General features: G+C 45.5%; 3 protein-coding genes across 3 annotated transcripts in view; 2 read left to right on the plus strand and 1 right to left on the minus strand.

Moving 5' to 3' along the window:
* The first annotated feature begins 1,909 nt into the window (after window positions 1-1,909).
* MAPK1 (mitogen-activated protein kinase 1) lies at window positions 1,910-81,284 on the plus strand. The gene is made up of 9 exons (XM_070399959.1): window positions 1,910-2,244; window positions 41,277-41,459; window positions 43,871-44,060; window positions 55,146-55,262; window positions 56,878-56,992; window positions 57,286-57,417; window positions 74,060-74,169; window positions 77,058-77,183; window positions 79,625-81,284. Exons 1-8 carry the CDS (start codon window positions 2,126-2,128, stop codon window positions 77,172-77,174), a joined length of 1,083 nt encoding a protein of 360 aa, XP_070256060.1. The 5' UTR covers window positions 1,910-2,125; the 3' UTR covers window positions 77,175-77,183; window positions 79,625-81,284.
* Window positions 81,285-95,851: 14,567 nt separating this feature from the next.
* Window positions 95,852-113,155, plus strand: YPEL1 (yippee like 1). Its single transcript, XM_070399985.1, has 5 exons — window positions 95,852-96,018; window positions 104,826-105,090; window positions 108,046-108,089; window positions 108,836-108,944; window positions 110,183-113,155. Exons 2-5 carry the CDS (start codon window positions 104,974-104,976, stop codon window positions 110,270-110,272), a joined length of 360 nt encoding a protein of 119 aa, XP_070256086.1. The 5' UTR covers window positions 95,852-96,018; window positions 104,826-104,973; the 3' UTR covers window positions 110,273-113,155.
* PPIL2 (peptidylprolyl isomerase like 2) overlaps window positions 109,158-143,215 on the minus strand; it is a 38,066-nt gene continuing 4,008 nt past the window's right edge. Inside the window, exons 3-21 of the mRNA XM_070399984.1 lie at window positions 135,495-135,540; window positions 133,156-133,218; window positions 131,917-131,968; window positions 129,284-129,335; window positions 124,602-124,693; window positions 123,705-123,794; window positions 122,669-122,744; window positions 121,759-121,919; window positions 120,159-120,234; window positions 119,516-119,622; window positions 118,956-119,045; window positions 118,619-118,652; window positions 117,710-117,827; window positions 116,000-116,056; window positions 115,371-115,443; window positions 115,206-115,268; window positions 114,976-115,115; window positions 114,670-114,791; window positions 109,158-113,900 (exon numbers count right to left, since the gene is read on the minus strand). Coding sequence (XP_070256085.1) covers window positions 114,695-114,791; window positions 114,976-115,115; window positions 115,206-115,268; window positions 115,371-115,443; window positions 116,000-116,056; window positions 117,710-117,827; window positions 118,619-118,652; window positions 118,956-119,045; window positions 119,516-119,622; window positions 120,159-120,234; window positions 121,759-121,919; window positions 122,669-122,744; window positions 123,705-123,794; window positions 124,602-124,693; window positions 129,284-129,335; window positions 131,917-131,968; window positions 133,156-133,218; window positions 135,495-135,540 — 1,487 coding nt within the window. The 3' untranslated portion in view covers window positions 109,158-113,900; window positions 114,670-114,694. The remainder of the gene's footprint in view (window positions 113,901-114,669; window positions 114,792-114,975; window positions 115,116-115,205; window positions 115,269-115,370; window positions 115,444-115,999; window positions 116,057-117,709; window positions 117,828-118,618; window positions 118,653-118,955; window positions 119,046-119,515; window positions 119,623-120,158; window positions 120,235-121,758; window positions 121,920-122,668; window positions 122,745-123,704; window positions 123,795-124,601; window positions 124,694-129,283; window positions 129,336-131,916; window positions 131,969-133,155; window positions 133,219-135,494; window positions 135,541-143,215) is intronic.

The raw sequence follows: 143,215 nt of genomic DNA on the forward strand, positions 1-143,215 counted from the left end.
ATAGCCAAGAATAAGAATTAGGTGTTTTCTAAAACTGGATTCTGCTTCATGGACTAAATATATTTCCAAGGAGTAATTTTTGGCTGTAGCACTTCTTTTCTCATGTGCCACATGTGTTTTTCCCACAGGGCTCGTTAATAGATTAACTAGTTGAGATTAACTAGTTGATCTTTTTGGTTGTCTGCAAATCCAGAGTTGACTGCTTTCAAGATCACAGCACTGGACAATCAGGATGCAGGGTTTTCCACTCTTACTCCCCTCTAAAGATGGCCTGTGAAATGGTTCAGAAGCAATGGCTGAATCATTTCTGTCTTGTCTTCGCTATTCTTGGCATTCACCTGCTTCAGGATTCCAGTTTTTCTTTTTCAACCTCTGTTGTTTATGACGATTTTTAGCCTCAGTGTGTATGTCACATATTCTCTAGATCTTGATGCTTTTGTTTAGCATTTCCATTTTGGTGTTACATATCAGTATGTCCTCTAAGTTTCTATCCCTTTATATCAATCTAGGTCTCAGTCTCTGAATTTTTCTTTTGTTTTTTTGTTAATCCTCACCCGAGGATATTTTTCCATTGATTTGTAGGGAGAGTGGAAGAGAGAGGGAAAGACAGAGAGAAACATTGATGTGAGAGAAACACATCAATTGGTCGCCTCCTGCATGCCCCCTGACCAGGGTCCGGGCAGGGGGAAGCCAAGTACATGCCCTTCACCAGAATCAAACCCGGGATGCTTTGGTCCACAGGCGTCAGTCTCTGAATCTTAATGTCTTTCTCTAATGTCTGAACCTACTTCAGTAGGTCTTTAAATATGGTGGATTGGTTATAGGGATTGATGAGATGCTGTAGGAACATAATTCTTGTTTCTGTCAACTTAGCCTGTGGTAAAATTGGTTTCCTTATAACTTCTTTCATTTGAGGTCTCAGAATCTTTCTACATTGTTAAGTGAAGACTTACTACTGTACTCTCTAATCCTTTATAGTTCACAGTACTTATCACAACTTGAGCATTAAAAGGGTAATATGCTAATTAGACCAGATGTCTTCCGGACATCCTTCTGGACAAAGCCAGGATGGCAGAGGCCAAGGCAGAGGCAGTTAAGGGCAATCAGGCCGGCAGGGGAGCAGTTAGGGGCATCAGGCTGGCAGGCAGAGGTGGTTAGGGGCAATCAGGCAGGCAGACGAGCAGTTAGGAACCAGCTGTCCCAGATTGCAAGAGGGATGTTCCCGATTGGACAGGGGCAGGGCGGGCTGAGGGACCTCTCCCCTGCACGAATTTCGTGCACTGGGCCTCTAGTATATATCGATTTGTCTATCTCCTCCAGTTTCTGTCACGGAAGATGTCCAGGAACTTGGTAGGTGCTCAACACGCACTTGTTGAAGGAACCTCTGGTCCGATTAGAGGATCCTCCCACCTTTTGTGTTTCACACTTTCTCAGTATGCAAATACCTGTCTCGGTCTCGGTCATGCCTTTTCGGTTTCTGCCCTGGTCTCAATGTTTGTAACTTGGTGTGGCGACCACAGACTCTCATAGGCCTGGCCCAGGCCCGAAGCCCGTGTGCGGCGCGTCGTTGTCCCTCACACGCAGTCCAGTCCGGGGTCACTTTATGGCTGAGTCAGGACCACACTCCACGGCTTTTCCTGTCCCTGACCGTCTGTCAGGATCAGTCCTACGGGTTCTTCCTCGACGCCGTGGAGACCTCCTACGTCTCAAGAGCCACCCCCGGGCTAGCGCACGTGACCGCGTAGGGCGGTGCCGCCGCCGAGTTCCGCCCAGAGTTCGCTACTTCCGCCGGACCGCATAACCCCGCCCCCAGGCCTCGGAGAGCCAATCCACGCGCACGCTGCTTGGCCCCGCCCCTGCGCCCTCCTCAGCGTACGCCCCGCCCTCCGCCCGCCCGCCCGCCGGCCCGCCCGTCAGTCAGTCAGTCAGTCGGACAGGCAGTCGGTCCTAGTTGCTTTGGGCTCTCAAGCTTTCCTGAGCGGCGCCCTCCTTGCTCCTTCCCGCTCAACGGCGGCGGCTGCACCGGCGGCGGCGCGGTCCCTACGGGAGGTGCGGCGTGGGCCGAGAGACGGCCACAGAGCGTCAAGCCCAGCGCGGCGGAGGCGGCGGCGGCCCGGCAACCAACATGGCGGCGGCGGCGGCGGCGGGCGCGGGCCCGGAGATGGTCCGCGGGCAGGTGTTCGACGTGGGGCCGCGCTACACCAACCTCTCGTACATTGGCGAGGGCGCCTACGGCATGGTGTGGTGAGTGTCCACGTCCGCCCGCAGGCCTGGCCGCGCCCGCCCCCCCCACCCACCCCACCTCTCGGGGCCGCAGCGGACGCAGCCGCGGCCTCGTCCACGCCTCGGGCCTCCCGCGCCCCCGACCCCGGGCTTCGCCGCGGTCCGCGCACCGGGGCATGCCCTGGGCCCATCGAGGTTCGGGGTATTGGTCGCGGCACTTGGCGGGTCGGCCCGCGCGGCGTAGAGGGGCGCGGGGGGGGGGGGCGGGGCGGAGGCCAGGACCCGGGCGACCCAGGACCCCCAGGAGGGGAACGGAGCCCCACCCCCCAATTTTCGAGTGTGGTGGTATTTTTGACGTCCGGGTAGAAAGCCAGGAATTCCTCCAGATGCTTGTTGGGGGCGGCGGGGGCCTTGGTCCTGAAAGCGGTTCGCCCCGGTTTGTGTGCAGAAATGATCCTCTCTTTTCCTCCCTCGCCTGTGTCTTCCGCGAATGGCTTTCATTAAATACCTCCGTGGTGCTGAGTGCTCTCCTGCGCAGGCTTTCTAAAAAGCATTAGTTGTGGAATATTTCAATCCTGAAGTTCTTAAATGGATTTTAATATCGTACTGTGGACGTTTCAGGAAGGATAAGTCAGCATCGCTCTCTCCATTTATTAAAAAGTCGTTTGGAGTTGGTCCTAATTTGACTTTCTTCTTTTTTTCTTTACCCCGAGTGAACTCTCTTACCAGCAAAAAGGCATCCAGGCGTCATAGCACCATTACTGTGGACTTTTCCTGTTAGTGTTTTAATGGCCAGTGTATAGATATGCAGCCTTAATGGAGTTCTTGCAGGCGCATGCGGGCTCCCTCATCTTAACCCAGATTCCTCAGGAAGGTTTGGTGACAGCCTTGTTTTTATTAGCACCGACTATCTGTGGTGTATTATGCTGATGAAGACTTGTGGAAGCGTAGGCTCCTTTACATCTGACTCTTGTGACTGTGTCTTTTGTGTTGAATGAAGGAACAAACTAATATTTATTGAACACTTCGTGGCAGGTACTGTGCTTAGGTACATTATTACCTCATTTTATTTGAACTTCCACCTTGAGGGAGGGGAAGGTGGTGATACCATCTCTTTCAGGTGAGAAGGTATTTCAATGTGAAGCCAATTTCGAAGGTCACAACTAAGGAGTCAGACATGAGATTGTAGACTAAGATCCTGTTTCAAATGCTGCAGTTCTTTCCATGACACCCTGCCATCATCCTTAAATAGTGTTACTAATAATTTTACAATTTTAGCATATTTTGCTGTTGTAAAGCAAATGTATTTCAGGAACATTCAAATTTGAGTGATCATAATTTTAGAAATGTCATAGAGGACCTATTTTGCCAAGTATGTTAGCTAGATAGACAAGTTTAAATGCTATTTTTAAAAAACCCACTTTAATTCAACATTGAGTATTCTCATTCTCGTCGGGAGCAAAATGGTTCACAGTATACAACTATGGAAATTAACATGAACTCAGAGGCTTAGGAGCCGAAAGAGAAATTAAATTAGGTCAGGCCTAAAAGAAATAAGGCACTAGAACAGTGGTTCTCAACCTTGGCTGCACATTAGAATCACCTGGGAATCTTTTTAAAATCCTGGTTTCTGGGCCTCATCCTCCAGAAATTCTGTTTCTTTGTTACTAATGTTGTGGCCCCGCCCCATAACAAAGAAACAGAATTTCTGGAGGATGAGGCCCAGAAACCAGGATTTTAAAAAGATTCCCAGGTGATTCTAATGTGCAGCCAAGGTTGATAACCACTGCACTAGAAAGTAATGAAGAGAAAGTACTGCCTGCAGCACCACTTCTCTGTCATATCTGATGGCTGTTGTACCTGCTGGTAAGTATGCCAGTAAATGTTTCATTATGAGAGGCTCAGATTTGCTCTTCAAGCCATTCATCCCCTTTAAAAGAAATTAGCATCTAAAATAGGTACTGAAATAATCTTTAGGTTTAAGACAGTTTCTGTTGTTTATCCTTACCTGAGGATATTTTTTCCATTGATTTTTAGAGAGAGTGGAAGGGTGGGGGGAGAGAGAGAAACATCAATGTGAGAGAGACAACCACCGATTGCCACCCAAACACGCCTGGACTGGACCAGGGTTTATACCTGCAACCAATGTATGTGCCCTTGACTGGGAATTGAACCGGTGACACACTAACCACTAACCTGCATGCGCCAGGGCTAGGTTTAGGATATTTTCATTGAAAGTTTTTTTCTTTTTCCTATTTGATAGGATTTTTACTAGTCTGAAAATAATTTAGATCTGGTAACTTTCTATCACTGCTGCAGACTTAATTTGACCTAAGTATTAGGTGAAATGCCAAATCCTCTTACTTTAATTTTTCTTTTTTAAATAAAATACAAATATAATTGGAATTAAAACCCTGGATCCGTATTACAGCTTTTTATCTTCAGGTTGATGATAGACCTTAGCAAGACTTTAATTATGTTGCATATTATTAGCATTTAATAAATGTTGATTAGCAATGATGGTTGTATGGAGGGCTTCTTAATTGAAATGTTAATATTTGAATAGTAATATTTTTAAAAACATCATGCTTCCAGAAGGTTTTGGGGATTTTCAAGCTTTTTGTGTTGTTTTGCTTTTTTCATTTCCTGAATCAGTTCATTAGGAATTTGCCTTTTCTGTGCAGAGCTCTTTCCTAATCATTATGTGGAGGATATAAAGATGAAGAGTGGAGCTTGAATTGGGCCTTGAAGAGTGGGTGTGATTTTGATAGATAGTAGGCATAAGTGACAGTGTAAACAGTGGAATCTGATCCTGGATTAGATGGCAAATTGTAGAGGACTGTAAAGGCAAAACTGAGTTTGTATATTTGTGCAATGAAGAAGCATCAGTGTTTTTGTAAAGAAGCAGTCATGTGATCAATTTTAAAATTTTAGGGGAAGGTAGGTCAACACAGGTGGAAATAAAAAAGAAAAAACTGAGGTGGGGGGAATCCGTTAGGGCTATTGTAACTCTAGTGGCAGTGGAAGGTAGCAGATGGAGGTGAGAGACTTTATAAGACCTTATAAAGATAGAATTAGATTCGGGCTCTTGTCAGAAGAGTGGTAGAAAGACTTAATCATGGCAAGTGTGGGAAGAAGCAAATGATGAGATCTTAAAGGTAAGAGGCTGAGAGAGGTGGGATTTGGATTGGAGAGCGATTTCTGAGACAAGGCTTGGTGATTAACTGAGTATGGGCATAGTTGTAATTCCACTGCTTCTAGTGTGGGACCCTTGGAGGATGGTGGTGCCATTATTCAAGGAGGAATACCAGAGGTAGAGCAGGTTTGTTAGGGAGAAATAGTGAGCTCTGGTTCAGATTAAGTTTGTGGTGCCTGTTGGCCATTTAGATTATATCCACAAGCATCTTGAAATTTATAACAGGGGAGGTAGAACCTGGAGATGAAAACTTGTGAAAGTTTTAGTATTGCGTGGATGGGCACAGATTCTTATTTGAGGTCATTGGTTAGGTAACATTGCAAATAGATGTTGGGTATGTTCATCTGTTTAGTAAGCAATCTATAGCATTCAGTAGATTTCCAAAGGGTCCATTATCCCAGAAAGATTAAGAGACACTAAAGTAGAATAGAAAGATTAAAGAGATAATTCTGGCAAACAAATACTTTAAGAGGTAGGCAAAGGCAGAGGAACCTGAGGACTGGTGAGATGCATAAGAGTCATGAAAAAAAGAAAGGATATGAGAGGAGAAATTGAAGCTGTATGTTTGATCATCTAATTAAGAAATCTACTTTGAATAAGTTAAATTTGAAACACTTTCTGAATATGACTGAAAGATTATAGGGTTATCTCCATAGAGATACTATTTGAAGCCTTGGGAGTGGACAAGATGAGGAAAAATGTAAAAACTTAGCTAAAGGAATGAATGCCTGATTTTAGGTGTCAATAGAGGGCAAGTTACAGAAGAGGACAGAGAAAGTGTGATCTGAGAGACCAGAGAACCCTGAGTGGGAATTATCAGAGGAGCCAAGGGAGATAGTGGTCATTAAGGGATTAGTATTGGATCAGAATAGGAATAGGATTTGTTGACTTTCAACTCTCCCCTCCCCCCCAAACAGATGGTTCCAACCAAAATTTCATTGTGATCACATTCCCAATGGTACAGTATCCTTATCTATTAAGCTGTTTGTGATTATGACAGACTAGTAGACCTACCATGTAGTCACCACTTTTTTTAACATAATATTAATTAATCATCATATCCATACTGCAAAAGTGGTTACTTTGTAAGTGAGGAAATGAGACAAAGATTAGTTAACTTGCCCAAGGACACACAATTAGGAAGAAATAGAGCATCCCAGTCTGTCTGGTTCTTAAGTGACACTCAACCAAAGATCAGAGTTGAAAAATACATGCTTTCAGTAATAGAAAATAGCTGTTGTCTGCTTTTGCTTGTATCACATTTTAGTCTTTCTAAAAACCTTTAATGCAAGGCCATTCACTCAGAAAATATTTATTGAGCACCTTTTTATGTGCCAGGATTTACATGATCCCTGTCCTTAGAAGGCCTGCATGGCATGGGGCTGTCTTTGTATGGCTTCACATACTTCTGAGGTGGATATTAATGTGTGACTAGGAGTTTGCTTTGAGAAGTGCATTCTAGGTGGAGGAAAATGGACGTGCAAAGGCATAGAAATTTGAAAACAGCACATCAGGTCAAGAAAACCACAAGTGGGGAGGGCAGGAGTATAGGGTGCCTTAGGCAGAAAGCTGGAGTTGAGACAGCTGGGATGGGCAGGGCCAAATCCTGAAGGACATTGTGTACTGCGGAGTTTGGACTTGATTTTATAGGTGAGAGTCATTAAAGCATGGCTCTTTATCTCGTCAAATTTTGTGAATTGTGTTCCCCTTTGTGTCTCTGCCCATTGTGCTACTCTTTTCTTTACTCTTATCTAAGAGTATTCTGGGTGTGTCTTTACCCCCCTGTCCGGGAGTATTTTGAAACATGTGGGCATTGTGGACTTTTGTTGTTGTTACATTGATTGGGGGGTTGTTATTGGCCTTTGGTGGTGGAGGTAGGCATACTAAACAACTTGGAATGCATGGTACAGTCCCTCCGCTAGAGAATCGTCCTTTAAGGCTTATCTGTTCTGTAAACTTGCCTTTATTACTCCCTGCTATACCACTCCCTCCCTCCCTCCCTGGAACTGGGTATTTACATCACCTGTTTGAAAGGCAGGGCCAGCAGCAGTAGTAGTATCTATAAAAGCTCAAGACTTGGAAACAGATTTGGATTCAGATTCTTAGTTTTGCTTGTTAACTCTTAAATTTAAATATAAATAAAGTAGTCTCTTATATGCTTTTTGGAGCTCAAAGATGTGAGGAGACCAACTTACATGAGCAACAGAAAATCCAGTGTTTCTAGCAGAGTTTTGAGTGCAAATAAAACTCAGAACAAAATTAAATTTGATATTTATAACATCCCTAATGTGCTCCTAGTGGTTAGCTATAACTGATACACCATTCCCATAAATTTGATTTGTGAATGTTCTCAATTCTGAAGTATTTATAAAAATATTTTTATGAGAAGTATCCAAGTTGGGTTTTCCTGGGAACCATATATAAAACTTATTCCTCACCTTACTTACATTAATGCACCTACTAAGTTAAAAAAACAACAACTGATTTGCCAATAAATATCCAGAGCTACTTTACCTTACATCAAGTCTACTTCACCCACCTACGTGCCTAAACCTGAGGTGCTGTTTATCCCTTTTTGCTTCTCTTTTCTCAGTTACTTCTTGGGGCTTCTACACATTAGAAAACCAACAGGATAGATGTCTTCCAAGGTCCCTCTCAGATTCTCAGTCTTAGGGCAGGCTCTGGATTCTAAACCTATGGCCTGTAGGAGCAAGGTTCACAGCCAGTGAATACATAGCAGAACTGAGATTTGTCTAGATCTCCAAACCTGTGATTTTTTCTTTAAATTTAAATCTTTATTGTTTAAAGTATTACATATGTCTCCTTTTTTCCCCATTGACCTCTCCCCAGCCACTCCCACTGATTTGTGTGTTTTTTTAACTACTGTAGGTTTTCCTCTGTTATTCCAAGCTACCTGGAAACATGCTTCTTGTATATAACCTGTGTTCCTTTATTGGCACCAAAGTATAAAATGATGGTTGTCATAGTTGACTTGAGCCTGTTGAGGAGGGTGAAGAGGGAGAAACTGGATACCTGGAAGGAATGAGGGCGATAGGGTCAAAGCAACTTAGTTTTTATCAGGAAGATAGTGTTGATTTCTTCTCACTCTTCCTACTCATCTCTACTAGTTTCTTGATTTTTATTCATTTACTAATATTAAGTATTATCTGATGTAGGTGGTAGAATCAAAGTCGTGAGCAAAAGTGGTTTTTACACTGGTATTTACAGTCCAACAGGAACGTAATAACATTTACTGAGTATTATGAGGTGCATAGTGCTACTGGAGGGTATAAAAGGTGGACTAAGTTTAATGAGAAGCCTGGGAGGAGTTCCTGGAGGAAGTGGTGTTAAGCTGGGACCTGGAGAATGACTAGGAGCTAGCTAAGTGAAAGGTAGAGTGCTGGAGTGTTTCAGGCACTACCTTGTAGATATGAGTTTATGATTGAGATCCAGGGTCTTTCTCATGCTACCAACGGGAAAGGAAGTACAGTTAAAGCTTCAGGTACGGTTGCAACTAGGAACTAGAAAATAGATGAAGGCATCTACCTCCCTTCATCCCTGCACCACTGTTTTTGTTTTTCTTTTCTTTTTTACCACTTCCCGATGCACTTAGCATAAGAGAGCTGACCCATGCTTCCCCAAGGTATGTGCTTTTAATTCTCTGATTTCTGGGGGGGAGAATCTGATCCAGCTCGGAATAGTGTCCACCTCTGGTCCAGTCAGCTGAGGCTCAAGGTGGGGTCATTTGATAAGGTTGGATATCTCTAAGGTATGAGCTGTGGGGTTGGGGGTAGTCAAAAGATGTTTCTCATTGATTACTGCCTTGACAGGTAAAAGTTCTGGTGCTGTTTCCCCTGCTCTTCTCTAGGCTGGAATTGGTCCCTGCTGTTGGAGCCTATAAGGAAGGGAAGGAGAGGAGGGGGAGTAATTGAGGCAGGAGAAGGGCTTTGGACTACTCTTCTATTTTCCTGTCTCTGGCAGTGTAGGGGTGGCAGCTAAATCGGGTGGCATCTCTTATATATAATATATACATATCCTATATAATAAAAGGCTAATATGCAAATTGTCCCCTCGACCGGGAGTTCAACTCGGAGTTTGACCAGGGGGCAGGGCTGGCCAGCCAACCACCTGCAGGCCCCCCCCGCCCCCGTCAGCCCGATTGGGGCAGGCCGGCTGGACCCCACCCATGCACACATTTGTGCACTGGGCCTCTAGTATTATATATAAAACATGTGACATACATGTGAGTTATGCAACCTAACAATAAACACCTAAGACCTCACCCCCACTGGGTGACTTTTTTTTTTTTTTTTTTTTTTTTTTTATTTTTATTGATTTTTTACCGAGAGGAAGGGAGAGGGATAGAGAGTTAGAAACATCGATGAGAGAGAAACATAGATCAGCTACCTCATGCACACTCCCTACTGGGGATGTGCCTGCAACCAAGGTACATGCCCTTGACCGGAATCGAACCTGGGACCCTTGAGTCCGCAGGCGGACGCTCTATCCACTGAGCCAAACCGGTTAGGGCACTGGGTGACTTCTTAATCCAATTGACTGAGGCCATCATTCTGAAACCTGGCCACAGTCCACATCCCAGAGTTTTATCTACTTTCTGGAGTGGGTATGAGCGTGAGCTTTGACTATGTATATGGAACTTGAGCCTTGTTAATGTAGTAAGGGGACAACACACCTGAGGGTTGTGAGGATTAAGTGAGATATGTAGGTGAAGTGCAGGGCACACAATCTCTGGTTAATGCTCTAATTGTTGTTATTCCATCAAAGTAAATGGGTTTGGCAAGACCCCATCCTCCCTTACCTCCCTTACCTCAGTTTCTCAGAATACTATCTTGGAGTGTAAAGGGGAAAGTGCAGAAATAAAAATATTAGACTTGGGGTCACACAGGTTGTGTGTTGAGTTCCAGTTATGTGATCTTGTGATCTCATTCTTGTCCTTTGATTTAACAGTTAGAGAATCTTCTATGCCAGGCCCTGGGCCATGTTCCTGCCCTCCCTCAAGAATGTTGTTGTGAGCCCTAACCAGTTTGGCTCAGTGGATAGAGCATCAGCCTGTGGACTCAAGGGTCCCAGGTTTGATTCCAGTCAAGGGCATATACCTTGGTTGTGGGCACATTCCCAGTAGGGAGTGTGCAGGAGGCAGCTGATGGATGTTTCTCTCTCATCAATGTTTCTAACTCTCTATCCCTCTCCCTTCCTCTCTGTAAAAAATCAATAAAATATATTTTTTTAAAAAAAGAATGTTGTTGTGTAGTGTTGGGGACAGGCTGATAAGGAAGTAAATTACTGTGTAACATGGTAAAAACACTTATGAGATCATTCTGGACAGAACAGCTAACTCTACCTGGGCGTTCTAGTTATAAATTAATTCAACAAATTGTGTATGTACTGGACACATTATAGTTGTGCACATACATCAGTGAATAGACCATCTCAGAGAGCTTACTGTCAGATGGTTGCCAATGGGAGAGGCTTGAAGAGAGGATTAGAAAGGCTTGATCAGGGCCCTGGCTTTAAGTTCCTTCTAATGAATTTCCTTTTATTTCTCTTTATAGCACTTATCACAAACATGGGTCTTAAATACTTTTTTTCAAAGTCTATTGATATGTCATTTAATTTTAAATGTCCCTCCTTGTTTCTGAATTTGGAAAACTGAAAAAGGTGGCTTATGCACAAAACTCTTTTTCTTTTTTTCTCTTTAAATCCTAACTCGAGGACATTTTCATTGATTTTTAGAGGGGAGGGGGAAAGAGAAATATCAATGTGTGACTAGGGCCTGGAATCAAACCCGAAATCTACTAGTAGATTTGTGCCCTGACCAGGAATGGATCCCAAGACCTTTTGGTATACAGGAAGAAGCTCCTACCAACTGAGCCACACAGGCAAAGGGTGAACAAAAGTGTTTTTAAGTGGGTTATTTCTATATTTACTAAATGAACATAAAGCACTTCTGAGCAGTTTCTATAGTAAGCAGATGATATTTGTTTTCCTTTTTCTTACATATGTCCCCTAAAATGTTGAGAATTTCAAGCCATGTCATAATTGCCCCAACTCAAGATTCATATTTTATTGTAAGAAATAAAACTATGTTTTACAAATAAAAGGTTAGTGGGACAGCCTAACCAAGGAAATTAGTAGTTTCTTCCTCAGCCAGTCAGGATCCTCTACACAAATTCAAACATTGTTGCTCTAATTTGCAATACTGTTTTAATAACTAGCATTGTTGGGCTTGTGTTTCCTAGCTCAGGTACCTTCAGAGCCTTTTGCCCAAGTGTTAGAGGCATAACTGATGTATGAGTGTAATGCAGATTCTGAGAATTCCGTTTAAGGCCAAATGGAGAGAATATGAAGACAGCAGCTCCTGCCAAATTATCAGGGTCCCACATTTTGCAGATTGAATCATAATTTGGGTTAACAAGCTTTTTTTTTGTTAATTTTTTCCCCATTGATTTTTATTTTTATTTTTTAAAAATATATTTTATTGATATTTTACAGAGAGGAAGGGAGAGGGATAGAGATTTAGAAGCATGGATGAGAGAGAAACATCGATCAGCTGCCTCCTGCACACTTCCTACTGGGGATGTGCCCGCAACCAAGGTACATGCCCTTGGCTGGAATCGAACCTAGGACCTTTTAGTCTGCAGGCCGACGCTCTGTCCACTGAGCCAAACCGGTTAGGGCCCCATTGATTTTTAGAGAGTGAAAGGGAGGGACGGAGGGAGAGGAAAAGAGAGAGAGAGATCGATTGGTTGCCTCCCATACACCCTCTGACTGGGCCAGGGATAAAACCTGCAATCCAGGTATATGCCCTTGACTGGGAATTGAACCCTTGACCCTTTGGTGGTTGGGCTGATGCTCTAACCATTGAGTACACAGACCCGGACAACAAGCTATTTTCAAATGCTCGTTCTCCTTACAGCGTTGACACCTCATTCACCCCTTTATACTATTAGTAATTTTTCAAAAATTAACCAAGTGGCAAGCTGTCTCTAGTTTTCTACCTGTTATTTTAAAATAGCTATATGGGCATGCCATAAAATTGTTTGTTTTGTTAATCTTCACCTGAGGATATTTTCTATTGATTTTTAGAGATAGTGGAAGGGAGGGGGAAAGATAGAAAGTGAAACATAGATGTGAGAGAGAGAAATCAATCAGTTGCCTTCCAACACGTACCTGGACCAGGGCTGGGGATCGAGCGTGCAACTGAGATATGTGCCTTTGACTGGAATCGAACCCAGACCCTTTAGTCCACAGGCTGATGCTCTATTCACTGAGCCAAACTGATCAGGGCAAATTTACAACATTGTGCAACCATCACCACAATTCCAGTTTTAGGACATTTCCATCATTCCAAAAAGTTTTCTCTTGTCATTTATAGTCAATTCCCACCCCCAGGCAACCCTGATCTGCTCTCTGACTTGCCTGCTCTAGAACTTTAATGTAAATGGAATCATGCAAGGTAATAGTTTTTTGTCTCTGGTGTTTTCTTCACTTACAGTGTTTGGAGGTTCATCCATGTTGTTGCCAGGATCAGTAGCTTGTATCTTTTTGTCATCAAATAGTGATTCATTTGGATGGTGATATCACATCATGGACATTTGAAATGTTTCCAGTTTTTGTCTGTTATAAATAGTGGTGCTAGGGACATTCATTTGTAAGTTGTTGTGTGGACATATGTTTTCATTTCTTTTGGGTACTTAGGAGTTGGAGTTGCTGGGTCATAAATGATTTATGTGTGTTTGGCAGGGGAGGAGATGGTAAAGTGATTTTATTTTAAACTGTAGTAAAACTAGATTAATTTATTGAACAAATATAAATACCCTATGTTCTGGCCACTGTTTTAGGCACTGAGAATAGAGAGGTGAATATAGTACCAGCCCTAGAGAAGCTTAATTTTCAGTGAAGATAAACTACCACAGGTACTTAACATTTTGCTTGCTGATAAGTGCTATGAAGAAAATTAAAATGGGGTAAAGGTAGAGAGTGGAAAGGGGAGGGCTTTTTCCAGTAATTTTATATCATTTTTAATGCTACACATTTAACATTTTTTAAACATACGGAAATATTACAAGGACAAGTGCAAATTTTTACCACGAATCTTTTGAGAGTAAATTGCTGATAAAAACGCCCCACCTCAACAGAACACTTTGGTGAAATGTTATTTCACCAAACAAGGACTGTCTCCTACATAATATTGTAGTCGTCACCATCAGGAAGTTAACACTAACTCTTTCCTAATTCCTACTCTTTAGAACCTGTTCAATAATCACATGTTGCATTTAGTTGTCCTTTCTCTTTGGTCTCCTTCATGCTGGAGCAGTTCCTCAGATTTTCTTTCTTTTTTAAAAAAAATATATTTTATTGATTTTAGAGAGAAAGGGAGAGGGAGATATAGAAACATCAATGATGAGAGAGAATCATTGGTCAGCTGCCTCCTGCACGTCCCCCACTGGGGATCAAGCCCGAAACCCAGGCATGTGCCCTTGGCCGGAATCAATTCCGGGACCCCTCAGTCCTCATCGAGCCAATCCAGCTAGGGCCTCAGATTCTCTTTTGCATTAAATGCCTTGACACTTGAGAATTGGTCTGTTTTAACTGTTTTAAAAAACCAGCAAACTATTTTCAAAAGTAGCTGTACAATTTTACATTTCCATCATCAATGTATAAGGCATTCCAGTACTTCACATTCTTACCAACACTTGGTTTAGTCAATCTTTTTAATTATACCCCATCCAGTGAGTTTCACTTTGCATTTCCTTCATGACTAATGATGATGAGCATCTCTTCATGTGCTTGTTAACCAATTGTATATTTTGTTTGGTGATGTGTCTATTTATATCCTCTGTCCATTTGAAACTGATTCAATTTTGATATATGTAGTTTAGCATTCTCCAGGTTTTTCTTTAGAATAAGGATAGCCAAGAATTTGAAGCATAATTCGAATCTAATCATGAGATAGCACCATACAAACCTGAGTTTAGGGATATTCTACAAAAGAACTAGCCTGTGCTCTTCAAAAATGATAAGATCAGCCTGGCCAGTGTGGTCCAGTGGTTGAGCATCAACCTATGAGCTAGGAGGTCATAGTTCGATTCCTGGTCAGGGCATATGCCTGGGTTATGGGCTCGATCCCCAGTTGGGGGTGTGCAGGAGGCAGCTGATCAATGATTCTCTCTCATCACTGATGTGTCAACGCTCCAACCAATTGAGCCACCCAGGTAGGTCTATAGTGAAATTTTTTTAAATCAATAAAACCAGCCTTTTGCTGTAAAACTCTTGTTGAAAATACCAGTTTTTGTAATTCTAGCCAATATTTTTTCATTATTTAATTTAGTCTTGAACTTTCCTGTGCTTTGCTCCAGAATGTGAAAGAGGGAGAAAGAGAACCTTCCACTCTTCTCCCTACAGGCATATTCTCTCAGGAATGATTTGTTCTGCTCCCTTTACTCCTGAGCTTGCCTTCTGTACTGACTGCAGACCCAGCACTTCACTCAGAACTGATGCTCTCATCATTTTTTGTGTCTTTCTCAATTTTGGTCCTTCTGGACTGGTGGCTTTTTTCTGAAGAGGAAACTCACAGCATCCCCTATCCCCCCCCCCCCGCCCCCCCCCCCCCAAAAAAAAAGAAAGAAAGAAATGATTTTGATCGTTCCGGAGATTTGATGTTATACACCGTTTTCTTTTTTAAACGTTTCATCCACTTTGCTGAAACACACCTGGTTTTCCAAGTCTTTGACCCTTTGTTCTTAGTTCTCGGGCTCTCACGTTCAGTGCAGTTTCTCTGGGTGACCTCATCCAAATTCCTACCTCCTGAAAACTTCTCTCCTAAACAAACAAACAAAAAGGCCAACCCACCCAGGTGCTGACATAGTTGTCTCCTCCAGTTCTTACCCACTGCTCTGCCCTTCAGCTTCATCTGCTCTGTTGGACTTGTTCTCAGCAAGCCCCCCCCCCCCCCCCCCCCCGCTAAAATCTAAACACTTATACTATATACTATTGAGTCTTATTTCCCCCTTTTCCATGTATCTGTGACTCCAACATGGAATGAGAACATAATATTAAGTTTTATTCAAAACAGGTAATTTATATAGCAGTTCCCCATTTGTTGGGCATTTGAATTGCTTCAGTTTTTAACTTTTAAAGTGATATAGCTATATACAGTTTTGGTACAAACAGGCTCCCCACTCCCTGTGAGTAATTTTCTTGGAATCTATTTCTCAAAAATGAGATGACTAGGACAAAAGTAGCGTGTGGCCAGATTGTTCTTCAGAAACAGCATTTGAATTTCTGCTGCTACTGTTAATTTTTTTTCCTTTCTTACTATTAATCTTTAAAAGTCCCTCTTTGTTCTGCCTGTTCCCTTTTGCTGTGACAATATGGCATTATTCTTTTATTTATAATTGAGTAGAAGTAATGTAGAACTTTATAGGTGCCTTGTTTTTGGTTTAATATGTATGGCTAACTTTTTTCTAAGTTTTACCTATTTGATGTTTGAGCTGTATTTTAATTATTGGACCATTTATGTACTAGAAGCTGGGTATTAATGTGTACTTTCTGAAAGCTTTAAACATATGCGATCAAATTCATTAACTAATTCTTTGCTATGTTATTTTATTGCATCAGGATTGGTAAAATACACTAAGAAACCTTTAAATTTAGCCTTTTAACCTGTGTGGAAATTATTGTGGAAGAAGAGTACTACATTTAATATATGTTTATTGATTTCAAAGAAGAAGGGAGAGGGGGAGAGAGATACAAACATCAATGATGAGCGAGAATCAATGATTGGCTGCCTCCTGCATACCCCCTACTGGGGGTGGAGCCCACAACCCGGGCATGTGCCCTTGAGTGGAATTGAACCTGGGACCCTTCAGTCCGCAGGCCGAAGCTCTAGCCACTGAGCCAAACCAGCTAGGGCAGAGAGTGCTACATTTAAACACTTAATTTTATTTATCTTATTCCATATCAATAGTTTAGGTTTTATCAGTATTTATAAATTGCTTTCCACTTCATCTAATTTCACATGAGTTTTCATATTAAACATACAGATATTTACTTAGGTCTTTCTGAAACCTAATTGTTCATTGATTTAGCTATTATTTTTAACTATACCTGGCATTATAAGCTTTTTACTTTTTCATTTTCCCCAGAAATTTACTTTTTAATTTCTTAGCAGGGCATCTACCTTGAGTCTTTGTTAAATCCCATACTCTGGTGAAGTGGGTTGGCTAAGATAAAAAAATATCAAGATGCCTTTTTCTCCCTCTTCCCTACCCCAAAAACTCAGAGCCAGTTTGTCTTCTTGCTCCAGGCTCTTGTTTCCTGTGCCTTGTACTGGTTTTATTAGCTCTTCAGATACAGTGATCTGTAAAAAGAAAGATTAAAAAAAAAAAGAGAGAAACCATGCTTGCTTGCTTTTTTTTTTTTTTTTTAAGATATCTAATTCCAGGACATCACCCTAAAAAGAAACCCTGCACCCATTACGAGTCACTCCCATTTTCTCCTCTAGTAACCAACCCCTGTCTCCTTAACCCCTGCCAATGTGGAGCTCTTTGTCTGAGTGTGCTTGTATCCTTTTGCATTCTTTCTTCTTTATCTTTCCACATGCATTTTACTGTTTTAAACTGTCAGGATTTACTTCTCAGAGACATTGTTTTTTATTGGCATTGACTCATAAAATCAATTTAGAGAATAATCATCTTTACTTATTTTTAATTTTCCCTGTTGGGCCCAAGTGTGTGTCATCTTCTAGTTCTATTTCTGTATTCTCAGATTTTTTTTATCCTCCCCACTATTTAGCTTTGTTATTCTTCCCTTTTCTGAGTCTATTAGGTTTAACTGATTAGTAGGCATACTTTGTTTTTTCATTCTTGCCAATGATGCCCTTTTTTTCTGTTTTATTTCAAATTCACAAAATATTATTTGATTCTTAGGAATTTCTTTTTTTTTTTTTTTAAATATATATTTTATTGATTTTTTACAGAGAGGAAGGGAGAGAGATAGAGAGTTAGAAACATCGATGAGAGAGAAACATCGATCAGCTGCCTCCTGCACACCTCCTACTGGGGATGTGCCCGCAACCCAGGTACATGCCCTTGACCGGAATCGAACCTGGGACCCTTCAGTCTGCAGGCCGACGCTCTATCCACTGAGCCAAACCGGTTTTGGCAATTCTTAGGAATTTCTGAATAGTTAATCTTAACTCTATTATTGTAGATTAATTCTTTCTTTTTAAATCTGTTTTCCAGCTCTGATGGTTTCACCTGCATTGTCTTCTATTTAACTGCCTAATTTCTGTCATCATTATAAATTATCATCTTACAATTTACATTTTGTTTGGCTCATTTTTAAAAAAATCCTGTTTCTGCTGTTCACAGACATCTTTTTTGTTTTAAATTATTTTGTAATATGTCATGGTTTTGCAGTATATATTCTGGTCTGTTCTTATTTAGCATTCTTTTTATATATAACACTGTAAATGTTGTTAATGAGCTCCATGCTGTCTTTATCTCCATTGTTAATAGACTTGACTCTTTTTGCCAAGCCTGCTTTTTTTTCCTCGTGGGCTCTAGTTAACCACTCCCAGCTCCTGGGTTGCCCTTTAAAATTTGCTTGCTGTGTTCCTTCAGTTGAGTTTATCTTTGTTCTTTGTTTATAACATGTTTCTTTATTTTGTTTGGTTTTGAAGGAAGAGGCATTCTGTGTCATTTCTCACTTAAAGCTTCTCAAAATTCTTTTGTGTAAGACTTTCTGAACACATTCTTGTATAATGGAAAGAACACAGATTTCAGAAGAAAGACCAAGAGTTGATTCTAGCCCTCTCATTGGGCTGCTTTGGCTGGCTAAGGCACTTAGACTCTATGGCAGGACTTTAACTCTTTTAAGTTTTATATAGTTACTAGAGGCCTGGTGCACAAAAATTTGTGCACTCAGGGAGGGGGGTCCCTCAGCCCGGCCTGTGCCCTCTTGCAGTCTGGGACCCCTTAAGGGATGACCACCTGCTGGCTTAGGCCCGCTCCCCGGGAGATTGGGCCTAACCTGGCAATCAGACATCCCTCTGGCAGCCCGGGAGCCCTCGGGGGATGTCCACTTGCCAGTGGGGAGCAGGCTTAAGCTGCAGTCTAACATCCTTAGTGCTGCTGAGGAGGCGGGAGAGGCTCCCACCACCACTGCTGTACTGGCAGCCATCAGCCTGGCTTGTGGCTGAGCAGAGCTCCCCCTTTGGGTGCGCACTGACCACCAGGGGGCAGCTCCTGCATTGAGCGTCTGCCCCCTGGTGGTCAATGTGTGTTATAGTGACCAGTCATTCCCAGTCGTTCTGCTGTTAGGGTCAGTTTGCATATTACCCTTTTATTATATAGGATAGAGGCCTGGTGCATGGGTGGGGGCTGGCTGGTTTGCTCTGAAGGGTGTCCCGGATCAGGGTGGGGGTCCTGCTAGGGTGCCTGGCCAGCCTGGGTGAGGGGCTGATGGGTGTTTGCAGGCTGGTCACACCCCCTTCAGGGTGGGGGTCCCCATTGGGGTGCCTGGCCAGCCTGGGTGAGGGGCTGATGGCTGTTTGTAGGCTGGTCACACCCCCTTCAGGGTGGGGGTCCCCACTGGGGTGCCCGGCCAGCCTGGGTGAGGAGCTGATGGCTGTTTGTAGGGTGGTCAAGCCCCCCCAGTGGGGACCCTCACCTCATGGAGGTTTGGCCAGCCTGGCTGAGGGGCTGGTGGCTGTTTTCAGGCTGGCCAAGCCCCCTGGCAACCGAAGCTCCCAGCCTCTCCTTTTTTTCTTTTTTTTTATTCTGGGATTTATTTACCTTCTATAATTGAAACTTTGTTGCCTTCAGTGGAACTCAGAGCCTGCCGCAGCAGGCGGGAAGCTTGGCTTCCTCCATCACTGGAGCAACCAAGCCTCCTGCTTGCTCCAGCTCCCTGGCTGCCGGCCGCCATCTTGGTTGGGTTAATTTGCATATAGTCACTCTGATTGGCTGGCGGGCATGGCTTAAGGTGTAGTGGAGTTAGAGTCAATTTGCATATTTGTCTTTTATTAAATTAGATGATGTTCTTAAAATTAGCATAATTTCTATATGTAATGAAAATATAAGGAACATTAAAATAATGCAGCATTTACAATGACCAATAGAAAATTTATATAATTATTATTTTAAATGATTTTATGATTACTTTTAAGTGATAAGATAAAAAATGACATTGTTGGGGCTGAGACCCTGGTAAAATTGTTTTCTTCTATGTGGCAATAATATTGTTTGCATTTGTATTGTATATATGATATGAATTTGCACATACTTATTCTTCCAAATAACCCTTTATGTGAGAGATAAGTAATCTTTCCATTTTACAGGGAAAGATATTGAGGTTTAGCAAGGTTGAGAATTGCCCAAGGTTATAAACACAGAGTTGTGACAATGCAAAAACTTGAATTCAGATTTCAGGACTTCAAGATTAGGACTTTGTAGCATGACCCAAAATAAAGGTTGAGTCGTTTTAAGGTTATTTCTTCAGTTTATGACACTCTATCACTTCAGTAGGTTTTCTGGAGTGAATAAAAGGCATGAGTTTTAGCAGTTTCCCTGGAAATCATCAGTTATTCTGAATGTGCCATTCACTAGTCAGTGTTGTGGGTTATCTGGGGCAGCCACCATTTCTGGCAGTACTTCTCAGTCTAGGTGTTTGATTGTATTTGAAAACAGATGTATTTATTGCTCAAGGATGGAAGTGAGGGGGAAAAGAAAAGGAATTGATTTCAGAGCTAAAATTCCCAAAGTAACTTGTGCCAAGAAAATTTTGAGTAACATTATAAAAAATCATTATTCTGCTGACCAGTATTCTACGGAATTCTTGTAGGTCTCTGAAGTCCTTTGGGTATTCTTTATGTACACTGTTGGATTATTGAAACATAGGAACTCAGGCTATAACCTGAGATATGGAGGAGTTGGGAAGTCATCAAGAATGAAGGTAGTGCCTCTTTCATTCTCTGTTTCATATTCTCGTGCAGAATTAACTGGATATGTGGCCCAATCCAGCATTCTCAGTCCCCCAAACATTCCTGTACCAGGTTGGCCCCACAGGTGTCTTAGATTCTCTGTGTCTCAGCTCTGTGTTCTCTGGGAAGAGAAGCTAGTTGGCCCAGCTTAGCCTTTGTATGGGTGCTCCCTGTGCTGGGTGATAACTCATGGGCCATGGTCAGAAGCAGTACTCTCAAGGGACATAGACAAGGTGATGGAGCAAATTCTGTGAGTAAGGGTGAGTGTCTGTCATAGAAAGTCTCCTGGGGAACTTTGTAAAAAGAGTCCCAGTCTTTGTTCCCCAGAAGTTTTATTCAGTCAGTAGGTATGGAATAGAAACTGGGTGCCCACTTTAATATATTTTTATTAATTTCAGAAAGGAAGGGAGAGGGAGAGAGAGATAGGAACATCAAGGATGAGAGAGAATCATTGATTGGCTGCCCACTGCACGCCCCCCACTGGGGATTGAGCCCACAACCTGGGCATGTGCCCTTGACTGAAATTGAACCTGGGACTCTTTAGTCCGCAGGCCAATACTCTATTCACTGAGCCAAACCAGCTTCAACTGGGTGCCCACACTTTTAAAAAGCTCCCACAATGATTCTGATACCTACTCAGATTTGGAAATCACTTTACTCCAATGCACATAAATCAATATGTACTCACATAAAGAATTAATAGAAGGATAAATAAGAAACTAATAAAATGCTTATGGGGTAGGGATGGATGAAGACAAGGATGGGAGCAAGATATCTCTCTTTCAAAAAATTTTATTTAAAATTTTAAAGAAATCTTCAGCCTAACAATTAGAAAGCAAAACCCTCATTATTATTATTTTTTTAATCCTCACCTGAGCATATATTTTAGAGAGAGGAAAGGGGAGAGAGAAAAACATGGATCGGTTGCCTCCAGTACTCACCCCAACTGGGGATTGAACCCACAATCTTCTTAGTGTACAGGACAATGCTCCAAACAATTGAGCCACTCCACCAGGGCCAAAGCTCTCATTTTAAAAAATTGAGGATACCGAGGTGTCACCCTGTTTCTGGTATTTGAATGTAATTAATTTTCCCTCAGCATAAATCTATAGAAGTCAATGCTTGCCGGCAGGAGAAGGGGATAAACTACAAAGGGAAAGTGAAGAATTTGCGTTCTCTTGCCTAGCTCTGTTCTGTAGGGAGAGTTCTTCCACAGACCTAAAACCATGAGATACAGGCCCAGGACAAAGTGGGCTGAGGAGGATTGGAACAATAATTCTCATTGGTTATACATTAGAATCACCTGGGGCTCTATTTATTTATTTGTTCGTTTTATTTACTTATTTTTATATGCCTGAGGTCCTTTTCAAAAAATAGACCCCAATGCCCAGACTGCACCCTAGACCAATTCAATCAATTTCTGGGTGTGAAACCATGCATTTTTAAAAAGCTTCATGTATCATTCCAGTGTGTTGTAGCCAAGATTGAGAGCCACTGTGCTAGAGCAACAAAAGACTTAACATTATGGCCTTGTTTTCCTTTTTTATTTCTTTTAAATTTTTCATGTATGAATAAAATATGTATTGAACATTTACTTTGTGCCATATACTACTGAATATCTTGCCATTTATTTAATTTATTCCTTCACATTTTGTCTCATTGTTACTTCCTTTTATCACTAGTTACCTTTGTTCCTTTTAAGTTTAATCTATTTTTTCTCTTTTCTCGTCCTTCTCATTCTTTTCTTTTTAAAATTTTTGTTATACACTTGTACACACACACACATCATTTTTAACAAGCATATAATTTTTAAAGTTTTTTTAAAAAATATATTTTATTGATTTTCTACAGAGAGGAAGGGAGAGAGATAGTCAGAAACATCGACGAGAGAAAAACATCGATCAGCCGCCTCCTGCACATCTCCCACTGGGGATGTGCCCGCAATCCAGGTACATGCCCCCATCGGAATCGAACCCGGGACCCTTCAGTCCGAAGGCTGACGCTCTATCCACTGAGCCATACCGGTCTCGGCTTAAAGTTTTTATTTTGAGATCATTTTAGACTTACAAAAAGTTGTGAAAATAGTCTTCAGAGTCCCACATATCCATCTTTTCCTAATGTTAACATTTTATATATCTAAAATTATCAAAACTAGGAAATTAAAACTGGTACAGTACTATTAAGTAGATGCAGACCTTATTTGGACTTCCCTATTTTCCCACTAATGTCATTTTTTTTCTTCTAGGATCCCATGTTGCATTGAATTGTTGTATCTCCTTCGTTTCCCCGAAATGTGACATTTTTTCAGTCTTTTCCTGTCTTTCATAACTGTGACACTTTTGAAGAGCATTGGATTGATTTTGTAGACTCTCAACTTGCATTTGTCTGATGTTTTCTCATGAGTGGAATGAGATGGATTTTTTAAAAAATATATTTTTATTGATTTCAGCGAGGAAGGGAGAGGGAGAGAGAGATAGAAACATCAAGGATGAGAGAGAATCATTGATTGGCTGCCTCCTGCATGCCCCCAACTGAGGATCAAGCCCACAACCGGGGCATGTGCCCTTGACCGGAATCGAACCTGGGACCCTCCAGTCCGCAGGCTGACGCTCTATCCACTTAGCCAAACCAGCCAGGGTGAGATGATGAATTTTTTACACAAAAGCTATAAAAGTGATATTGTAGCCTGGCCAGTGTGGTTCAGTGGTTGAACATTGACATATGAATCAGGAGGTCTCTGATTGATTCCTGGTAAGGGCACATCCCCAGGTTGCCGGGTCAGTCCCCAGAAGGGGGCGTGCAGGAGGCAGTCGATCAATGATTCTCTCTCATCATAGATGGTTTTTATGTTTGTCTTTTTTTAATCCTCACCTGGGGATATTTTTCCATTTATTTTTAGAGAGGGAAAGACAGAGAAATATCGATGTGAGACAAACACGTCGATTGATTGCCTCTGGCACAAGCCCCGACCAGGGTCCAGGCCAGGGAGGAGCCTGCAGCTGAGGTATGTGTCCTTGACCAGAATCTTACCCGGGACTCTTCAGTCTGCAGGCCAATGCTCTATCCACCGAGCCAAACCAGCTAAGGCTCATCATTGAGTGTTTCTACCTATCTCTCCCTCTCCCTTTCTCTCTTAAATCAATAAAAAAATATATATTTTTAAAGTGATATTGGCCCTAGCTGGTTTGGCTCAGTGGATACAGCGTAGGCCTGCGGACTGAAGGGTCCCAGGTTCAATTCCGTTCAAGGGCACATGACCGGGTTGCGGGCTTGATCCCCAGTGGGGGGCATGCAAGAGGCAGCCGAGCAATGATTCTCTCTCATCATTGAGTTTGTACCCTTCTCAATTTTTATATCAAAATTCATGATGTCAGTATGTCTTATTCCTGGAGATGTTAACTTCAGTGACTTGGTTAAGATGGTGTCTGCCTATTTATTCCTTCACTAGAGGCCTGGTGCACAAAATTCTTGCACTGGGATGGGGAGGGGTCCCTCAACCCCGCCAGTGCCCTCTCACAGTCCAGAGCCCTGTGATCAATTGCCCCCCCATAGAGGGAGGCCCCACCCACCACAGCCCACCAGTTGGTGGCCTGGGCCTCCCTCTGCAGGGCGATCATGGGGCAATGGCTGGGCCCCGACCAATCGTATCACACCCACCTTGGCTGGCCTGGCGCCTGTGGGAGTCATAGTATGGTCATCTGGATGGTCATTCTGCTGTTCACCCCGTTCGGTTCATTTGCATATAACTATCTTTGGGAATGTACTTTAAGACTGCAGATATCCTGTTTCTTCTTAGATTTTCACTTACTAATATAAGCAGCCATCTATGGATCTTGTTTGAAAAAATGATTATTGTGGTATTTGCTTAATGATAATTTTTTTATTTCCCTCATTCCTTCCATAATTATTAATTGGAGTGCTTCTGTAAGAAAGAACTGTCCCACCCTGGCTGGGTGACTAGGTTGGAGCATCGTCCCCAAAAGGTTGCGAGTTTGATTTCTGGTCAGGGTGTGTGCAGAGGCAATCGATTGATGTTTCTCTCTCTGTCTCCACCCCCGACCCCCTTCCTTTCTCTCTAATATCAATAAAAACATATCCTCGGGTGAGGATTAAAAAAAGAAAGAACTGTTTTTTCTCCATTTATTTACTCATTTATATCAGTATGAACTCATGGCTATTTGTTTTATTCTGTAGGTTACAATCCAATGTTGCCATTGTTTATCTTGTTCAAAGTGTTGCAGCTTTGACCTTTGCTCCTCCAGATGGACTCTTGGTTCCTTTCAACAAATCCCACCCTTTTTTTTAGTATCTTTTGAGGTGCAAAGTGTGCTCATTGCTACTGGGATATTGTTGCTTCTAGGTCTTCTCACCAAATAACTCTAGGAAAATAGATGTATGTATATCAGCCCACGCTTATTCACACATCTATATTTCTGTATCTATCTGTGTACTATATATGAGTTCATACTGATAATCTCTGATTCTAATCCAACAGCATGTGGTTTATTTTAGCCTTCCTTCTTGTTTGTAATTCTTTCACCAACCTGGCTCTCATCTTCCATTTGTGTACATATTTGTTCAATCCCATTCTATACATAAGAAGTTTCAGAATTGCTAACCAATCCTTTTGAGAAACAAATTTACTAACTGCATTGTAGGGTTTATCTATAGTTCTTTGTGATGTTAGCTTTATATAGTATCCAGTTAAAATACTGTTTTCTAAAGTTCCTTAGGCTGGTTTCTTCCTCATGCCCTCCAGTGTGTGGTTCTGTTATTCTTGTAGTTAGGTTCATTTGTTACTATTTGTGTTGCATTTTGTATTCTTTCCACATTAGGTTGGTTTTAAGTCTTCATTTAATTTTTTGAGTATGTGATACATTACTATGATTCTAAGGTTAAGAGCTATACACAAGCTATACTCAGAAATATCATTCCTGTTCATCCCTACCAGCTGTTCCCATTCTACCCTTCACTACCCACTCCCTTGTAGGTAGTCAGTCTCTTTAGTTTCCAGCTTATCCTTTCTATATTTTTGTTGTACATATAAGAATATAAATGTATATTTTCTTACTAGAGGCCCAGTGCATGAATTCATGCACCTTGAAAGGAACTGTGGGCCGCAAGACTGTGGTGGGCACAGGGATGGGTCTTGGCCCATCCTCCACGCCCCCACCTGGCTCCTCCTGCTGCGGCCCCCAGTCCCCTCTCTGCCGGCAGCCCCATTCCCGCCGCTCCCATGCACTGACAGTGCCAGCCCTGCTCACACCCACTGACGGCGCAGAGCAATTGGGGCCAGGGCCAGCAGCGGGTGCAAGTGGGGCAGCTGCTGCCCCAGTCGCCCCTCAGGAGCAGGGGGAGGTGGAGAAGCCCTGAGGGACGATTGGGACCGGTGCCGGACACTGGCAGTGGGTGTGAGTGGGGCCTGCCCTGGCAGTGGGTGCGAGCGGTGGCTCTGGAGCCGGCAGTGGGGACCACGGTGCGCAGGAGCAAAGAATTCTCGGTAATCACCAGAGGCTCGCCCTGATGACAGTGACCAGTGCCCCACCTTGGTCGGGCGCCGCCGCCCCCCCCCCCCCCCCCCCCCCACGCTGACCTCCACCATCCCGCCGCAGCCAACACCGGCCATGGTCCATGAACGCCCCCTGGTGGTGAGCACACATCATAGCGACTGGTTGTTTGGTGGTTCCAGTTGTTCCGCCGTTTGGTCTATTTGTATATTAGCATTTTATTACATAGGATATGAAGAATAACATAGCCATAGCTGGTTTGGCTCAGTGGATAGAGTGTTGGCCTGCGGACTGAAGGGTACCAGGTTTGATTCCTGTCAAGGGCCTCGGATCTCCAGTAGCAGGTGTGCAGGAGGCAGCCAATCAATGATTCTCTGTCATCATTGATGTTTCAGTCCCTTTCTCCCTCTCCCTTCTTCTCTGAAATCAATAAATATATATATTATTTTTTAAAAAAGAATAACATAAATCTTTTATACCTTTCCCTTTTTCCCCTCACTTAACAGTATATCTTGGAAACCACTCCATAGCAGTTCTTAGAGATTTTTCTCATTCATTTTTACAGCTGCATAGTACTCCATCATATAGATGTGTACCATAGCTTATTCAACCTCCCTCTAATGTATGGCCATTTAGGTTGTTTACAGTGTTTTGCAATTATAGATAATGCCTTGTGCATATGTATTTTCATGTTATTGGAGTTTTTCTTCAAAGTAGATTCCTAGAGTTGGGATTGCTGGATCAAAAGATAGATGCACAGATATATAATTTTGTTAGGTATTGCCAAATTACCCTTGAGAAGGATTGTATAATTTGCATTCCCACCAGCAATATGTGAGAGTTACTTGCATATATTTTGTAACTTCACATACATGTGAATGATTATCAAATTTTGTTCAGGGTCTTTCTTTCCTTGTTTACTTTCTTTCCTTGTTTCCTTTCTTTTCTTCTATCATGATGGTTTGCAAAAAAATATATATATTTTTTAACTGCAGAAACTTTTTTAATGGAAAGAAGTAAAAAATAGTTTTTCAGAGCTGCCTAGAGATTTTCTTTCTGGCATTTAGAATTATAATTATGTCACATTTTTCTACTTCACCTAGTTTATCATCTGTTGCATAATACCTCACTGCCTGCTTAATTGTGCAGGCAAGTTTAACCATTTTCCTCATCTTAGTCATTTTCCACATGTCGGAGGCAGGTGTTTAATATTTCTGACAATGAGGCAGTTCATAAGAGACTTGCATTTCTTGACTCCTCTACGTTTTAGTAATGTGGACAGTCATCTGAGCCTCTTCCCCTTGACCTGTTTGGGTACAGCTTACAAAGGTGTGCAAGGGTCCAGCCTTATATGAAGTAGATCATTCTCTTTTCAGACTGTAACTCCCTACCCTCATGCCCTCTCTCCCCTCTACCCCCCGACTTGAGACCTTCACCTTAATGGTTTTCCTAGTCTACTGCTCTTGTCTGGCCTTGATATGGATTCTGTTTGCTGACTGACCAGAATCTCACTCTCTCTTGATCTCTTTCCTCCCATTCTACAAGAACCCAACCTTATTTTGTCTGATCTTGCTTTCAGCCTGATTATATATACTGGAGGAAATAACTTTATTGTCATGATTGACATCACTAAAAAATCTCTGAATACTGATTTCCACTGGTGTTCAACATGATCTTTTTTTTAAAATATCTTTTTATTGATTTCAGAGAGGAAGGGGGAGAGAGAGAGAGAAACATCAATGATGAGAGAGAATTCCCACATGCCCCACACTGGGGATCGAGCCCACAACCCCGGGCATGTGCCCTGACTGGGAATCAAACCGTGACCTCTTGGTTCATAGGTCGATGCTCAACCGGTGAGCCATGCCGGCCAAGCTCAACATGATCTTTTTACTTGTTTTCATTCAGGCCCCTTTCTCATGCCCTTATGTCTTGTTTGCCTTTACATCTTCTGCCTTCAAATCTGCTCTTGGACAACTCACTTATAGCACATATTTGCCTCTTGTTTCAGAGGCGACAGCTTTTGGCTCATCCTGAGCAAGAAGATCTAAATAGCTAGAGCCTTTGAAATATGTAGGCTACTTTGGGAAGCAGAACATATTCTGTAGCATGATCATTATGATTATTTTTATTTTTGTCATCACTGTCTGCCTTCTTCAACATCTTTTCAGTTGACCTGTCAGCCAGCTCAATTATGAGCCTAATGGTGGCTCATCACCACCCAGAGAGCATGGCCAGGAAGTACTATTGGCCCTTGTATGGTGTAGTGGCTGAGAACAAGGGTTTTAGAGATCAGCACACTTAGTCTTGAATCCTAGTTCTGTTAGCTATTAGTTATGTAATCACAGACAGGTTAATTGATTCCTCCCCTTTACCTAGGTTTGTTCATCTATAAAATAGAAGTTTTATGCTTCAAAGCATTCTGGTAAAGACAGTATATGAGGGTTTTTCTAAAGCTCTTAACACTGCTAAGTGCTCAATAAACTATGATCATTATGATTAATGAGGTCCCTTCTCATTTCTTACTCTATCTACTTGAGGTCCAGAGGCACATGGAACTGCCTGTGCTGCTACCCTTGAATGCTTGGCATTGGGGGAGACTTGATGCTCTTAGTCTTTGTTGATTACCTCTAGCCGTTATCATAGCTCACTGTAGCCAGCCTGACCTGGACCATTCCAAAATTCTTGCCCAGTGATCGTGGGAGGGAATAACTGAAGAGGAAAGAAATGTAGGGGAATGATCAAAAAGTGAGTAACCCATCTCCTTCATCAGAGTCTCTCTCTCATGACAAGTTCAGAGCACAAATTACAAAGGTCACTTCTAAGTAGCACTGCTTTGGATGAGTTTATATGTTGCAAAGAATAATAACTGACTTTGTGCTATCCTAGTATACTTCAAATAAAACAAAATTTCTTTTTAAAAAAAATATATTTTATTGATTTTTTTTACAGAGAGGAAGGGAGAGGGATAGAGAGTTAGAAACACTGATGAGAGAGAAACATCGATCAGCTGCCTCCTGCACACTCCCTACTGGGGATGTGCCCACAACCAAGGTACATGCCCTTGACCGGAACCGAACCTGGGACCCTTGAGTCCGCAGGCCGACGCTCCATCCACTGAGCCGAACCGGCTAGGGCAAAACAAAATTTCTTGGTTGTGGGTTTTAGGATATTGATAGTCACAGTGCTAAATTCTGATAAGCAATCTTAGATCTAGTAACATAGACTAATTTTTCCTATTCGTGTGGAGAAAGATGTTAAGTTTTTTACACTTAAAAAAATAATAATTTGTGTACTTCAGTCCACCTAAAATTTGTGGAACTTTGACTGAGTCACTACAAGTCTTCATCTTTCTATGTTTATTATATCTATGCATGCATATGTATATACATTCAACCACATAACTGGGTATGAGGGTATTTTCCCCATTCTCTCTCTCTCTCTCTCTCTCTTTTTTTTTTTTTTTAGTATAGCAAAGGTAGAAACTTATTGAAGAACAAGTACAGACTCCCACATGGGGAGAGGGAAAGAGTCCCACAGAATAGACTCCCACGTGGGGAGGGAGAAAGGGTCCCCCACCATTCTCTTGTATATATTATGTTTTGTTCGTTTGTTTTATTTTATACTTCCCAGTGTCTGGAAGAAGCCTGACAGAGTAATGGAACCTTCTCCTTTTTGTAACTTGACCAGTGCTATCAGAGCAGACATATAGGGTAGAGCCAAGTTGGGTCTAAAACTCAGACCTCCTGATTTGAGGTCTGATATTTCTTTCTTTTTAGGGTCTCATGTGATAAATATAATTAATAGTAATAATAAATAAAGTAATAAAAATGACTATACCACTTTGGGGGAGAAGGCCTAACTAATATCTTTTAGTCTTTGCATCTGCTATTCTACACTCTTCACAATCCTTGAGCTTATCCTCTTTTCTTTAGCTTTCCTAATTTTTGAGCCAAGCAAATGGTTGCTAAGAGATGTCTCAAACTAGTAAGGGATGAGGGCCAGAATTGTAATTTACTAGTATCTGAGTATTTAGCCCTGTTTTATTACTTGAAGAGATTAAAAAACGCATTTGTAGACAAATTTGTTCAAGCTCTGGGCTGTGCACCTTTTCTAGTCAGGTTGCATACATGTTAATGACATCAGTTTTAAGCTGTGATTATCTATACCAGCGGTTCTCAACCTGTGGGTCGCGACCCTTTGGCGGTCGAACGACCCTTTCACAGGGGTCGCCTAAGACCATCCTGCATATCAGATATTTACATTACAATTCATAACAGTAGCAACATTACAGTTATGAAGTAGCAACGAAAATAATTTTATGGTTGGGTCACAATATGAGGAACTGTATTTAAAGGGCCAGAAGGTTGAGAACCACTGATCTATACTATGTTGAAGCATTGATTTTTAAAATAATGTAAAATTATGATGATTTTATAGCTAAAATGACTTTTGACTAGCTTTTATTTGCTCACTTAATCATTTGCACCCTCTTAAAGAAAACTTTGCACTGGCTTTCTTGGTTAGTAAATTATGAGAGAATCAAGCTTAAAGTAAGAAATATATTATTATCTACCTACTTATTTTTAGAACATTAATTTAGATCAGTCTAACTTACTTACCTCTGAAGACAAGTTAATTTTTATCTGTGAAACGAAATACTGTAGTTTTGTGTTCAGATAATTAAAGTTCACGAAAATGGATAGCTTAGAGAACAGCTTAATAGCTTTCTTTAAAAATAACCCATTCACGGCTGATAGGTAGCATTTTACTTGCTTAACACCGATTACAATATGTGGTGCTTGTGCATGATAAGATATCTATTTTAATGTATAAAGTCCTAGTATGTGAAGGAAATGAGCCCTAGGGAAATACGCCCTTAAACTTTCTCCCAAATCATAAGGCGGAATAGTCATGAACTCCACACAGAATGACTTGACAAGTCAGATTCTCTAAGTTATTAAGCCCAAGTGGGAAAATTAGTGCTTTGTACACTCACATAACCTTGATTATGGAATAATGGGAGCATTTATAATTTATTAAAAGATCTAATTTTCCTCAAAGAAAAATGCATTTGGGAACCTAACCTGTTTGAACTTCTAAAACTTAGAATTTTTATGAAGCATATGGATATCATCTTTTATTTTTATAATACATTATAAAATATTAAGGATTTTAAAATAATTACTTGATTTCTTGTCATTTATTTCATGATTTTCCCCAAAAGTTTTAAAAGTAAGTTATCTACCACTCTTAAATTAATTTTACATTTTATATTAAACTGGGAAATTTTAGTTAATAATTCCCAATTATTTTAGAGTTTATAGCAATTCCACAGTTATAGCCCAAATTTCTAGTGTGTTCAAGAGTGCTGCTTTGCTATCTTTCAGTGGGGAAATGGATTACCATTGTGTGCTGTATGAGAGCACTTTTTCTTACTCAGTGATAAGTAATGCAATATAATTCAAGTCTGCATGAAAGCTGTGACTTTACAGCTAATTAAAAAAAAAGACATCTATTTTATTTAAACAAGCTATTTTCCGTAAATATTTTTGAGTCTCTGCTGTGAAATGACTATAATGACAAGGGGCTGGGGAGGATAGGGAGAAAATCTGAACATACCAGAAATTTTATATTTATATCAAAGCTTTAGAAAATGACTATGGAAGGCTGGGCACTTATTTTAATGATACTGCCATTGTTCAGAACTGGTTTAGAATATTTCCCTTGCAGTTGCCTTTAATGTGAGTATACAGGGTGGGGTAAAAGTAGGTTTACAGTTGCTGTTGAATGGAAAATACAATAATTAATAAATAATACTGTAATAATGAAAGAAAATCAACCCATAATTTTATAGAACAGTTCCGTTTTTAAAAATCACCTTTTGAGGTATAATTTATGTACAATAAACTAACAACTTTTCTATGTTCAGAGTTATATGAATCTTGGCAAATGTATATATACTTGTGTAACCACTATCACAATGAAGATACGAACATTACATAACAGAAAGCTCCCTGTGCCCCTTTTCAGTCAGTCTTCACCTCAGAAAACCAGAGATCAGCTGACACTAATCAGCTTCAACCTTTCTAGAATTCTATATAAATGGAATTTTAAAAGTCTGTATTCTTTGTGTGTCTGGCTTCTTTCACTTAGTTTTTCAGATTCATCCTTATTACATATACCAGTAGTTGTCTCCTTTTCATTGCTGAGTACTTTTCCATTGTATTGATGGCACAGTTTGTTTACCCTGCCATTGTGGATGAATATTTGTGTTGTTCCAAGTTTGTGGCTATCTTCTATATATATAAAAGGCTAATATGCAAAGTGTCCCCTCGGGAGTTCAGCCAGGAGACTGGGAGTTCAGTTGCTCGCTATGACGTGTGCTGAACACCAGGGGGCGGCACAGAACATGGTAGGGGACCGGTGGCGGCGGTGGGGTACTGAGGAAGCAAGGGAAGGGGGAGGCGGGGAACGTGATCGGCCCTCATCGCTGGTCAGGCCTAGGGACCCTACCTATGAACGAATTTTGTGCACTGGGCCTCTAGTTATAAATAAAGCCCCTACAAACATTTATATACAAGTCTCTGTGGACATATATTTTCATTTCTTTTTTTTTTTTTTAATATATTTTATTGATTTTTTACAGAGAGGAAAGGAGAGAGATAGAGAGTCAGAAACATCGATGAGAGAGAAACATCGATCAGCTGCCTCCTGCACATCCCCTACTGGGGATGTGCCCTCAACCCAGGTACATGCCCTTGACCGGAATCGAACCTGGGACCTTCCAGTCCGCAGGCCGACGCTCTATCCACTGAGCCAAACCGGTTTTGGCCATTTCTTGAATAAATACTTGGGAATGGAATTGCTGGGTTATATGGTAACTGTATGTATACCTTTTCAGAAACTGCCAAATTTTTCCATAGTAGTTGTACTATTTTGCAGTTCCACCTGCAGACTCTATGCGAGTTCAAGCTTTCTACATCCTCATCAGCATTTGATATGGTCAGTTCTTTTTATTTAGCTGTTCTTTAATGAGTATATGGTTTTAGTTTGCATTTCCCTATGACTCACCAGTCATCTTGTCATGTGTTTATTATCTCACTTCAGTGTCTATAATCTTTTGCCTATTTTTAAATATTGTGTTGTCATCTTATCTTGAAGTTCGTAAGAATTCTGTATATTCTCAATACATATTGCAAATTTTTTTCTCCTGTCTGCACAGCTCATTTTCAGCCTTAATGGTATTACTGGACTTGTTTACCCATTTCATTCACAAGATCCCACTCAGCACCTTTCTTTTCCAGTCTTCCTAATTCCTCCTGTCTCCACTGTCATCATTCTTGTAGACTTCAGGGGTTTTACTACTCCCCTCAAAGGTGTGGTTGTTTTTCTTTGTTCAATTATTTTACTGACTTAAGAGTGCTACTGGTTTATAGTGTCCTTGGGCCTGAGATGTTAAATGTCTTTGCACTGGGTGGCATGGTTTAACACAATGAACCTGCTTAAAATGCCAGTTAATGTGCTTGTTGTTTAGTGCAAGCTGCTATCATTTCTCACTATTCCAATGATTCAAATGGTTTCCTTGTTGTGTTTTGTTTTTCCTTTTATACGATTCATTCTTAATATCACAGCTGGAAAGATCATTTAAAAATATAAATTGGGCGCCGGCTGGCTTGGTTCAGTGGTTGAGTGTTGAACCAGGAGGTCACAATTCAATTCTAGGTCAGGGCACATGTCAGGGTCGCTGGCTCGATCCCCAGTGCAGGAGGCAACTGGATCGAAGATTCCCTCATCATTGATTCTCTCATCACTGATGTTTCTATCTCCCTCTTCCTCTCTGAAATCAATAAAAATACATTAAAAAAATACATATATATATAAATAAATTGGGTATTCTTAGTCCCCAGCTTTAAATGGAAGTGCTTGTAAAATAAATCTTAAATCCTTAGCACAACTGCCAGGTTACTGCCTATTTCTTTACCCTTATCCTGAGCCATTCCCTCTCTGCTTGGTACACTTCAGCCACATGGCCTTCTTTTGGGTCCACAAAAACTCAGGCCTAACCCCTCCCTGCTCGATAGAATACTTAACCTTCTCTGCCACCCCTCAACCTGGCTAATTCCTGCTCATTCTTCAGGTCTCTGTTTTAAATGCCACTTCCTTAGAGAGGAAGAGCCTTCCTTAAGCCCCTAATTAAAATAAGCTCTCTAGTTATCCATGATGATATTAATTATATAATTTATATATTGTTTGTTGGCTTCCATTCTAATTTATATATCTATAATATATATTAATGTTTTTATCCCCTCCCATATTATATAAAGTTCATGACAACAGGAAGCTTTCTATTTTTACACTGCTGTATTCATAGCGCTCAATACAATGTAGATGATTGATAAATATAATTGACTTTCATATTTAAATTTTTTTAAGTTATTCAATATGCTTCCTTCAAGGTCCCAGACTGACATTTCTTCCTCTTGAATACAAACTTCTTTACTAGTTTTTTGTCTGACATTTCCACTAAGTCTGTAAACTGCCTAATGAGAGTTCTTAGTCTTTATTCTGCCATGGATCCTTTCGGCCAGCGGTCGCCAACTGGTGGTCCATGAGGTCTGAAAGGTTGGTGACCGCTGCTTTAGGCAGTCATTGAAACCTGTGGCTCTTCAGATTGTTTTTAAATGAATAAGATAAATTATTTATGATTACCAAGGAAATCAGTTTTCTTCAAATACTGCTTTTTAAATATTGATAAAATACATCTTTAATGTATGTGCTTCTTTATTAATGCCTTAAATAGCAAGCTCAAGCAGCAGATCTAAGAACTGTTGTAATTTCAGAGTAGTAAGGAGTATAAATATTTTGAGAATTACAACTATAGTCTTCTCACTAGTCTTAACTATTTCTAGTTTTAGCCTCCTTCAGCCTATAGAAATACCTGTGTTCTGATAGTGTCATTCTCATGGTCCAAGGATTCTTTCTATTATCAGAATAAAGTATAGATTTCTTGCCCTGGCTGGTTTTGCTCAGTGGATAGAGCATTGGCCTGCAGACTGAAGGGTCCTGGGTTCGATTCTGGTCAAGGGCATATGGCCGGGTTGTGGGGGGCATGCAGGAGGCAGCCAATCAATGATTTGCTTTTATCATTGATGTTTCTCTCCCTCCTTCCCTCTCTCCCCTTTTCCTCTCTGAAATCAATAAAAATAATTTTTTTTAAAAAAAGCATAGATTTCTCGGCTTTCTCAGTCTGGCATCACCTTTTTTGCTTTTCCCCTGGGCGGGATCTAAACTCCAGCCATATTGAATGACCTAGCACTTGTACTCTACCTTCCATGCTTTAGCCCCTGCAGCTCTCCTTTCTACAGGTCTTTCTCATTGACGGCCTATATTTAAACCTTACCTGCTTTTGAAGCGACCATTAAAATACCACCCTCTGAAAGATGTCCACAGATGTTAACATAGAGCATTGCTTATGTTATGTTCAATAAATTGCAGCTATTTTAAAATAAGAATTGCTAATAAAACTTCTTTCCATTATTACCACCATTTTAGTTCCAAATAGTAAATTATAAACATTTTGAATGATGTACATACAGGAAACAAGGCAAAGCAATGTATCAATAATATACAATGAATACATAAATAATTACTATTTAGGATTGTTTGATCTCAGTTTGAATGTTTATTCAATTTACCATCTGCACAATGAGAAAGTTATTTAATAAACCTGGATATTTCTGATCCTAACTTAGTCATCACAAAAAACACCAATAATCCTTATAGATATGATAGATTTAGAGTGCTGTCAATCATTTATTACAAAACAAAACCCTCAAGCTCCTAAGAATTCTAAGTTTTTTAAGTATTTTGATGTACTTTGCTGCTGAGTACTCATCTGCCTCATATATAATATATACCAGAAACAGAAGTCTTGACATGAGGGAAACAAAACTTAAAGCATGACATCAACTATGTTAACTGTTGCTTTTTACAAGGTAGTAAATAAGATCTTGAAAGGTGGAGATGTGACCAAGAGTAGAGAGTATTAAAAGTTTGCAATATAAGCTAGCCTGGATCAAGACTACAATGGAGCCCTACATACCATATAAATCAAACTAAGAAACATTGAATATATTCTCCCTTCTTACCATGACCAATAAACCTTAAAGACCTGGAAGGTCAAGTTTTAATTGATATTTGGGGGCCTATTTAGAGTTTGGTGCCAACGGTTCAAACCAAGCAGATCTCCAGCATAGCCCTCTTCTATTCTCAGCCCCGGCAGTCTCCATCGTGAGCTTGAGCTTGTGTGCGTGGGCACATGACATGATATTCCAGGTGTAGTGCATACCCTGCAAATGCTGCCCCTTGGTTACCCTTTGTGCACACACTGGAGGAGCATTCTGCTCAACAGAGCCATTGTGCAGGAGGTACACACAGCCTTGGAAGCCAATTTGGGAGACAGGTGGATTCTTTGAGCTCCTGATGGGCATGTTCCCTGGATCCCATAAACTACCTCCTGAGGAGGGGCATGGCTGGGTGAGGGCCAGTCATTCCCATGTGTGTTCTGCTCATTTTCCTCTCCATGTGTTGGCCCTTGCCTTTCTTTATATTTATAACCTTGCTCCTCTTTTGAAAGCCTGCTTGCCTTTCATCTTTTAATCCTCTCCTTAAAACCCTGATTTGGACTTAATCTACCCAGCTTTTCTGGTGTTTCACATGTGTTTTACTATGATAAAGGCAGTATGTATGTATGTTGTCTGTTCCTGTCTCCTTCCCTCATTAAATTGCAAGCTTCTTAAGAGTTGGGATCATTATTTGTTTTTGCCACCGGTCCTAACATGAAGTCTCACAAATAGGAAGTGCTTAACAAGTGAGGTTTGAATCCACCACAACTCTGGCATCACTCTCCTGTTGTTGTGGTAACCCTATCAAAACAGGAAATGAAGTTAGTTTAGGATGATTTGTTCATAATTGACTCATTCTGGTTCCCCTTTCTTCCCTAAGTGATCACAAAACATGTTAAATAATCTCCAGAATTTTGTGGGCTTCTACTTTCACATTTACTGGTCAAATACATTTCTGGAATCTGTCTGTTCCCACCCACACAGGCCTGGGAATAAACCACACATCCAAGGAACCCTGGTTCCTTTTATGAGTGCTCCCTGATGAAGTAATTGATATAGAATATTGTATATACTGCACATAAAGTGTACAGTTTGATAAGTTTGACATGCCTTCCCATGAAATTATCAACACAATAAAAATAATAAACATACTCATCACCTCCAAAAGTTATCTAGTTTCAATTTATGTGTCCCTCCCACCAGTCCCAGGCAACTCTGTTGATCTATTTTCTATCCCCATAGATTAGTTTGCATTTTATATGAATGCAAGAAATTTTCTTTTGGTTTGGCTTCACTCAGTATAATTATTTTAAGATTCATCTGTATTGTTTATACCAATAAAAGGGTAATATGCTAATTAGACTGGTTCAACTGGCCATCTTCCGGACATCTGACATCCTTCCAGACAAAGCCATGGTGGTGGTGGCCGAGGCAGAGGCAGTTAGAGGCGATCAGGCCGGCAGGGGAGAGCAGTTAGGGGCGAGATCAGGCCGGAAGGGGAGGGCAATTGGGGGCATTAGGCGGGCAGGCAGGTGAGTGGTTAGGAGCCAGTGGTCCTGGATTGCGAGAGGGACCAGCAGTCGGACATCCCCCGAGGGGTCCCGGTTTGGAGATGGTGTAGGCCGGCTGAGGGACCCCCTATCCCCACCCCGTGCATTTCATGCATGGGACCTCTAGTATTAGTATATTCACCTTGACCCCTTCCCATTCACCTTAGAGGGATGAGAGGAAACTCTTTATTCTCCTAATCTTGAGCAATTTATTTAACCTTGAATTTTTATTTTTGAAAATAGCAAATTTATCAGCTAAAAGAGAAATATGAATACCTAAAATTAATCTACCCAAAGACTGTGTAGCCACAGATTGGATTAAGATCCCAAACTGCAACCTTAAGTTGTTTACAGAACTCACATTTAACCCATTGTACGCCATAAGCATCTGTAGACGCAAACTGTGGACCCTCCCACACGCGCATCTATTAAACTGTTTTCCCTAAGTGGCCCTGACCAACTTTAAAATCATTTTTCGTGAGAATTTTCAGCTGAAAATATTCAAGAACACCCGAATTGTGAGTAATATATTTATTTTTATAATATTCATTGCAAGTTGATTTTTTAAATTAAATTCAAAATATTGTGGCATGTGGGGATGGTTTCCGTTTTGGACTCGTGGCAGTTAACTGGTTAAAGCAAAAGCTGTAGCATATATATCAATAGTTGGGAGAAGGAGCAAGGATTAAGTTCTTAGAGGGGGAAAAAGATAATGGGGTTGATAATACCAACATGATTTTAAAACTAACACTATTGCCCTAATCAGTTTGGCTCAGTGGATAGGGCGTCACCCCAAGGACTAAAGGGTCTCAGATTTGATTCCAGTCAAGGGCACATACCTCGGTTGTAGGCTCAATCCCTGGCCCCAGTCAGGGTGCATTCTGGAAGCAACTAATTGATGTGTCTCTCTGACATCAGTGTCTGTCTCTCTCTCTCTCTCTCTCTTTCTCCCCCTCCCTCCCACTCTCTCCAAAAATCAATGGAAAAATGTCCTTGGGTGAGGATTAACAACAAAAAATTAACACATATTAAGAGACACCAAATAATCCATGGTAAAAGGTATACTGATAAAATATATTTGTCAAGTATCAGAACAATAAATATATAAAACAAAACTGAGAAATCCAAGGAGAAATGAGCAAATACAGAGTATTGTGGAAGAGTGTAAACTGTGATTGGTTCTACAACAGATTGTGTAATCCAAAAAGATAGCAGAATGGAGTAGAGCAGACAAGAACAGACCCAATTCCATAGATAGGGTCACACCTTCTTTTCAAGTGGGAACTAAATGAGAATGATCTCATACCTTCTCACTTAAAACAGAAAGTGTTGATGTAATTGGAGGGGCACACTAACCATAAACCCCTCCCCCTAACAGTCTTGTTCTTGAAAGCAAGTTTATGGCCATGGTCATCTTTGACTACCATGTTTCAGGAAAACTAGAATTTTACATGTTGAGTTTAAACCAATATTTTGCAACTATTTTAACCTGTATTCCCTTTTGTTGAACTTAAGCTCTATGATTTGAATTTCCCTAAAAGAGTTTTAATTTCTAAAAATATTTATTCCCTTGTCTAGCTGGTTTGGCTCAGTGGATAGAGTGTCAGACTGTGGACTGAAGGGTCCCAGGTTCGATTCCAGTCAAGGGCACATGCCTAGGTCACAGGCTTGGTCTCTGGTGGGGGATGTGCAGGAGGCAGCTGATCAGTGATGAATCATTGATGTTTCTATCTTTCTCTCTCTCCCTTTCTCTCTGAAATCAATAAAAATATATTTTTAAAAAATACTTATTCCCTTGCCCTAGCCAGTTTGGGTCAGTGGATAGAGCATCAGCCTGCAGACTGAAAGGTCCTGGATTCAATTCTGGTCAATGTCATGTACCTTGGTTGCAAGCTCTTCCCTGGTCGGGGCTCATACAGGAGGCAATCAGTCGATGTGTTTCTCTTACATCGATATATCTCTCTGCCTTCCCCTCTCTCTTAAGGATTAGAAAATAAAATAAAAAATAGTAAAATAAAATTTATTCCCAATATTGATTAAGCTTGCATATCCTTTTGCCTGCCTACCTTCAAATCAGTGGTTTGGGTCTTCATTCAGCAAACCAAGGCAAAATAAGATTTAAGCAATGATTCTTGTATTTAAGGAAATAGATTTCAAAGTATTGGGGGCACCTGTGCACACTATATTAATGGTATTGTGGGAGAATTGAAGCTGGATAAGATAAGGTCCCCCTATAGCAGTGATGGTGAACCTTTTGAGCTTGGCGTGTCAGCATTTTGAAAAACCCCAACTTAACTCTGGTGCCGTGTCACATATAGAAATTTTTTGATATTTGCAACCATAGTAAAACAAAGACTTATATTTTTGGTATTTATTTTATATATTTAAATGCCATTTAACAAAGAAAAATCAACCAAAAAAATGAGTTCGCGTGTCACCTCTGAGACGCGTGTCATAGGTTTGCCATCACTGCCCTATAGCATAGTTTTGTGATAGTCAGACAAATGCATCAAATAATTCTCTGAATAAGTAGACTGATAAATATCATTGTTAAAGCACAGACTTGAAATAAACTTGTTTTACTGTTTTATATTTCTAGCACTTACCCTGAAGAAACAAGAAGTAATGTCTTATTGCCTGTCAGTGTTATTTCATTGCTTCATTTGATGGGCCAGATGTTGATATTTATTAATATGAAACGTTCTTGCAAAAAAGAATACTGATCGTACAGATTCAAATTTACCATAAAATTAAAGATATAGTTGTAATTGCTTCTCCATGGATTTCTATTAGGTCAGACCTTAATGACAACTTGGAAAGAATTGGGCCTTTTTGAACTGGGCTATGAAAGTATTTTTTGAAAAATACTTTATAGGTTTTGTTATAAGACTACCCAAATGTCTTGGTTAAATTTCTTCCAGGGGGAGAGAAAGTCATGTCATTTTGATAAAAAAAACATTCAAGGTGTGTCCCCTTGGGTCCATTTTGTTAGGGATGAAGATGTAGATGATGGTCATGTGAATGTTTTGGCTGAGTCAGAGGAATCTGAAACAACAGTAGGAAATTGTTTTGGAGGCAGAAATTATTACTCTCACCAGAATGCAGTTGCTGTAAAAAACAGTGAGAAAGCCCTGGCTGGTATTTCAGTGGTTAGAGCATTTGGCCTGCGCATTGAAGGGTCACAGGTTTGATTCCTCTTCAAGGGCACATACCTGCGCATTGAAGGGTTGCAGGTGTGATCTGCAGCCACAATCAATCTCTTCTCCTCTTCCTCCTCCTCCACCTCTTCTTCCTCCTCATCCCTGCCTCCCTCTCTTCTTCCCTCCCTCCCACGATCTAAAAATCAGTGGAAAAATATCTTCGGGTGAGGATTAACAAAACAAAAAAAACAGTTGGAAATGTTCGTGTGTGTGTCATAAACCCATGTTGCCAGGTTTATAAAAATCCACAATTACCAGGGCCAGGCCCTCTGCTCCCTTTTTCCAGCTGCATCTCCCATAGTTTGGGGCCTTTTTGTGGATAAATACATGCTGCCTTCACATGTGTTAAACAAATATTTAACCAGAGTGTTAAACATTTAATACTTTACCAGTTTGCATTCTTTCTACCAGGATATTCTGAGTTGTTTTAATGCTATCTCTTACCCCTTCCTTTTCCTTTTTTTAGCTCTGCTTATGATAATGTCAACAAAGTTCGAGTAGCTATCAAGAAAATCAGTCCTTTTGAGCACCAGACCTACTGCCAGAGAACCCTGAGGGAGATAAAAATCCTACTGCGCTTCAGACATGAGAACATCATTGGAATCAATGATATTATTCGAGCGCCAACCATCGAGCAAATGAAAGATGTGTATCCTTTGCAGACATCAGGCTCTAGTACTTGGTACCTTGTTGAGTAAATATAATTTGAAATGTCCTGGACTTACCAGATTAAAGAAAAAGTATATAGAGCACATTTAAAGGGAAATTGTAATATGTTTGCCATTTACTATAACACTTGCATTATATAAAATTTTTCTCTGATGCATTTTATCAGTTCTGTTTTTAGTGTCTTTGGACAAATTCAGTTTTCTCTTGTCAATTTCAGTAAAGATTTCCTTTATGTGTAGTTATGGAAAACCTTGGATAATACCATTTCTAGTCATGCTTTCTTCATTCAAGATATAGTTTGTTATGATGATGAAACAGAAAAGAAAAAGTTGTAGACGAAGAGAGAGAGGGTACTCTGGATATCACCTGGTCAAATCCAGAGAGTCCTAATCTTAGACAAAGTCATTTTACCGTTAGGTCTCCGTTTTCTCATCTTTAAAATTAAGGTACTAGCCCAGGGGTGGGCAAACTTTTTGACTCGAGGGCCACAATGGGTTCTTAAACTGGACCGGAGGGCCGGAACAAAAGCATGGATGAGTGTTTGTGTGAACTAACATAAATTCAAAGTAAACATCATTACATAAAAGGGTACGGTCTTTTTTTTTTTTTTTTTTAAGTTTTATTCATTTCAAACGGGCCGGATCCCGCCCGCGGGCCATATTTTGCCCACGGCTATAATAGCCCCTCCTGATCTTTAAGGTGACTCTCCTCTGAAATTATGTAATTAACTAGGACCAACATTTAGAAATCTGGACTAAAGAGGTCCAGAGGATGCTACCTGGGCAAAGACTATATTTGGAAGATAAAGGCATTAAATATACTGAAGAGGATCTGCCAGAAAAGTTACAGTTTCAGCTAGTGCAGGATTCCTACCAGCTTGCCTAATTTGCATTCTGCGCCTCCAGGGAGAGGTAGCTCACTATCTCTAGGCAGCCCTTTCCATTTTTAAATAGCTCTGTTACTAAGTTGTAACATATTTTAAGTAAAATACCTTCTGCTCCTACCAACTGTTGTCTTGTTTTACCTTTTGCCATAAAAATCAAATCTCTTTCTGATAACAAGTTTGCAAGTAAGGTTTCATTTGAATCCCATGTCATGTTTCATCTAGCATGAATCTGTAGGAGACATATATTAATATGAACACAGAAATGAATAAAGGAAAGGCAAAATAGCCCTAGCCGGTTTGGTTCAGTGGATAGAGCGTCAGCCTGCGGACCAAAGGGTCCTGGGTTCGATTCGGTCAAGGGCACGTACTTCCACCATAGGCCCTGGTCAAGGGCTCATGCAGAAGGCAACTAGTCGATGTGTTTCTCTCACATCGGCGTTTCTCTGTCTTTCCCTTTCTCTTTGACTCTCCCTAAAAATCAATGGAAAAATAGCCTTGTGTGAGCATTAATAAAAAATAAAAGAAATGCAAAATAATTACTAAGGAAATGCTATTATGGTGAAGTTAAAAGCTAAAGGCTTGCCTTGGTCAGTGTTTCTCACTGGTTAGGGTGTCAGCCTGTGCAATGAAGGATCTCGGGTTCGATCCCCTGCCCTAGTTGGGGCATGTGCAAGAGGTAACCAACTGATGTATCTCTCACATCGATGTTTCTCTCTCTCTCTTTCTCTCCCTCCCCATCCACCTCTCCTTTCTACTCTAAAAAGCAGTGGAAAAAATATCCTCAGGTGAGGATTAACAAACAACAACAACAAAAAGCTAAAGGCTTATAACTTAATTTCTGTAAATAATTTAGCCATAGCTAAAGTTATAGATGCTTAGATACATGAAAAGAAAGCAAGAGAAACAAAACTAGCACAAGCACCTTTCTCATAGTCTTATTTAGGATCTTAACATTAATTAAAAAGTCAAGTAGATAGATTGAGGGTTGAATTTAATAGCAGTGTGTTTTAGGCCTGTATTTCCAAAAGTTTTATGGTTGATTTTTGAGGAGAAGGGAACAAGAAGGGAGGTAGAAGAACAGTGACATTACAAGTTGTTGCTGGGCCAAAGAAAGGAGTGTATGATGCTTGCTGGTCACCACCTTCACCCAGCTCTTTCCAACAAGCGTTGGAGGGGCTTTTTGATGTTGGACAACTCGGAGACCAAGAAGGTTAGGATTTCAAGATTGGTGAATATTTCCGTAACAGCCTGTTTCAGGTCTTAATGTAGGCAAATAATAGGTCATTATCAAGCAAATATAATGCCGTTTGTCTCACAAGATCTAAAAAAGAGTTAACTACTTCAGATTCCTTACATAAAGGAATACTAAGTTTCATCAGTTTCTCTTTTCCCTTATGGTCCTCATGATGTAATAATGAACTGATTGAGGAAAGGGTTCATTTGTTTTCAGTGCTTTGCTAAGTGTTACCAGCTGTTTGGTGTGTTACCTTAACCTGTCCAAACAGATATATAGTACAGGACCTCATGGAAACAGATCTCTACAAGCTCTTGAAGACACAACACCTCAGCAACGACCATATCTGCTATTTTCTTTACCAGATCCTCAGAGGGTTAAAATATATCCATTCAGCTAATGTACTGCACCGTGACCTCAAACCTTCCAACCTGCTGCTCAACACCACCTGTGATCTCAAGGTCAGGCAGGTTCTTTACTTTTAGGATGATACATATTGAAAAAACTTTTACTGGGCCTGTTTTTATCTATTCTTACTCATATTTAAAATTATACCAGAAATATGTGAAAATATTTTTATGGCAAAAAAAAAAAATTCAAGAGTACTAGTTCTCTTTTCCATCCCATTGTTCCTTCCTCTCCAGAAGTAACCACTATAACAGATTAGTATATTTTCTTACAGAGTTTTTTCTATGCTCTTACATAATGTGTACTTTAAAAAATATATACGTTTCTTGGTTTTTAGAAAGAGAGGAAGGGATATAGAGAGATAGAAACATTAATGAGAGAAAAACATCATCTATTAGCTGCCTCCTGCATGCCCCCTACTAAGGATCCAGCCCGCAACCTGGGCATGTGCCCTGACAGGGAATCAAACCGTGACCCCTTGGTTCCTAGGTTGACGTTGAACCACTGAGCCACAAGGGCGGGGCCATAATGTGTACTTTTATGCTTATACTAGAGGCCTGGTGCACGAAATTTGTGCACTGGGGGTGGAAGGGGGCGGTCTCTCAGCCCAGCTTGCACAGTCCAGGGGATGTCTGACTGCCACAGAAGCAGAAGAGGCTACCGCCACTGTGCTCGCCAGCTGTGAGCCTGGCTTCTGGCTGAGCGGTGCTCCCCCTGTGGAAGTGCACTGACCACTAGGGGGCAGCTCCTGCGTTGAGCGTCTGCCCCCTAGTGGTCAGTGTGTGTCATAGCAACCAGTTGTTCCCGGTTGTTCCACCATTTGGTCAATTTGCATATTAGGCTTTTATTATATAGGAAGGATATAAAAGTAGGATCATGTGCATTATGTGTAAGTTAACATAATCATTTGTTTCATTGGTGACTGTTTTCTTAAATAAATTTTTTAAGAAGAATATTCAGCCGAAACCGGTTTGGCTCAGTGGATAGAGCGTCGGCCTGCGGACTGAGGGGTCCTGGGTTCGATTCCGGTTGGGGGCATGTGCCTGGGTTGCGGGCACATCCCCAGTGGGGGATGTGCAGGAGGCAGCTGACCGATGTCTCTCTCCCATCGATGTTTCTGACTATCTATCTCTCTCCCTTCCTCTCTGTAAAAAAATCAATAAAATATATTTAAAAAAAAAAAAAGAAGAAGAAGAATATTCAGGAAACCTCAATGACTTTAATACCCAAATAAGGCATTTTCAGTAAGCAGGAAAACTCTAGATCCTTTACAGTCCTGAGAATTTCCTTGAATATGAGCAGCATATCCTATATAATAAAAGGCTAATATGCAAATTGACTGAACGGCAGAACGACCAGTCGCTATGACGTGCACTGACTACCAAGGGGCAGACGCTCAACACAGGGGCTGCCCCCTGGTGGTCAGTGCATTCCCACAGGGAGAGTGCTGCTTAGCCAGAAGCTGGGCTCACGGCTGGTGAGCGCAGCGGCAGTGGGGGGAGCCTCTCCTGCCTCCACAGCAATGCTAAGGAGTAGCGAGCTGAGTGGTAAAGAGCAGTGAGTAGGTGGATGGACATCCTCTCAAGGGCTCCTGGACTGCGAGAGGGATGTCCGCCTGCCGGCTTAGGCCCACTCCTAAGCCGGCAGGCAGACATCCCCAGAGGGATCCTGGACTGTGAGAGGGCACAGGCAGGGCTGAGGGAACCCTCCCACCCCAGTGCACAAATTTTGTGCACCAGGCCTCTAGTCTATATGTATATACTTCTATTTTAATAGGTAGCAAATCTAAATAAGTAGGGAAATCTACAGATGTTTTAGGTAAGAAAAAGGAATGTGGATTCAGTCTGATAAAAATTAATGTGCATTCAAGAAAACCTAGAGCCTGGTTGGCGTGGCTCAGTGGTTGAGTGTCAACCTATGAACCAGGAGGTCATAGTTTGATTCCCGGTCAGGACAGATGCCAAGATTGCGGACTCAATCCTGTGCAGGAGGCAGCCTTCGGTGGTTCTCTGTCATTGTTGATGTTTCTGTTTCTCCCTCTCCCTTCCTCTCTGAAATCAATAAAAATATATTTTAAGAAGAAGAAGAAGACCTAGATATCATCAGGTAGACTCCTGGGCTCTGGGCTCTGTGCTGGCAGCAGCAGGGGTGGATCTGGTACTGGGCATGGACAAGTGTGCAAGCAGGCAACAGAGCTGCTTTCAGCAAGGTGGAGTTGGGTGTGCCATAGGCCCTTCTTCCCTGACCTGCTGGTGGCCCACCAGGTGGCACTGCTGCACCTGAGCTACAGTGGATGCATCACAGGCTGTACTGCCCTTGCACACAGCGCCACTGCTGGCCATCACTGGTCTGCATGCCATGCCCATTGCCCTGTAGCCTTCATGGACTGGATATGCACCTTCCAGGAAAGGTAGACAAGCTGTACTACCTGCAGGTCGATTCAGCCAAGTATCTCTGCCTCAAGGCCATCACCCTGTTCACACCCAATGCCTTGGGCCTCTCAGACCCAGTGCACATGGAAAACCTTCAGGAGAAGGCTCAGGTGGCCCTTACCGAGTACATTAGGCCCAGTACCTGTCCCAGCCACAGTACTATTGGCGCCTGTTGCTCTGACTTCCCACCTTGCACTGTTACCGTCTACCTCATCTTCCTCTGTCCTTCATATATCTGGTGGGTAAAACTCTGATCTGAAACACGCTGCTGTTTGGGAGAATGTACCTTCAGTTGACCCTATAGCTCCAGGGTGGACAGGATACTGGGGCACCATGGCCTGGTCTGCAGAATTCAAGGAAACACAGCTGCTTGGGCCTCAAGGAGATTCCCCAGACCAAGGACCCCAGCTTCTCTTCTCAGACGTTTTTTTTTTTTTAAATGATCATAAAACCAATGACTGATCATCCAGGCTCCTGCCTTGTCTTCTTCAGAACCCTAGCCAAGATGGGAGAGACTGAAGTTCTAATCCTAGGACAGTCTTAAACAATCCTGGGACAGTCTTGACCCTCAGCACTCCAGGAACTCCTGGGAAGGTAGGGTTTGCTTCCCTGGTATGATGGACAGAAGCCTGGCATCTGGACTGGAGGGGCAAGCCACAGCCAGGAAAGATTGATACAGCTCCTCTGGACATGGGGTCCATGTTGTACACTACATGATGAATGAATTAAGGCTAATAATAAAGATGTTTCCTATCTGCAAAAAAATTAAAAGACGATAAATGGAAAGATATACCATATTCATAGATTGGAAGACTTAATACTTTTAAGGTATTAATATTCCCCAAAGTGATCTATAGATTTAATGCAGTCCCTATCAAAGCCCCGGTTGGCTTTTTTGCAGAAATGAACAGGTTGTTCCTGAAATGCATGTGGAAATTCAAGAGACCCAGAATAACGAAAACAACCTTAGAAAAGAATAAAGTTGAAAGACACTTCCTAATTTCAAGCTTTACTAAAAAGATAGAGTAATAAAAAGAAAAGTGTGATGTTGGCATAAGAGTAGTCATATTCATCAGTGGAATAGAATTGAGAGTCGATAAATAAACCCATAGGTTTATGATCAACTGATTTTTTATAAGAATGCTAAGATCATTCATTGGGGAAAGAATATTCAACAAGTGGTCCTGGAGCAATTGGATAGCCATACGCAAAAGAATTAGATTGGGCCACGCCTCACATCATGTGCAAAAATTAATTCAAAATGGATCAAAGACCTAAATTTAAGAGCTACAACTAGAATCCATTTAGAAAACATAGAAGTAAATCTTTGCAATTTTGCATTAGAGCCTCTTAGACATTGGCACCAAAAGCACAAGCAACAAAAGAAAAACAATGGATTTCATCAAGATTAGGAATTTGTGCCCTGGCTGGTGTGTCTCAGTTGACTAAGTGTTGTCCCATGCACAGTAAGGGTGCCGGTTCCATTCCCAGTTAGGGCACATGTCCCTGTTGTGGGTTCAGTCCCCAGTTGGGATGCGTACAGGAGGCAACCAATCGATGTTTCTCTCTCTTTCCTTCTCTTTCTAAAATTAATAAAGCCATAAAAAAAAAAAGATTAGGAACGTGTGCTACAAAGTAAACCATCAAAAAAGTGAAAAGACAACCCACAAAATGAGAAAAAATGTTTGTAAATCATGTATTTCAATAAGATATACCTGGACTGCATGATAAACTCTTAAAATTCAAAAATTAAAAGATAACCAAAAAAAAACCAAAAACCCAAAAGATAAATAAGCAAGTTTAAAAACGGGCAAAGGATCTGAATAGACATTGCTCTAAAGAAAATATACAAATGTCCAATAAATATATTAGTCAGTAGGGAAATGCAAATCAAAACCACAATAAGATATCACTTCATACAAAGTAGGATAGCTGTAATTAAAGTCAGATAAGCCCTAACCAGTTTGGCTCAGTGGATAGAGCGGCGGACTGAAGAGTCCCAGGTTCGATTCCGGTCAAGGGCCTGTACCTCGGTTTCGGGCACATCTCCAGTAAGGGGTGTGCAGAAGGCAGCTGATCCATGTTTCTCTATCATAGATGTTTCTAACTCTATCCTCTCCTTTCCTCTCTCTTAAAAAAAAAATCAATAAAGTATATTTTAAAAATAAATAAATAAAAAATAAGTCAGGTAAGTGTGAGGATTTCACTCCTATAAATATGCCTAAGTGAAATGAAACATGACCACACAAAAAGTACATGAAGATTCATAGCAAAATAGCCTAAATATAGAAACAGTTCAAATGTCCAAATGATGGATAAAATAAAATGAGGTAGATTCATACATGGAATACAAGGGAGTGAAGCACAGATACATGCTACAACATGGATGAACATTATTTTGTAAGTGAAAGCCAATCATAAAAGGCCACATATTGTATAGTTCCATTTATATGAAATGTCTAGAATAGAAAAATCTAGACAGATTAGTGGTTGCCGAGGACCAGTGGGATAGGGAAGAGACTGCTAATGGGTTCAAGCTTTCTTTTTACAGTTATAAAAATGTTCTAAAATTGGCCCAGCCGGGTATTGCTTAGCAGTTGAGAGTCTCGACCCGGGAACCAGGAGGTCACCTGTGTGATTCCTGGTCAGGGCATATACCCAGGTTGCAGGTTCGATCCCCAATAGGGGGCGTGCAGGAGGCAGCTGATCAAGGATTCTCTCTCATCATTGATATTTCTATCTCTCCTCCCTTTCTTTCTGAAATTAATAAATATATATACATTTTTTAAAAAGAATGCCAGTCAATAAATGCAGAAGGAATAATAAAGTTAGAAAAATTACGTTTTGCAACCTCTAATGTTGATTTGTGCACTATAATCCATGGATCCATTGTTCACCCTCCTCAGACTAATCCCCTGGGCTACCACTACCTACCCACATGGATTCCCTCTTCATCTCACACCTAGACCATGTCTCAGTCTGGAGCCCACTCTTAACTCTACTTGGATGCTACATATCCCCCTGGGCTGCTGAAGTTCTCTCCACCCCACAGAGGACATTAGGTCACCTGATCCCACCTAATAGCTTTTGGGCTGGATTTCCTGGAAGGAAAGGACAAGGAGGAGCAACTGTACCCTTGTTTTGAACTTTAAGAAACATGTATTGCAGCATAGTGATATGTTCAGTTGTCTTTTCTAGTGAAGGAATGCTGCTCATTCCAATTTTTAATTTTTCTTCCTTAATATTGCCACTTTGAACACTAATTTTATTAACAAGATTATTTAATATTTTAGCCTGATAACTTTTACACTGATTTTTATTTTTAAGAGCTTGTTAATTCATTATTGTGAAAATACAGTAAATCCTCGCTTAATGTCATTGATGCTTTCTTCAAATTTATGCAAAATGACATGTAATGAAACCGGTTTTACCGTAGTCTAATTGATATAAGCAAAAGTTAAAATTTCTTATCAACATTATAACAAAATGATGTTATTCAAGGACCTGCTGATCTAGAATGTCTGCCAATTAATTCACCCCAATTGTTACGCTTCTTTTTTTTTTATTAAATCTTTATTGTTCAGATTACATTTGTTCCTCTTTCCGCCCCCCCCCCCATAACTCCCCTCCTCCCAGTTCCCGCCCCACCCTCCGCCCTCACTCCCCACCCACTGTCCTCATCCATAGGTGCACGATTTTTGTCCAGTCTCTTCCCGCATCTCCCATTCCCCTTTCCCCCCCAAGAATAGTCAGTCCATTCCCTTTCTATGTCCCTGATTCTATTATAATCACCAGTTCATTCTGTACATCAGGTTATTTATTCACTTGATTCTTAGATTCACTTGTTGATAGATGCATGTTTGTTGTTCACAATTTGTATCTTTACCTTTTTCTTCTTCCTCTTCTTAAAGGAGCATTTCGTATAATACTGGTTTAGTGGTGATGAACTCCTTTAGCTTTTCCTTATCTGTGAAGCTCTTTATCTGACCTTCAATTCTGAATGATAGCTTTGCTGGATAAAGTACTCTTGGTTGTAGGTTCTTGGTATTCAGCACTTTGAATATTTCTTGCCATTCCCTTCTGGCCTGCAAAGTTTCTGTTGAGAAATCAGCTGACAGTCGTATGGGTATTCCCTTGTAGGTAATTTAGTCTCTTTCTCTTGCTGCTTTTAAGATTCTCTCTTTGTCTTTTGCTCTTGGCATTTTAATGATGATGTGTCTTGGTGTGGTCCTCTTTGGATTCCTTTTGTTTGGGGTTCTCTGCGCTTCTTGGACCTGTAAGTCCATTTCTTTCACCAGGTGGGGGAAGTTTTCTGCCATTATTTCTTCAAATAGGTTTTCAATATCTTGCTGTCTCTCATCTTCTGGCACCCCTATTATTCTGATGTTTGAACGCTTAAAGCTGTCCCAGAGGCTCCTTACACTATCTTCGTATTTTCGGATTCTTTCTTCATTTTGCTTTTCTGGTTGGGTGTTTTTTGCTTCTTCGCATTTCAAATCTTTGGCTTGATTCTTGCGCTCCTCTGGTCTGCTATTGGGTGTCTGTATAATATTCTTTATTTCAGTCTGTGTATGCTTAATTTCTCGTTTCTTTATCATAGCATCTAGGGTCTCATTAGTTTTCGTGAGGCTCTCCTCAAGTTTATTGCAAGCCCTCAAAATTGCATTTTTTAGCTCTATATCCTCCATTTCTGTCATGTTTTTTTATCTCCGCATTTTTTATGCTTTCTTGGTGCACCCCCTTGTGGTCTTTGTGCGCAGTCTTGTTCTAGTTAAGCCTTGATTGTTGTAGTTAATACTAGAGGGATTTGACCACCAGGCCAACTGGCTGTGAGAATCAGCTGTGGGAAAACTTCTGTCCTCTGGGGAGGTGCTAATCTAGCCTTTGCCTGAGGTGATCCGGCAAATGGCTCTGCGCAGGACTTGGGCGGGGCGGGCCGCACGGGATCAACAGGGCGGGCGGAGGGAGCAGTTATGGCTGCTCTCAGTCCCGTTCCCAGAGGCTCTGCTTCTCAGAACCCCGGCAACCGCTGCAAACCTCGGAGAGAAAGCTGCCCTCACGTTCCAACTGATGCCAGACAATCCCGCTTCTCCCGTTTGAGTCTGAGTCCCTAGAGACTCGCCTGGATCTGGAGCTCAGAGTCTGAGGCTCCCTCCTGATTGAAAACGACAACCACGCCCTCAGCCACCAGCCCGTTTTGCGCGCGCAACTCCGCACCTTTAAATTTTCCACACTGCGCCTCCTCTGAGCCTCGGTTTGCTGTTGTCTTTCCTTCTAGTTGAAGAGTCTCTCCTCAGCCAGCCTTCCTGTGGTTCTGGGTGATGTCCATTCCGTCTTTTAGTTGTATTTTTGAAGTGGTTGTTTGCGGCAGCAGTCTCCGGTGTTTACCTATGCCGCCATCAAGGCATTTGTTCATCAAATGTTGAGAGCTCACTATGTATAGGATACTTGGGAATAAAAAGTAAGTCAAGCCCTAACCGGTTTGGCTCAGTGGATAGAGTGTCGGCCTGTGGACTGAAAGGTCCCAGGTTTGATTCCGGTCAAGGGCATGTATCTTGGTTTCGGGCACATCCCCAGTAGGGGGTGTGCAGGAGGCAGCTGATCGATGTTTCTCTCTCATCGATGTTTCTAAGTCTCTATTCTTCTCCCTTCCTCTCTGTAAAAAATCAATAAAATATATTAAAAAAAATAAGTCAAGTATTGCCTTTTTCTAGCAACTTACATTCTTTTTTTAAAAAAATATATATTTTATTGATTTTTCTACAGAAAGGAAGGGAGAGGGATAGAGAGTTAGAAACATGGATTCAGCTGCCTCCTGCACACTCCCTACTGGGGATGTGCCCGCAACCAAGGTACATGCCCTTGACCGGAATTGAACCTGGGACCCTTCAGTCCACAGGCCGACGCTCTATCCACTGACCCAAACCGGTTAGGGTGCAACTTACATTCTTGCTTGGGAGACAAGGATATGCACAACTATCATGGATTATGGTTGTGTACTTACATATAATAAACTTCTAACAAGATAGTAGAAGAGTTCAGAAAAGTGAGCAATTCTTGGAAGTGGTGCTGACTCCTGGGAAACTTCTCAGAAGAGTAACTTTCAAGCTGGGTATTTAGGTTAGGAATGGCATAGGTAGGGCACACAGTTGAAAGGGCATTGCATGGTCAGTATGGTCTGGAGTAAATGGGAGCAGGTCTCAGACAAAGATGGCAATGGGAGAGACGAGATAAGGACAGTGAATGGCCTTGAAAGTCATACTTAAAGAATATGGGCTTCATTCAGTATGCAAAGGTTAAAAGGTTTTTGAACCAGAGAGGTGACTTACATTTTAGAAATGACACTTAGGTAAGATTTAGAGAATGAATTAGATTGCAGGCAGGGAGACTAGCTTTTGCTAAGTCCAGAGGAGTGTGGTGACACATAACCTCATTGGTCTGTGAATTCCTTTTCTGGTTTTAAAAAAATCTATCTGGGATTTGTTTTGTGATTCAACAGACCCACGGAAAGCTGTGTATCAAGTCTAGATCCATCCAGTCTATGTGATGCTAGTGTAGTATCTGTGGTCATGATCTCAGACTTATGCTAGTTTTTTGCTGCTGACAAGATGCAGTATTTCTTCTCTGCACAATTCAGAATGTGGCTTCAGGAATCCATTTACACTATAGAAAGCAGGCTGAGTTAGAAGATAGAGTGTTAGCTCTAAAAAAGAGAGAAACGATGGGTCACAGATGTATTAAGAAGTTTGAGCCACACACAATTGAAATGGGTCGGTGGTAGTTCAGCATGGTAGGTGAGGCTCTGAATAGCATAGAGGATTCTCCTTCATATGTAAGAAGACATCAATCATTCATTGCTTCTCTAAGTTGGAAATCATGCCAAATGGGATCATGTTGCTAGTGAACCTTGAGGGTACAAGTACTGAGGTGGCTTCCTGGAGTTTGTTTCACAGGTATTTGTAGAAAAGGCTCTAAAATTAGGGTGCAGGTACATGAAAGTCTCAAGTCAAGCCAAAGTTAAAACTTACGATCCCCCTAAAACACTTATGGCCATTTATCAACTAGATCCTCTAACAGGCCAATGGGTGTCAGGGGTGTATTGGCATTGGCAAGCACGTCAGTTTTGAAAGGTGAGAACGGTGAGTACAGTGACTGGAGTTAGCTGTCAGAGCTTTGGAGCAGGTCCCAGGACTTCATCACCATGCAACTCTGTGAGAGCACACATAGAAAGTGGCCTTGCCCTAACCGGTTTGGCTCAGTGGATACAGCGTCGGCCTGCGGACTCAAGGGTCCCAGGTTCGATTCTGGTCAAGGGCATGTACCTTGGTTGCGGGCACATCCCCAGTAGGGGGTGTGCAGGAGGCAGCTGATCCATGTTTCTCTCTCATCGATGTTTCTAACTCTCTATCCCTCTCCCTTCCTCTCTGTAAAAAAATCAATAAAATATATTTAAAAAAAAAAAAAAAAGAAAGTGGCCTTGGGAAGAGTAACTGGAGAAGCAGATGTGCTATTTGCTCTTTTTGAAGATACAGTGACAATATGTCAAAAGATGGAAATTATGAAACACAGATATGTAACTCTCCTTGAATGCTACAGTTGAAGCAAGCAGCAGGGCCTGTGGGATCAGGGGTGCTACAAGACAATGCTATTGTCCAAGGCTATGGGAAGACATTTGTGAGGTGGATGGGAGCTTTCTGTATTTTTCTGAATTATTGAGGCACTCTACATGGAATATCTAAACAGAGATTAATATTCATTTAAGCCCTATGTATATCTCTTAGGCATGCCCCTTCCTCTTTTTTTTTTTTTTTTTTTTTTAATGTCTCTTCCTCTTGTCTCCATTTTATGGCCTGAGTGCAGGCCCTTATCAGTTCTTAGCTGAATTAAAGCAGTAACCCTCCAAATTAGTCTCTGTCTTCCAGGCTGCCTTCTATACTTTGACCTGTCGTTGTTAACATGCTTCTCTCTTTCTTGGGTTATTTATCATGCAGTTGTATTGGACTAAGTATATTACAGTTATATTTTATGTACATTGGAGTGTGGAATAGCATCAAATATGAAATGGCCAGGTGATGGAGGACCAGCAGTACTTTTTGTGAGTCAGGAGAAATGAGAAGCTGGATATTAAGGGAAAAATTATTTGACTTCAGTATATGAAGCCTCTTTAAAGCTTTGGGAATGAATTTGTCTGTGAGGAAAGTGGAAAGAATCTTTGGAAATGCCTACATTTATGGAACAGGTGGAAGAATAGCAGGAAGTGAAGTCTGAGAAGTAGAAGTGCAGGTTGAGGAGCTGATTTTAGCAATGATGATCCTGGGAGTGCCAGCAGGTGGGGGACCTAGAAAGGATCCTGGGTGGTTTTTGGTGACTTTATTTTTCCTCAGGACAGTTTTTGTCAAACAACCTAAATGAGATTGTTGTGGGATAAGCAGATAATGAAAGGTGGGATGCTTCTTAAAATGTGTCCTATTACAGACTCCTTCAGCCTGTTCCTTGTCTCTAACATGGGTTGTCATCACTGCCTTCAGGTTGTGAGAATAAAATAAGAATGAATATGTAGAATTCCCAGCAAAGTACCTGCCACATAGTAATAGTAGTAACTACTTATTACTGATATTATTGCTATTATCTTTTTTATTTTATGACATTTTAATATTAAATTGGTTAGAATCTCTAAGGTGACCTTTTTTTTTCTCTCTCTCTCAGATCTGTGATTTTGGCTTGGCCCGCGTTGCAGATCCAGACCATGATCACACAGGGTTCCTGACAGAGTATGTAGCCACACGTTGGTACAGGGCTCCAGAAATTATGTTGAATTCCAAGGTAAGGAGCAAGTTTGCATATAAAGAAAATAAGCCTCCCTCTCAGTAAACCTGTTTCCACTAGGGTTCAGTCTTGGCCTGTTTGGGCAGAACCAATGTGCTGCCATAATCTTCTGTTCAGCATTGAACTCTGGGCCCTGGATTTTGGCCTCAGCTGGAGTAGTGCTGATGTGTAAGAGTTGGAGAGTGTGCCTCTCTGGTCACTGTTACAATAATTGGTCTTTGTCTTTGCTCAGCTCTACAGATGTTCCACCCGTGGCAGCTTTTTTGTTGTTGTTGTTAATCCTCACCTGAGGATTTTTTTCATTGATTTTTAGGGAGAGTGGAAGAGAGAGGGAAAGACAGAGAGAAACATCGATGTGAGAGAAACACATTGATTGGTTGCCTTCTGCGTGAGCCCTGACCAGGGCCCAGGCTGGGAGGAGCCTGCAATCAAGGTATGTGCCCTTGACTGGAATCGAACCCAGGACCCTTCAATCCACAGGCCGATGCTCTATCCACTGTACCAAACGGGCTAGGGCTCTGACAGCTTTTACACCTGCTGCTGCCACTGCTGAGTGTAGGCTGGGTTGGTGTTAGAGGTTATCAGATTTAGCTGATAAAAAAGAATGACTCTTCAGCAAAATTACAATATAATTTGGAGAAAACATAGGTGTGGAAAGGATAAGAACTGCTATGGATTCTTTAAAATTATATAATCCTGTTTCCAAATGACATGTGTTCCTCTGATCTCCAAGTGGCTGTGGAAGAGTGCATCCAGTTCACAGGCAAACTCTTCTTAGAAGTCTCAATCTTGGTCAGAAAAAATAATTGATTGAATAAATATATAAAAGCAAGAAAAAGGAAAGTATGATATCTTTGTTAGGCTTATGAAACAGGTGGAAAGCATTGAGAGCTTCTGTGGAGATTGAGATTCATGGGGGGTGTTGTGGGGTTTTGGGGTGTTTTTTTTTTTTATTGATTTCAGAGAGAGGAAGGGAGAGGGAGAGAGGGATAGAAACACCAATGATGAGAGAATCATTGATTGGCTGTCTCCTGCATGCCCCCTATTGGGGATTGAGCCTACAACCTGGGCATGTGCCCTGACTAGTAATTGAACCGTTGAACACCTGGTTCATGGTGATGCTCAACCACTGAGCCGCACTGGCCGGGCTTCAGCTTGACTTTTTAAAAAATGATTTGCAAAATGGATAAAAATATTCTATAAGTGTAACAGTGCCCCTTTTGAGTTTCCAAGTTTCCAAAATGAGTTAATAGGCTACGAATGTTCTAAACTAATAGGTGTAATTGCTTTTTCTTGTTTCTAGCTTCAATTTCTAAGGATGCTAATTTTCTCTCTCAAATTATTTGAAAAGAATGAAGTATACTTTGGAAATTCTTATTTCATTATAACATGATCAACTTTGAAGATCAATAAGATTAAGTACTCTTGTTCAACATCCTTTAAGAAAACAAAATTATTATTGGTTTCTCTATCTTTTTCATTTATTTTTGAATTATAGAGCCAAAGAAGAGGCTAAAACTCCTGACAATCATGTGCCTGTCATGTAGGAAGATCTCATTTTGTCTTGTAACGCCAGATATCATTTTCCATCTTTTCTCCCTTCCTATTGCAGGGCTATACAAAGTCCATTGATATTTGGTCTGTAGGCTGCATTCTGGCAGAGATGCTCTCCAACAGGCCCATCTTCCCAGGGAAGCATTACCTTGACCAGCTGAACCACATTCTGGGTAAGAGCTCATTGGGGACTAGATTTATTCATTTCATCAGTTTATATCAGAATCATTTCATTAAATTAAGAGTTTTAACAGCTCTTTCACCTATGACAGACATGAGTTTTTAATGGTCCTTGATTCAAAATGATAAGACCCTTGTAAAAAAACTTGTTAATAAGAAAGGTAAGTATTGGCAAGGTGGTATGAGAAGACATTAATTATCAAAGACCATTCTGCCCTACAGCTGATGGTGTGTGGTCAGTTTACTTTGGTCTTCATAATTAAAAGGTATTTATTTTATCTAATAGGTATTCTTGGATCCCCATCACAGGAAGACCTGAACTGCATAATCAACCTAAAAGCTAGAAACTATTTGCTTTCTCTCCCACACAAAAATAAGGTGCCATGGAACAGGCTGTTCCCAAATGCTGATTCCAAAGGTAAATATTATTTTGTTGATTATTTTTCTTAAGTTTAGCTTCTTGTTTTTGTGTTTGTTTTATTTGTTAAATCATTAGGTCACTAGCCTGTAAAGTTAGCCTACTGGATAATGCCTACTTATTGCTCTCTGGCTTCGCTCCTGTTTGTTTTCTTACTCTTTCCTATAGACATGTTTTATATAAGAATATGTGTAGCCGAAACCGGTTTGGCTCAGTGGATAGAGCGTCGGCCTGCGGACTGAAAGGTCCCAGGTTCGATTCCGGTCAAGGGCATGTACCTGGGTTGCGGGCACATCCCCAGTGGGAGATGTGCAGGAGCCAGCTGGTCGATGTTTCTCTCTCATCGATGTTTCTAACTCTCTATCTCTCTCCCTTCCTCTCTGTAAAAAATCAATACAATACATATTTAAAAAAAAAAAAAAAAGAATATGTGTAAGGACATTTTTTTTTTTTTTTTAGCTGATTTTTCTTATGTTAAGGTTATAAACTTCTGAGATTGGTCTCCTCAGATAATAATTGACACCACTAAAATTCAGAAAATCAATGTTGAAATGCAGGTTTTGGATTAATACAATGAAGCAGGTAAAGACTATAAATAGAATAAAGTGGAGTTATGGAATTGGCAGTGCTAGAGTCAACAGTACAGCATCGTGTGTTAAGAGCATAGGCTTTGCAGCCTTTAGGTTCAATCCATAGCTCAGCAACTTAACTAGCTATCTGAACTTTGGACAACTACTTAACCTCTCTGGGACTCAGTTTTCCCATTTATAAAATAGGGTTAGTAATAGTACCTGTATTATAGTAGTAATAGGGTTGTGCGAATGTCTAGACCACTGGCATTTGTAGGTCTAAATTTTGAGATCTCAAGACTGAAACTTTTTAATTTATGTATCTTGGACATCTTTCCAAATCTGAAGTTATAACTACAGAATGTTCCCTGGTAGGGATGACCCATAATGTCTTTAGCTAGTCACGTATTGGACATTGAAGTTTACATCAGTATTTATTGCTGCATAACAAACACCACACCACACCACAACTTGGGGCCTTAAGACAAGCACACATATATGTTTATGAGACCATTAGGCTGGGTGTACACAGGCGGGTGGGTCTGCTCTATTCACCTCAACTTGCATAGTCTAAGGTGACCCTATAACATCTTGCATTTGGTTTGCCTCTCATCCTATAGTAGACCAGACTGGGCTCTTCATGATGGTGGAAATATTCTAAAGGAGCCAGAGCAGAAGCTGCAAGGTCTCTAAAAGGATTGGTCTCAGAACAGCAGACACTTGTGCACAGTGTAATGGTCAGAGCAAATCACAAGGCTACCACAGATTCAAGGGGTGGGGAAATTAATCTACCTATAGAGGGGAGGAGCTATAAATAATTTGTGGCCATATTTAATCTGCCTACAGATTGTTTCTAGTTTTTTTTACTGTAACATACATTTGTTTATCTAATAAATAGATCTAAGTGTCTATCTGTGCCATCAAGGGTTCTAAGACCTTGGACATAAAACAGCAGTAAGACAGATTAAGAGCCTAGATTTATATGAAAATGACATAAAGAAATGAATGGAAGCTCTCCAGGAACTCAAGAAATTAAAACTTTTCCAGCTGAAACATAAGCACTTTTAAGTCTAGTTAATGATAGTTCACAAAAAGGAAATGTAATTGTCTCATAAATATAGGGAAATGAAAGGTACTCATTTTTATTCATTATATGAGATATGGACATTAAAAGCCATTAATTCGGGGGATTGAGGGGAGCGCTAGGCTCCGCCCTTTGGGACTAGATTCGGCTCTTAGGCCTTGGCTGGGCTCTTATAGGCTAAACTCCACCTTTCCAGGCTAGGCTCTGCCCTTCGGGTCTGGACTCTGCTCTTCTGGGCTGTACTCTGCCCTTCTGAACTGGCTTCAGCTGTTCAGGGCTAGGCTCTGGCCTTCGAGACTGCGTTTGGCCATTCAGGACTAGGTTCGGCTCTTCTCTTTGGAGCTAGGCTGGGATCTTTGGGGCTAGGCTCCACCCTGCAGCCTGGGCTGAGCCCTTTGGGACTAGGCTAGGCTCTCCAGAAATAGGGTCAGCCCTTCAGGACTAGCTTAGGCACAAAAAGAAAAGAAAAATTATTTGAAGTCAAAGCAATTGCCACCCCTAGCTTGTTACTATCACGGTGATCTATGAGGTCAACTCATGGCCCAACGTAACTGCCCTCTGATCTAGGGAAGATGCATGCATACTAATGGGTCAGATTACATGGCCTAACTAAATTGTTGTTAGTCTTCATTAGTGGGGAGGAAATAGTGGACAGAGAGCCTCAAGAGTTTCTTGTGCCCATACCAGACAATGAATGCCAGCCTCGGTGGGGTCAAGTCCAGTATCTAGAGGCCTTGTCCTCTCTCTCCAGCACCATCTCCATCATGGAGATGCTTCTCCATAATGCAAGAAGCTTCCTCCTCAACCTTTCATGAAAAAAAATCTTTCATATGTCTCTTGATAGCCCTATCCCTCCCTTACCTCTAGTATTTTTAAGCTTGGCTCATACTTTATTTTCTGGATCCCAGTGCTAACAAATCACTTTAATTTCTATGGCAACTTGCTGCACACATGTTTGTGGAGAAAATAACCCTCAAGTTGGTGGTAATTGGGTGGGGAAATGGCCTTCACTAACAGTCAGCTCAGGCACCTGTGCTGGCCTGTGGAGAACTTGGGCTGTGAAGCAAGTCAGCCTCTCAGCTTCCCAGCTCCAGAGTCTGGCCTTGGGAGTCCAATTGCTTTACCAGAGAAAGAAAGTCATAAATTTGGGAAAATAAAGCTTTTAGTGGGGACAACTGGAGCAGAATATCTAAAGGACATTGTATGACAGTGAGGCAGGACTGGGGTGTAGTAGGAATTAGGTATGGGAAGATAAGGGGCTCTATGAGGTCAAGAAGAAAGCCTTTGATGAACCCAACTCAAATTGGGAAGCAATGGTAGAATACCCAGGTCAGACGAATCTGTCTCAAAATCAGCTGGTCTATTTTTCTGCCTCTGTGTAACCTACCTATACTTCAGCCCAGCTAGTCAGGATTCCCTCTTTCCCAGGAGGTTATTGCAGAGGGGGGGGTCTCCTGGGATCACAAGAAACCATCTGGTCTAAGAGCCTAGCTTTCCATGTGAAAAAATGAAGGCACACAGAGGTGAAGTGATTATATGCAAGGGAGCTATTCTGTGGCAAACATGGAGTTGGAATCTTTTAAGTTTAGTGCTCTTCCCTTTAATAAATGTAACCACTCAACTTTTTTATCTGCTGAGCCATTTACCCACCCATCTTTCCATCCATCCATTCAACAATCCTTTCCTAAACTTAAAAAGCTAGAATTCTGTGCTGGGGGGCGGGAGCGGGCTGAGAGAGATCAGTGGGGGAAAAAGGAGACAGACATGTAATCCTTTCAACAATAAATAATTTTTTTAAAAAAGCTAGAGTTCTAAAGTATTCTGAACCAGGATTTCTCATTGGATGGTTATTATTATATAGCTGGCACTGAATTATGTTCATAATCTCCTAGCCACTTAAAGAATATGAGCACAGGGCACCTCCCCAAAGCACCTTTGACCCATCAACGGATGAATGGATAAACAAAATGTAGTATACACCTGCAATATAATACTACTCAGGCATAAAAAAAGAATGGCCGAACCGGTTTGGCTCAGTGGATAGAGCGTCGGCCTGCGGACTCAGGGGTCCCAGGTTCGATTCCGGTCAAGGGCATGTACCTTGGTTGCGGGCACGTCCCCACTGGGGGGCGTGCAGGAGGCAGCTGATCAATCTCTCTCATCGATGTTTCTGGCTCTCTGTCCCTCTCCTTTCTTCTCTGTGGAAAATCAATAAAATATATTAAAAAAAAAAAAAAAAAAAGAATGAAGTACTGATACATGTAATAGCGTGGATTAACCTTGAAAACATGTTATGTGAAAGAAACCAAGCATGAAAGATCACATATTACATGATTCAGTTTATACGAAATATCCAAAATAGGTCAATCCATAGAAATAGGATGCAGAATGGTGGTTGCCCGGGGCTGGGGTCGGAGAGAGTGGGAGTGGCTGTTGACTGGGCACAGGGTGTTCTTTTGGGGATGATAAAACACAGTTTGGGCCCTAGCCAGTTTGGCTCAGTGGATAGAGCGTCAACTGCAGACTGAAGGGTCCCAGGTTCAATTCCGGTTAAGGCCACATACCTCAGTTGCAGGCTCCAGGGCAAGTGCAACCAATCGATGTTTCTCTCATACCGATATTTCTCTCTGTCTTTCCCTCTCTCTTCCACTCTCTAAAAATCAATGGAAAATGTCCTCGGGTGAGGATTAAAAAAAAAATGTTGAAAAACAAATAGATAAGTAATAAAATAATTTTAAAACAACAACACAGTTTGGAACTTGATATATCAGGTAATTGCACAACATTGTGATTGCACTGAATGCCAATGAAATGTATGCTTTAAAATGGCAAATTTTATGTTATGTAAATGAAACCTCTAACAAAAGAAAAGGACTTTATATTTCCTTCCGGCCCTGGACTGGAAAAGGGAGCGCTATGTGACTGCTTCTGGGCCTCACAAACAGGGGGACTCTCTTACAGAAGAGCTCCCTAAAACCAAAAGGGCCTGCCCCTAGGGATCCTGATACCTGTGGCCCAGGCCCCAGCGGGGGGGGGGTTGGTGGGCTTCCCAGCTAGGTCCCTCCATAGCCTCACCAGATGCAGGGCTGCAGTGAGGAGGGGCCACAAACCTTGAATTTAAAACAAAAATCTGAATTTTAAAGCTCTCAACAGCTTTAGTTACTATTTTTTAAAAAATATTTTATTGATTTTTTACAGAGAGGAAGGGAAAGGGATAGAGAGTTAGAAACATCGATGAGAGAGAAACACCGATCAGCTGCCTCCTGCACACCCCCTACTGGAAATGTGCTTGCAACCAAGGTACATGCCCTTGACCGGAATTGAACCTGGGACCCTTCAGTCCGCAGGCCAACGCTCTATCCACTGAGCCAAACCGGTCAGGGCAAGTTACTATTTTTAATAGACTTATCTCTTATGCATTCAATTATTATCATTGTCACCAGCACATGGAAATTTCAAGGTGCCTATTTAAAATGTCAAGTTTATTAGACATTCACTCAAAGCTTAATTTTGTTGTTTTGTTCTCTACTTCCTCCTCCTTTATATTTATTTCTTGGTTTGCATGCATGGTTAGTCTAAACATATGGACTGATTTTTCTCAACTGGTTTTAAAATACTTCAATGAATTCTGCAGAGGCTTGTTACAGAATGAGCGAAAGAGGGGGTACTACTCCCCTGCAGATGGAGGAGACGGGTGCCTTTGGTTCCTGCTGGGTCTGCCTCTGCGAGAATAATTGTCTTCTCTCTGGTCCATAGAAACTGCAGAGCTCTTGGCCTGGGAACCTGAGTTCCCATGTTCTTTTTGTTTTGTGGGGAATTCCCTTTCCCTGACAAATGGTCTCCACAGAGTTCAAATGGGTCATCATTGACCCTGGGCCCCCAAAGAGGTGCTCTGCTCATGTGCACACTCACCCACTTTGGTTGGTGACTTTCTCCTTATTCTCTTTGCCTGTCTTGAGACGGAACTTAAAGAAAAGGAAAAGAAAAAGCAGAAGGTAAAGAGACTCAAGAAATGCTGTTCTTTTCTTGCTTTGGCCCAATTTGCAGAGGGTACATTAGATACTCCTGGGCCAGAGGATCAGCCAGCTTATGCAGCTGTCACACCTGTAACTGCCTTACCTGCCAGGGTCAGAAAGACCTGGGAGTGCACCAGGCACCTTCCTTTTTAAGCCCTTAAGTCCACCCACTGCAGGGTCAATACTTCTGACATCCACTCTGCAACCTGCAAGAGCCATACAACCCTTAGTGCCTTGGTGTGGGACTCCCAAGACCTACTCTAGGAGAGGAAATAGGTGACTTTAAGATACCCATCAGATGTCAATTCCCTACTACAAGGTCACCCTGGAAATCATGCTTTTCCTTCTAGTGTGTGTGTGTGTTTTCTATTATTTTCTTATTTCTTAAGTTGGAGACAGCTAATTCAAAACCAGAACCTTCATTCTAACTACGTTAGCTGCATCCCACAAGTTTGGATATGTAGTATTTTTTTGTTATCCATCATTTCTAAATTTTTATTTTCATTGTTATTTTTATTTGATCCATGAATTGTTTAGAAATGTGTTTTCATTTTCCAAACGTGCTTTTTTACTGGTTCCATTTTTGTTACTAATTTCCTTTTGCATAATTGTCAGAAAAAGTGATCATACAAAACTACTATTTCTTGAGACTTGCTTTACAGCCTAGCAGCTAATCAGTTTTTTGTAAATATTCCATGGGTGTCTGAAAAGAGTATATTCCCATTCAGGGGATGCACTATTCTATGTGTGTTCATTAGCTCAATCTTTTTCTTTATTTTTTGTTTTGTTGTTAATCCTTACTCAAGGATATTTTTTCATTGTTTTAGAGCTTGGAAGGGAGAGTGAGAGACAGAGACATCAATGTGAGACACACATCAATTGGTTGCCTCCTGCATGCACCCCGACAGGACTGGGGAACCTGCAACCAGGGTATGTGCCCTTAACCAGAATCGAACCTGGAACCCTTACGTACAAGTGCCGATGCTCTATCCACTGAGCCAAACCAGCTAGGGCTAAATCAACCTTTAATTGTGTTTTTCAAGCCTTTCTAATAATTTTGTCTGCTGGATATATCAATAACTTTGACAAGTATGTCAAAATCTCCTACCTGATGATGGATTTATCAGTATCTTCTAGCACAGGGGTGGGCAAACTTTTTGACTCGAGGGCCACAATGGGTTCTTAAACTGGACCGGAGGGCCGGAACAAAAGCATGGATGGAGTGCTTGTGTGAACTAATATAAATTCAAAGTAAACATCATTACATAAAAAGGTACGGTCTTTTTTTTTTAATTTTTTTTTTTTATTCATTTCAAACGGGCTGGATCCGGCCCGAGGGCCGTAGTTTGCCCATGGCTGTTCTAGCAGTTCCTTCAGGCTTTGTATTTACTGTGTTTACTAAGTATTTAGATTTATTTCTAAATAAATTGTATTTTGTACTTTCTATTTTTCTATTTCTCATTCATTTCTCCTTTCTTGCCATCTTTTGGATTGATTTTAGTGCTATTTTCCCCCTGCTATTCTTGTGGGTTTTGTTTTTTTACACTCATTATTTAGGTATATTTGCTATTTTTTTGTCTTTTATCTCTGGTTTATTGTTTTAGATTAAACGTTTATCTTTTTTTAGAGCTGTTTAAAGTTCACAGCAAAATTGAGGGAGAGAGAGAGATTTTCCACATACCTTTCCCCCGATCCCCCATTATCCACATCCCCTACCAGGACAGTACATTTATTACAATTGGTGAACCTACACTGACACATCTTAAGCATACAAAGTCCATGGTTTACATTATGTTTACTAGTCTCAGTGTTGTACATTCCATGGATTTGGTCAAATGTATAATGACATGTATCCATCATTAGATGGAAGTCCTTTTTTTATACATTCTTTCATTTTTCCCTTTACTCATTTGAAAATTGTCATATGTTTATTCTTTTAGTGGTTGCCCTAGATCAGCGGTTCTCAACCTGTGGGTCACGACCCCTTTGGCAGTCGAACGACCCTTTCACAGGGGTCGCCTAAGACCATCCTGCATATCAGATATTTACATTACGATTTATAACAGTGGCAACATTACAGTTATGAAGTAGTGACGAAAATAATTTTATGGTTGGGTCACAACATGAGGAACTGTATTTAAAGGGCCAGAAGGTTGAGAACCACTGCCCTAGATGGTATTTAGATGTTAAAGCTGTACATGTATACACATTTAGAAGTCTTGTGTCTTTCCCATGATTTGAAACTATCACTGTGTAGTAATTAACCCTTTTTCTGTCTAGTTAATGCTTTGCTTCACAATTTATTTAGTTTGAATTAGTATGGACACACCATCTTTCTTCTGGTTTGTATTTGCTTGGCATATTTTATTCTCATGATTTTACTTTCAGTGTTTGTGTTTTTATATTATAAACGTTTACTTGGATTAAAAAAAATCTAGTCTGGCAAAATAAAAAGAAAGAAAAGTCATTAATTCCATTTCCCCCCACTCATCACAGTAATAAGCATCAATAAGTTTGATAACCCACTGTGTGGTCAAGGCTGTGGGGAACCGATGTTCTGAGACAGCTGGTGGGGTGTAAATTGGATGATTCTCCCTAGAGGACAATTTGGCAATTCTGTCACATGTCTTTTGTTCCAGCAATTCTCGCTGGGTATTGAACTTTTGGGTCTGCCAACCAAATGGGGGAGAAGTGGCATTTTAATTTGTTTTTTCTTTAATTAAGAGTGAGAATGAATATTTTTTCACATGTTTGTTAGAAATTTCTGATTGCTGAATCCCTTGAACCAGCAGTAATACAGATTTTTCTTCAAAGGGATCGAGCTTCAGATTCTCTCAAATCTTGAGGGGGAAGAAATAATTATTATTCAGCAGATGGTGCTGGGCTAACTGAATAGCTACTTGGAAGAAAATCAGTTTAAATTATTACTCACACATCAAAATAAATCCAAAAAATTAATGATTAAATACTTTTTTCTAAAAGTCATACCATTAGAATCTAACAAGTATTTAGAGTAGTCAGTATTTTTTTCTGATCTCTACATGGAGAATGACTATCTTCCTAAAAAAAACAAACATAAAGGAAAAATAGTAGATTTGATCACATGAAAGTTTTAAAACTTAAAATAGATTAGATGGAACAGGTGTGGACAATAGGTATAAAATGTTCTAAACTGAATAAGCTTTAAAGGAGCCCTGTTCTGTCATTTTGAAGGCAGCACAGCATAGTATTTAAGCTGTGTGCTCTGGAGTCAGGCTCCTGAGTTCAAACAAGCTCCACCACCTCAGGTCTTTCACTTTGGGCAAATTATTTAACCTCTATTTCACAATTTCTTCATCTCAAATTAGGGAAAATTGCATTTCCCCCCTCACAGGGTAATTTAGGAAGGTTAAGTAAATTATTAGTTTTTAATGTTAGGCTCATCATTAATATTATTAGTGTATAAAATGCAGAGACAAATCAGTAGATAAATAAGTGAGCAAAAGAAAAGAACATAATCTATAAAAATTACACAAGAAATTTACAGAATCATAATTAAGAAATTTTGAGATTAGGAGCAACAGTTTGGAGGTTAGCATGTGAGAATCTAGTTTGTGCCATGTTGAATTTAAGACACCTGTTAGGCAGTAGAAACAAACTAAATGCCAAATGTTTATTGAATGGTTGAGTAAATTATGATACATCTGCTTAAAGGAATAATGAAAGTCATTAAAAGTTTTTGTGGGGGTCTTTTTTGTAAAAGTTTACAGCATGGGAAAATACTAATTAGCATTATATACTAGGGAAATAATATAGCATTTATTACATATAGTATGATCTCATTTATGTACAAGGAAATGCATACAAAAATTGTACAAAATATATCAAAACATTAGCAGTGGTGAGAGAAAGGAGGGAGAGAGAAACATCAATGTGAGATCAGTTGCCTTCCATATGCACCCCTACTGGGGATCGAACCCACAGCCCAGGTATGTGCCCTGACCAGGGAATGCAACCAGCAACCTTTCGGTGCACAAGACAATGCTCAATGCTCAACCAATTTACCCACTCCGGCTGGGCTGAGCCATTTTCTTTATTTGGCTTTCAGGAAATCACTGGATACACCATCTCAACCTCCATATATGGGCACTTCTCTTCCCATTCTCTAACTGCTGGAGTAAGCCAGACTGTTCTTCAGCCTCTTCTGTTTGCTTCTGTCTCCTGCTTCCTAGGTGGTCAATTGCAATCACTTGACTTTAAATAACTATAAATTAGTGACTCCCATATTCGCATCTCCTGCCCTACTTCTCCTCTGAACTCCAGACTTATATACCTCAAGTAGCATGTTTCATAGGCATCACAAACTTAATATGGCAAATAATACTCTTTATTTTCCCCCCAAATCCGCTCTTTCTGTGGTGTTTTGTGCCATAGTACTAGTAAATGAAACCAGGGGTCTGCAATTACTCTGGAAAACAAACACAACAAAAACAAAACTTGGATGTGAGGGCGATCTGGCTGCGACATCTGTCACCCCATTGGTCGCCAGGGTTGATTCAGCTGATCTGGCTGACTAGGCGGGTGTCCCCCTCCTCCCTCACCGATCCATGTGCGTCCCTCCTGAAGCTGCGCGCTCGGTCGAAGAGGACGACCCCCCCCCCCCCCCCCAGGAGAGGACCGGTCTTCGGTCAAGGGTATACGAGTAGCTGCGCTCCCCTGCTAGAACCTCCAAACGAGCTCTCAAGAAACAAAACTTGCCCTAGCTGGTTTAGCTCAGTGGATAGAGCGTCTGCCTGTGGACTGAAGGGTCCCAGGTTTGATTCCAGTCAAGGGCACATGCCCAGGTTTCGGGCTCAGTCCCCAGTGTGGGGTGTGCATGAGGCAGCCAATCAGTGATTCTCTCTCATCATTGATGCTTCTCTCCCTTCCTTTTCCCTTCCTCTCTGAAATCAATAAATATATATATATTTTTAAAAGAAACAAAATTTGAGTTCTTTTTTAGTCCATCAGCAAATGCTGTTAGCTCCATCTTCAAATTATAACCAGCATCTAATCATGTCTCATCAGACCTACCTCTACCTTATCAAGCATCTTTCATTTCTTGCTTGGATTACTAGGATAGCTTCCTAACTGGTCCTGTGGCTTCTACTCTTGTCTCCATATGATTTATGTATATTTAGAACCCAGGTGGAATTATATTACTTATAGAAACCATTAAATGGCTTTCAATCACACAATATTAAACCTAAGGCCCAGGGTCCCATATCATCTGCCCCAGTTTCCTATTGTGTTCCCTATATCTTAAAAAGAAAAAAACATTAGCAGTGGTTTCCTTTGAATGATGGGGCTGTGGGTGCCAGAGTTGAAAGATCTTGAGTAAGTCATTCACACAGATTAGAGGGTCAGCCATTGGAGGCCTTCTCACGTCCACAGAACCTGTCAACTGACTTCAGCCTGAAGAAGGCCTTCACTGGCTCTCATAAAAGACAAGCCCAGTAGTGTTGAGATTCCCAGACAGTCACTTTGACTGGAACCTGGGCTTTACTTCTTCCAGCATGGCCTTCCTCTTGTGCTATCTTTATTTTTAGTCTCTTTGTTTTGGTGACAGGATAGCCACTAGCAGCTCCCGGCACACACTGACAGGTCTCCTGATAGTTTCAGCTTAGGGCTGGCACTCATTGTCTCTTTGGACCCACCCCAGACTAGTCATTGTGGCCAAGGGAACCCACCCAGGTCACCACTCCCACAGCACAGCCAGGGTGGGTGGGCAAGCCTGGGCGCTCCCCCATGGCAAGAGCAGCTCATGTGGTTAGAGGGAGTCGACACTGGTAAGCAAAACCAACAGACAAAAAAAGATGAGGGATTCTGCATGAAAAAAAAGTTGAGGAGCCCTAACCGGTTTGGCTCAGTGGATAGAGCGTTGGCCTGCGAACTGAAGGGTCCCAGGTTCGATTCCGGTCAAGGGCATGTACCTTGGTTGCGGGCACATCCCAGTAGGGGGTGTGCAGGAGGCAGCTGATTGATGTTTCTCTCTCATCGATGTTTCTAGTTCTCTATCCCTCTCCCTTCCTCTCTGTAAAAAATCAATAAAATACATTTTTTAAAAAAAGTTGAGGAATTCTGTTCTTCCCCACTTTTATTTTTTTAATTTAAAAAATGTAGTTTATGCAATGAGTCTCTCCATTTCTCAGATAACCTACTGTTTGAAAAGCTTCTAGACTTTGTTATTGTCCCTATATATATATATATATATATGTTGTAAATGTGACCATAAGCTGTATCCTTTTTTTATTACCGACAGAGAGTTATATTTATTCATCTGAAGCTTGGGTGAGAGTTCTAGGCTAAAGATAGATCTGGGAGTTATTTTACACATGGCATTTGAAATCATGCAAGAGGTTCAGAGGATAGAAGAATGAGATGTATAAGAAGCTGGATAACATGAACCTTCAGTGGGCACTGGAATAAATGAAATAGGAACTCTTGAAAACTAGAAAGAATGGACAAAGAAAATAACTAGCTCAGTATTTTACAGAAGCAGACGATGGCATTATAAGAAAAAGACATGTTCAGCAGTCTCCATGCAGCAGAGAGGCTTCTAATGAAGGGGTCATTGGTGACCTCATAAGAGCAGTTAAAGCATTAGTGTGAGAAGTTTGAAATGGAAAGTGGAGACAAATTAGTGGTTCAGATGAGGGAGAGCTGGTTGTGATCAGGCCACGTGTCGCAGAGATTTGGCTTTAATTAGGGAGAGGCTCTCCTCTTTCCACAATGAGGATATGTGTGAATTTGGGTGGAGGGACATCCAGGAATGTCACTCCTGGGCATCTCAGTAGCACCCTCAGTGAGATCTGCTGAGGATAATGAGGTCCAGTTGATAGGAAGGTTATGCTTCAAGTGGTAGGAGTTGAGAAGACTCTTAGAATAGAGAAGGGGCAGACCAGGGATTTTCCAGAGCAGTTGGGGGGCCTTCATGAGATTTTAAAAAAGCTTGCAATTTTGTACCATAGGAGTTCTCAATAGCATATTCCTTACACCTCTGAGGTCCCAAATCCCTTCCAGGGTATCTGTGAGGATAAAACTATTTTTATATTATAAGGCATTGTTTACCCTTTTCTCTGCTGCCATCTGCACTCTTGGTTCTTAAGCAGTGGTGAGCAAGACTGCCAGCACCTCAACACAGGACAAGGTGGTGACAGTGCCATGCCCTCACAGCTAAAAACCAATGCCAACTGCAGTCAGAATGTTCTTTTTTTTTTTTTTTTAATATATTTTATTGATTTTTTTACAGAGAGGAAGGGAGAGGGATAGAGAGTCAGAAACATCGATGAGAGAGAGACATCAATCAGCTGCCTCCTGCACACACCCCACTGGGGATGTGCCCGCAACCAAGGTACATGCCCTTGACTGGAATCGAACCTGGGACCGTTGAGTCCTCAGGCCGATGCTTTATCCACTGAGCCAAACCAGCTAGGGCCAGAATGTTCTTGTTGAAGCAATAGAAATACTCTTTATTAAAACCCACCCTTCATATATGTCTTTTTAATGTTTTATGTGGCAAAATGGGAAGTACACATAGAACATGTCTGCCACATATGATTGCCCTGGTTTTCTCACGGAAAAGCACTTGTTTGAATTATGAGCTGACTTAGCTGCTTTTTGAAATTGATCCTCAAAAATTTTGGGGGGTTTTGTAAATTTGTTTGTTTTTCTTAATTCTTACCTGAGGATATTTTTTCACTTCATTTATTTGTTTATTTTTTTTAGAGAGAGTAGAAGGGAGGGAGGGGGGGAGAGAGAGAGAAACATCGATGTGAGAAAGACACATCTATTGGTTGCCTCCTGCACACGCCCTGACCAGGGCTGGAGATCCAACCTGCAACCCAGGTATGTGCCCTTGATAGGTAATAAAACCTATGACCCTTCGGTGCATGGGCCAGCGCTCTAACCACTTAGACACTGGCCAGGATGATCCTCAATAGTTTTTAAGGGCGGGGTTCTGTGGTCAGAAAGTTATGGTAGCACAGTTTGCACAGCTAGGTCATTTTCTTGGTCCCCATTAAGAAACTCAGGTTGAGGATGGAAGTGACAGGTTGCAGCCCTGATCCAGGATCAGTTTTGCTGGGTAGGTGAGATGGACCCAAAGCCATGCGATGGAGAGCCAGTCTGATGACCCACCGTGGGGTCTAGGCCTGGGGTGGGGGCCAGAAGGGTGGGGTTATATTGCTAAGCACCCACTGAAACTAAAGAGAAGGTGTGGGTTCTGAGAGGGCACCAGGGAGAGTCAGAGATCACGGTCAGCCCCGGAGGGACTTCAGTCTCTTAGGAGAAATAAGACCTGTATCCAAGGAAACATACGCACAGGCAGCGTGATTCATGCCATCTGAGTGGTGCCAGCGGATTGCTGTGTGGTGTGGGAGGGGGAGGCCAGGCACTCTAACTGTGAGATCAGCACCTGCCAGCTGCTTCCCATTTCTCTCCTTTTCCCCTTCAGTAGTTGTGATTAATGCAAGAAATATCGCTTGCAGTAAAAGGAGGCTAGAGATCCAGTTATTTTTCAAGTAGCAAAATAAAAAGTTACCTTCCTTTGAAATTGTTACCTGGAAGATTAAGGGCCTAGAATTTTTTTAACTTGAAGGAACTAAGAGATCTGTTTTAGAAATGCTTAAACTACCAGGTGCCTTTAAGTGGGAACGTACCCCACCCCTCAACTATTTAGAAATATTACTTTAGAATGAGACTGTTGCTAGGCTGACCTGGACTTTTTCTGACACCAGTGGTGTCTAATTGGGCAAAAGGACAAATGACTTCTAATCTCAGCCAAGTTCTTGGGGAAATGTCTGTGAGCTCTTCTGAGGGAGGAGTGATTGGGAGTAGGTAAGATAGATTTTATTACCTGTGTTATAGGTAAGACTCTAAAACTTACTCGGCAAAGGTTGTGACATCTGTCTGGTATTCCATGGGACTCAGATGTGAGCAGGAGGTGCCTCAGTTCTTGACCATCATGCTGCACTGTCCTGACCTTTGAGTGAGCCTCCTCTGAAACCAAGCCAGATGTAGGCCCCGTGAGACCCCATGTCACAGCTGCAGAAATGACAGCTCTTCTGCTGCCCAGACTGCTTCAGTCAAAGCCTAACATGTCTAGATTCCCAAGAGCCTCCTCTGCTCTGAAAAGTCTCCTAACCTGTAGAGCAAAATGTCATTGTTCCCTAATATCCTAAGGTAAACTCGTGTGTGTTAAAACGATTGATAGAGGCAAAAATTCATTACATGTGCTTTAAAAAACCTTTTACAGTTACCCTTATGGACATGAGAAAAATTCTTTGCTATGTGGGATTTCTCATTATGCCCAACTTGTGGTTTACCACATTTATTTTCTCTTAATTGTCTTGAAGATCAAGATGGGTGACATGCAACTAGGGGAGTCACTAGTTGGCATTAGATGAGCATGCAAAGAGCATGCGCGCACACTGACAAACGCACGCCCTTATAGTGACCTCAGGCAGTTAGGTGCCTCTTCAGCCCTCCACCTGCTCTCTGGTGTTTGACTTCCTAGCACATAAGCAGTCACTTCAGAAGGTGCATTGGCCTGTTGCTCTCAAGGATTAAATGAATGAGTAAAATTATTTTCCTCTACCATTCTACACTTAGAGCTTAATGGCATGTGGCTGAGGTTGATAGCCTAATCAATTATCACTGCTTCATTAAGTAGATGCCACTGTGGGTTTTTTGTTTGTTTAAGTGTCACTATATTCTCTAGGACTTAGGAGAGGCTTGGATAGCTTTTCGGCTCCCCTTAGGATTTAAAGAAAGGACCTGTCGCTTAAATTGAAAACCGCTGGTTTGAGCGTCATTAAAGAGACAATTTTAAAAGAAGCCTCGTACCGCCCAGCTGGTGTCGCTCACTTGGTAGAAGCATTGTCCAGTACACCAAGGGGTGATGGGTTTGATTCCCGGTAAGGGCACATACCCAAGGTTTTTGTTCTATCCCCAGTTGGGGATGTGTATGGGAGGCAACTGATTAGTGTATATCTCTCACATCTCATATCTATGTCTATCTGTCTCTCCCTTCCTCTCTCTAAAAAATTTTTTTTTAATTTTAGATCTTTCAAAAAAGAAGCCTCCCCTTTGCTACCTCTTTATCAGAACAATAATGTATTTTCTGACATTTATTGTTTCTCATTGACATCTATTTCTGATACTAAATCCAGGAAGTGTTCTGTCACACTTCCCTTAACCCTTGTCCCAGCTGGAGTTAGCCATGCCCTTTGGCTATCCTCGTGATTTGAGATGTTTCCTGGATACTAGGTATGGAGGAGTCCATCAGGATAAACTGTCCATCAACCCCCTCTCCCCCATCTCATTCCTGTTGATTCTACACTTGCTTCCTACTGTTAACGTGAAAGAAATGTTCAGCTGCTAACTATGGTCAGATTGAGAGGATACTTTTAGTTTGGGGCCTTGGAGAAAGATGCCAAGCTGCAGAATAGACCAGGCACCTTTGCTTCACACATGAACATTGGCCAGGACCTGGAAGAAGGGGACTGAAACCACATAGGAGGACAAGTGACCATTTTCTTCTGTTACCTTAGAGGTCTCTCCTGCATGTTGAAAGATAAATTGACCATTGCAGAAATCACTTTGGAGTTGACTTAAGAGAAGTACATACATAAAACTGTTGCTTTTGACATCTACAAAGCAGAGTAGTGATTCAGGAAAAGTCCAGGTGTGGCAGGCAGACTTGGGTTTGAATTGTCGTCTTCTACTTTCAGCCTTTGGCTGAGCGTCACCTTTCTAAGTCTGGGTCAGCAAGTGTCGGATGGTCACAGTCTCAAGAAGCTCGGAGACATCATAGGCACCCAGTGTACTGACTCTTCTCCCCAGGGCGATGCTTAGCTATTTGTTTTTGAGTCCCTTTACTTAAACAGGAAATGGAAGGTATTTCAGTGATTATTCCTTTGGTTTCTCACCACTGCAAAACTTTCTCTTTGTAGCTCTGGATTTACTGGACAAAATGTTGACCTTCAACCCTCACAAGAGGATTGAAGTAGAACAGGCGCTAGCCCACCCGTATCTGGAGCAGTATTATGACCCAAGTGATGAGGTAAGAGCCTGTGCTCCTTGCTGCTTCTGCAGGGATATATGTGAGCCAGCAGCAGGCCCAGCCAGGAGGGGCCCAGATGGCCTTTGTAGATTGTTCTGAGAGATACTTGGTGCTGTACCTGGTCCTCCCGCTATGCCTACCTCCTCCGCCTGGAGGCCTAATTCTGTCAGCACAGCTTGAAACCCTTCTTCAGACCCTTTTATCTTAGAAAACTTCTAGCAGGGGTGAGGCTGGGAAATAATTGGATAAGGGGAGCACAGATAAGGAAGGGTTCCAAGAGTGGAGACCATTGTCATGGTCTATGGCAGGTAGAGACGCCTGAACCAAAGTGCCTGTCCTGAGGATAGAGAGGAGGTTGCCTGCTTGGGGATTGGTGTCATGTAGATTAAGGGGGCAGGGAGGTCAGCCTGGACAGTTCCCCTGTAGCTTGGTGACTTCAGGTATGGTGTACCTCCCTGAAGATGGGAACACAAGAGCCTATTGTGGTAAGAGATGATGAGTCCACAGGTCAGTGTTGGCAGGTCTCCAAGCATTCTGGAGATCCAACTAAAGATAGCAGAGAAAAATGCAATATGAACCAACGTTGGGATCTTTCTAGTTGAGGCTCATATGTGTAGAAAGCAAGCCTTCACACTCCTATTTTTGAAAGAGGGTGAGCCAAGGAGGGTGTATTAAAATTAAAGGGGAAAATAGAAGAGGAGAGGAAAAGCTATAACAGCTAAAAGCTGATAAATGAAAGAAATCAAGAGGAAGTATTTATTAAGCAGCTTCCCCTTCCATCTTTATCCCCTCCTCCAGAAACAAGACATCTTGCAAAGATACCTCCAGTATAGTAAACAACAAGGAACTAGGTGAGGGAGCGTACCTTATGGAGCCCTCAGTACCCCTGTGAACTAGAGATTTCCACAGCCCCTGTGTCCTCATCTCAAACTGGTTGCCACCCATACCCAGCAGGGGGTTGGGAGGATTCGGACGGCGTAGGTAGGACACCCAGTGTGGTCTCACACAGAGCCGTCCTTCAGGGCGGGCTAGCTACGTGTTGCCTTCTCTCATGGACACACATTCTTTCCCCCCTTTCAAGAGGCCAAAGCTTTAGTGTAGACTTTGGGGCCCATACTTGCTTTCTGTGAGGTCTGGTGGGAGGAATATGTGACTAGGCATCCAATGATTGACAACTGGTATCATCATTAGATTAGTTCTATAACATAGTGTTAGTTGGGGGTACTTAAAAATCAAAATGTAAATAATATTAATTGACTAATTTGGGGGTTTTTTGTCATTGATAATGTATGGAGTTGTTTTTTTACATATAGTTTTCATCTATACTGAAATAGCTGTCTAGTTAAAGAGAGTGATAAAAGAAAATTTGCAGGAAAAATACAAGAAAGATCACTTTGTAGTCTTTTTACAGTATTATTATTAAAGCTTTGGAGTCTTTCCCGCCCAGCTTACATTTCGGTATCTAAATTTTAAAAATAAAATAGGGTTCATTCTGTTTAACATAAACGTGGGTATTTTCCCATGATACAGTAAAACCTCGACATAAAGGATTAATTTGGGAGAGGGTATGTCAGTTAAAACCGAAAGTCCGTTATGTAATAAAGTAGGTTTTCCGAATGCATATGTTAAAAAATTGACAAAATAGTTTACCTGTTTTTACTTATAGACACATTTGTGTAATTAAAATTAAGTATGTATGAAAAGTTTCATTTCACAGAAAAGTTTTCTATGTCTATTACAGTAATTTTAAATTTATACTAACTCGGTCTAGTAAATGCGTGCATTCACCAGTCACCGAGAGTAAACAGAGGCCCACGGCTGGAGTCTGGCTGAGCACACTGTGGGACATTGGCAGACAGGCGTTGAAACTGCTGCAAAGTCACCCCACTCGACAGCAGAACCAATTACCCTGTGAGATGCAGTGTGATCACATGCTAGTCATTCGCTGAGCATTGTTTATGACCGATGACTCTCCGATTTAAATATGTAGACTATAGATATGTAATGTTTATTTACATGGGTGATATTGCAGTGTTTTTTTCCAACATATGGCCTATTTGCTAAAATTTGTTAAAAATAACTGAGTTAATAAAAAAATAACCTATTAATTTAATTATGAGTAAACATTGGTTAAAAGCATTTTAAAATTAACAGGGCATTAATTTTCACATATGATATACAGACCGGAAACTTTTCCCGTTAAATCCAAAGTTCATTATATCGAGGTCTGAAAAATCGAGGGTTTACTGTACTAATCTTTCTTGCATCTTCATTTTATATATATTTTAATTGATTTCAGAGAGGAAGGGAGAGGGAGAGAGAGAGATAGAAACATCAATGATGTTTGAGAATCATTGATCGGCTGCCTCTTGCAAGCCCCCTACTGAGGATCGAGCCCACAACCTGGGCATGTGCCCTTGCCCAGAATCGAACCCGGGACCTTTCAGTCCGCAGGCCAATGCTCTATCCACTGAGCCAAACCGGCTAGGGCTGTAGCTTCATTTTTAACACTCCAAAATATTTCTTCATATAAGATATTATCATGTATTTAATCAAATGCATCTATTTGAATATTTTGGATTTTGATTGTATAAACATACCATCACCCCTACAAGTTTCTGTGATTCTTAACTTTCAGTGCCTTAAAACATTTGAAAGTTATTCTGGGATAAGTTCAGATGGATACTCGTAATGAATTCAATTGCTCCCTGTTCGTTTATTAAGTGCTCACAGGAAGTACACTTTGAGGCATGTGGGGCACAAGTACATAGATACTTACCATAGCTACCACAGCTCTTGGTCGTTAGTAGATGTCAGTCTTGTATACGTTTCAGAGACTCCTAACCATAACAATTGTTGTCTACTAAATATTTTGTTTTCTCTTAAAGCCCATTGCTGAAGCACCATTCAAGTTTGACATGGAATTGGATGACTTGCCTAAGGAGAAGCTCAAAGAACTCATTTTTGAAGAGACCGCTAGATTCCAGCCTGGATATAGATCTTAAATTTGTCAGGTACCTGGAGCTTTGACCGTACAATAAGACCTAGAGGGGGAAAGAGAATATAAATTAAAAGTTACCGAAAAGAAAGTGGGATCTCTGTAGACCTGCATGGAAGCTTCATGAGTTTAGATTATAAGATATGGTGGACAATACAGTGATATTGGTAGATTTTTAAAAAGCAAGTGCTCAAAAAAAGGAAATGCAAATCATGATTTTAGAGACTGTATGGAAGAGGGAGAATAGGGCTTGTATTAGAACCCTATAGCAGTGAATGGTGAAATAAAGAATTGCAACCAAGGGTTAAAGCATTTGCTGTGGAAATGCTTCGGACAGACTGGCATGGAGGGGCTGGAGGTGTCCTTTGGCGAGCAGCAGTGTCATGTACAGTGTGCACACAAGTGGCCCAAGGGGTGCTGTGCTTGTATTAGAATAGGAAGCCACCTGGTGGCAGTATGGAAGAGCAGATTCTGCAAGTTGTAGACATTTGGGGGTTTCTTTTTTTTTTTTTTTTTTTTTAATATATTTTATTGATTTTTTACAGAGAGGAAGGGACAGGGATAGAGAGTTAGAAACATCGATGAGAGAGAAACATCGATCAGCTGCCTCCTGCACATCTCCCACTGGGGATGTGCCCGCAACCCAGGTACATGCCCTTGACCTAAATCGAACCTGGGACCCTTCAGTCTGCAGGCCGACGCTCTATCCACTGAGCCAAACCGGTTTCGGCCATTTGGGGGTTTCTTACCTAGATCTGTATTTCATTCTCTCGTGCCTTTTTATTTTCATACTAGAGGCCCAATGCTCGAAGTTTGAGCAAAAGTAGGCCTTCCTTCCCCCAGCTGCCTGCACCTGCTTCCCTCTGTGGCACCTGGGACCTGGGCTTCCCTCGCAACCCCGGCTTTGTCCGGAAGGACGTCTGGTCTAATTAGCATATTATGCTTTTATTATTATAGATTATTATAGATGTTGAGGTCTGAGGACAATGGCTCAGCCGAGGATTTCAGTGGCAGTGTTTTCACTTCTCCCAAGGAAGGTACAAAACTAAGAGAAACCTAGAGGTGAAATTAATTCATTACATACAGTGGCTGCTTTAAGCAGTGTTTCTCAGAAGTGTGGTCTATGTCCGTCCTCCCCCCCGCCCCCCCCCTCAGCAATCTGTGTTTTAACATGTCCTTCAGAGGATTCTGACACTCACAGTTGAGAAACATTAGCCTGTAAGTGGTTAGAGTAGATTTGACCATTTGTGATTCTTAACTTTCAGTGCCTTAAAACATTTGAAAATTATTCTGGTTAAGTTCAGATGCATACTCGTAATGAATTCAGTTGCTCCCTGTTTGTTTATTAAGTGCTCATAGGAAATGCACTTTGAGAAATATAATTTCTCCAAGTGGAATAGAGAATGGGGATAATGGAGGGGGAAATGTGCTCCTTGTACTTTTGGAGGTGACCCATTGCAAACATCTGGAGAGCCAAGTGAACCCTGTCATGTACAGAAAATGAGTGAAAGCTGTCAGCAAGTTGCCACCAGCTGCCTTTCAGGGTGCTCTCAGAGGTCAGCTCCCCTCGACCTGGATGATGAAACCCACCCCTGCCTGTGGGAACTAGGCCACAGTTCCCTACTCTCCAGAATCGGGCCACCATCCTCTTCCAACCAGCACTTTGTTTTGCTGTTCTTCTGCACCACGGTCAGAGCATTAGTAACAACACACGTCCTGCTGCCTATGTAGTTGATTTTGTCCTACCTGATCATCCAGAGAGAAGGAGACTTACTGAGAAGAGGGGGAGGGGGAAGAGTTTTTTGCTTCGTATTACTTTACAAAGACCCTCAGACTCTGGTTTTGATCATTATCGTGATGGGTTAATAAAAGGCATCTTGAGTCTACTGAAGCCAGCCAGCTAGCCTGTGGGCAAGTGTGTGTGTGTCCGTGTGTCCCGCACAAGTGTATGGAGACATCTGAAGAGAGGTGCCTTTGAAGACAGCCCCGCCCTTCAAAGCTGCCTGTTTCACATGCCCAAGTGTTCCAAGTGAAATGACCTTTTTGCAGGTTCTTTTTCCTTTTTCACTTTTTGGTTTTCATGATGTTGGTAATGTTTTAATATGGTTCATTCTTTTCATTTTAACACTTTTCTAATGCTACTGCTGATGTTTTAATGTGATTCTTTTTAATCCTTACCTGAAGAGGTATTTTTTTCATTGATTTTTAGAGAGAGTGGGAGGGATGAAGGGGTGGAGGAAGGGGGAGAGAGAAACATCAATGTGAGAGAGACACATCAATTGGTTGCCTCCCAAATGTGCCCAGACTGGGGCCGAAGATCAAACCTGCCACCAAGGTACATGCCCTTGACCGGGAATTGACCCTGAAACCCTTCTATGTTTGGGCTGATGCTCTCACTACTGAGCCTCCCCAGCCAGGGCCTCTTTAACTCGGGTTTGTTTGTTTGTTTTTCGATAGGACGAGGGATCAGAGGACTGGATGTGCTCAGACATCGGTGTTCTTCCCAGTTCTTGACCCTGGTCCTGTCTTCAGCCCGTCTCGGCTTATCCACCTTGACTCCTTTGAGCCATTCGGAGGAGCGGTTTCTGGTAGTTGTGGCTTTTATGCTTTCAAAGAATTCCTTCAGTCCAGAGAACTGTTCCTGGCACCCCTGTGTGTGTCACCCACCGGTGACCTGTGGCAGTATGTACTTTCAGTGCACCTACTGCTTACCGTTGCTTTAGTCACTAATCACTTTCTGGTTTGAAAGATGCAGTGGTTCCTCCCTCTCCTGAATCCTTTCTTACACGACGCCCTGCTGACCCATGCAGTCACACCAGAGACAGTTTTTTCCAGGTTGGCTCTCGTCACTGGCGTCTCACTTTATGATAGGGAAGGCTACGACCTAGGGCACTTTAAGTCAGTGACAGCCCCTTATTTGCACTTCACCTTTTCACCGTAATTGTTTCCCCAGAGCAGGAACTCGTGGAAACACCTGGGATGACGTTGCCGCCTGCAGCAAGTGCTCCTATCCCGGGAATCTTTGGGGGCCCTTGTCAGCATCTTTTCTCATATCATGTTAGTCACTAACATTTAAGGTATGTGCTATTTGCCCAGCTTTTAGAAAACTCAGTACATTTTTCTCAATAAAAGAATAATGTACTGCACTCAGCAATTTCACTCTGTAGATTTACTGTGGTTACTTGTACAATTGATAGAGGTATAACACTTGCCAAAATGTGTTATATGCAGAACAGAGTGTTGGCAAGACTTATGCAAAAACCTTTAAAGTGGCAGCTTCACTCTGGATTTAGTGAGAGATGTACAAAGGTCACAGCAGGGTGCTGAGGAAAGTACCTGGAGAAGTAGCCAGTAGGCTGCCTGATGTCACTGGGGCCACCCCAGGTACGCATACCCCAAGCTACTTCACATGGTGTGCCACATTCGATGCCTGAGGATTTAGCAGAGGGTAAACACTGCGTCTTTAAATGAGAAAGTGTACAGTTCTTTCCTCCTACAGCATGTCAGCATTTCAAGTTCATTTTCAGCCTACAATATAACAGTTTGTAATAGAGCCTTCATGCGCTCATGACATGAAGCACTGTTCTGTCTCAAGTACCAAGTACTCTCAACTGTTTCTGATAATGCCGAGCTAAGACCATCAGAAAAAGCTAGCACTAAGTCACGTTTGGAGCGCAATCCCATGTTTTCCTGATCTCTTTAAGTATTTGTTCCTGCCACTGTACACTGTGGCATTGACCCGGTGTTCTATCCCCGTGCGGTGCCTCCTCTTGACTCCCCCACTGCTCTCTGTGGTGAGATATTTGCCTTGTTCAATAATTACTGTACCCTCGCATGACTGTTACAGCTTTCTGTGCAGAGATGACTGTCCAAGTGCCACATGCCTATGATTGAAATGAAAAATCTATTGTTACCTCTGAGTTGTGTTCCACGGAAAATGCTATTCAGCAGATCACTTAGGAATAATTCTATTTTTAGCTTTTCATTTCTCAGCTGTCCTTTATTTCTTGTTTGATTTTTGACAGCAATGGAAAATGGGTTTTATGAAGATTGCCTGCTAATATGAAAAGAAATGCACTTGTAATTCATGGAAATAAATGTACATCTTCTATCTTCATATTCATGTTAAGATTCAGTGTTGATTTCCTCTGGATCAGCATGTCCGAAGGGACAGTCAGGTTCAGTCTGTGCTTAGAACAGAAATGCTTCCAGCCTCACCTTCCCACTGGGCACTGCCCAACACTTTGGTTTACATGAAATGACTTAGAAAGCATTTTTTTCCTATTTTTCCTACTTGCACAGCAGAGAAATACATTCTGACCTGTTTCTTTATTCAAATCATAGGTCTAAAATATCTCAAAACTCTGATGAAGAAGCCCAAAGGTCTCAGACTGGATTCTCTGGTTCTTTCTAAGGAGGGCTTGCCTGTGTGCCCCAGAGCTGCTGCTAGGCACAGCTGAGTACTGGGAAGGGCTGCTCAGCATCCCTCGCCCTCCCCCGCACCCCCCACCCGGCCCAGAGTCCTGAGGCTCATACCTCATGGGCTAAAGAAGGATGGCTGACTCATCCTCAGTCATTCCTGCCCTAAAATACATGATCTTCAGCTCCACGCTCAGAGCTACATGTCAAGGTCCACACAACATTGACAGGATATAGATCTGACTGTTACTTGATACATTGATAAGTCAGTTTTCATTTTAAAAGGAGCATTGACAGTTTTATTACTCTTGTTTCTGTGGACTCTTTAAGTGGAATGTTAGTAGTATTATGAGGTTAATCTTCAGTCCTCTAAATGGAAAGCCATAGTTTTGGTTACTAATGCCTGGGAACTGGGCTCTTCCCATCTTTGCTGGTACCTGGAGTCAGATTGGCATGAAACCACTAACTGCATTCTAGAATCACTGTAGCCATATGTGGTGTGCTTTTAATCAATCATGCCAACTTGGTTTAATAGTTCAGAGAATTATCATAACCAAGGTACCTGTGAAAAGTACTAGCTGTTATGTGCGATAGACTCAACATTTGGATCTTCTTGCATCTCTAAAAATGTACAGATTAGGTCATAAATGTATATTGGTGAGAATGAACACTTTCATTATTGGTATGCTCACATAAGCTTTCAAACTAATGGCTTTTTTGGTGTCTAAAATGTAAGCAAAAAATTCCTATTGAAACATTCCAGTTCTTTCATTTAGTGTGAAATAAAATACCTAATAGGCCAGTGGGGTGGATTTGAGAGAACTTAGGACGACTCTGCTGACTCCGGTCTTCAGAGCGGGTAGAGACACGCAGACCATTTTGACGCATGGGGTGAAGAACATCTTTGCGTTTGTGTGCAGTACACAGTGCTTGTGTGTTCACAGTGATTCCTGCTGCTGCAGGCATAGGTGGTGGGTGTGGAGGTAGCTGCTAGCTTTCAGGACCCACACACGGCTCATCAGTGGTTGTCTCTAGGGAGTCACAGGGATACTGCCCACGCCGCGTGCCACGTAATATTCAGACCATTCAGAGGAGACTGTTTTACCTTTATTTGCTTATATGTTAATACAGTTTTTAAATTGGTAACTTTTATATAGTATGGTAACAACATACATATGCACACATGCTTTGGGTCCTTCCATAATACTTTTATATTTGTAAATCAATGTTTTGGAGCAATCCCAAGTTTAAGGGAAATATTTTTGTAAATGTAGTGGTTTTGAAAATCAGAGCAATTCTTTTGCTTATACATTTTTAAAGCATTTGTGCTTTAAAATTGTGATGCTGGTGTTTGAAATATGATATTCCCATAGTGCAGATGAGAAGCATGGAGCAATAGAGTGAATCTGTGGTTTCTCTCGCCGTAACCCAGCGCGGCAGGTGGATCAGAAACGACTGGGAATCCAGAGCAAATTCTCTAGGGTTGCACCAGGTTTACCCTAAAGCTCGTTGCCTTTTTTGTGCTGTTTATCTGTTTAGAGCACTCAAGAAAGTTCTGAAACTGCTTTGTATCTGCTTTGTACTGTTGGTGCCTTCTTGGTATTGTACCCCAAAACTCTGCATAGATTATTTAGTATAATGGTAAGTTTTAAAAAAAAAGTTAAAGGAAGATTTTATTAAGAATCTGAATGTTTATTCATTATATTGTTACAATTTAACATTTATTTGTGGTATCTGTGATTTGGTTAATCTGTATAAAAATTGTAAGTAGAAAGGTTTATATTTCATCTTAATTCTTTTGATGTTGTAAACGTACTTTTTAAAAGATGGATTATTTGAATGTTATGGCACCTGACTTGTAAAAAAAAAAACTACAAAAAAATTAGAATCATTAAATTGTGTCCCTGTGTTATCAAAATAACATAGTACTGTGCATGTATAGTTTAATTGGAATTTTATGTGTGAAAATATGAATTCGTCTGGTCCTTTATTAGAACGTTTCCCAAATAAGTGTATCTTCCTAATCGACTTTGCTGGTAGTAATTGGTGATAGAAGCGCAGGCTGGAGCCCTGGGTCATTGGTATTTCAGTGCTCCATCGGGTTCTGCGATTGGTCTTCAGACTGTGGGGGAGGAAGGCCGTGCGGGGCGTCCTGACGCAGTGCCCATGTGTCTCTTCCCACCTCGGCCCCGGGCAGGTGTCATTGGTGGCCTGTTTTCAGACCAAGAAATCTGACTCCTTCAGGGACTCTTGGACATGCGGTTCTTGCCAACACTGGGCATCATGCAGGAGGATACTTACAAGACAAAGTATTGGAAATGTCTCTGGTTTCGTGTAGAAAGACCACAGATTTTAACTGGGCCTCTGCTTATAACTGCGCTGGCTTTCGGCGGGTCACTGCTGCTCTGTGCGTCTGTCCCTCACTGTAAAGTGGAACCAATATCCTTCTCTTGCGTGCGGTAAGGATTATGAAAGTATTTCTCAACTGTCTAGTAAAGGGCTTCAAAAAAATAGTTGCTCAGTAAGTAGCAAGTGTTCCTAAATGCTTTCTGTTCATCTGAGAGGAAACCCGTCAACAGCTCGCTCCAGGGAAGTGGGCTCACCCACCGAGCCCGGAGTTTATGACGAGTGTTGGAAACACTCACAGGAGAAAGCATTCGCCTTACCTTTGAGGGTAACACTCTTTGTTGTCCAAATCCTATAGAAAGCAGTTAAAATCGTCTTCCTTATTCAGCAAGGACTTTAGTAATCATTCTTTTCCACTTTAATTCCGGTGAGTTCCTTGCCTTAGCAGTAATGCGGCCATTCCAGCTGGTGATACACACCAGCCCCCTGGGTGGCGCAGTTTGCTGCATTTCATCAGAACAGGAGTGTTCAGAGCAGACCAGTGACTACAGACCGGTCCTCTGAGAAGAGCAGAAACCAAACCCAGAGCAGGTGGAGGCGAGATATAGACCCTCTGGGCCCTGTGTGGAGGGAGGAGAGAGTGGGTGGTCCGCTGAGGAGCAATAAAGAAATGGGTTTTCTTGGGGGACAGGCGTGACTGTTTGAATCTAAGTAAGGAGGGAGGGACAGTGAAAGGGGATGATGGAGCTGGGCCTTGCACGTCTGAGAGCAGGTAAAGGGGGTCTAGGTGGACTTGGGATGTGGAGGCTCTTTCTGAATCTGGGGCCAAGGGGGGCTGAAGACAGGTCATTTTCTAGGTGGAGAGGAAACAGTGGAGTGAGGTTGTACCCCATGGCATGTCTTTTTCAGTTGAAGTGGGAAACTGAGTCTGCGGAGAATGAGGAAGAGCCACCAATAGAAGCAGAAGTGGGAATGCCCGGCACTGTGGGGCCTGACGGTGTGTGATGGAGCAGCTCTGTGGAGCTGCAGTGTTTTTCTCTTGAATGATGTCATTAGCTGGATCAAACAGGCGGGGGCTGGGGGGGGAGTGGCTGGGGAGAGAGGGCAAGGTGGTGGACCACCAGGGCTGGCGTGCAGTTGTGGAGGGGAGCCCTAGGATGCAGGGGATGTGGTGGGAGACGTTGAAAAGCAGGAGGCAGAGGTCAGACCTGTCATGCTCTTTGAAAATGTATGGGTTCTGGTACCCAAGTTTCTAATGTTGGTGGGTAGGTTTTCCATACAACAAGCACCAAGCAATTCTTGGGACAACTGGATGTCCAAGAATTCAACTTCATTATGATGATGTCTACACCGGGATGGTGTCAGATCCCACAGGTTAGGGGCTCAGTCCCATGAGACTGCCTTCCGCTCCCCCACTTCAGGTGCCAATCACAAGTCCAGGTTGTCACTGAACTTCTGACCAATGGACTATGTATATAGATCAGGGGTTCCCACACCCCCTTCTCGGGTCCAGTTAATTTTCTAGAGTCACAGAACCCAGGCAAACGTTTAACTACCAGATTATTAAAGGACATGATGCCCACGAACAGCCAGATGAGCTCTGTAGGGCGCGGTTTGGGAGGGTCCCAGGCGCAGGAGCTTTATAGAGGTGGGGGGTGTCAACTCCCAGGGTGTGGAAGTTCCTCGAACCCCATACTTTGGGGTTTATGGAGGCTTCACATAGGCGTGATCCACCATTAACTCCATTTCCAGCTCTTCTCCCTCCTCAAAGAATGGGAATGGCACTGACGATTCCAAGCTTCTAATCATGGCCCGGTGTTCCCAGTGACCAGCCCTCATCCAGGAGCCCGGCCGGAGTGGCCTCCTCAGAACCAAAGGCACGCCCAGCGCCCAGAAAATTGCAAGGTTTGCAGAAGCCCTGTGCCAGGAACCGGGGTCAGAGACCAAATGTTAGAGCTTAAGATGCTCCTAGCCTTCTTATCACCCAGGAAATTGCATGGGTTTTAAGAGCCCTGTGTCGGGAATTCGGGGCAGAGGCTCGCTCACAAGCACTCTCCCAGCACTAGAACCTGGGGTGTTCCTGTGGGGAGCAGAGCGTCATCAGACGAGGGCCGTTCAGAGAACCGGGCCCACAGTGGGCTTTGTCGTGCTGGGGGTTTTGAAGTGAGATGGTCAGTCGCCAGCGCAGGAGGAAGAAACCCTGTCCCCTTTCAGTTGCAAATCACCCAGTGGAGGAAACCAGTTGTGTGGGTTTCTTTTTGCTTGACTTGATGCTGATTTACTAATCGCCCTCTGGTCAGATGTGCAGACTGAGTACCTGCTGCCTCATAAACCTGCTGCCAAGCCAGCCCTGGGCTCCTGAAGGCAACCCCTCTTGCTGCGATCTCTGAAGGGAGGGAGGGAACTGTGTGCAGGGGCTTTGCCATAGCATCTCCGTGGGTCCACAAGCGTGTGGATTCAAAGGCTGAATGATCACAGCAGGAACAGGAAAGCTGTTCTCATCTAGGAGCAAAGTTCTGTCTCGTGAGGGGATCAGGAAGAGCCTGTGGGACCTCGCCACTCCCTCCCCTGGGCTGGAGAGCCTCGCAGGGAACTGCTGGGCCTCCTTACTTTGAAATGAAAGGCATTTTTGCTCACTCACGCCTGGAAGAGTTACTTCCTGTTCCCTTCTGCCCCTTCATCTTCCGTGTCCTGATTCCTAAGCTTGAGAGTGAAGAAGTCTCTATAGTAACGTCCTGTGCTCACTGGTGTCGAGATGCTTCCCACTCACCGGCTGGACCGAGGGACTGACACCGGCTGGTTCAGAGCGGCCACCTGTGATGTGCTGGGTGCGTCCCAGGGCAGAAAGCCCGGCTGGTTACGCTCCATAACCCTGACAGCCACGCTGTGGCCACTGGCTTGGGAAAGGAACAGGGTTAGAGTGTCCGGGAAGGGAAATACCTAATTGGGTGGGAGTTGGAGAGGATTATTCTTGAATTTCTTGGTCAGAGGAGCAGGGGAGCCGATGCCCCCTTTTTTAGTATGACCAACAGGTACCAGAAGCTGCTCTTAGCTGGGGAGGCCAGGGAGGCACGTGTGGTAGGGAGAGGGTGTGCAGTGACCTGGGGCTCCAGGGCCAGAGCTTCCAGGCCCCAGCACCGGAGGGGGCTCTGCTGCAGATGCGAGATGGCTGTCCCCTCGCAGGGGCCACCGCAGCTGACGGCTGAGACCCGTGTGGAGCGTCAGGCCAGGACCAGTGGCCACAGGGCCATTCCCCCTTTGTGTTTCCTCTGAAGCCTAGCGGAGTCGCCACGGCTTCCACACCACCTACTCCTGTCTGAGCAGGAGCCACGGGCTGGCTCTCTGGGCGAGGGAATGTGGGTTTCCTGAGGGTTGACCAGCTACCCAGCGGGGAGGAGGGCACTGGTGCCAGGCCACAGGAAGGGACCCGCGACGGGGCCATGCCGCCCCGAAGAGCCACGCCGGTTTCTTTAAAGAATTACGGTTTCCAAAGATCGCCTTTGAGAGTCTTTGCCACTTGTACACATCCTACGCAGCAGTAGTTTTCAATTTTTCAAATATTTCTATCACCAGTGCCCTTTTAAGAAATGAAATCAGTAAAAGTTCTCCTGCTCTGAGTAAGCAAGGGTGGGGCAGCCCAGCACCCCGCCCGCCGCCTCCCACAGAAGAACACAAAGCTTCTGCCCCAGAAGATCCCAAAAGTGAGCTTAGCAACCACAGCAGAGCAGGTGCCTCCCACCAAGAGAACAGGTGACTGCTAACACGTCAGGGTGGCCCAGGGAGGGGGCCAGCAGCATGGGTCAGCAAGAGGGCCTGAGGGTGCATTAGGTAGGGTGGGCCTCCTGGTTTTACCAGTAAAGTCCAGGAAAAACCCAAGTTGAGGTCGGGGTGGGCGATAGATGGCAGTTAAGAAAGATGAACTATGCCCGTCGGCCTGCCGACTGAAGGGTCCTGGGTTTGATTCTGGTCAAGGGCACACACCTCGGTTGCAGACTCGATCCCAGCCCTGGTCGGGGCACGTGTGGGAGGCAGTGAATCAATGTGTTTCTCTCACGGATGTTTCTCTGTCTCCCCCCCTCCCTTCCACTTTCTCTAAAAGTCAATGGAAAAATATTCTCGGGTGAGGATTAACAACAACAAAGATGAACTTGAAGGCAATAGAGAGCGAAGCATTCAGTATCGATGCTTGTGCGGGGCGAGCATCAGGCTCCCCCGCATGCTGTGAGCGTCGTCCTAAACGGAACAGGACTGCCCGCAGGGTGCTGGTGACCTGGAAGGGGTGGTGCGTTCAGTGGTTAGTTATACAGGCGTGCGGTGTGCCAAGTGCTTAAAGGAGAACAAACGCAGGCACCACTGCTGCAGCGTTAGAAAAGGCACTGTCCCTAGCCCCAGCCGGTTTGGCTCAGTGGATAGAGCGTTGGCCTGCGAACTGAAGGGTCCCAGGTTCGATTCCAGTCTAGGGCACATGCCTGGGTTGTGGGCTCGATCCCCAGTGGGGGCATGCAGGAGGCAGCCAATCAATGATTCTCTCTCATCATTGATGTTTCTCTCCCTCTTCCTTCCTCTCTGAAATCAATAAAAAATATATTAAAAAAGAAAAAAAGAAAGAAAAGGCACTGTCCCTGCAGCGAGGCCAGGGCCACCCCAGGTTTCAGAAAGGAGAGTGGATCTCAGTGGTGGTCTCCCCTGGCAAGGAGACACGGGAATACAACCGCAGGGACAGTGTTTGCAGGCTCCGACCCTGGACGGCCGGACGGTGGCCTGTGGCCAGGGGCGCACAGGGCAAGGATGAGTTGCAGGAGGGGCTGGGCTGGCAAAGTTCGTTCCCTGAAGAGAGAAGTAGCTACTTGCCTGCGATGTGCAAACAGTCCATTTGCTTTTTGTTGTTTGGCTTTGCATTTTGCTTTTCCTCGGAGGTAACAGATGTACATTTCTGGTTCTGGAGGTCATGTCAGGCCCCTACGGGAGCCCCCACGCCACCACCACTCTCTGGTCCTTGCGCCCCGTCCCTACCTGTGTCCCTCCCGGACAGCAGTCACGGAATCAAATCGCCAGGTCAGGTCACAGTGATCTCCCTGTGGGTGGCCCTGCCTCGATCCCCACCCGCGGCTACAGTCGACTCACCCCATGTCTGTCTGGGCTCGGCCCTTCGCATCCATCCTGGGGGTGGGTTTGCCACTGGTGTTCAGGCTCCAGTGCAGGACAAACGAGGATGGAGGGGGGGTCTGGGGGAGACGGTCCCAGAGTCCCCAGAGTGAGGTACATCCTGGTACACGGGAGCTTCTATGAGTGCAGAAAGGGATGTCAAGAGGTTTAAAACTTGGTATTACTACGGTAAAGGAATCATTAGAACTAACAAGCATTTTATAGAAGATGCCATATCACAAAGTGGGGAGGCTGAGAATTCCACAAAAGTCTTCATTTTACCTGTTCCCATTGATGCCTCTGTTTACTGACGAATAGGTCTCAGTCTCCTAGTGGCCCTGGGCTGTGGCCTCCATAAGTGCTCCTCAGGGACTCTGCCCTCTTAGGTAAGACAGACAGACAGGCTAGAGGAGCTGGAGTTCGGTGGTCTCTTTCCCCTGTTGGCTGAGCTCTAAGGAGGTCATCTCCCTTGCTGGCCGGCCTTCGTTATGGGGAATCAACAATCTGGGCATATTCCAGATGCTTGCTTTTCCTTTCCCCATAGTCCACACCAAGGGAATTTTGCTCCCATCTTCACTGTGAGAAGCTGTTGGGGCTCCCTGGAGATAAAACCCATGAAATTGTGGGTGTGGGGTGTCCTGTGACCTCAGTTCTCTGATGGATCCAGGAAGTCATTGATTTCTAGTTTAGTCATCTCTTTTCTTGAGTGATAACTTCAAAGCTCTTTTCATCTTGAAGATAAAATGAGTCTCCCCTGTTTTTATGCTTGCTACCTACCTATGCCGTTCCTAACAAATGCATCTAGAAGGGCAGGTGTTCGCTCGGCAGGTGTGGTTGGAGAGAACTAGTTAAATCCAGTGACTTGGACAAACGAGGCCTGGAGAGAAATATCTTCTCATCTACTTTCAACACAGGCCAATATGAACAACAGGAGGGTGGGGGGCACTCTGCCATGGGTGACCAATAATAAAAGCCTATTTTGGCCCAGTCCGTACGGCTCAATGTTTGACCGTTCACCTATGAACCAGGAGGTCACCGTTTGATTCCCGGTCAGGGCACGTGCCCGGGTTGTGGGCTTGATCCCCAGTGTGGGGTGTGCAGGAGGCAGCCAATCAATGATTCATCATTGATGTTTCTCTCTCTCTCTCCCTCTCCCTTCCTCTCTGAAATCAGAAATACATTTTTAAGTCTATTTTTTAAAAAATGAATCACAAAAGTACAAACACTTTGCCTCATTCCCAACTGATAGCCAATCAAATAAATGTTGTCTGCTTACATGACGGAAAACCTTCAGGGCCATTAGTAAATAAGGAAATGCAGATTAAAATGAAGATGCACCCTGAGCAGTGTGGCTCAGTGGGTTGGAGCGTTGTCCCAGACACACCCAAGGTGACAGGTCACATACCTAGGTTGCAGGCTTGACCCCTTTCAGGGTGCGTATGTGGGAGGCAACTGATTGATGTTTCTCTCTCTCTTACTCTCTAAAATTTATACACACACACACACATATATGTGTGTGTGTGTGTGTGTGTGTATCCATCCTCTGGTGAAGATTAAAAAGATGCCATTTTGTGCATACCCTACTTTCTGTTTTTTTCTGCAAAAGCAAAATTATAGAAGCCCAATGTGAAGCTACAAGGAAGTATGTAGCCTTAGGCATTGCCAGTAGTGCTGTAAATTAATACAGTGGAATCTGGAGGGCTGAAGCCCATCAGAAGATGTGTTTTGACTCAGTAATCCCGTTACTGGGGTTTTTTTCTCCCTAGACAAGAATTGTAGGGAAAACGGCCACGTGTACAAAAGCGTTTGCACCAGCATCCTTTGTAATGGCAAGAACGAGGGAGAGCAGGCCCCGGGCCCAGCACGGGAATGGTCGGTACAGCAGGGGCAGAGCTTTAAGTGTTTCACTGTTACCTCCTCCAGCTTCGGTCCCCACTCGCAGATCCCAGCCACACTTCCAAGCCAGGCCAATTCCTGTTCACGCCTCTGGTCCCCCTGCCAGCAAATTCCCGGAAAGCACGCCGTGTGGCTTGCTCACTTTGACATGCCCACCACCGACCTCGGCTCCAGTACAAAGAAAGGCTCTGCTACAGCCTGACCACAGAATGTGGGCCATGGGCCCCCTGTGTCAGCATCACCCGGAGCCCCTTGGAAATGCAGCGACTGTGGTTTAAGATGGTAAACATTATGTATATTTTGTTACAATTAAAAATTAAAATGCAGAATCTCGGGCCCCACCTCATACATGCATTTCAACATCAACATTTTAATCAGATGCCAGGTGACTTGTTTAAATGTTGAGGAACCCCATATGTTGGTATATAGTTACTATTAAAATATGCATTCCCGTCATTAGTTACTAATTCTAATTAAGACATATTTTACTTTTCTCTCTATTTCCTTTCCTGGAATCTTTCATTTGTGGGATGAAGGGAGAAATCAGTGGCAGCTGGCAGATTCCAAGGAGAGCATGATGCCATGGCAACCACTTCCATCAGTAACTTAATTTCATCTCTGCTTTTCCATCTTTCTCTCTTTAATCCTGAAGCTGGAAATGCTTTAATTTGGAAAGAACATAAAATGGCTTGTGGTTGCTATGCCCACAGTAACGGCACACTTCCTGATGGCCCTGACTGTCAGAAAGGAAACTGTCGGCAACTCACAGAAACTCAGACCTCCAGGGGCCACCAAGAGCCTTCACCCCTGACTTGGCCAAGCAGAGCCCCCGGCCCAGGGAGAGTCCTGCAGCTGCGTGGCAGCCTGGCAGCCTGCACCGAGTCACACCGACGCAGGCTGCTTGGTGTGGCCCCCAGAGGGTTTCAGGGAGAACATGCGGACAGAGGCAGACTGGCAGACCCTTTAGGAGACCGGCTTTAGGTGACACCTACACTAAACCCCACCCAACCGGCGTGGCTCAGTGGTTGAGCAGTGACCTATGAACCAGGGTTCGATGCCCGGTCAGGGCATATCTGAGTTTCAGGCTCGATCCCCAGTGTGGGGTGTGCAGGAGGCAGCCGATCAATGATTCTCTCTCGTCATTGATGTGTGTGTGTCTCTCTCTCTCTCCCTCTCTTTTCTGAAATCAATAAACAAAAAACAAAGTCCCACAGGCTGGGGAGCTCGGCAGAATTTTTTCCTGACACTCCGCAGGCTGGGAGGCAGTTCGAGAGCAAGACGTCCGCAGGGCTGGCTTCTCCCGCGGCCTCTCTCCCAGGCTTGCAGCAGCCACCTCCCTGTGGCCTCTCGCTGTGTCCTTTCTCGCACGGACCCCGGTGAGACCGGATCAGGGCCCACCCTAACAGCCTCACTTTCATGTAATCATCTCTTCAAAGACCCCCCCTCTCCAAATGGAGTCACATATGGGGGAACACAGTTCAGCCTGTACCACCCACCCGGCCAGTCCTCGGGGAATGACTGGCCGAGCCCTCAGCATCCACCTGTGTGTGTGAGCCAGCATGTCGGCCAGCACGCATCAGCCAATGGTGCTGCGTGCGCTGGAGTCTCGGCCCCACAGCACCACCTGCAAGGCCGGGGGTTCCATGTTCTCATCCACTTTTGAAACGTGTGACCTGTTCCATTCACCCATGTTGGCCTGAGTCCCCAGCTGACACCTCAGTGCTGCGTCCAGTGCACAGGGGTCCTGAGATGGCAGCAGCCTCGTCCAATGGAACAGCCGGACGGAGGGGCCTGCGGGTGCGGAAGAACGAGGACGTCGTGACTGAGGTGGCCCTTCGGCGTGCACAGGACCAGTGGCTCTCTGGCCTTGGAGAGGACAGAGTGACATAATCGGGGCGGGGGGGGGGGGGGGGCAGGAGGAAGGTCGGTGGTGGGAGAGGAGCCATCAGACTTCCTGTTGGTGTGGAAGTTTGCAGTAAAGTAGGACACAGAGCCAGCGGGGGAGGAGGCGTAGGATCGTCTTCCAGGAAAGTGGGAAACTGAATGCACAGGAGGTGGAGCAGGTGCGGGGTTGCCACGGGGACTGCGCTGCCCTAGAAACTAGCCTCCAGGAGTGAAGCACGTCTCCAGCCACGCAGACCGCTCACCCCGGGTGGGGGTAGGGGGGGCGGGGGCTGCTGGGCAAGGACGCGGTGGGAGAAGGGGCTGCGGGAGGAGTGAGCTTAGGACCGAGCAGGACAGCCAGCAGGTCGGTGGAGGGGACTGCACTGTGGCTCCTAGTGGGGGCGCAGGTGGCTGTGATCAGGTCACTATCCGGAGGGAGCCCAGAGCGCAGGGTGCAGGGTGTTCCGGAGGGGGCTGCCCAGCCCTGAGGCTGTGAGGTGAGGACAGGGATGCCTGGCAGACTACAGGCTGTGGCGGCTGGGTGCCTGGTGAAACCACAGAGAGTAGTTAATAAAAATAAAACATGTATAGCCCTAGCCAGTTTGGCTCAGTGGATGGAGCATTGGCTTGAGGACTGAAGGGTCCCGGGTTCGATTCCGGTCAGGGGCATGTACCTTGGCTGCGGGCACATCCCCAGTAGGGGGTGTGCAAGGAGGCAGCTGATCGATGTTTCTCTCTCATCGATGTTTCTAACTCTCTATCCCTCTCCCTTCCTCTCTGTAAAAAAAATCAATAAAATATATTTTAAAAAATAAAACATGTATAGAAAATACTAGGGCATTGCGTAAAATAAGTATGTTTTAAATCATGGAACTGTATACTAGATCATAATGAAACAAATATTTTTTACTGTTTTTTTTTTAAATACATCTTTATTGATTTTAGAGAGAAGAAGGGAGAGGGATAGAGAGAAACATCAATCAGCTGCCTCCTGCACCCCCCCCACAGGGGATCGAGCCTGCAACCGGGCATGTGCCCTGACTGGCAATCAAACCAGCAACCTGTTGGTGCATGAGATGACGCTCAACCAACTGAGTGACACGGTCCAGGGCTTTTATAAAAAAATCTTTTTTTTATTGATTTCAGAGAGAAAGGGAGAGGGAGAGATTAAAGCATCGATGAGAATCATTGATTGGCTGCCTCCTGCACGCCCCCTACTGGGGATTGAGCCTGCAACCGGGCATGTGCTCTTGACTGGAACCGGTTTGGCTCAGTGAATAGAGCGTTGACCTGCGGACTGAAAGGTCCCAGGTTCGATTCTGGTCAAGGGCATGTACCTGGGTTGCAGGCACATCCCCAATAGGAGGTGTGCAGGAGGCAGCTGACCGATGTTTCTCTCACATCAATGTTTCTTACTCTCTATCCCTCTCCCTTCCTCTCTGTAAAAAAACCAATAAAATATATTTTTTAAAAAAGAAGAAAACTACTTAAAAAAAACTGCAATAACAGAAAAATTCCCCTTCAAAAAGCAGAATACAAAAGTATGTAAATTTTGGCTCATATCAGAATTATAATTTGCCTTTAACAAGGACTAGCTGAGCCCAGCCCATGTGGTCCAGTGGTTGAGTGCAGACCTATGAACCAGGAGGTCACAGTTGGTTTCCCGGTCAGGGCACAAGGCGGGGTTGCAGGCTCATCCCCAGTAGGGGGCGTGCAGGAGGCAGCTGACCAATCATTCTCTCATTGATGTTTCTATCCCTTTCCCCTTCCTCTCTCTGAAATCAATACAAATTAAAATTAAAACACACACACACAAAGAACTAGCTGAGAAAAGATGTTTGCAATAGCAAAAACAAGGAAAGCTTAATATTTAAGACAAAGTAACCCTGACAATTCCCAAGGAAAAGGAAACCTAGTTGGAAATTGAAGACCTGAAAGGCTTGTTAATGGAGATGCTAACACATCTCTGGAAAACGCATCTTAACACGATCATGAGGTCCCCCAGGTTTGCGGAGGACATCGCTGGAGGAATGGCTACGCTCCCACAAATGTTTAAGAGGCAATATCCACTGCCTTCTACGCAATCAACCCGTGACACCCAAAGACACAGATCTGTACAGTGCATTGCACAAAAGAAACAAGATCTAAAGGTATAACATGTATAACAATGTTATACACATTGTGACCGCAACACTGTGGGTTTTTTAAAGGTATTATGTAATTTACAAACCAATCTATAGAGAAAGGCTATGGGACCAACAAACTAATGACGATAGGAGTTGGGGAACAAAGTGTGGACAGCGAGAGGGCGGACTGCCTGGGGGGCCGAGAGCGCTGTCGGGTCCGATTTGGGGGTTCCAGAGCAGCGTTAGGGGCCAGGTGCAGATCTAGAGGTAGAATGGTTTGGAGAGTCCTAGGAGGATGGGGGAGCGCGCAAGACCCCGTACTCTGCGGATAGGGCCCAGGAAGGTCTGGCCAGGAAAACCCGGCGCCACGCACCGGCCCGCACGCCCCACGTCGACCCGGGAGCTGTGAGCCCATCACGTCCACGGCCGGTCCACGCGCGCGCAGAGAAGGTAGGCTTCCTGGGGCGCAGCTCCACGCGGCACAGAACCCTGCGGGTAGGCGCCCAGCCTGGGCCCGCAGGCGCCTGCGCGCGGCGCTCTCCGCCGAGCTCGCCCCGAGTCCCGCCCCGCCCCGCACGGCCCGCCCCTGCGCCCCCCGCCTTCGCGGACGGGCTTCGAGGCCGCGCTCGCAGGACCGGCCAATGGAAGCGCGGCGCGCCCCGCGGCACGTGCGCCCCTGCCCAGCTGGGGCCGAGCGCGAGCCGCCGAGCTCCCGGGCGCGGAGCGCGCAGGGCGGGGGCGCGCCGGCGGGGCGGGGCGCGGGCGATGTGCGGGCGGGGCGCGGGCGGCGCTACGTGCTGATTGGCCCGCACCGCGTTCCGAGGCCGTTAACGGCGGCGCGGCGGGGCCGGGGCTCCAAAACAAAGGGCTGGCGGCCCGCGGGGCGGCGGCGGGAGGATGCCTCGCGCCCTGCGGAGGTGCCAACGGCCGCAGCGCGCCCCGGGCCGCGCCGGGGCCGCGTGAGAACCGAGCCCGCGCTGACCGAGGCCCGGGCCTGATGGCACTGCGGGCTGGGGCGCGGACCGCCGAGCGGCCGTGAGTACGGGCGGGCCTGGACTCTGTTGCGCGGGCGGCTACTTCGTGGCGACCCGAGGAGCCTGCGGCTGCGGGCAGGGCCGGAGCACCTGTTGGGCGTCCAGGCGGGCAGGCGGGGCGCGGACGGCCGCACCTGTCGATGTTTTCCTTCTGATTTGATGGTTCGGTTTGTTGGTGTTGGGTTCGCTCCGTTTGGGGGCAGACCCCAAAGCCTCATCTTTGATTTGGCCCCCGCTTTCTCCCCTACCCCCACCCCAGCCATGAAAATATGTACAGAGGGAATGGACCACATAATAATAGGCTTTTCCCTCTTTTAAAAAATACAAGTCGCCATTGGGGAGGAGAGGGAGGACAAAGAGGTCTCCGAGGTTGGCTCCGAAAAGGGGGCGTTTTCAAGTTGCCCACGCAGAGCTCGTGACTCGCAGGAAAGCCCTCGCGTTGGTTCACCACTTGTGGCACGAGGCTCCGTGAAAGCGGCCGCAGACGCCTTTGCGTTGGAAACCTGCTCAGCAGGGTCCCCCTCCCCCGCCCCCCTGAGAGGGGCGTCTTCTGGTGTCCAAATTACGTGCCAAGTTTTAGGGTGGGAAGAAGGCGAAACTCCGTTTTAGATGGACGGTGGCCCCAGGAGACGTCCATTTCGCCACCCCCCAAGCCTTTTCCGTTCCGTTGCATTTCTTTGTATCCAAAACACACACACACCTTACCCTGTCGATGCCTTTGCCAAGAATGTTATTTTTTCCCACCAACCAGGCCCCGCGCCTACAGTCCCCAAAGCCTGCAAACAAGGCTTGCCTCCCCGGGGGAACCTTCCCCGAGCTTCACCTGCCCCGGCTGCCTCTCCGCCCTCACCTGTGCGCCCTCCCGCCTCTGCTCGAGTGGGTGTTTGCGAAGCAGGTGCTGTAGACGCTCCCAGGGGGATGGGCTTCCTCACCCCGCGCCGGCCTCCCCTCTCCTGGCTGTGGCCTCTGGGGCGCCAGCCGCGCACCTTGGAAGGATGCTCTTACCGCCGCATCCTGGACCTTCACGCTCCCTCCCCTGGCGTCACAGGGTAAGGGGGCTCCACTGTGGGAACCCCTCGGAGCGAGGACCCCGGGCAAACTCATGTCTTCAAACGACCGTGTAGCCCAGGGTCTGGCCTGTGTTGGGCACTTTTAAAAAAATAATAATAACTGGATGATCTTCATTAGGAATCTGAGCAAAGGTCTTTCTGCTTTTTTAAAATGAACTTCTTATTTTGGAATAATTTTAGATTTACATAAAAGTTGCAAAAATAGTACAGGCCGTCCCAAGGCGCCCCACACCCGTGCTACCATCCTCCAATGCCGGTACATTTGCCAAAATTAGCAACTGACGCGGGTACATTAAGTCAAGTCCAGACATCAAGTCTTTCTGTTTCTGAAGCACGAAGGTTTGCAGAGCTCTTTACGTTGAGAGCTGTGCTCCCGTGATGTCTGTCTTCGCTTGGTTCCCTGGGGACCGTGTGTCAAGGGGCCGGAGTGCAGAGGGCGAGGGGCCGCCACTGGCTTCCATGTCTCCTTCTCCCTGGGAGGCTGACAGGAGGCGTCGGCCTGTTTTCAAACCAATCTTCATCCCAGGTTCATTGGGTTTTGAATTTTAGGAAAGTGGTTAGATCTGTTAATCAGCAAAACCTGTAGAGAGGGGGGATTTTGACAAGAGATGTCAGCAGAGGTTGGAGAAAGTTCTGAACAGCCAAGTCACTGGGGGGCCAAGGGTTCTGGGGAGGGCAGCCTGAGTTCCTTTCCGGAAAGGAGACAAGAAGACGACATGGACCCGGGGGCGGCTGGGAGACATGGTGACAGAGATGGGGCGGGGAGCCCTGCGGGAAACCTGGCCACGGCTGAGAGTAAAATAGAGATCCTGGGGCCAACCCACCCGCTGCCCCGGGAAGGGACCCAGAGCCAGGGCTCCCTGTGGGGGGGAAGGTGTTGGGCCGAGCTTGCTGACTGAGCCAAGCTTGTGTGGTTCCCTGGGCCACCTTGTGATTGCGTAGTAACCCCATGTTACAGGTGAGGCAGCAGCGTGGCCACCACATTGGTGCCACAGTGTGAGTGGAGCCTCCTTCCTGCTCACGGGGAGGTGGAGGCCTGGGACGCGCTCACCTGCCGGGCGCGGTGACGCTGTGCTGGGAGGAAGAGTAAATGGGGGAATGGAGAGCCAGGGGGCCTCGGGGCCTGTGTCCTATGGGCGTGAGGACCGGCAGGTGGAGAGAGCGAGGGAGCCCCGGCCCTTGGGCAGCTTCCATTCTGTCCTGTAATTGTCAGAGCTCTTTGGTTTGGGGTTCATTTCTCAATGTTTTGTCTTTAGAAGTGTGGTGACGGCACCACGTGGACACAGGCCTGATTCGCGTTCTCTTAAAATACTTACACGTGCTTGTTGTAGGAGAGAAACTTCTGGAATCAGAATATTGGTTTTGCTCTAAAAACTGACCCCACACGAATACCTTTGCGGGAGGGTGGCTGCCCTCCCTGCACGGGGGTTGCAGGGGCGGGGGGCGGGGGGTGTAATGCCCTGGGCTGGACGCGGCCCTCGATGCATTGCCGTCAGTTACTCACAGGTGGTTCCCGGGCCCAGGAGGGAGTCACTGGTTCAAAAGCCATGAGCAGTGTTTTGCCACTAAAGGGTCCTAGGCCCAGTGACGAGCTTTTGGCTGATCCAGGATTCCTGCCTCTCGGCCCCTTCACGTTATGCTGTCGAAGGAGGTCGAGGAAAGGAGAGGGGATAAAACAGAAGTTTGATCATTTAAGCCTCCTTTCATTAGAAAGAAAACCTGGGGTGAAGATGTTAAAACAGACTTGACAGGAGTTGAATAAGAAGTGAAGTCAGCCCTGACCGGTGCGGCTCAGTGGATAGAGCGCCGGCCTGCGGACTGTGGGGTCCCGGGTTCGATCCTGGTCAGGGGCATGTACCTTGGTTGCGGGCACATCCCCAATAGGGGGTGTGCAGGAGGCAGCTGATAGATGTTTCTCTCTCATCGATGTTTCTGACTCTCTATCCCTCTCCCTTCCTCTCTGTAAAAAAAATCAATAAAATATATGTTTTTTAAAAAGTGAAGTCAGCCCTGACTGGTTTGGCTCAGTGGATAGAGCGTCGGCCTGCGGACTGAAGGGTCCCAGGTTCAATTCCAGTCGAGGGCATGTGCCCAGGTTGCGGGCTCGATCCCCAGTGGTGGGGGGGGGGGGGGGGCATGCAGGAGGCAGATGATCAGTGATTCTCTCTCATCATTGATGTTTCTCTCTGTCTCCCTTCCTCTCTGAAATCAATAAAACTCTCTAAAATCAATAAAAATGTATTTTAAAAAAAGAAGGGAAGTCAGAACAAGTTTGCTCCTTCCTCGCTGGGCAGCACTGGCGGTGGAGCGGGGGTGGACTGATGTGTCCGCGTGGACAGAGGGCACGGGGTGGGAGGGGAGCAGCTGGGGCTTTGCCGGCGGGGCTGGTGCAGGTGGTGTCCGAGGTGAGGCTTACACTCGGGGAGCTGGTCAGAGAGAATTCCTAACGGGCCCAGGAGGCTGGAGCAGCAGGTAAAATCTGATAAGATGTATTGGGGCCCATGTGATGCTTTTGTGAGAACAAGATCTCAGGGTCTGGGCAGTTCTAAATGTTATTACTCAACGTTATTCTTGCGAAATGTTAAAATGTAACAGCATTTTAACGTAGCACAGTATTTTGCAGAGCAGCTATAAACAGGATGAGCTTGACAGGAGCCCAGCAGATCAATGTAGCCAACGGCAAAGAAGAAATCAGTGTGTGATTAACCAAATAGTATGAACAAGCGATGGCTCAGCCTCCCTCGGTGGGACAGGTTTGGGTATGAATCCTGCGACCTTCATTTGCTGCAAGGACAGTAATAAAACTACCTGGTGACGGCCAGGTCACCTTTTTTAAAAATATATATTTTTATTGATTTCAGAGAGAAAGGGAGAGGGAGAGAGAGAAACATCAATGATGAGCGAGAACCATTGATTGGCTGCCTCCTGCACGCCCCAGGAGGATCGAGCCTGCAACCCAGGCATGTGCCCTGACCAGGATTCGAACCGTGATCTCCTGGTTCATAGGTTGATGCCCAACCACTGAGCCACGCCAGCCGGGCCAGGTTCCTTCTTCAACAGGACACCCCAAGTGGTGAACCCCTTGAGTTTGGTAACACCTTGTCCTTGATTCTTAAGAAACCCCAGGGAAAAATTCAGGATGGGCACATGATTCCATGGCAGCTAATGGGGGTGGGAGGATGGGGAGTGGAATTACTAATTGGGAATACCTAACATAATTAGGCTTGTTCAGAAATACCTTAACACTTGGTTGTGAAGCCCATATATTGGAGAAGGAAACAGGCTTCATTTTATTTTATTTTTTAATATATTTTTATTGATTTCAGAGAGGAAGGGAGAGGGAGAGAGAGAGAGAGACAGAAACATCATTGACCGGCTGCCTCCTGCACGGGATCGAGCCCACAACCCGGGCATGTGCCCTGACCGGGAATCGAGTTGTAGCCTGCTGGTTCACAGGTGATGACACTGAGCCACACTGGCCACACCGGCCGGGGGTGACAGGCCTCATTTTAGAGGGTGGGTGTGAGTGTGGGCCCGTGGCCCCTGTGTGGAAATTTCCTCCGCTGCCGTCTTGTTGGCTGGCTTTCTCTGTTGGGAAGTGCGATACGCTGTTAACTTGTTATTATGGCCTGAAGTGGGGTCTGCCTTTTTCTTTTCCTGGACACACCGTTGTCCACCATTTTTTAAACCTGTTCTTTCCCAGTGAGCCACAGTGCCCTTCTGCTACAGCTGGTGTCCTTCTAGGATATACATAGATCTGCTTCTGAGCTTGCTTTTATGTCACATGACCTGGTTTTGTCCCGAGCCAGTCCTATATAATAAAACCCTAATATGCAAATCGACCAATCAGAAGAACGACCAGTCGCTGTGACACACACTGACCACCGGGGGGCAGACGTTCCACGCGGGAGCTGCCCCCTGGTGGTCAGTGCGCTCCCACAGGGGGAGCGCTGCTCAGTCAGAAGCCCGGCTGGTGGCTGGTGAGCGCAGTGGAGGTGGTGGGAGCCTCTCCCACCTCCTCAGCAGCACTAAGGACCCCTCGGGGGTCCCGGACTGTGAGAGGGCGCAGGCCAGACTGAGGGTCCCCACCCCCCCCCCCAGTTCACGAATGTCGTGCACCAGGCTTCTAGTATCACATACTTTATTTAAAAATTTTTTTTTAAATTTTAGAGAGGAAGAGGGAAAGGGAGAGGCAAAGAGAGAAACATGGATTTGTTCCACTTTTTTATGCATTTACTCATTGCTTCTTGTATGTGCCCTGACTAGGGATTGAACCCACAACCTTGGCGTATTGGGACAATGCTCTAACTAACCCAAGCCAGTATCACACTGTTCCTTTTTTTAACCCTCACCCGAGGATATGTTCTTTATTGATTTTTAGAGAGAGAGAAGGGAAGGGGGAGAGAGAGAGGAAGAGAGAGAGAAAAGCAAACATTGACCAGTTGCCCCCTGTGTACATCCCAACTGGGAATTGACTGGGAATCAAACCTGCAACCTAGCCCTGACCAGTTTGGCTCAGTGGATAGAGCGTCGGCCTGCGGACTGAAGGGTCCCAGGTTCGATTCCGGTCAAGGGCATGTACCTTGGTTGCGGGCACATCCCCAGTAGGAGATGTGCAGGAGGCAGCTGATCGATGTTTCTCTCACATCGATGTTTCTAACTTTCTATCCCTGTCCCTTCCTCTCTGTAAAAAATCAAAATATATTTTTTAAGAAAAATAAACTTTTGTGTACTCACAACTGTAACCTACTTTTGCCCCACCCTGTATATGTTTTTCTCTGCTTTTACTACTTTAACTTTTTTTTTATTGACTGATAGAGAGAGAGAGAGAGAGAGGGGAACATGGATTTGTTCCACTCAGCCGTTCATTGGTTACATCTTGTATGTGCCCTGACCGGGGATCGAACCTGCAACCTTGGCTCTCGGTACGCCGCTCTGACCAGCTGAGCTACCTGCCAGAGCGACTACTCTAACTTCTTTATTGTGAATCACATAGAAACAAGAAATACATAAAACAGTGTATACTGTTGGCGAAGAACTACAAACCGTACATCTCTCTGTTGCCAGCGCCCTTTTCGCGTCCTTATGTCTAAGGTGTGTCTCTTGCATGATGATGAGCTCGAGATGAGTCTTGTGTTCTACTCAGTCTGAACCCGGACCACCTGACCCGGTGCACGTGCGTTCCCTGTGGCACTGAGGGACTCGCTGGACTCTTGCTCCCTCCTCGGTGCTTCCTGCTCCTTCTGCCGTGTCTCTTCCTCTCCGTTCCTGCCTCCCTTGAGGATCACATTAGTGTTCCCGGGTATTTCCCTTCACAGGTTTGGAAGTTTATACACTTTTGTGTAAAGTTTATAAACGTCTATAAAGACGTTTCATCAGAAATTACATTTCTCCTTAATTTACTAGAATCTAAAGTATTTGGGGGGCAATACAAGGGCTCGAACATTTTCCTTTGACTTTTCACCCTGACTGTTGTCATGTATCATAATCCTATCTTTTTAAAGCTCCACAAGTCATTGTTTACCCACATATTTACCATTTTCTTTTTCTTTTTTTGGGGGGGGGAGGGGGGTGGCTAAAACAACAGAAATTTTTTTTTTTAGTTTTTTTTTTTTAATTTAAATTCTTTATTGTTGAAAGTATGACATATGTCTCCTTTTTCCCCCCCGGTGACCTCTCCCCACTGGCTCCCACCCCCCAGCACATGCCCTCACCCCCTACTGTCTGTGTCCATTGGTTACGCTTATATGCATGCACACAAGTCCTCTGGCTGATCTCTTACCCCCCCAGCCCCCCGCTCCCCTCCCCTGCCTTCCCTCTGAGGTTTGACGGTCTGTTTACTTGGCATTCCTTCTGTTAGAGTTGCTTCTGTCTGAAGCACATCCTTGAACTTTTTTAGTGATATTTTGCTGAGGTCAAGCTTTTTAGTTGTTGGAAGATATCATTTCCCAAATCCTTGAAAGATGTTTCGCTGGGTATAAAATTCTGGGATTGCAGTTATCTTTCAGACCCTTAAAGGCCCCTTTCCCTACTGCCTTCTGGTTCCATAGGTTTCCTTGGGAAGTTGTGTGTTGAAAAGTAATTTTCCTTCCTCTTCTGGATACTAATAAGGCTTTTTTCCCCCTTTTTCTTTGGGTTTCTGCAGTTTTATTATGTGGCCAGGTGTGACTTTATTTTTATTTATTCCACTTGGAATTATTGGACTTCTTGTCTGTGGTTTGGTGTCTTTCTTCAATTCTGAAAAATCCTCCATCTTCCTTTCTTCACATATGACGCCTCTGCCCCATGTTCCCCTCACTTTACTTTCTGTAAACCTACAGGCCTGTCTGTGCTTTTGGTGTCATCCAAGAAGTCAGTGCCAAATCCAGCGTCATAAAAATTCTTGCTATATTTTATTCTAAGAGTTTCACAGTTTTATTTCTTACATTATGTCTTTGAGTTCATTTTTGTACGGTGTAAGGGAAGGGGTTAACGTCATCCTTCTGTATGCGGTGTCCAGTTTTCCCAGCGCCGTTTGTTGAAAAGACTGTCCTTCCCCCACTGAATGGCCGTGGTGTCCTTGTCGAAATCATTTACCACATACAAGCGTTTCCTTCTGGACTGAAACCGACTAATGACTGGTGGCTCCCGCCCTGGCCAGTGTGGCGCAGTTGGTTGGGCGTCCTCCTGTGCGCTGCAAGGTGCTGGTTTGATTCCCAGTCAGGGCACGTATCTGGGTTGCAGGTTCGATCCCCGGCAGGGGTGGTGCAGGAGGCAGCGGTCGATGTCTCACTCTCACATTGATGTTTCTCTCTCCCTCCCTCTCTCCTTTCCTCTCTCTCTAAAAATTAATTTTAAATATATTTTAAATATATTTTAAATACATGTATTCATGTATGTCGTGGTGCTTTGAGCCATCCATCCTGTGATTTGGGACGGGATGTTTCCGTGCTGCTCTCCCCTCACTCGGACGGGAACCCAGGTGGCTGTTGCTTTCTTTCACTTTTCCTGAAGCCACACACAGTAGACATGTAGCTGATCAAACGTATTTCTCAAACTTTTTGTATGTAAAAGTAGTTCACCTGCCACACTCAACACCATTTAGAATGATTAAACAGTGATTACGTATTAGTATTTTTTAAAATATATTTTTATTGATTTCAGAGGGGAAGGGAGAGGGAGGGAGAGAGAGACAGAAACATCAGTGATGAGAGAGAATCATGGATCAGCTGCCTCCTGAATGCCCCACACGGGAGATCGAGCCCGCACCCCGGAAATGTGGCCCGACCGGGAATCGAACCGTGACCACTTGGTTCATAGATCAACACGCACCCACTGAGCCAGGCCGGCCGGGCTTACTGTTCTTTTCATGTACAATTAATATGGCAGGACTGGATCTTCAACTTCTAGTCCTGCCCATCCCCCATTCTTTTTTTTAAATATATTTTTATTGATTACAGAGAGGAAGGGGGAGAGAGAACGAGAGAGAGAGAGAGAGAGAGAGACATCAATGATAAGAGAGAATCATTGATCGGCTGCCTCCTGCATGCCCCCTACTGGGAATTGAGCCCGCAACCCGGGCATGTGCCCCTGTCCGGAATTGAACCTGGGACCCTTCAGTCTATAGGCCGATGCTCTATCCACTGAGCCAAACTGGCGAGGGCCCATGCCCCATTCTTCAGAATGCACGCACCCTACACACACCTTGTTGGTGAATTTCATTCTCCGTAACGCACTGTTTGTCCTGACTTATTGCCAGGTCGAGACGATTTCCTCTGGCCCCAGCTGTGTGGACAGGGCCACACGCCCCCTGACCCACCACGGCTCTTGCGCGCGTATTCCAGTGCTGCTTCTGTGCGAGAGCCCCGCCGAGCCGCCGCACGCTGAGCGAGGAGTGCCCCGCAGACATGGTGAAGATGACCAAGTCCAAAACTTTCCAAGCTTATCTGCCAAACTGCCACCGCACATACAGCTGTGTCCACTGCAGAGCCCACCTGGCCAATCACGACGAGCTCATCTCCAAGGCAAGTGCTGTGTCCGGCGCCCGGTGAGGCTCCTGAGCCCAGGACCACCCTCACAGGTCATGACCCCGTGGTTTTTGCCGATCTGACAAAAAATAGAAATAATTTTGATTCATTCACACCAGACAGCCGTGGTGTTGGCTGTTGTCATTCCTTAATGTGCTGACCTAAGGAGAAGAGGCCAGTGCCCTGACTGAGCAGCCAGGTGCTGCGTGCTTTCAGAACATCGCTGTCTCCCGTTGTTCCGTAGCGCTCTCGCGGAGAGCAGAACCGAATTCACGCGAGGCCAGAGGCCGTCCTGACAGGGTCACAGCCTCTGGGTCCATCTGTTTTGTTTTGTTTTTTATATTTTATTGATTTTTTTACAGAGAGGAAGAAAGAGGGATAGAGAGCTAGAAACATTGAGAGAGAAACATCGATCAGCTGCCTCCTGCACACCCCCTACTGGGGATGTGCTCACAACCAAGGTACATGCCCTTGACCGGAATCGAACCTGGGACCTTTCAGTCCACAGGCCGACCAGTGGACTCTATCCACTGAGCCAAACCAGTCAGGGTGTCTGGGTCCATCTGCGCGCTAACAAGCAACCCCGGCCCAGGGAAGCCCACCGGTGAGGCAGGTCTGCAGCCACATGGGCGGAGCGCTGTTTCCATCAAGTTTTATGTATCATCTGCAGCTACTTTGGTGCCACCACAGAGTATAAATGGCCCCACAGCCTAAAACGTTTATCTGGCTCTAATTTACAGCAGTTTGCAGAGCCCAGCTGTAGTCAGACTGTGGCTTTAATTTGAACCACAGATCTGATCACACCTTTGATCCAAATCCTGTGTCAAAAATGAGGATTCAGCCAAAACCGGTTTGGCTCAGTGGATAGAGCGTCGGCCTGCGAACTGAAAAGTCCCAGGTTCAATTCCGGTCAAGGGCATGTACCTTGGTTGCGGGCACATCCCCAGTGGGAGATGTGCAGGAGACAGCTGATCGATGTTTCTCTCTCATCGATGTTTCTAACTCTCTCTCTCTCTCCCTTCCTCTCTGTAAAAAATCAATAAAATATATTTTTTAAAAAATGAGGATTCAGCCCCAGCTGGTTTGGCTCAGTGGATAGAGCATTGGCTTGCGGACGGAAGGGTCCCAGGTTTGATTCCAGTCAAGGGCACATGCCTGGGTTGGGGGCTCAGTCCCCAGTGGGGGGGGGGGGGTGTGGGAGGTAGCTGATCGATGATTCTCTCTCATCGTTGATGTTTTATCTCTCCTTCTCCCTTGCTCATAGTATTTTTAAAAAAACCAAGGATTCACAGAATAGGTGAAAAATTCAGAAAACCAGTTTAGAAACTTGAAAGCCAATGGGGATGTGTGAAAAGTTTGTATGATGAATCTTTAATTGGACATAAATAATATTCCTCATTCTAAGAAGCTACTTAAGGGAAGACCCCTTTGTAAGTCTGAAAGCTGTATATTTAAATCAAAACACTGCTAGTCTCAGGCTAGGTTTTGCTTCAGTAACAACCCCAAATCTGGCTTAAAATGAAGGTTTATTTATTTATTTATTTATTTATTTATTATTTTTTAATCCTCACCTGAGGATATGTTTTCTATTGATTTTAGAGAGGAAGGGAGAGAGAGAGAAACATTGATCGGTTGCCTCCCCTATGCACACGGAGATCGAACCCACAACCTGGGTATGGGAATTGAACCCACCATCTTTTGGTGAATGGGACGCTCCAACCAACTGAGCCACCCAGCCAGGGCTAAGGGAGGGTTTGTTTCTTGCTCAGGTAAGGTGTTCATCATGGGTCGGCCAGGGCTCTGTAACTGCACATTAAAGTGATGTGTATGTATAAAGGAGTTCCTATCCCAACTCCATTCCTTAATCACTTAGTAATTTGGTGTGTATTGTTGACTGGTGTGTTTGTGTGTGTGTGTGTGTGTGTTTGGAGGGGGCTTGTTTTTCTGTTTGTTGTGTGTGTCCATGACAACACATTTTCACCTTAAAATAGAGCTCACAACACGTCATTTCACAGCTCTTTCTTCGCTTAGCAGTATTTTATGCCCACTTTCCAGCCCACTCATACCGATCTGTTCCTGTCACCCTTTTGAAGTGCATGAGCCCGGGTGTGAAGTGAATTCATTTGCTTGCTCGCTTATTGGTGGGTTTTTCTTCTTTTTTTTTTTTTTTTGCAATTACACACACTGTGATGGTGACCATTCTGGTCACATATCCTTGTGCACTCAAGCTGATCTGTTCTTTACAGTCAGTTCTGAGAGTGGGTTGCTGGCCATTCGGTCTGTGCCTTCCACACCTTGATATGGTCACCTTGTGCTCCAGTCAGCCTTCCTCACGGTCTTTTGAATTAGTGCCAAGTGACAGGCAAAGAAACCAAGACAGTGTTCTTGCAGGGGTTTGCTTTTCGCTGATGATTTTTGTGGTCCGTCTGTTCTGTTGGGTCATTTGAGCCTGGCACCAGACAGACGAACCTCAAGCTGATTCTGGGACTGACCTGATCTATCCGGGAGGCACTAACACCCCATCCCATCTCCTAAATCATCTTAGGATGATCAATATGCTACGAGCTGTTTCTCAGCTTGTAACACTCCTGGGGTGAGCTGTCCTTTCCTCCCAGGAAGGGGCCATCTTGTGACTGTTCATTTCAGTGGAAAAGCATGAAAACGCCCCCTGGCCCCTTCTGTCTGACAGACGTGGTGCATCTGAGTGAGGGCCCCTGGCAGCCCCTGTGGGGCTCTCGGAATTCATGACTCCCCCCCACCCCCCTGCTTTTGGGAAGATCTTGTCCTGCTCCGGGCCCTGAGCTCAGCCCCTCACGCTCTGCCAGGCCGCCCTTCAGCTCGTGTGCCGATCCGTGACCTGAAACACAGCTCCTCCACTTTCATTCCAAAACTCGAGACTCATGTCACCTTTGCCTCGTCACAATCACCTTTAACACTTTGCTCTTCTTTCAGTCCTTTCAGGGAAGCCAGGGGCGCGCCTACCTCTTCAATTCTGTGTGAGTATCACGGCCACTCGGCCCGGGGACTGCTGTGCTCGGTGTCAGCTCCCAGGGGTCGCGTCTGTGCCCATTGAAGCACTCGGTGCTGGAGTTCAGTGCTCCCCAGTGTCTAGAGCAGCCGTGGGCAAACTACGGCCCGCGGGCCGGATCCGGCCCGTTTGAAATGAATAAAACTAAAAAAAAAAAAAAGACCGTACCCTTTTATGTAATGATGTTTACTTTGAATTTATATTAGTTCACACAAACACTCCATCCATGCTTTTGTTCCGGCCCTCCGGTCCAGTTTAAGAACCCATTGTGGCCCTCGAGTCAAAAAGTTTGCCCACCCCTGAGCTAGAATGACCGGTGTCTCTTACATGATCTTAAAGAATTCTCTCTCGTCTTGAGAGTTTCGGGAAGGCATGCGGCTCTGAGGGATCAGTCTGCACACAGGCTGTGGTTTCCTTCCCGTTTGGGGCGGGGGGGGGGGGGGGGGGGGGGGGGGGGGGCGGGGGGGGTTGTTACAGCAGCACTGTGCTCACCTCCCAGAGCCTGGCCCGTCCTGGGGAGACAGAAGGTGGTGCCTTCTCCTGAGAGGTGGTGGTCGGCAGGGCTGGGGGAGGCGGGCAGTTACGAGACGCTGCTGCCTGTCTGGTAACCAAGTGCCTCAAGAAATCACCATCCAGGGTGGTGGCCCCTCTAAGCGGGGGTAGGGGGAGGCCCTCAGGGGGCAGGTCTCCAGCACCGGCTCCTCCCTCCTGCAGGGTGAACGTGGGCTGCGGCCCTGCTGAGGAGAGGGTCCTTCTCACCGGCCTGCACGCCGTCGCAGACATCTACTGTGAGAACTGCAAAACCACGCTCGGGTGGAAATACGTGAGTGACCACCTTGTTCTGACCTTCCAGAGAACACACAGATGTACTACGATAAATAAAACATTTACAAATGGAAACAAAATTTGCAAATACGTAGATCTCCCCCGGAAGCATAACCCTATCAGAGTTCATTTTTCTTTTAAATATATTTTTATTGATTTCAGAGAGGGAGAGAAACATCAATGATGAGAATCATTGATCAGCTGCCTCCTGAATGCCCCACACTGGGGATCAAGCCCGCAAGCTGGGCATGTGCCCTGACCCGGAATCAAACCATGACCTCCTGGTTCATAGGTCGATGCTCAACCACTGAGCCATGCTGGCCCGGCAAGAGTTCATTTTTTTTTTTAATATGTTTTATTGATTCTCCACAGAGAGGGAGAGGAACAGAGAGCCAGAAACATCGATGAGAGAGAAACACGGATCAGCTGCCTCCTGCACACCCCCCACCGGGGATGTGCCCACAACCAAGGCACATGCCCCCGACCGGAACCGAACCTGGGACCCCTCAGTCCGCAGGCCGACGCTCCATCCACTGAGCCAAACCGGTCAGGGCAAGAGTTCATTTTTTAAAATGTTTTTATTGCTTTGAGAGAGAAGGGGAGAGGAAGAGAGAGGTAGAAGCATCAATGATGAGAATGACTGATCGGCTGCCTCCTGCATGCCATTCTGGTTTTCTTCGTCAGGGCACGGCTCTCCCTCCTGGAGTTCTCGATCGTTGCTGTGTCCCACGTCCCCGTCAGATATGAGGAGACACAGTGCCCAGCACAGAGGCGAGCTTAGTGAGGCCTGCACATTCCCCCGTCCTTCCCCCTGCTTGGCCCACTCCATCCCTGACCACCCGGCCCCCAACAAAGGGCCTTCGCTCCCTACAGCATCTCTGAACTATGCCCGGGCTCCCAGTGCAGTCACCCTCACCCTCCTCTCACCTGGAGTCCCTGGAAGGAGCATCTCGCTCCTCTTCCTCCTCCCAAACTGCCCTGCACGTGGCAGGTGCTCAGTAACAAATCGGAATTCCTGTTTCCCTACAAGTTTAACTGTAACCTGATGCCACAGGCACAGCAGCCCAGCGCTGCCCTCAATGGGCTTGTAACCGAGACACACCCCAGCCATAAGCCCGTGCAGGGGACGTCTGGGGAGACGTGCTACCATACACTCACTTTCTCTGCTCAGAGTGCAGCGGAGTTGAGAATGAAACAGTCTTTCCTGAAACCTTCTGTTTCTACTTTTTCCCCAAGGAACACGCCTTTGAAAGCAGTCAAAAATATAAGGAAGGGAAATTTATCATTGAGCTTGCCCACATGATCAAAGACAATGGTTGGGAGTAAAGCGAAGGCTTCCTGTTCTCTTCCGAATCCTGTTTTGCGAGAGACTTTAGTGGAATGAAAACACAGGAGCGTCCTGGATGACTATTTCTTGAACCTTGCAAGCCTGCCTCTTCCGGCCGTTCCCATGGGTAAGGCTCCATTTGGTCTATGTCCTCTTCATGTATGTGGTCGTTTCAGAAACGTTCCAGTGACCCTTTTCTAGTGTCTCAAATCCTAGAGGAAGAATTAACCAGCTGATGGCTTATCTGTCTAGTTAATACCTTCTTGAACCTGTGACTTTAAGATCAAGTTTGGCTGCTCTTTCACATTTGACAGGAACGAGCCGAATCTACAGACCACAGGGACAGGGTCTCTTTAGAGAGCAGGTTCACCCCTGTCGTTTAGAAGGACAGTGTTATAGCCCACTTTTTTCCGAATTTGCAAAATTACAAATTGGTTATTTCTCTTGCAAATGAGCTGTTAAGTCACAGTGCTCATTTCAGAATATTCCAGAAGCAGTCAAATCTATACACGGAGGGTGTTTTTCTTAGCCTTGTTCAAAACCAGAAGATACCATTGATAACATTTTAGGTAAGCTAGAAATAGAGAAATGTGTTCAGTGTTCAATGGAACATCCTGTTTATTTAAGCCAATAGCCTCCTTATCTAGGAATCAAGTGAACCAGTTGTTAGCAAAGACTGACCCAGGGCCTGCGGGCGCAGCTGTGCCAGGGCCAGGTCCCGGACCCAGGCTCCGGAGGTGGGGCTGACGTGAGGCAGGCACTGAGCACTGGTCCATGGAGTACTAGTTTAACACACTGGACTGAGTAAATCGGACTTCCTTTTCTACTCTGATGTACTTGAAGAAAAATAATTATTTTTGCATATGAAAGAGGCCAGAACTAACAGGATAAACTTTCAAACTTGAGATTTGGTAGATTGTTTTTAATGTTTTCAGAAAAGGTTAAAGTTGCAAGACAGGTTTAAACTTTGTAAATGAGATGTTTGGTTTGCTCAGCGGGTCACCTACCTTGCCTGGTTGTCCCATGGGCTGTCCCAGAAGGGCCTGTGCAGTGTCCTAGGTCCCGAGTAGCCGCCACATGTTTAAGTTTCGACCCACCCGTTTCTGCAGGGAGTGGGCACTGCACGGGTTTTGGCCAATTTGTAAAGAATTTAGATCAAAAATGTTCCCAAATAAGTTTTCTGTTTCAATGTTCTAACCCGACTCCAGCCTGTGGGCCAGCCTGCTGCTCCCGGTGTGTGGGGAGGCCTCTGTGTGGTCACCGTGGCGTGAGGCTCACTGGCTCCCGGCCCCGGGGAGCAGGGAGAGGAGAGCCGTGTGCCCAGGTGCTTCTCAGCCTGTAGGTGAGGTTAGTCCAGTGGCAGCGAGCATGAGCCCCTGCCCCGACCCCAGCCTCCCGAGCCCAGAGCCGTGGCCGTGCAGGCACGGGGCTCCCTGCCCGGTTCTGGTTCGGCTGCTCACCTGGAGCTTCCCCTTTGGCACCATCTCTGCCTGAGTCTCGAAGCCTTGGAACACGGGGAACGTGGCAGCCGGAGAGCAGGGTGGGTCAGTGCCCGAGGAGCCTCTGCCCCGCATCTTCGGCCGAAGGAAGGTCCTGGTGACGCTGTGGAAGCCTCTGCACTCGCAGCGCTCCAGCTGGCGCTGCTGCCGAGCTGGTGTCCAGAGATCTAGGCTGACCCGGCCCGGCCGTGTATCCAAGGTAGGGTTCGGCTGTGCAGCCTCGGGCCTCCAGGGCCGTCACTCACTCGGCAGCGGGCAGTGGGAAACCTGAAGATGCTTCGCGCCCGCCGCTCGCGCTGGCATGTGAAACCGCAAACACCTGCAGCTCGGCCCTTAGGGGAAACGTGGAGGACTGAGGGAGCCTTCCCTGAGTGAGTACTCGTGGTGACAACCTGGCCGCAATGGACACGCCCTTCTCGTTTTGGTTCCTCTACAAGCCTCTGCTGCACCTGAGGCTCCGGACCAGGGAAGTGGGCGGCGCTGAGCCCCTACCGCTGGGCCAGGGCAGCGGCTCCTGCGTGTCTCCAGGTCTTTGCTGCAACTGAATCTAAAATTCTCCTGACCGGTTTTTGTATATACTAAACTTATATTTAAAGCTTTTATATGTTCTGGGCAATTTTACTGCTCCTTCAATTTGAGCACTTTGGTTTTGTATCGTATTTTTGATGGCATCGAAACCTTTTTCTTGGTCTTATGCCTTTTTTTGTTTTTTATATAATTGATACAAATATTCTCACCACTTTTTTGTTGGTCTGCAAGCTCCTTTTTGAAACCAAATGGACTGAGCTGGCTTCAGGGAAGGACATCCACGAGCCACGATGACGTGCTGGTATGTTCCACCCTCTCAAATTCCTAAACAGTAAATGTCATCCCGACTTTTAAGTTATTTAAACTATTTTTTCCCTGAGTGGGAGGTGATGCCAGGATTACAAATGCATTTAACTTAAAACTGTGCCGTGTCCTCTGGCTCAGTACATTTGCTTTAGAAACGTGGTTTAGTCTTGTTGCCATTTTATATATACATATATAATATTTTTATACCTTAACACTTATTCTTGATGGCATCTGTCAGATATTAGCAAGGATCAGAAATGGGAATTTTTCAAAAGTCCTTTAATTTACCTGATGACCTCACCAGGTACTTAAAAAATCCAAGTGCTTTTAATTTCTGGAAAACTACAATGTAAGCTCCAAAATAACCTACAGAATGTAAACCTCATTTGTCAAAGGCTCTGGGCCGACCTGGGGGCCACTCTGTGGGGCTGCAGCCTGGCCTAGCCCGAAGGTCCCCTCGGAGCTGGACTGCCAAGCGCGAGCACACAGCCTCCCCCGCCTCTGTGTCAGTGTGAGGTTCAGAAATAAAGCTTCCATGTCCAGCGTCTCCTTTGCAGTAGCAGGTGCTTGGCTCTGCTGCTGAGGGACAGGCCCTGGGGCCACGCCGCTCCCACGGGAGCACAGGGTCTCCTCCAGAGGCAGCCGGGCCCTGTGCTGCCATACACCCACCTGCCTGCCGCCTCCTGGGTCTGCCCAGCTCTTGGAGACCGCGCTGGTGCAAACAGCCTTTCCCGAGTGAGTTCGCAGACATCTGTAGCTTGGAGGGTGGTGTGAAGGGGTCATGAAGAAGCAAGGGACCACTGTGACTAAAGGTGCAGAGGAGCTAGACAGCTGACGGGCAGGGAGACCACAGAGGGATGGGCACAGTGGAGAGCCACTGTCAGGTCAGCAGCTGTGGGACGGTGACTCAGCGTCGGTGTGGCCGTGCACGAAGGCCAGAGGAGGCAGGTGAGACACCGGGCTTGGCCTGGTGTCGAGCATCAGAGCTGGGAGAAGAGCCAGGTGCATTCTGGAAGAACTGTCGAGACTTACTGACGAACTGACGTTTGGGGTGAGAAACCAAGGATGAAACGGAGTTAGAATTTCAGCGTGCTGAGCAGGAGGAGGTGGTGGGCTGTGCCGACCCAAGGATCTTGGCGTTGAGAAGAGGTGTGAGGGGAACAGGGATCTTTTAGAGCCCCAGGGTAGAGGAGACAGCTCCCGAGAGGAGGCAGCTGTCCGCGGCTTCTGCAGGCACTTCAGGAGAGCTGAGGTAGTGTCAAGGTCAGGAGAAGGGAAGCCGGGCGGGCACAGGCTGCAGAGGGAACAGAAAACAAGGGTGGGTGGGCAAGAGGAAGCTTTTTGGAAAAACAGGGTCAGGGAAGGGACTCTTAAGTTAGGAAATGCTGGTGTGGCTGCCCGAAAGTCCTAAGAGCTGGGACTGGTGGCCGGGTTTGAGTACAAGGATGGGCCCTGAGGGTGGAAGGAGGTGGGGACATGCGCACGCCAGCTGGCTGGGGCCTTCTGCATGTCCAACAGGAGCCAGCTGCCCTCACCCAGGTGTGGTCTTGTCACCAGCCTGAGACAGAAGGTAGGCAGTCCTGGGGTAGAACCCAGAGCAGGCGTGCCTTGGGCATGGCTGTGACTGCCCATGGTCCTTGCTGAGCTGGACCCAGCAAACCCAAGCAAGAAGGGGCAGAAAGGTTTTTGGAAGTAACATCTAGGTTCTAGTCCAGGGTCCTCAAATCACTGGCATCAGAAGCCCAGCCTCCGGGTCAGACTCTAACAAGGTTCGGGTGAGGCCGCTGGTCGGGAGGCCACATGGAGTAAAAACAGTCCCAAGAAGATGACGGAAGTGGGAGGTGATGGTAAGAAAACTGGGACAGGAGACAACAGCTCTCCTTCCCCAACCCAGACCCAGAGGTCCCAGACGTGGGCTCTGGCTGGGGCCAGGACACTGCATTGGGTGAGGGAGAAGGAGGCCCATGGGCTTCTGGGACAGGAAAGGGAACCCAAGCAACAGGCAAGGGTTGGCGTGGGCGGGCAGAAACCTCAGGGTGTGGAAACCAGCACCACGTCCCTACCTGGGTCCGAGCAGCAGGCCTGCTGCTACCACGTGCTGAAGTCCTTGAAACCTCCACTGGGCTTCTTCTTGGCCACGGGGACAGCTGCGCTGGTGGATGGTTCCTCATCAGCCGCACGTTTCCTGGGGAGAGAAGAGCCAGGCACCAGCTGCTGTGGGGGCCAGGCGTTCCACATCACCCCCACCCCCACCCACGTCTGATCCCTTCAGCTGCACCGAGCCTCCCAGCTCCCGTCACTGCTCAATCCCGGATCGGTAAGCACATGGACGCACCCTGGGAACGGACACCAGCTCCCACCCCACTCACGTGGCTGCAGGGTTGATGTACTTGCCCACCCCCTGGCGGTAGGTTGGGGGGCCCTGGCTCCCTGACTTGGACTGGCTTTTCTTCACTGTGCTCTCGGGGGCTGCCTCCGCGAGCTGTGTCTTCTTCCGCTCCTCGGCGATCTGTGGTGGAGCAGGGATGTGGCTGACCCAGAGCCCCTCGGGCTGGATAGGACTCCCCGAAGCCCTCCCCTGTGGCCAGACACTCCTCACCTGAACATCAGCCTCCTCGTAGGGGTCCACAAACACCGTGGTGGCGTCGATGCGGATCTCCTCCTACAGCAGAGGGGGCCGTGAGCAGGGCTGGCAGGAGACAGGACCCCACAACTGCCCGGCTGAGCCTGAGGAGCAGCCCCTCTGTTCTCCCGGGGCACATACCTTAGGGCGGTCAGTTTTGGGGTCACTCTCCACATTCTCCATGGCTGTTAGTGTGTCAAAGCCCCCAACAACCCTGCAGCAGAGGGAAGGGTGCCTCTGAATATGCCTGCTCAGGGCACCCCCAAAGGCCAAGTCCCCACAGCATGCCAGGAAGAGGGGCTGCAGGCACATGCCGGCCTCACAGGCGAGGGCGCAGACAGATTCAGGAAGACCCGCGGGCCAGGACAGGGGAGCCTGAGAGGTGAGGCTTTATTAGGACACAGCCCCGCTGCTTCCACACTGTGGCTGCTCTGCTACAACCACAAAGCTGAGTGAGACAGAGACTGTAAGGCCACACAGCTGGAAATTCCACCTGGGCCTTCCCAGGATGGAGAGGAGGAGGCGCCCAGACCTGTGATTCGGGGTCTCCAAAGGAGAACCCGAGGGGCTGACCGGGCAGGACAGCCACCAGGCGGGGCTGCGCTCTTCTTAGCCAAGGTCCCCTGCCCAACACAGAAGCCCCAAGTCCCAGTCCTGCACGGCTGCGACCTCGGCAGGGCCAGGCCGCGGGAAAAGGCAGCGAGAGGCTCCAGCTGGGGAAGGAGCCCACCCTCCCAACACCCCTGACCTCACGCAGCAACTTCTCTTACCGCCCGAAGATGGTGTGCTTCTTGTCGAGGTAAGCGCAGGAGCGGAAGGTGATAAAGCTGGGAAGGAGAACGGAGGTCAGGAGGAGTGAGCACGTCCCCAAGGCCGCTGGGCACAAACCAGGCCACACACACGCTGCCCCACGCCTGCTCACTGTGTGCACAGCCCCTTACTGCCTGCCTGGCGCAGGCTGTCAACCAAGGTGCCATCAGGCGACTGGGGCCTCTGGCCACTCGGGAGGAATCCCAGTGCACGGCCGCCAGGAAGGGGCAGCGGAGGCTCAGGCTCGGCCACTGCCAACCTCCTGCCAGGCACTATGTCCAGAGGCAGAGGCTGCCCTGGAGACGGCGCAAGTAGAAGACCAGAGCCCATCCACCGAGAGACTAAAGGACCAAGGACTCTGAACCAGCAGGAAGGGGCAACGAGCAGGACAGGAAGTCAAAACAGAGACGCAGGTGCACGTACAGCAACACTGACCTAGAACAGTTCACTTCCCATGTGGCATAAAAACGGGTGGAATTAAAAAGGGGACATCTGTAACACTGTCAATAATAAAGATAATTTTTAAAAAATGGGTGGAATTAGGCCCTGGCTGGGTTGCTAGTTGGTTAGAGCATCATCCTGATATAATCAGGGTTGCCAGTTCAATTTCAGGGTACTTACAAGAATCAACCAATGAATGCATAGACAAATGGAACAACAAATCTATGTTTCTCTCTTCCCCCCTCTCTTCCTCTCTCTAAAATCAACAAATGGGTTTAAAAAAATGTTTTTAATGGGTGGAATTAAATTCCCAACTACACTAACATGGATGGTGGGGGGCTGACTGGAAGGATCTTGTCTGGGAATGAGGTAGATATGAACTAATAACTTTAGACTTTAAACAGATATACCTGATTTAAGGCTAGAAGTAAAACATCTAACTTCCAAACCAGGAGAAAGGGGAGAGGAAGAAATAAAAATATTTTAAAAGGTTCATCAGAAAGCACAAAGATATTAGCAGTATAACTGGAAAGTTAAGTACGTACTTAACACTCCGGTGTGGGGTGAATTTCCCGCCAAAATATAAGATGGCGCGGGCAATTATTTAGGTTTCCCGCGCAAAATCAGGGATTTTTATGATACCTATTACCCCAATGGGTATGAAACGGCTCGCATACGCAGGTAGGTATCTTTGTGAACGGCAAACAAACAAATATTTGGTAATACGCAGTTACAATCGGCCCGAGTTTACACGTTTCCCGCACTCCACCGCAAATCTATATGAACCGAGTTAAGACGGCTCCCGCGGAGTACGCGCAATTCACGCGAGCCGACTTAACTCGTTTCCCCCACTCCAAGTGTTAAGATTCTCAGGTTGAATTAAACCAATATCTAGGTGTGTGCCTTAAAAAGCCTTAAAACTTCAACAAGCTGAAAGGTTAAAAGTAAAAGATGGAAGAAGAGATCAAACAAGACATGAAGGCAAAAAGTGTTCCAAGGCTGGTTACAGTGCACGAAGCCACTCCCCAGAGGCTTGGGGACAATGCTAGTGCAGATTTGGTGGAAGGCTAAGGTGCCCGTGAGCAGGCCACCATCTCCCCAGTGGGGGTGCTGCACACCTTCCTGGTTGGATTCAGGGCGAGCACAACCTTCAGGGCGAGGCTGAGGGGGCTCCTGCAGGGACCCCGAGCCGCCTCCCCGGCCCCTCCCCTAGCCACCCAGCAACTCACAACTGAGACTTGTTGGTGTTGGGCCCCGAGTTGGCCATGCTGAGGATGCCCCGGCCTGTGTGCGAGAGGTTGGGCCGGAACTCATCTTTGAAGGGTTTTCCCCAGTAAGACTCCCCACCTGGAAGAGAAAGGAGCATGGTTGGCAGCAAGAATGGCTGGGGCCTAGCTGAGTGCAGCCAGCAGGACGCAGCCCAGGTCCAGAAATCTATGCTGAGTCTCAGGGGCACTGGGCACTGCTGGGACTGGTCTGGGGCAGGGGCACCTTGGAGGGCAGCCCTGGCCCTGAGGGCCCCTCATCACCAGCCCCCAGGGCCCTTGAAGCCCCTACGTGGGGTCCGGCCCTGAGAATGAAGTAAAGGGTGAAGGCCACATGCCGTTACTGCTTACCCACTCGGGCGAGGGAGTGGGCCTGGGCCCCAGCAGCTGACAAGCTGGGGGGTGGGAGCTTTGGGAGGGCAGCCAGACATCTGGGACTGCGGGGATAACCTCCCCCTGCTGTGGCCCCTGAAGCACCCCTTGTCCACTGACAAAGATGGGTGCCCAGCCCTGACCGGTTTGGCTTGGTGGATAGAGCGTCAGCCTTCGGACCAAAGGGTCCCGGGTTCCATTCCGGTCAAGGGCATGTACCTTGGTTGCGGGCACATCCCCAGTAGGAGGTGTGTAGGAGGCAGCTGATCGATGTTTCTAACTCTCTATCCCTCTCCCTTCTTCTCTGTAAAAAATCAATAAAATATATTAAAAAAAAAAAAAGATGGGTGCCCAGAGGCCTGTGGAGGAGGCAACATGCTCCCCTCCATCTCAAAGTGAGAAAATAGGGACGTGCCCAAGATCACCTAACGCCACATCTGGAACTCAGCATGTCCCACCCACCTACCCCCTCACAGCCAGTACCCCAGCACCAGTACCTACCCGTGCCTGTGCCAGTGGGGTCACCTCCCTGGATCTGCAATAACAAAAGCCAGTGAGCAAGCCATACCCGCGGCCCTGCCGGCCCTTCCACAGCCCCCACTGCCCACAGCCAGAAGCAACTCCCCACCGGCCAGATGGACATAGAGGGTCTGAGCTCTTCGTGAGGACAGAGGCCCTCCCAGGGCCCTTCTCTGCACATGCCCAGTGTGGCCAGGCTGGGTGCTCAAGGGGTGAGTCTGCTGTTTCCCTGCCCCTGAGAAGGGGCTCCTACATATGGCAGAAGTCACCTCTAGGAGGCATCTGGCCCCGGAGGCCAGCACTGACACAGGTCACTCACCACAAAATTCCGGATGGACCTATGGAAGATGGTGCCATCGTAATACTGCTTCTTGCAGAGCTTGATGAAGTTTTCGCAGGTTTTTGGTGTCTGCAGAATAACCCAGATACTTCCGTGAGGCATGAAGCAGCCAATGGGGGGTCACCAATGCCACCTAAGCCCTGACCACACCGTGGAAGAGGGTTAGCTGCCCAGCGTGAACACAGTAAAAACCAAGCCGCCCAGCCTGAGAGCAAGGGCCACGGGGAGATGCCAGCAGAGCAGCAGGGGTGGGGGTGGGTGGGTGGTCTGTGTGTGTGTGTGTGCTCGCGCGCGCGCGCTGTGCGTGCATGCTGTGCGTGGTGTGTGTGTGTGTGCGTGTGCGTGTGCGTGTCGGGTGTGTGTTCACCCCCCAGGTGGGCCGAGGAAACGCAGCACACGCTGACAGGGTCCCTTCTGGGGAGGGCAGTGGGCACAGCCCTAGAGGACAGAATTCTCCACTACGAGCACACCCAGAGTGCAGCTCCATGCTTCAGACCTGGGACGACCCTGGGCAGGGAGGGGACGGCTGCCACACCCACCATGTCGCAGTGCAGCTCCAGGTTGAGGTCGCCCCTGTTGGTGTGCAGCCGCACGTAGCCCTTCTTCTTCACAAACTGGTAGCGCAGCACATCCTCGTCAATGGCGGCTGCAATCAAGCAGAGGCCCAAGCTCTGTGCCTTCCCTCGCCCTGAAGACCCGCACCCCACACCAGGCACAAGGCCTGGAAAATTCCAAGTTCCAAGGAAAGCTCGAGGGTGTGCCCTGGCTGAGCACGGGGAGGCTTAGCAGTTAAGGAAGGGACGCTGGGAAGGCCTGGACCCAGGGCGGGAGGGGGGTGGAGACGAGAGGGTTGGGGACCTGACCTGCTGAAAATACAAGAGGAAGAGAGCTTGGTTGGAGGGCTAAGATGCCCACGGGCAGCCTGGGAAGAGGAAAAGGTGGGGGCTCCCTCACAGGCAGGACACGGCATGGGGAGGGTTCCTGCTGCAGCCCTAGCTCTGACTACAGCACCCCCCATTGCAGATGCAAACAAACCTTCAAAAGGGCCCGTCCCCTGACCAGTCCTGAGCTAAGAGCCCACAAAACCTAGACGCCACAGAGCGATGCTGAGGACAGGGAGGCAGGGCGCCCGCCTCGGCCATCATGAGGCAGCACTGGTGACAGAGGAGGGGAGGCAGCTACCTGCTTCGTGGGTGGTCTCTGGAACCATGGCGGTGGAGGTGAAGGAGGCGCTCACCTTCCCAGTGGAATAGTGGGCCTGCGGAGGAAACCATGTGGGCGCGTCAGCAGCGCCTGGGAGGCCCGGAGGCTGAGGACGTGGGAGCAGCTGAGGCCCCTGCTCGTGCCTCTCCTCCAGGAAGGCGTCCGTGGCCACCAACCAAAGATACACCAGGAACCTCCTGGGGACAGGGTGGCCCAGCCCAAACTGGCCTTTCCCTAAGGCCCCAAGGAACTAGGGACTATTTTCCTTTTAAAAGTTTTCAGTGTCGCCCAAGCCGGTTTGGCTCAGTGGCTAGAGCGTCAGCAGACTGAAGGGTCCCAGGTTCGATTCTGATCAAGGGCACATGCCCGGGTTGTGGGCTTGATCCCCAGTAGGGAGTGTGCAGGAGGCAGCTGATCGATGATTCTCTCGTATCACTGATGTTTCTCTCCCTCTCCCTTCTTCTCTAAAATCAATTTTAAAATGTTTAAAAAAAGTTTTCAGTGTCTACAATAAACACATTTTTTATCAGGAAAATATAAGCCCCAATAAGTATTTTTTCATCCCAGGCAGAAGGGAAAAATAAAAAGAGGGATTTCTCCCCATCAGAAGGAAGTACACCAAAATGCTAAGAGCTTGTGAGAGAGTGGTGGAATTATGAACAACAAACTTTTCTTTTGCAAATTTTCCTGAATATTTCTTTAAGGTGGGAGCCTCAGAGCCCCACCTCCCCACTGCCACAGCCCCAGCTCTCCAAAATGAAGAGGGGAAGGGGCAGCTTTGGGGCCTGACAGACCAGGGCACAAATCCTGGTGCCATCACTGCCGAGAGGACCTCAGAGCCAACTACTGGGTATTGTAAGAAGCAAACCTGACTGCCCAGGAGGGACGGGCACCGCACCACTTGTCCCTCCCTCAGCACTGCAGGACCCCTGAAGCACCCCGCCTTCTCTCCCTGGGTTTGCTCTGGGCACCAAGTGACCAGCTCTGCAGGGCAGTGACTTCGCACCCCACGGGACATCCCCTCCCACAGACCTGCATGCCTGAGGCTACTGTGTCACATGGTACCACCAAAGCCCCCAGGCACTGTCCACCGAGCATGTCTGTCCCAGGCTCTCCAGCTTGGGCCAGAGCATGAAATAGATCCTACATGGCCCGAACTGGTTTGGCTCAGTGGATGGAGTGTCGGCCTGCGGACTGAAGGGTCCTGAGTTCGATTCCGGTCAAGGGCACATGCCCAGGTTGTGGGGTCTGTCCCCAGTAGGGGGCATGCAGGAGGCAGCTGACCAATGATTCTCTCTCATCATTGATGTTTCTCCCTCCCTTCCTTGCTGAAATCAATAAAAATATATATATAAAAAAAGAAATAGACCCTACATGGCTGGGAGCCACCTTCCCCGCGTGGCTCCCAGCACAGCTGTCAGCCCCAGCTCCTCAGTGCCGCTGTCCTCTGGGCCCTCAGGGGCGCCTTGGCTCGGGGGCCCCAGCTGCTTCCCCTCCGACTGTATCCCAGAACCACTCCTAGGTGCTCTGATGCGCGGGTGGCTTGAGCTGGCAGCTGCGCGCCCCGCCACCTACTCACCGCATTCAGCTTGTCCACCTTCTTCTTCTCTGGGGCTTTCATGGTGGCCGCCAGGACCTCATCCCCCTTGAACTCTTTGTAGAGCTCCTGCAGTGTTTCTCGGGTCTCGGCATTGGTATTTTTCAAATAATATGATGGGTCCTGTTTGGCCTTTTCTTCATCTACAAAACAGCATGGTGGCCTGAGCAGCCGAGCCCCAGGAAATGTCCCCAGATGTGCATGATGGGAAAAAGGCCAGAGCTGGCTACCCCAGCAGGTCCCGGACCAGAACACAGGCCAAGCCTCCATCACAGTGACATCCTCGTAGTCGCTGCAAACCCAGGGAGGTAGTGTAGGGAGAGAGTGAAGGAACAGCCCAGAAGGGCAGCGCCCCCCGCCACGGCTTCTGCTGGAGTCGGCTATGGTCTCTGTCCCTGGCCCAGCCTTGGTCCCAACAGAGTTCAGGCACAGCCCCAAACCACAGCACCACAGTGGTGGTGACCAGCTCGCTGAGCAGTTCCCACCTACCTGCCTAACCTCCTGTCCCTGTAGTGAGAACAGAGACAACTTCTAAGGAGCAAAGACGGCCCTATCCAGGCACCTGAGGGCCTGGCCGAGAAAGCAGCCCGAAGGCCCTGGAGCTAAGTCTTGAGAGGGGAGGACCAGGCGTATGGGCCTCTCCCCCAGGAGGCTGTGGGCACTCAGGCCTAAGGCCTAGCTGACACCCACCAATCAGGCCCTGCGGGCAGGCCTGGGCCAGGGTGATTCTGCCAATCTCAGCGCAGGAGAAGCTGAACGCCAGCTTGAGAAATTCCAAACTTGCCTCAGCTCGATCAAGACTCTGATCCCAGGAGGGCGGGGGCCTTGGCCAGGGAGCATGGACCTATTTCCCCCAACCCCTGGCACCCAGACCACCCCTGGATGTTCATACCTGGGTCGGTTATTTTCATGTTATTCTTCACATGAAAGAAGTTGGAGACGTTGAATTTGTCCAAATTTGTAGGGTCCTAGGGCAAACAGAACACGTGCAGTGGAGTGAGTCCAGCCGGATCCCGGGCTGTGGCCATGTGGCTGCCACGGGCAGCAAAGGACAGGTGAGTGGCATGAGGGTCCTGGGGCCAGGAGGGGAGAGGCCTGTGGCTGCACAGAAGCCTGGGGGTCGAGCAGAGAACAGGGAGCCAGGGAAAGGGCTCTGCCCCAGGCAGGGCCATGAGCGGGGGGGGGGTGGAAACTGGAACAAATGGCTGGCTGCTCCCCAAACTGCATCTGCATCTCTCTGGCACAAGGCCGACAAGCATCCCTTGCTGTGAGGCAGCCACAAGACGGATGGGGTCTTCTCGAAGGAAGGTGGGCAGATATGCCATGCCCACCTCCAGGCCTCCCACAGGCTGCCCCGTACTCCCTTCAGCTTGGCTGCCAGTCACAGACCCCACAGAGCTCGGGCCCTGGGGACAGCGAGCCCACTCCCTTGGAAGGAATGTGTACTGACCTCCAATTAGAATGGGACAAGCCACAGAAGGGATCGTCCCCCTCTAAGTCACTCCTAAATCATTTTCTAAGTCCGTGTTTTTCATGAACTCACCCAGGATTCTCTGACACCACAGGGTGCCCTGTGCCCAATGCTGAGCACACACCTGCCCCCACTCTCAAGAGGGCGGGTGGAGAGTCAGGCCTGCAAAGAGGCCACTCTGTGCCGAGATGGCTCTGGGGGCCCTGACAGCAGGGACAGGCATCAGAGGAGAGGAGATGTGGGAACCAGACTGAGGAAGCGGTGTGTGCGAGGCCCATGTGACTGAGTGTAAGGAGGGCAGGAGGTGGGGGCACTGTCAGTGGCAGCTGGGGAGCCTCAACCAGACAGGTAGCAAGGAGGAAGCCACTGACCCTGGGTGGAGAGGTGGGGCTGGCAGAGGGCAGCTGTGCCAAGGTTCTCGAGGCCCCTCCCGAGAGCACAGGGGAAGGGACCGCACCTGGAGGGTGATGATGTCCTGCCGGGAGAAGGGCTCGTCTGTCAGCAGGTCTCGGAAGTTCTTGGCCTTGATATTGAGCTGCTCCACTGCCTGTGGCCAGGAGGAAGCGGCTGTTACCGTGCCTGTCCCAGCCCGCCCGGACGACGGCATCATCCAGCGTGAGGAAAAGGACAGCACTACCAGGCACCCCCCACGGGCTCAGAGCCATGGCCCTGCCCCTGAGGGGAAAGCTTGTTAAGCCCCAGAAACTTGAAGACTACCCTCTGAGCAAGGTTCCTCACAGGACTCTCTCGTGACACGTCTTACACATCAGCGAACAGGTTCAGCGAGGCCACCCATCTGTACCAAGCCCCTAAAATCCATGCACTCGGGCAAGATGTCACCCCCAGAGCCTCTAGATCCACGCTGGCCACCTGAACCCTGCCAGCGGCCAGGGACAGGCATGAAAACAGCTGAGAGGCCTCCCTGCTACGTGGAGCCCACAGCCCTGCCGTCTGTACTCTGCTGGCACACGTGGAGGACAGGTGGGAAAACCAGGGCCTCCTCTCTCCACACCTGCCCACCAGCCACATCTGCTCCTCTTGGGGACTCCACCAGGAACTGGGGGGCTCAAGACCCCCTCGAAGCCCTGGAGTGCCCTCAGAGCACAGGGTCCCTCCCAGGCCTGACCAGTAAGAGTCTGCTGAAGACGACGGTGGGGAAGACCCCTGGGTACAAAAGAACTTCCCAGAGGTCAGGTCCAGTGGCCACAGGAAGGCCTGCCTTTTCTAGGCTGTGCTGATGGCTCTCAGAGTGTCGGCCCCACAGGGAAAGGCTGTGCCATCCCTGAGCCCAGGCCAGGGTTCCCAGGAGCAGACCGCTAAAGAGCCGGTAGGGGAAACAGTCCCGAGAACCTACCTCGTAGGCATAGACATTGCCGGTGGTCCTGATGGCCACGATGTGGGTGTTGTTGGTGAACACGGTGTACAGCACTGGACAGTGGTACTTCTCTAGGGAGGAGGCACGCAGAGACCAGAGAAAGGCCCAAGGTCAGAGAAAGGGAGAAGGCAGAAGCCTGCCTCCGTATGCCCAGAGTGGGGCCCAGTGGCCGGCCAGCTGCTTACCCGCCCTCCTCCAATCCCCACATGGCCTTCCTCAGAGGTATCTGCCTCAACAGCCCCAGGCCACCACTGGCAACATTGCCCTGGCCTCCTCCTCCACTGCAGACACTGCCCCGTCCCTCACCCTGGCGCCTGGGATATCGCAACAAACTCCTGCTACTCCCCTACCCCACCACCTCCCTACAGGTAGCCAGGAGCCTGTCCAAATAAGTCCCAACAAATAAACTGCAAAAAGGCAGGGAGGAAGACTTCTAGATTAAGAGAGTTAGAGATTATCAACTACCTATTTGTGTGGACTTTTTTAAAAATCTTGATTTGAGCCGAAGCCGGTTTGGCTCAGTGGATAGAGCATCGGCCTGCGGACTGAAAGGTCCCAGGTTCGATCCCTGGGTTGCGGGCACATCCCCAGTGGGGGATGTGCAGGAGGCAGCTGATCGATGTTTCTCTCTCATCGATGTTTCTAACTATCTCTCTCTCTCTCCCTTCCTCTCTGTAAAAAATCAATAAAATATATTTTTTTTAAAAATCTTGATTTGAAAACTATATAAAAATAATTATGACAGCGTTCTGGAAATTTGATCACTGGCTGGACAGTCAATAATATTAAGGAATTCTTGTTAATTTTTTAGATGTTAGAGTAGTTAGAATAGTATTGTGATAACTATTTTTTTAAGCCCTTATTTTTCAAACTTAAGTATTTAAGCATGAAACGATACAATGTCTCAAATTTGTTTTAAAATCACCTAAGCAGCCTGGCCAGCATGGCTCAGTGGTTGAGCATTGACCTATGAACTAGGAAGTCACGGTTCGATTCCCTGTAGGGGTGCATGCCCAGCTTGCAGGCCGGATCCTCAGTGTGAGGCGTGAAGGAGGCAGCCGATCAATGATTCTCTCTCATCTCTGATATTTCTATCTCTCTCTCCCTCTACCTTCTTCTCTGAAATCAACAAAAGTATGTTTTAGCCCTAGGTGGTTTGGCTCAGTGGATGTTGGCCTGCGGACTGAAGGGTCCCAGGTTCGATTCCGGTCAAAGACACATACCTCGGTTGCAGGCTCCTCCCTGGCCCAGGCTCTGGTTGGGGCTCATGCAGGAGGCAACCAATGTGTTTCTCTCACATTTATAATTTGTCTTTCCCTCTCTCTTCCAATCTTTCTAAAAATCAATGGAGCCCAGCCAGGTGTGGCTCAGCAGTTAAGCATCAACCCAGGAACCAAAAGGAATGATCTGATTACTAATCAGGGCCAGTTGCAGGCTTGATCCCCAGTAGGGGGTGTGCAAGACGCAGCTATCAATGATTCTCTCTCATCATTGATGTGTCTATCTCTCCCCCTCCCTTCCTCTCTGAAATCAATAAAAATATATATATATATTTTTTAAATATATTTTATTGATTTTTTACAGAGAGGAAGGGAGAAGGATAGAAAGTCAGAAACATCGATCAGCTGCCTCCTGCACACCCCCTACTGGGGATGTGCCCGCAACTAAGGTACATGCCCTTGACCGGAATCGAACCTGGTACCTTTCAGTCCACAGGCCGACGCTCTATCCACTGAGCCAAACCGGTTACAGCAAAAAAATATATTTTAAAATAATAATAAATATCAATGGAGAAATATCCTCGGGTGATTAAGAATATACATATAGCCGAAACCGGTTTGGCTCAGTGGATAGAGCGTCGGCCTGCGGACTGAAGGGTCCCAGGTTCGATTCTGGTCAGGAGCATGTACCTGGGTTGTGGGCACATCCCCAGTGGGGGGTGTGCAGGAGACAGCTGATCGATGTTTCTCTCTCATCGATGTTTCTAACTCTCTATCTCTCTCCCTTCCTCTCTGTAGAAAATCAATAAAATATATTTTAAAAAAAATAAAAAAATAAAAAAAAGAATATACATATACATATAATTTTTAAATAAATAAGTATCACCTAAGCAGGCACTGAGTAAATAGTTGCTGAATGAGATACACTGTAGACCTCCCCAGATCAGCTGATCTCTGAGCAGGGAGGCCCACAACACTCAAGGCAAAGCTCCCTAACCCCAGGGACTGTCCCTGAATCGCTAAGCTTTTGTTTTCCCAAAGCCTGTTCACTCATCACTATGAACCAGCATCTACTATGGGCCAGGCTCTGGGTCAGACAGAGTGTCAGACGGGCCTCAGCCTCAGCTACTTCAATATCTCCCTAGAACAGTGATGGCGAACCTTCTGAGCTCGGCGTGTCAGCATTTTGAAAAACCCTAACTTAACTCTGGTGCCGTGAGACATATAGAAATTTTTTGATATTTGCAACCATAGTAAAACAAAGACTTATATTTTTGATATTTATTTTATATATTTAAATGCCATTTAACAAAGAAAAATCAACCAAAAAAATGAGTTTGAGTGTCATAGGTTCGCCATCACTGCCCTAGAATGTACACACCCAGTGAGCATGGACACCAGCCTTGACCATGGCATCTGCACGGGCCAAGAGAACCATGCCAGGCCAACCAAGAACCCAGAGCAAGATCAGTGCCCTCAGGGGTTGCCTCAGCGAGGGCATCTGGCCAGTGAGAGGGAGTGTAGCGATATAAAGCAGGAGGGTCTGGGGCTTTATGACCAGTGGTGAGGAGCTCAGCCTAAGAGCCACCCAACAAATCTGTCAGACCCACACACCCCTGCCCAGCTGCCTGCCCTGGGCCTCTCAGCCTGCACAGCTTCTGCCTCCAGCCATGAGCAGACCAGAGACACGGGGCCCATCTGTGCCCACAAAGGCCTCCAGAGGCCCCCATGGCCCAACTGCCTTCGTGGGAAGAAATACCCAAAACCCAAGGTTTCACTCCTCCACCCTCAGCTTTAAAAACTACCTGGGCCCTGACCGGTTTGGCTCAGTGGATAGAGTGTCGGCCTATGGACTAAAGGGTCCCGGGTTCGATTCCAGTCAAGGGCATGTACCTTGGTTGCGGGCACATCCCCAGTCCGGGGTATGCAAGAGGCAGCTGATCGATGTTTCTAACTCTCTATCCGCCTCCCTTCCTCTCTGTAAAAAAATAAATAAAAATATATATATATTTTTTTTTTCTTTAAATATATATTTTATTGATTTTTTACAGAGAGGAAGGGAGAGAGATAGAGAGTTAGAAACATCGATGAGAGAGAAACATTGATCAGCTGCTTCCTGCACATCTCCCACTGGGGATGTGCCCGCAACCCAGGTACATGCCCTTGACCGGAATCGAACCTGGGACCTCTCAGTCCGCAGGCCGACGCTCTATCCACTGAGCCAAACCGGTTTCGGCTAAAAATATATTTTAAAAAAAAAACAAAAACAAAAAACTACCTGGACCTTTCAGAAAAAATTGTGTTAGCCCAGCGGGCGAAGCTCAGTGGTTGAGCTTCGATTCCCAGTCAGGGCACATGCCCAGGTTGTGGGCTCAATCCCCATTGTGGAGTGTGAAGAAGGCAGCCAATCAATGATGCTCTCTCATTATTTTTTTTTTTTTAATGTCTTTCCCTTTCTTTTTTTTTAATATATTTTATTAATTTTTTTACAGAGAGGAAGGGAGAGGGATAGAGAGTCAGAAATATCGATGAGAGAGAAACATCCATCAGCTGCCTCCTGCACACCCCCTACTGGGGATGTGCCCGCAACCAAGGTACATGCCCTTGACCGGAATCAAACCTGGGACCCTTCAGTCCGCAGGCCGACGCTCTATCCACTGAGCCAAACCGGTCAGGGCAGCTCTCTCACTATTGATGTGTTTTTTTTTTAAATATATTTTATTGATTTTTTACAGAGAGGAAGGGAGATAGAGAGTTAGAAACATCGATGACAGAGAAACATCTATCAGCTGCCTCCTGCACATCTCCCACTGGGGGTGTGCCCGCAACCCAGGTACATGCCTGGAATCGAACCTGGGACCCTTCAGTGCGCAGGCCGACGCTCTATCCACTGAGCCAAACCGGTTTCGGCGCATTATTGATGTTTTTATCTCTCTCTCGCTCCCTCTTCCTTTCTGAAATCAATAAAAATATTTTTTTTAAAAAAGAAAAGAAAAAGAAAAAATTATGTTAGCCCTGGCTGGTTTTTCTCAGTGGTTAGAGCATCGGCCTGTGCACCAAAGGGTTGAGGGTTTGATTCCCAGTCAAGGGCATGTACCTTGGTTGCAGGTTCAATCTCTGGCCCCAGTTGGGGTATGTGCAGGAGACAACCAATCTATGTGTCTCTCTCACATCTATGTTGCTCTCTCCCTCTCTCTCTTTCCCCCCTCCCACCTCCCCCTGCCCTCCTCACTCTCTAAAAATCAACAGAAAAATATCCTCAGGTGAGGATAAAAAAAAAAAAATGATAAAAAGGAAAAAATTATGTTGCCTCTTTGAGAAATTAAAAGCAAGTGTCCAGCCTGATCAGAAGGGAATGACTGGTTGTGCAGAGACCTTGGTGTGAGGCAGCGGCCGGGTTCTGCAGGCCAGTCCCTGAGTTGGCTGTAAGAGATCTCTTACCTTCACTGTTCTTTGCAAAGTTCAGTTTAATCAGGGACCGCCCGTCCAGTTTCTGGAAGAAGCAGAATTCATGATTAATAATAAGTGGCTGATATGAAGAACTGCTGAGGCTAGAGGACACAGACAGACTGGAAGAGTCTGACCATCCAAGCCTTCAGACAAGGAAAAGGCACAGGTGCTGACCTAGGGGCCCCAGGACACAGGGATTAACCTACATAAGGGGGCTGCACAGTGGAAGCCCAGCCTCTGAGCCAGCAAACCGGCCCCCAGCAAAGGGGTTGACATCCAGCCTGGAGACCGGGCCTGAGGGGCAGGTTTGTTTATATTCTGTGATGTTTAGACAGTTTCATGGCAAGCACAGATTATTTCTGAAATTGAATTATTTTGTCTTGGCCAGTGTTCTCAGTGGTTAGAGCGTTGGCCCCTGCACCAAAGGGTCATGGGTTCATTCCCAGTCAAGAGTACGTACCTGGGTTGCAGGTTTGACCCCCGGCCCTGATTGGGGCGTGGGCAGGAGGCAACCAATCTATGTGTCTCTCTCACATCGATGTTTCTTCCTGTCTCCCCCTTCCTCTCTTCTTCCCTGCCAGTCTCTCTAATAATCAATGGAGAAAAAAATATCCTTGGGTGAGGATTAAAAAAACAAATGTTGGTGTTTTTTTCAGCTGGGTGGTGTTCACCTTATTCTCCTGTTGTGTAACTATTTAAGAAAGATAAAATATTTTTAAAAGTAGGGGAAAAGGAATAAATATACCCAAATGCTAAGAGCAGTTGTGATGGGATCCTCTATTTTTGTTTAATCCTCACCCAGGATATGTCTATTGATTCTACAGAGAGAGAGAAACATCCACCAGTTGCCTCCCACAATGCCCTGATCAGGGACCAAACCCCAAACCTTCCTGGTGTATGGGACGGCCCTCCAACCAACTGAACCACCCAGGACCGGCGGGATGCTCCATTTTTTAGCATTTCTGTGTGTCTACAGTTTGCCCCTTCTACAGGAAACTTCACAATAAAACAAAGTCCAGGCAGCCAGAGGAAAGCAGCAGCCCTGGGGGTGGGCCTCAGCTGGGGCACTGAAGGGAGCTGTGGAGAGACCCTGGAACAGACAGGTAAAGCTGCCCCTTGGGAGCACCTGACTCAGGGCTCACGTCCCTGTAGCCACTGCCACCCAGGTGGGGTGGGCCCCGCCCTGCTACCCAGGGCCCGAAGGAGACGCTGGGTGGCTGTTCCAGGACTGGGCCTCTGAGCCAAGCTCCAACCCGGTGTCCTCCCTCTCCCACAGTGGCCAGTCCACCAGCCACACACCTGGCTTCATGCCTTCCTCTTCTATTCAACTACTCCCACACACCTGTGCAGGTGAGCATTAGACTCCAGGACAGATGATGGGGTGCTTGCTGCAAGGCTGCTCCCACCAGATTAGCCCTTCTCACTTGGCCAGCATGGCTCAGTGGTTGAGTGCCAACCCAGGAATCAAGAAGTTGCTGGTTCAATTCCTGGTCAGGGCACATGCCTGGGTTGTGGGCTCCATCCCCCAGTAGGGGACGTGCTGGAGGCAGCCATTCGATGATGTTCCTCTCTCACTGATATTTCTACCTGTCTATCGCTCCCCCTTCCTCGCTCTATAAAAATCAATAAATACAGCCCTAGCTGGTCTGGCTCAGTGGATAGAGTGTCACCCTGCGCACTGAAGGGTCCCAGGTTCGATTCTGGTCAAGGGCACATGCGAGGGTTACAGGCTCAATTTCCAGTAGAGGGCATGCAGGAGGCAGCCAATCAATGATTCTCTCTCATCAATGATGTTTCTATCTCTCTCTCCCCTCTCACTTCCTCTCTGAAATTAATAAAAATATATTTTAGCCCAGCCGGGTGTAGCTTAGCGGTAGAGCATCGACCTAGGAACCAAGAGGTCACCAGTTCGATTCCCGGTCAGGGCATATGCCTGGGTTGCAGGCTTGATCCCCAGTGGGGGGCGTGCAGGAGGCAGCCAATCAATGATTCTCTCTCATCATTGATGTTTCTATCTCTCTCTCCCTCTCCCTTCCTCTCTGAAATCAATAAAATATATTTTAAAAATATATATATATATTTTAAAAATCAATTAAAACACAAAAAATAAAAAGATACAATTCTGGAAAGAAATTTGCCAGTAGCTACCAAAACAGAATATGCTTCCACCCCATGACCCAGCAGTCCCAGGACGACAGTCATGTGTATGCCCAAAGAAGCATGCACCAGGGTGGCCCTGACCACTGTTTGCAACAGCAGGTAACTTCAGATCCCTGCAGTACCCCCCACGAGGGCACACACAGCCACCACAGAACAAGGCAGGGCTTTATGCTCTGAAACACTCGGATCCCCAACACACTGCGGGATGCGAAAGCAAGGTACAGAGGAATTCACGCCTGAGAGAGCACCCAAGGCCCAAGGGAAGATGTACACCTGTACACACGTGTGTGCGTGTAGGAAACATTTCTGGAAAGGAATGTGTGTACAGAGAGAAGCACAGTCCCTCACTGTGCCCCACCAATCGTCCTCTACTGCGCCTGCGTGTATATGAAAACCACAGAATCAAAGGACAGGCGATAGGACAGCGTTCACTGGCATCACTTAAACTCCTGCACGACCCTTACCTCGCCGTTGCTGGGGTTGGTCCCATACTTCTTAAGCCAAGGAAGGATGTTCCTGAAGGGAAGAGAACAGAGAGCATCAGTGTGATGGCAGGTACAGCACAGCCAGGAGGCTGCCTCTGGGACAGCTGCGAAGGGCCTTTGCTCCGTTCACTTCTGGGGCAGAAGCCAAGGAGAGGGGCGCCTTGCCTCATCAAAGGAAGCAGGGGCTATTTCTGGAAACGTGGTTCAGAGTATATTCAGGGTTTTTACTGCAGTTTTATATAAACAACACAAACTAGCAAACAAAGAATTACACAAATGTTGATACGTCCATAAAATGAGATACTGGACCATCATCAAAATTATAATTTCCAGAGAATTCTTAATGACATGGGGGAAAATGACTGAGTAAAGAATGGATCTAGAACTACCTTCATGGTATTATCTCAACCATGTTACCACAATAAAGGCACAGAAAAAGATGAGTATAGCCCTGACTAGTTTTGCTCAGTGGTTAGAGCGTCGGCCTGTGGACTGAAGGGTCCCGGGTTCGATTCCAGTCAGGGGCATGTGCCTTGGTTGCAGGCACATCCCCAGTGGGGGGTGTGCAGGAGGCAGCTGATGGATGTTTCTCTCTCATCGATGTTTCTAACTCTCTATCCCTCTCCCTTCCTCTATAAAAAATCAATAAAATATATATATTTTTTAAATAAGATGAGTATAAATACTGACAGTGGTTACCCCAGATAGTGTGATTATGGTAAATTTTTCCTTTGAAATGTTTTACAATTTTTCTAAAATAAGTCTGAAATGTGAGAAAAGTATATAAGCTGGCTTATGTTGGAACATAAGACTGAGCATAATGCTTCAAAACACAGCACTGAAAAGTATGCACGCTAATTATGACTTTCATAAAGTGAAAAAGTTTAGTTCATTAACATTCCAAAACAAGTACATGAGTGGCAACTATAACACTGGGACCTCACTTGGGGGGAGGGAGGGGTGTCAATGCCACTCCAGGAAGACAGCAGCACCTGCCAGGGGTCACAGCAGCATTGCTGCTTCATCTCCGAGGCCCTGGCAGTCCCTCCTGGGTCCCCAAGAGACCTGCCCAGGACCCCCGAAGCCCCAGGACCTCAGCATGGCCTGGCTTGCACTGCCTGGAACCATTAACCCTCCAGCCGGCCCCACATCCCCTACCTGAGCAGATAACAACAACCTCACCCCGTTTGTTAGCTCAAAAGTCAAGGGAGAACTCACAGCAAGTCAAAGACGACGCCTTCAGGGGTGCAGACCGGGTAGCTGAAGGGCTGCAGAGAGAGACTGAGAAAGGACATGGTCACTCCTGGTCATGCAATGGACTGGCCGGGCCACTCCCACATGGCTCCTGTGACTTCTCCCTTTGCCTCTCCCTCCTTCGGTCATTCCTCCAACAACTCAGGTGCTCCTCTGCACAGCCTACGATAGGTGCCAGCACAGAGGGGACCCCCACATCTCTGCCCTTCAGAAGCTCCCAGCAAAACCAGTGAGTACAAAGCAAGGATTTCAGGAGTTGAGGAGAGGGTTTAGGGACAACTGCAGCCTAGTCCTCTCCACACCCTGTGCTGTGATATGTAATACACATGTGATCATGTTCAAGCCCAAAGGAGCTCACTGGAGGTGGCCTGGGAGAGGCAGGACTGGAATTCGCTCTCCAAAACCTCACGTAACAGGCATAGGCAGGCCACACTTTTCTACTGAGAACTGCCTCTCCCATCCCAAGAGGCTCTGGTGGGCTCTCATGATCTGGGGGTGCCCTGCCTGATCCTGACCACCGACTGTGCAGACAGTTCTCCTAGGGGCGTTCATGCTCAGGCAAGACCTGAGGCCCCAGGAGCCCAGGGTAAGTTCTGATATGTGGATGTGGGGTAGAGGGGCCTTCAGAGGCCCAGACTACCACAGGGCATTTGCCACCTCCTGAAGGGTCTCCTTAAGGAAAGCAGAGCCCACAGATGAAGGGTGGACTTCCTTGGGCCAATACCCTTTTTCCTGTGTGGGATTTCTGTCACTAGCCATCAAAAGCCCTGGCTTGTTTAGACATCAGTCACCTGTAAGTTTGGTCAGCACAGGTCAGTCCCCAGGACCTAGATAGCCTGGCAGCTTGGGGCTAGGCTACCTCCCTGGATATTGCCCCAGAAGCCCTCATGGGGTAATCTCACCCCTTTCTCTCTGGCTCGAAAGTCTACTCTAACCTTGTGGGACTAGGATTGTTGAACCCCAGCATATAGGGGGCTGTGGGGTGGGCAGGTCCGCTGGTCGGTGCCCTTGGGCCTGAGTTTTCTAAATTTGAGCTATGGTGCTGCTAGTGCTGCTGGGGGCTGACCACAGCAGGACCTGACACAGAATCATGCTCCAAGCAGCAAGAAATGTACACACATCTTCTCCCAGACACAACCTAAAGGCACATTCTCAAAGCACATTTTTTACCCAGAACCCAATGTAGTTAAAAAATGAGCGAGACACAGATCAGAGACCCCTTGCAGGAACTGGGAACCAAGGATGAAAGCATTTCCATAAAACCAATTCATACCCAATCTGAATAGGACATTCTCATGGGGCTGATGACAAAATCTGGTGGGTTGGGAGAGAAGTGCAGCCAAAGGCATCTGGGTCTCATTTGTCCACCCTCCTGAGTAAGTGCTGTGAGCGGGAAAAGACCTCACTCACCAATGCATGGGAGTCTCCCGGGGGGCCCTGGGCACACCCAGCGGCTGCATCTCCGGACCTTCCTGGCACCCTGTGGTGTCTGGCTGACCTGCCTCAACTGGGCACTGGGATCACCAGGAGAGCTTTATCAGCTCTCAAGGATCACTCTGTCCTATGGAATCAGAACTCGGGGGATGAGGAGGAATGCTGTGCAGACATGCATGTGTACAGAGCAGAGACGACCATGGCTCAAATTTAGGAAATGTAGGCCCAAGGGGACCACCAGACCTGCCCACCCCACAGCCCCCAATGTGCTGGGGTTCAACAATCCTAGTCCCATTTTTTCAGCACACCCAGCTTCTGTTCATACTAGTACACATACCAACTGCGGTGGGAAGAAGCATTTGAGTGGCTCTAAAGCTGGACCCCTCCCCACTCCCACCAGTGACCTGCACTCCCCAGGGAAGGGGAAGGGGGCTCACAGGATCACGACTATTGCAGCTGTTACCACTTGGACTCTGGACAAAGGTAAAGTGTGAAAAGCACAGGCCCACAGGAGACCACTGGGTTCACGCCTCAGTGGCACCACTGCCAATGGGCAAGGGACTTCACTCTTCTAAGCACTGATTGTCCCAACTGTAAAACGGGCTTAACAACAGAGCCTGCCTACCTTGGAAGGTAAGACTGAGGTTAAAAAGACAATGTACTTGTAAACAGACACAGAATAAGCAGAAACGAATCATTAGTTCTTATTGTTGAGTCACCTTCTCCCAGTTCGGGGAAGGTCTGGAGGGAGAGGTGGGGGGGACACAGACAAAACCCACAGCTGCATCTCCAAGGATCAGATTCACTGTCAAATTACTGAGTATCAGAGAACTATTACAAGGGAAAGATTAAATTCTCAAAACTCTTACCTGCAGTGGTCAAAAGGTAAACGACGAAAATTTGTTTGTGGGATATCTGTTTAAAACAAAAATAAGAGACAGAAAATTTATTCTGTAAAAATTTCACCTATGTATCCCTATCAACAATTCAATTACATTTTAAGAAAAAGTTCATGTAGCCCAGCCTGCGTGGCTCAGTGGTTGGGTGTCGACCTATGAATCAGGAGGTCATGGTTCAAGTCCCAGTCAGGGCACATGCCCGGGTTGCGGGCTCAATCCCAGTTGGGGGTGTACAGGAGGCAGCCGATCAATGATTCTTTCTCATCACTGATGTTTCTATCTCTCCTCCCTTCCTCTCTGAAATCAATAAAAATATATTTTTTTAAAAAGAGAAAAGAAAAAGCTCATGTAAATTACCTAGTGAAGCAATTGCTTCGGATTAAAAACTTTCGATAGAACCAAAGCACGTGGGATACATCAGGAAAGAACTTAAGAAAAAAAGTACACACCACATACCTCAGAGATACTGCGAGTTCGATTCCAGACCACCACAATAAAGCGAATATTGTAATAAAGGGATTCAAAGTTTTTGGTTTCCCAGTGCTTATAAGAGTTATGTTTATACTACACTATAGTCAAGTGTATAATAGCAAAATGTACTGTAGATATATACCTTAATTAAAACATGCTTTATTGCTAAAATTATTAACCATCATCTGAGCCTTCAGTGTGTCATAATCTTTTACTGGGTGGAGGGTCTTGCCTTGATGTTGATGGCTGTTGACTGATCGGGGTGGTGGTAGCTGAAGGTTGGGGTGGCAGTAACAATTTCTTAAAATAAAACAACAGTGAAGTGTGCCGCATCGACTGACTCCTCCTTTCATGACGATTTCTCTGTAACTTGCAATGCTATTTGACAGCATTTACCCACAGAACTTCTCTCAAAATTGAAATTAATCCTCGTAAACCCTGCCACCATTTTATCAACTAAAGGTATGTTAATATTCTAAGTCCTGTGTTGTCACTTCAAAAACCACTTTCTTTACGCATCCGTTAGAAGCAATTCCTCATCCATAAAGTATTATTATGAGATTGCAGCAACTCAGTCACATTTTCAGGCTCCACCTCTAGTTCTAGTTCTCTTGCTATCTCTGCCACATGTGCAGTTACTTCCTCCACTCAAGTCCTGAAGCTCTCAAAGTCACCCAGGAGAGCTGGAATCAACTTCTTCCAAACGCCTGTTAATGTTGATATTTTGACTTCTTCCCATGAATCATGAAGGTGCGTAATGGCATCTGGAATGGTGAACTCTTCCCAGAAGGTTTTCAGTTTACTTTGCCCAACTCCATCAGAGGAATCACTATTTACTGCAACTATAACCTTATGAAATGAATTTCTTAAATAATGACTTGCAAGTCAAACTTACTCCTTTGATCCATGGTCCCCCATCACCTCTCCCTCCAGACCTTCCCTGAACTGAGAGAAGGTGACTCAACAATGATAAGAACTAATGATTCTTTTCTGCTTATTCTGTGTCTGTGTTTACAAGTACATTGTCTTTTTAACCTTAAGAAAGTGGTTTTTGAAGTGACAACACAGGACTTAGAATATTAACATACCTTTAGTTGATAAAATGGTGGCAGGGTTTACGAGGATTAATTTCAATTTTGAGAGAAGTTCTGTGGGTAAATGCTGTCAAATAGCATTGCAAGTTACAGAGAAATCGTCATGAAAGGAGGAGTCAGTCGATGCGGCACACTTCACTGTTGTTTTATTTTAAGAAATTGTTACTGCCACCCCAACCTTCAGCTACCACCACCCCGATCAGTCAACAGCCATCAACATCAAGGCAAGACCCTCCACCCAGTAAAAGATTATGACACACTGAAGGCTCAGATGATGGTTAACAATTTTAGCAATAAAGCATGTTTTAATTAAGGTATATATCTACAGTACATTTTGCTATTATACACTTGACTATAGTGTAGTATAAACATAACTCTTATAAGCACTGGGAAACCAAAAACTTTGAATCCCTTTATTACAATATTCGCTTTATTGTGGTGGTCTGGAATCGAACTCGCAGTATCTCTGAGGTATGTGGTGTGTACTTTTTTTTCTTAAGTTCTTTCCTGATGTATCCCATGTGCTTTGGTTCTATCGAAAGTTTTTAATCCGAATGAATGTTCTGTTTGCAAGCATTAAAACAACATTAATTGCATTGTACATCTCCATCAGACCTCTTGGGTAACCAGGTGCATTATCAATAAGTAGTGATATTTTGAAAGGAACCTTATTTTCTGAGCAGGACTCAACAGTAGACTTTAAACATTTAGTAAACCATGTTGTAAGCAGATGTGCTGTCATCCAGGCTTTGTCATTCCATTCACAGAGCACAAGCAGAGTAGATGTGGAATAATTCTTAAGGACCCTTGGACTTTCAGAATGGTAAATGAGCATTAGCTTCAATTTCAAGTCAACAGCTGCATTAGTCCCTAAAAACAGAATCAGCCTGTCCTTTGAAGCTTTGAAGCCAGACACTGACTTTTGATCTCTGCCTATTAAAGTTCTAGATGGCATTTTTTTTCCAATGTAAGTATGGTGTGTCAAGTAGTAGCACTGCCATCACCTGAAAGCTGGTTGGACATGCAGTCCCAGAACTTCTGAATTATAGTCTGCATCATTTTAACAAGATCGACAGAGGATTCATACTCACATTAAAGTTTCAGAGACCTTAGTACACTTAGCCTTCAGAAGATATTACTGACCCAACAGAAGATATTATTGTTATTTTCAATTATAGAAACCAAGACAACGATTTTTCTCAAAGGAAAGATGGGCTAATGTATCAAAACAATCTAGGGCGGGTGGGGAGAGAAAGCAAACAAACAAAAGCCCAAGTCACCATAACAAATATAATAAAGAAAGTCTGAAATATTGCAAGAATTACCAAAATGTGACAGAGATACAAAGTGAACAAATGCTGTTGGAAAACTCACCCCCAGACTTGCTCAAAAATAATGTCTGCAAAGTGCAATAAAGTGAAGAGCAATAAAATGAGATATGCCTGACCTTATTATCTTGATAGAGAAAAAATGTTATTTTAACCTACATTAATAAAAACACACCAAGATTGCCCAGCCAGTGTGATTTAGTGTCAACCTAACAACCAAAACGTTGCTGGTTCAATTCCCAGTAGGGGGCGTGCGGGAGACAACCAATCAATGATGTTTCTATCTCTCTATCCCTCTCCCTTCCTCTCTCTCTAAAAATCGATAAATATTTTTTAAAAAATATTGCCCTAGCTGGTTTGGCTCAGTGGATAGAGCGTCGGCCTGCGGACTGAAGGGTCCCAGGTTCGATTCCAGCCAAGGGCACATACCTGGGTTGTGGGCTCCATCCCCAGTGGGGGGCATGCAGGAGGCAGCCAATCAATGATTCTCTCTCATCATTGATGTTTCTATCTCTCTCCCTCTTCCTTCCTATCTGAAATCAATAAAGAAATATATTTTTTTTAAAAATATTTTATCCGCCCGGCCAGCGTGGCTCAGTGGTTGAACGTCGACCTATGAACCAGGAGGTCATGGTTCGATTCCGGGTCAGGGCACATGCCCAGGTTGCAGGTTTGATCCCCAGTGTGGGGCATGCAGGTGGCAACCGATCCATGATTCTGTCATCGCTGATGTTTCTCTCTCTCCCTTCCTCTCTGAAATCAATGAAAATATTTAAAATATATATTTTTTATCCAAATTAGAAAGGAGGAAGTAAAACTCTCATTATACACAGATGACATGATATTGTACATAGAAAACCGTAAAGACTCCACCAAAAAACTACTAGATTTAATGAACCAATTTGGCAATGTAGCAGGATACAAAATCAAACCCAAAAATCAATGGCTTTTTTTTTTTAAATATATTTTATTGATTTTTTACAGAGAGGAAGGGACAGGGATAGAAAGTTAGAAACATCGATCAGCTGCCTCCTGCACATCTCCTACTGGGGATGTGCCCGCAACCCAGGTACATGCCCTTGACCGGAATCGAACCTGGGACCTTTCCGTCCACAGGCCGACGCTCTATCCACTGAGCCAAACCAGTTTCGGCTCAATGGCTTTTTTTAAAAACACCAATAATGAATTCTCAGAAAGAAAAACTAAAACAATCCCATTTACCATTGCAACAAAAAAAAATTAAGATACTTAGGAATAAACTTAACCAAGGAGGAGAAAGACTTGTACTCGGAAAACTACAGGATGTTGAAAAAAAGAGATAGAAGAGGATATAAACAAGTGGAAGAATATTCCATGTTCATGGATTGGCAGAAATCAACATCATTAAAATGTCCATACTACCCAAGGAAATCTACAGATTAAATGTAATCCCTATTAAATTACCAACAGCATATTTCACAGATCTAGAACAAATACTCCAAAAATTTATATGAAACCAAAAAAGACCCCGAATAACTGCAGCAATCTTTTTTTTTTTAATATATTTTATTGATTTTTTACAGAGAAGAAGGGAGAGAGATAGAGAGTTAGACACATCGATGAGAGAGAAACATCGATCAGCTGCCTCCTGCACATCTCCTACTGGGGATGTGCCCGCAACCCAGGTACATGCCCTTGACTGGAATCAAACCTGGGACCTTTCAGTCCGCAGGCCGACGCTCTGTCCACTGAGCCAAACCGGTTTCGACTACTGCAGCAATCTTGAGAAAGAACAAAGTTGGAGGAATCATAATACCAGATTTCAAGTTTAACTACAAAGCCACCATAATCAAAACAGCCTGGTACTGGCACAAGAACAGGCATATAGATCAATGGAACAGAACAGAGACCTCAGAAACCGACTCAAGCCATTACGCTCAAATAATATTTGACAAAGGAGGCAAGAGTATACAATGGAGTCAAGACAGTCTCTTTAATAAATGATGCTGGGAAAATTGGAAGGATACATGCAAAAAAATGAAACTAGACCACCAATTTACACCGTACACAAAAATAAACTCAAAATGGATAAAAGACCGAAATGTAAGTCGGGAAACCATAAAAATCCTAGAAGGAAACCATAGGCAGTAAAATCTCAGATATTTCTCATAGCAATATGTTTACAGATACATCTCCTAGGGCAGTGGTCGGCAAACTCATTAGTCAACAGAGCCAAATATCAGCAGTATGACGATTGAAATTTCTTTTGAGAACCAAATTTTTTAAACTATATAGGTAGGTACATTGTTATTAACTTAATTAGGGTACTCCTAAGCTGGCCTTTGCTAAAAACGTCCTCAATCTGATTGAGGTACGTTCGCTAAGGTCAACCCCTTCCAACTCTCCCATCTACACTCGTCTTTTTTTTTTTTTTTTTTTTTTTTTTTTTTTAATTAAATCTTTATTGTTCAGATTATTACATTTGTTCCTCTTTTTTCCCCCCATAACTCCCCTCCTTCCAGCTCCCACCCCACCCTCCACCCTCACTCCCCACCCACTGTGTTCATCCATAGGTGCATGATTTTTGTCCAGTCACTTCCCGCATCTCCCACACCCCTTTTCCCCCCAAGAATAGTCAGTCTATTCCCTTTCTATGTCCCTGATTCTATTATAATCACCAGTTCATTCTGTACATCAGGTTATTTATTCACTTGATTCTTAGATTCATTTGTTGATAGATGCATGTTTGTTGTTCATAATTTGTATCTTTACCTTTTTCTTCTTCTTCCTCTTCTTAAAGGATACCTTTCAGCATTTCATATAATACTGGTTTGGCGGTGATGAACTCCTTTAGCTTTTCCTTATCTGTGAAGCTCTTTATCTGACCTTCAATTCTGAATGATAGCTTTGCTGGATAAAGTAATCTTGGTTGTAGGTTCTTGGTATTCAGCACTTTGAATATTTCTTGCCATTCCCTTCTGGCCTGCAAAGTTTCTGTTGAGAAATCAGCTGACAGTCGTATGGGTATTCCCTTGTAGGTAATTGAGCCTCTTTCTCTTGCTGCTTTTAAGATTTTCTCTTTGTCTTTTGCTCTTGGCATTTTAATGATGATGTGTCTTGGTGTGGTCCTCTTTGGATTCCTTTTGTTTGGGGTTCTCTGCGCTTCTTGGACCTGTAAGTCCATTTCTTTCTCCAGATGGGGGAAGTTTTCTGCCATTATTTCTTGAAATAGGTTTTCAATATCTTGCTGTCTCTCATCTTCTGGCACTCCAATAATTCTGATATTAGACCGCTTAAAGCTGTCCCAGAGGCTCCTTACACTATCTTCACACTTTCGGATTCTTTTTTCATTTTGCTTTTCCAATTGGGTGTTTTTTGTCGAATCTTTTGTTTGATTATTGTGCTCCTCTGGTCTGCTATTGGGTATAATATTCTTTATTTCAGTCCGTGTATGCTTACTTTCTAATTTCTTTATCGTAGCATCGAGGGTCTCATTAGTTTTCGTGAGGTTCTGCACAAATTTATGGCAAGCCCTCAAAATTGCGATTCTTAGCTCCATATCCTCCATTTCTGTCATGTTTTTTTGTCTCCGCATCTTTTATGCTTTCTTGGTGCACCCCCTTGTGGTCTCTGTGCGCAGTCTTGTTCTAGCCAAGCCTTAATTGTTGTAGTTAACACTAGAGGGGTTTGACCACCAGGCCGACTGGCTATAGGAATCAGCTGTATAGAAAACGTCTGCCTTCTGGGGAGGCGCTAATCCAGCCTTTGCCTGAGGCGATCGGCAAATGGCTGTGCGCAGGGTTTGGGCGGGGCGGGATCGACAGGGCGGGCGGAGGGAGCAGTTATGGCCACGCTCAGTCCCGTTCCCAGAGGCTCTGCTTCTCAGAACCCCGGCAGCCGCTGCAAACTTCGGAGAGAAAGCTGCCCTCAGGTTCCAACTGATGCCGGATAATCCCGCTTCTCCCGTTTGAGTCTGGGTCCCTAGAGACTCGCCCGGATCTGGAGCCCAGAGTCTGAGACTCACTCCCGACAGAAAACGACAACCGCGCCCTCAGCCACCAGCCCGCTTTGCGCGCGCACCTCGGTACCTTTGTATTTTCCACACTGCGCCGCCTCTGAGCCTCGATTTGCTGTTCTCTTTCCTTCTAGTTGTAGAGTCTCTCTTCAGCCAGCCTTCCTGTGGTTCTGGGTGATGTCCGTTCAGTCTTTTAGTTGTATTTTTGAAATGGTTGTTTGCGGCAGCGGTCTCCGGTGTTTACCTACGCCGCCATCTTGGTCTCAGCCTACACTCGTCTTGTATACTTGTTTCGTCTATCTCCTTTCCGAAAACCGACTTCTGCGCATGGGCCACAAAGTTTCAATCGCACTGTATGTGTGCACCCGCACGTGGTATTTTGTGGAAGAACCACACTCAAGGGGCCAAAGAGCTGCATGTGGCTCGCAAGCTGCGGTTTGCCAACCACTGTCCTAAGGCAAAGGAAACTAAGAAGAAAATAAACAAATGGGACTACATCAAAATAAAGCTTCTGCACAGCAGAAAAAAAAAAACCATCAGCCCTAGCCAGTTTGGCTCAGTGCATAGAGCGTCAGCCTGCGGACTGAAGGGTCCCAGGTTCAATTCCGGTCAAGGGCATGTACCTTGGTTGCGGGCACATCCCCAGTAAGGGGTGTGCAGGAGGCAGCTGATCGACATTTCTCTCTCATCGATGTTTCTAGCTCTCTCTCTCCCTTCCTCTCTGTAAAAAAATCAATAAAATAGATTTTAAAATAATAATAATAATAAAAATATCACCAAAATGAAAAGGGAGTCCACTGTATG

This window comes from Myotis yumanensis, unplaced genomic scaffold (assembly GCF_028538775.1).
Source record: "Myotis yumanensis isolate MYYU_CA2020_CCGP unplaced genomic scaffold, mMyoYum1.0.hap1 SCAF_19, whole genome shotgun sequence".
NCBI lineage: Eukaryota > Metazoa > Chordata > Mammalia > Chiroptera > Vespertilionidae > Myotis > Myotis yumanensis.

Bases quoted from the DNA above. Each gene is read 5' to 3' on its own strand.
- YPEL1 (XM_070399985.1), top strand. From the start codon at position 104,974: ATGGTGAAGATGACCAAGTCCAAAACTTTCCAAGCTTATCTGCCAAAC. The intron at 105,091-108,045 runs GCAAGTGCTGTG...CTCTTCTTTCAG, and splicing joins ACGACGAGCTCATCTCCAAG to TCCTTTCAGGGAAGCCAGGG. The intron at 108,945-110,182 runs GTGAGTGACCAC...TTTTTCCCCAAG, and splicing joins CCACGCTCGGGTGGAAATAC to GAACACGCCTTTGAAAGCAG.
- MAPK1 (XM_070399959.1), top strand. From the start codon at position 2,126: ATGGCGGCGGCGGCGGCGGCGGGCGCGGGCCCGGAGATGGTCCGCGGG. The intron at 41,460-43,870 runs GTATCCTTTGCA...CTGTCCAAACAG, and splicing joins ATCGAGCAAATGAAAGATGT to ATATATAGTACAGGACCTCA. The intron at 57,418-74,059 runs GTAAATATTATT...TTCTCTTTGTAG, and splicing joins CCCAAATGCTGATTCCAAAG to CTCTGGATTTACTGGACAAA.